The 144,179-nt window shown below is 43.5% G+C and overlaps 1 protein-coding gene across 1 annotated transcript; it reads left to right on the top strand.

Annotated features, from left to right (window-relative positions):
• Positions 1 to 34,759: 34,759 nt before the first annotated feature.
• FRK (fyn related Src family tyrosine kinase) lies at positions 34,760 to 125,140 on the top strand. The gene is made up of 8 exons (XM_090038305.1): positions 34,760 to 35,683; positions 77,511 to 77,632; positions 91,579 to 91,742; positions 92,341 to 92,509; positions 106,251 to 106,409; positions 111,912 to 112,093; positions 114,457 to 114,622; positions 117,850 to 125,140. The coding sequence occupies exons 1-8, from the start codon at positions 35,226 to 35,228 to the stop codon at positions 118,062 to 118,064; spliced, it is 1,635 nt and encodes a 544-aa protein (XP_089894431.1). The 5' UTR covers positions 34,760 to 35,225; the 3' UTR covers positions 118,065 to 125,140.
• The last annotated feature ends 19,039 nt before the right edge of the window (positions 125,141 to 144,179 follow it).

Genomic DNA, 144,179 nt, shown 5'->3' with positions numbered 1-144,179 from the left:
GTGTTCCCTGTTAAGAATGAGGAAGCTCTGTGGCATTCCCTCTAAGAGAAATGCTGGTGCAAGCCTGCCACTTTGCAGGAGTGCCTACAAGAAGATTGATTGTTCACTGTTGCAGCTGCTTGTGGGGCTGATACAAGGTAATGAAGAAGCATGACACTCCTATAACTTGTCATCCTGGAAATTATTTCTTATTCTCTCATATGTTTCCTACACTTAGAAAAGTCTGAATTTGGAGAACTGCAGGGAAGGCAGCTGAATCAATAGAAAATTAACAGAGGCCAATAGCATATAAGACTGCAGTCAGTAAGAATGGTTCGCTAGCATCTGATGAAGTAAGCCCACCGTTTACAAAAAACTTATGCTATGCATCTCTGATTTAGTGATTCTATGGCCACATCCACATGAGCACGAATGCTTGTTTCCCCAGGGACAAGAAGCAATACCTTGTGACACTGCTACTTGTACCTGGGGACCAGTTGTTACCCTGGGGTGGGGTAGGGGCAACTGTGCTGGCCCCAGCAGCCTTACCTGGGGGCCTCAGGGAGCTGGAGCTCTGGCGATCCTGCCCCTTAGAGTCTGGTTGGCAGCCAGAGTGTGGCTCGGGCCAGCCAGGCTCTGGTTTCGGGTAATGCATGCTGGCCCCGCATGTGCCATACCACTTTTTTTGTGCGGGTTTTTTGACCTTGGGATCTCTGAATGTACAGTGTATGTCACACATATACGCGTATACAATACAGTGTTAGAAATATTATTAAAAATGCATTATCAATAAGTCTTGTTAAAACAGCGCAGCTGTCAGCCCTCCCTGGTGAGAGAACTGGGAGAGCTACTGAGAGCTCTTTGTATTAAGGTATCACTCTCTCTTTGTTTTGCAAAGTTACTATCTCTTTGTTACAGTAAAGCATATACTCCTCAGCTTTTCTCATGCAGATAAGAGTAAATTGCAATTCTAGCCTTGAAGCAAGGAAAATTCAAACTCTTGTAACCCCAAATATTTTCTACCCATGCGCAATGAATTAATACATATAAGCCTATCCGCCCCGCATACTTAAGTAGTTAATTATAATACACATGCGACGCATGATTTGACGTATTCACATACATGTTTGTATGAATTGGAAATGAGTTGTAAAAGTTCCTCCTTCTGCACACGTGGTCAGGAGAGAGGGGATAAAGCCAGCTGGGCAGTTTCCCTCGGGGGCAGCAGAGTGTTTGATCTTTTGTCTCTCTCTCTGACCCTATTTGCAAATATATACCTTTTGTGTTGCTAATAGAGTGTGTCTGTGGCTGAAGGTTTTTTTCGCCTCCCGAGAAACGAACCGCGATTTTTACATCAATAATTGGCGCCCAACGTGGGGCTTCTCGAGGACTACCCCAGAATTCAGTGACGGAGCGCCTCCGGTACCAGGGGAAGTGCGCACCGAGCCGACTTTGGACTCGCCCCTGGAATTTGAGGTTTAAGTCCGAATATCCGGGAAGTTAAAGGAAGTATCCCATGTAAATTCTGAGTTTCTGGAGAGGCAGACACACTTTGGAATTTGGATCGAGATCTCTGGGGTATCTGAGTGAGTATACGAATTCCCTTTGCCCAATCTGGTGTACGGATCTAAAACAAAGGATGTGTAAGTTTGCTGAGAAATTCTAGGCTCAGCTCTCATTGTAAATCATCTGTTGTTGAGATCTTTTTGGTATTTGGTGTGCCTTGGGCGCATTTTTGTGGGCAAATGGGTACGAGTCGCTCTCATGTAGAAAACAATATTGATACCCCTCTAAAAGTCTTATTACGTCATTTTAATAAATTTGCAAAGCCGGCCGATTATGGAATAAAAATGAAAAAAGGTGATTTAACTAAGTTTTGTCAACTCGAGTGGCCAACATTTGGGGTCCACTGGACCCCGAAAGGATCCTTTGTGCTAAAAGAAGTGATAGCTATCCATGAAATTGTTATGCAGAATGGGTATTGGAATCAGTTTCCTTATATTGATTGTTGGTTGTGGGTAGTTCAAAATCAGCCACCTTGGATTAAGAATTACTTAGTAAAGTCTCATGTGATGCTTGCTAAGAAAAAGACTCGGGGGGGGGCGCCTGTACTTCCTGAGTCTAATGAGGGGGGGGATTCTGAATTGGCTGAGTACCGGACCCGCGCTCCGGTTGCCCTGTCGGGTAGCGAAGATGAGTCAGATGCCTCCTCGGGGTCCAGTCCTTCTGCACCACCGCCCCCTCCCTTAAAGAGACCACCACCGACGTACCAATGCATACCTAATGAGTTAGAGCGTGAGCCTCAGCCAAGTGCCTCATCTGAACCAGGAAATAAGGGTTATTATTTGCGCAAGCCTGTAGAGTCACAGCCGGTGTTGAACTGTCCGATGCGAGAGGTTATTGGGGAAGGAGGCACTGCAACTTTTGTCTACACCCCATTTAGCACTTCAGATTTATTTAACTGGAAGAATCAGAGCCCCTCTTTTCGTGAAGACCCTGAAAAGATGAGGGACCTGTTCCAATCTATTGGGCAGACTCATCGACCCACTTGGGCTGATGTCCAGATGATGCTCCAGACCCTCCTAACCCCGGAGGAGAGGAGATTAGTGTTGGGGACAGCGGAACATATTGCGGTGGCTAGAGTTGAGTCAGAAGGTGCTGCTAGTCGTACTCTGCGTGATACCTGCCCTGTAGAGGAGCCAAGATGGGATAATCATACTGCAGAGGGCAGAGAGCTGAGTGCACGGTATCTGGGAATTATAGTGGAAGCAATGGGAAAGGCAGTGCCTCGGATTACCAATCTGTCTAAATTGTATGAGGTGAGACAGGGAAGAGAGGAGGATCCCTCAGCTTTCCTTGGGAGGCTGTATGAGGCGTTTCGCAGATTTTCGGATCTGGATCCAGAAGCCCCGGATAACCAGCGCATGGTAAATCTTATGTTTATTGGTCAATCTGCTGCTGATATCCGTAAGAAGTTACAGAAAACTGAGGGAGGTGCTGGGAAACCGATTTCAGAGCTGGTGGAAATTGCATATAAGGTGTATGGGAATCGTGAGCAAGTGCAGGAGCGCAAGGAGGATAAAAAGGCTCAGCGACAGATGGCAGCACTAGCAGCTGCTATAACTGGAGGGAACCCTGGAAAGGCTGGGATACAGAAGAGGAAGGGAGAAAGAGTGGGAGCAGATGTTTGTGCTTATTGCAAAGAGAAAGGACACTGGAAGAGGGAATGCCCGAAGTTGAAGGAGAAGAGAGAGGGGGAACCGAGAGGTCACCTCATGCGGGCAGAAGACAAGGGTGAGGATTCAGAATGAAGGGGACAGGGATCTAAGACCACTACCCTTCGGGTTGGAGCCCGAGAAGATCCCATGGTAACCATTAGGGTTGGTGGCAAAAACTTTGAAGCCTTGGTGGATACTGGGGCTACATTTTCAATGATTCCAGAAAAACCCCCCTGTGCAGGAACTAGTGAACAGCATGTACTTGTAGAAGGGATTGAGGGAATGCAAACCCAATTCCCTGTTTGTAAACCACTCCTCACCAAGGTGGGGGACCATTTGCTCGAGCACTCCTTTGTGTATTCTCCAAGTTGCCCGGTTGCACTCCTTGGGCGGGACTTACTCACAAAATTGCAAGCTGAGATCCTTTTCAGAGACGATCAGATGGTGGTCCAGCTACCTGTCAAGCAGAGCTCGAACTATCAGATGGCTCTCCTGGAGGACCGATGCCCTGCAGTAAGTCCAGAAGATCACATGATTGGAGTAGACCCCTCGGTATGGGCTGATGGAACCCCTGCGCAAGCTAAGTTCGTCTCCCCGGTAAGGATTGTACTCAAGGATGGGGAGGTGCCCGTTCGGGTAAAGCAGTACCCACTCAGCCGAGCGGCCAGAGCTGGACTCAAGCCGTTAATAGAGAAATACAAGAGGTACGGATGGCTGGTGGAAGGGTCCTCACCCTATAACACCCCCATCCTTGGAGTGCCGAAGGCAGATGGGGTCTCATACAGACTGGTCCAAGACCTACGAGCTGTAAATAAGAAGGTCCTTTCAGATCATCCTGTAGTCCCGAACCCTCACACGATTTTTACACAAGTACCGGGGGAAGCTAAAATATTTTCAGTACTAGATTTGAAAGATGCTTTCTTCTCTATTCCCCTTCACCGAGAGAGTCAAAAATTGTTTGCTTTTGAATGGGAGGATCCAGATACTTTCCATAAAGCCCAACTCATGTGGACAGTTCTTCCACAAGGATTTATAGCAGCCCCCCATATTTTCGGACTTGCCCTTCAGAAGGACTTGGGGGAATGGAAGGGATCACACCCCGCAGTGACTCTCCTCCAGTATGTGGATGACCTGCTAGTTGCAAGCCCAAACTTGCAGCTCTGCGAGGAAGCCACCAGGTCACTCCTAAACACTCTGGGGAAAAAAGGATATAAAGTCTCTAGAGAGAAAGCCCAAATATGTCAGCCTGAAGTCACATTTTTGGGATATAAGCTCTCAAAAGGAGTCAGAGCCCTGAGTGCAGATCGCATACAGGCGATTCAAGGTCTAACCCCACCTACGTCACCCAAGGAGCTGCGGGCATTCCTAGGGCTAACTGGGTTCTGTCGACTATGGATACCAGATTACGGTGGGAAGGCTAGACCACTGTACGAATCCCTGACTAAGGAGAGTCTCACTAAATGGAAATGGACTAAAGAAATGCAGCATGCTTTTGATCTGCTGAAGGCAGCATTAACCCAGCCCCCTGCCTTAGCCATCCCAAACAGTAAAAAGCCATATCGACTGTATGTTCATGAGAATCGAGGGGTTGCATCAGGGGTGCTGACACAGCCATCGGGCCCGACCTGGAGACCCGTGGGATATTATTCAAAGGTTCTAGATCCAGTTGCACTCGGGTGGCCAGCCTGTCTTCGGGCTGTGGCAGCCACAGCAGTGGTTGTTGAAGAAGCCCAGAAGATAGTCATGGGTGCGGATATGGAAATACTCACTCCTCATGGAGTTCCCCAGATCCTAGGGACTGAGGGAGGGAAATTTCTTAACCCCTCCAGACAATCACGGTATGAGATATTTTTGCTCTCTAATCCAGGACTTACTTTCAAACATACTACAGCCTTGAACCCTGCAACCTTGCTGCCGGAGCCAGGGCAACTGACGCATGACTGCCTTGAGGTCCTGAATCAGACCACGCAGGTGCGACCTGATCTTGCTGAGGACCCAATTGAAGACCCAGATGTTGAATACTTTGTGGACGGCTCCAGCTCTGTCATCGATGGGGAAAGACGAACAGGATGTGCAGTGGTAACCTTGGATAAGGTAGTATGGAGGGAGTCATTGCCGAGCTCATGGTCGGCACAGGCCGCGGAACTCACTGCGCTCACCCGAGCATTACAGCTGGGGACAGACCAGCGGGTTAATATATACACTGACTCTCGCTATGCTTTTTCTACAGTCCATGCGCACAGACTATTGTGGAAAGAAAGGGGTTTCATTACTGCCTCTGGGAATAAGATTGCTAATGGCCCCCAGATTATCAAACTACTAGAGGCACTCCACCAGCCTAAAGAGGTAGCAGTCATTCATGTGCGGGCCCATGGGAAGGCTGTTGAGAAAAAGCATAAGCTTGGAAATGCAAAGGCTGATGCAGCAGCAAAGGAAGCTGCATTTATTGGGGGAGAAGCGGAAGAGGTATCCAAGCAGGCCATGTCCCATGCCATATGGCCATACGTTCAGGATTTAGTCCCACAGTATTCCCCTGAAGAAGATAAATTTGCACAGAAAGCTTGTGCAGAAAAGAACTCCCAGGGGTGGTGGATAGTACCAGGAGGAAAAGTCATGATACCCAGGCCATTGCTTCAGGAGGTGCTGCAACAGCTCCATGCAAGAACCCATATGGGAGGTTTGGCCATGGGTGATCTAGTGATCCGCCAAGCAGTAGCCCCAGGGCTATATGTAGAAGCTCAGCGCATTGCTACCAAGTGCATCACATGCCAGAAAGTAAACCCTCGAAGGAAACCCCCTGTGCCAATGGGAGGTAGACCCTGGGCAGCGTACCCTGGACAGGCATGGCAGATTGATTTTGCCGAGCTCCCACGGTCCGGACATCACAGGTTTTTACTTGTCATGGTAGACCAGCTCTCTGGTTGGGTCGAGGCTTGGCCCACCAGGACTGCCACTGCAGCTACAGTAGTGAAGTATTTGTTACAGGAGATCATTCCCCGGTATTCCCTGCCTGAGTCCATCGAGTCGGATCAAGGACAACACTTTGTGGGAAAAGTGGTTCAAGAAGTCGCACAAGCTCTCAAGGTTACTTGGAAACTACACACACCATGGAGACCACAGAGTTCAGGACAAGTGGAACGCATGAATAGGACTTTAAAGACTTTGCTCACCAAAATCTGTATTGAAACACGCCTTAAGTGGCCTCAAGCATTGCCGCTAGCTCTTACTTGCATTCGAAACACTCCCCGACGGGGCCTCAAATTGACCCCATATGAAATTATGTTTGGCAAGCCGCCTCGAGTCTTACCTCCTGGGATGCGAGAGAATGTAACTTTTGAATTAGGTAATAGTGAGCTTCATATGTATGTTATTGCCTTGCAGTCTGTCCTGTTTTCTCTTCACAGGTATGCAGCCTCCTTTCAGCGTCTGCCTTTAGATGTACCGGTACATGACTTCTCCCCGGGAGACTGGGTCTTGGTGCAGCGGTGGAAAAAGGAGCCTTTGACTGAGAGGTGGAGTGGCCCTTTCCAGGTACTTCTAACAACCCACACCGCTGTAAAGATTACTGGCCATGATCGTTGGATACACCATACCCGTGTGAAGCGACATCCACGAGCATTAGAGGACATCAACTCCCGAGACGAACTCACTCCGGAAGCTGAGTCGTCTTCGGAACAAGAAGCCAGCAAGTGGAGTTGTGAACCTACTGGTGATCTCCAAGTGCGCCTGAGACGGCTTAATCAGAGCTCAGAAAATTAGACAAGAAAGTAAAAGGGAAAATATGGTGGGAATCTTAATGTGCCTTGTTGTTATCTGCATAATGAAAGGAGCAGAATTGAGCAGCCTTAACCGCTGGCTCACACCCTCGCTTTCCCAAATTGCTCCCCCAGGGACAAATTTGTATGTTGATATGATGGAAAGAATTGCAAGTACTTTTAATCTTACCAACTGCTGGGCCTGTGGGGGGCTCCAAGAGGCCAGAGAACAGTGGCTTTGGAGGGCTTTTCCTTTGGCCCCAAAATGGTTGGTCAGTGACAAGGCGGATGTTAAGAGTACTGGTCAAGAATGGGATGAAAACCGCAGCTGGGATCTTTCCCAAGTGGCATTAGGAGAGTACTGTATTAGCAGTAATGGTACAGGGAGAAGTTTGGGACATAGTCAGTGTACATGGACATTGAAATGGGCCCAAATATGCACCAAGTATGCTGATCAATGGAATTCTGCTGTTAGCATCCGAATCTCCCCGTAGATGCAACAGACCAAGAAGACAAGAATAGTACCTTTCGATCCTAACCCTACCAGATGTCAGGCATATGAAAAGGCCCGAGGTGAACGATTTACCTATGTCTATAGTTGGAAATGGGTACACCCGAATGGCACGGTGGCAAAGTTTAATACATATTGGAGTGCCTTAAATGACACAAATGAAATAACCAGGTGCGAGTATAGGGATAAAGATGGCGTATAGAAATGTCAGTTTAAACGGAGTAACTATTACACTGACCCTTTAGGGCAGACGGGCAACAAATACTATCCCCTTCTTTTCCACAGCCGTGACCCCCTAGCCTTGGGAGGGGAAAACAGGGCCCTGAAAGGACATTATTGGATTTGTGGAAGGAAAGCCTATACAGTACTACCACGAGGGTGGACAGGAACCTGCTACGTTGGAGTAATTGTACCATCTTTCTTTTTGTTACCATCTGAGGTCGGAAATAAGCTGGGAGTCTCTTTGTATGATGATTGGAAAAGGGCCAAGAGAAGTATTGATGTAAGTTTGACACAGGGTGGCTCCCAAAAGTGGAAGGAGGATGAGTGGCCTCCTCAGAGGATTATTGAGTATTATGGACCAGCTACATGGGCTAATGATGGAAGTTGGGGTTACCGGACACCAATTTATATGCTAAATAGAATCATCCGGTTGCAGGCCGTCTTGGAAGTAATTACTAACCAGACTGCCACTGCTCTCGAGTTGCTGGCTCGACAAAGTTCCCAGATGAGGGAAGCCATATACCAAAATCGAATGGCTCTAAACTATTTACTCGCAGAGGATGGCGGAGTCTGTGGAAAGTTCAACCTTTCTAATTGTTGCCTCCAAATAGACGACAACGGAAAAGCAGTCTTAGAGATTGCCAAAGAGATTAGGAAAATAGCCCATGTACCAATACAAACGTGGGAACCCACATGGAGTAAAGACTGGTGGTTTCAATTATTTGGAGGACCCTGGTGGAAAAAAGTAGGATTTGTGCTTTTGTGTGCTCTGACTGGTTTGATTTTTATCCCTTGCCTTATTCCTTGTCTCACTAGATTGATAACCACTACAGTAGAAGGAATGCAGATCGCAGCAGTTCCTTTGAAAGCACAGACTGTAGCAAAAGTCATGGTCCTCAGAAAAATTCCTCGTAATTATCTTGATATGCCCAAATGAAGTAAAGATCAGAAAGCATCTTGAGGGGGGATATTGTTAGAAATATTATTAAAAATGCATTATCAATAAGTCTTGTTAAAACAGCGCAGCTGTCAGCCCTCCCTGGTGAGAGAACTGGGAGAGCTACTGAGAGCTCTTTGTATTAAGGTATCACTCTCTCTTTGTTTTGCAAAGTTACTATCTCTTTGTTACAGTAAAGCATATACTCCTCAGCTTTTCTCATGCAGATAAGAGTAAATTGCAATTCTAGCCTTGAAGCAAGGAAAATTCAAACTCTTGTAACCTCAAATATTTTCTACCCATGTGCAATGAATTAATACATATAAGCCTATCCGCCCCGCATACTTAAGTAGTTAATTATAATACACATGCGACACATGATTTGACGTATTCACATACATGTTTGTATGAATCGGAAATGAGTTGTAAAAGTTCCTCCTTCTGCACACGTGGTCAGGAGAGAGGGGATAAAGCCAGCTGGGCAGTTTCCCTCGGGGGCAGCAGAGTGTTTGATCTTTTGTCTCTCTCTCTGACCCTATTTGCAAATATATACCTTTTGTGTTGCTAATAGAGTGTGTCTGTGGCTGAAGGTTTTTTTCGCCTCCCGAGAAACGAACCGCGATTTTTACATCAACAGCATGGCCATGCATGTCTGGACATGGCCCTTAAGGTGCAAATCTACCCTGCCTTCCACCAAAAATAATCATTCCCCATCCCACTTCTGCAGATCTGTGTCTCCTCAAAAGACAGACAGGTCTTCTAGCATGGGAAAACTTCTACTTAAATATTTTCTTGTTGCATTGCCTGTGAAAAAGAGAGGACTCCAGAAGAAAGACAGGAAATATCAGCAGCATTGGTGAGACTCCTCACAAAGTCCATCATGAAACATTCTTTTTGGTACAGAGAAGAAACTGAGGTCAGGGAAGAGCTTATAGCATTGTGAGGAGTATAATGACTCTATACAATTTCACCACAGAGTGCCCTGAATGTAAGTCAGACATCTGATAAAGAAAAACTTGATGATAAATGAGTTAGGGATTAGTTTCTGCTCCGCTTAATTTGGCTTTTCCTTTTAAATAAAATTAATTTTAAGATATTTTATTTTTATATCAAATGTAGAAGCTGTTTACATGCACAGTGTTGTGCATTAAATCTCAGGTCCTGAAGGTGGATAGCTCTGATCTTAAAACTGAGGTATGATTCTTTGCAGTGAGGTGTTGAGTATTTTAATCTCAAGGAAAGGATTCAAAGAAAATGAATTTTTAGTATCTTTCTATGGTTTTTCACACAATTTTAAATAGCTCATGCACAGCTGAAGCAGCTTTTATTCTTCCTGAATGCAGCATTTTTCCGTCCAGTTTGGATATCTGTTACCCTTTGTTGAGCATACCTTTTTTATCTAATTTGAAATGGAGATAAAGATACCTAGCTATGTTCCTAATTCATCTGCAGCGTAACCATGGAAATACCTGGAGTTATATCAGGATTAAATTTAGCCCATTCGAATTTCACAAAATTTGGAAACGTGGTCATATTATTAGAAGTGAGTGCAAGAATATTGCATGGACATGCAGAAAGAAAATCAGGAAGGCTAAGGCCCATGTTATGATGCAGTGAGCAAGTGTACTAAAAGCAAGAAAAAATATTCTATGTTAAAAAAATAAGAAGAAGACCAAGGAAACTGCAGGGTCCTTAGTGAACAGGGAAGGCAAAGTAGATGATGCAGAGAAGGCTTGAGTATTTAATATCTTTTTTACTTCAGTCACCATGAATAGAGGCAGGTATCAGAAACTGAGCACAGCTGGCAGCAAAAATCGGGGAGGAGATGATCAGCCTAGGATAGAGAAAGAATAGGTTCAAGGTTACTTAGAGAAGCTAGATGTTTTTAAGTCAGCAAGTCCAGATAAGATGCACCATAGTGCATTCAAGATCCCAGACCATAATATGGATATGAGTCAACAAGGTGCTCTTGTTTGAAAATTTCAGGGAGGATGTAGGCAAATCAGAAAGAAGCCAGCAGGGACCAACTAAAATGATTAGAGGTCTAGGAAACATGAGGTTGGAAGAACTGGGATTATTTAGCCCAGAGAAAAGCTTTGGTAACAGTCTTCAAATATATGAAGGGTGGTTGTAAATGATAATAGACTATTTTTTGAAGCCGCACGGGACAGGGCAAATAATAATAGTCTTATATTGCAACAAAGGAAAGTTAAGTTGCATGTTAGGAAGAATTTTTTCACTATGAGAATGATTAAGCATTGGAACAGATTGCCTATACCTTGGACATTTTAAGGAGCAGTTTAGACAAACATTTACCTGGAATGGTGTAGATAGAGATGATCCTGCCTTAAGCAGAGGTTTGGGCTACATGACCCTTTGAGGTTCCTTCCAGCCTTAAGTTTCTATGATTTCCTCAGTCCCACAAATATATGCAGTTTCTAATAAAAAATACCACTGTAGGATCAGGTGAAGAATGTATTGGTTTAAAAAAGTGACCAAGTAGTGTTCACTCAGAATAGTTTAATTTAAAATATTTTATCTTTGAAAATGCTAATACTGTTGCTTTATTTACAACAGCTGTTTTGTAGAGAACAGATTTTAACTCACCATTCCTGTTATTAGGAAGGCAGTTTAATATTGTGTACTCTATAGAATTTAGAATAATATTCAGTGAAATGAAAAGTAATGTCTCACTCTTAATCCTATTAAAGATAATGGCAAAACTCACATTAAATTTAATCAGGACCGGAACAACAGAGAAAGCATTTCATATATTTGTTCATTCTCTTACAGAGTCTAATTTGTGTGTCTAATCTGTGTTAATTTGTTATCAGACATAGATGGATCCAGGACCCAGTTCAGCAAAGCATTTAAACCTATATTTAGGCCTATACCTAGCACAACAATGCACTTAGGCATGTATTTTAAATGATCTGAAAAAGTAGAAGTGGATTGTTCAATCAGACCTCATTATGAAAACAAATTAAAACACATCTTGTTAAAAGTGTACTTAACTGTTTTAAGACAAGAGAATAATGTTAATGGTATTATGATCTCATGCTATGAACAAAACCAAATTTACCATTATGACGACTTACCAATGAAGCCACAACTTTGTCTGGGATAAAATTGCACATGTAATTTACTGTTATTAAAAAGGATGGCAATTTGTAAATGGCAGGAATAAAAGCGCAAATTCTGCTTAAAAGCATTATTAAAAGTGGGAAATTGAAAGTATTAAGAATACATTTAATTTTGAATATCAAGGAAGAGCACTGTAATGAAAAACTGAGATTGCCCTTATTTTCTATTTATCACATACAACAAGCAAAAACCAAAAAACAGTACAAAACAAAACAAAACTTTGTACAACTTTAGAATATTTAAAAGGTCAAGGTATATAGTTCAGACAGAGGGTTGAGAGTGAGATGCATTTTCTTTTCCCTACATACATATCATTTAAACTTTTCTCCTTCCTTACAAATTTAAAACCTGTCTTTTGACTTATTCCACTGGTACTCATCCTTCTGTCCCCAAAGGCTAGATGAGTAACATCAGCTAGTCTGCGGGCTGGATCCTCTGGGCCTGGGTGGTCCATGGGCCAGATACAGTGTGGGGGTCGGTGTTCAGGGTTAGTCTGTTAGTATGATCTAGCACAATGGCCAGCCCTACATGCCAGATCCATTCATGGGCTGACCCCATGTGCTGGCCTAGCTTTGCACCCTGGATCTTGTCACAGAGTGCCCTTGTATGCCAGCATGATCTGATGCATGAGGCCATAACTAGAAAATGGGCAATGGGGAGCAATGGCAGTATTAACTGCTGTGGCCTCCAGCACCACTTCCAGAGTCACAGCAATTAACACTGTCACCACTTCCCTGCTACCAAATTTCCAGACCTGTGGGGTGCCCCCCTGGCCAGATGATATGATATATGATACTATCAGAATGCAACACAAAATGTTTATGAAACAAGTATATTATATCAGAATACTTAAATTATCTAGAAGCAAGGATTTGTTGTGGTATTTATATTGGACCAGCTGTATAGTTGGAAGGCCTGTTCGTTCAAAAAACTCGCCTAACAGGTCTTCCAACTATACAGTTGGTCCAATAAAAGAGATCTCCTTGTACCTGTCCTGGATTATCACAGCAACAACACTCTAACCCTACACCACCATTAAATTAACTAGTACAAGGATGCTCAACCCCCTGGGAGTCATGTCATTTGGCCTATGGGTTTTCCCAGAATTTGATGGTAGGTGACTAGAGGGAGTCTCAATTGTCACTCCCCTACTGACAAATTTCCAGAATTGTGTGGAGTCCTGTGAAGAGGATAACATAGCCTTGTTCCCAGGTCATGCCAGCACCCAGGTGGATCTGAGTGCATGACATCAGGCTGGCACTGGATCAGGGTAGCATGTGGCCAGATCATTACAGTGCAGCGAATTCACCATCCAGCGCAGGGTGTCAAGGGCCTGCAGTAAGGCGGTAGCCCTAGACTTCAAGAGGGCCAACTTCAACGAGTTGAGGAGATTGGTGGGGGTGGCGCTGGGGTTCTTGAGAGCAGGGGAGCTCAGTGCCCAAGATGAGTGGTTGTTCCTTAAGGAGACGATACTCAGGACCCAAGGGGTGACCATGTCAACAAGAAGCAAGGGGGGCCCCCCTGGCTCACCAAGGGCATCTGGGAATGCCTGATTGCCAAAAAGGCGGCATACAATCGGTGGAAGTGGGGTGCTATCTCCAAAGAGGAGTATACCTCCTCTCCTTAGGCCTGTAGAGGGTCTGTCAGGAAAGCTAAGGTGGACATAGAGCTAGGACTAGCGTCCAAGATCAAAGATAATAAAAAGTTATTTTTCAAATATATAGGGAGGATGAAGAAGGCACCAGGAAATGTGGGGCGCCTGCAAGATTCTCTGGGCAATCTGGTGGTTGCATCAGAAGAGAAAGCAGACCTCTTTAACCAATTCTTCACCTCCATTTTCTTGGTCAGGGACTGGGACTTTCCCACCGTGATGCAAGACAGACTCGAGGGGAGCGCCTCCAGATCTCAGGTTGGGGAGGACCGGGTTAGAGAGCTTCTAGAGTGGCTGGATGTGTTCAAATCAGTGGGTCCAGATGCTCTCCACCGCAGGGTGTTGAGGGAGCTAGCAGGGGTTGTTGCAGGGCCCTTGGCATGGCTTTACGAGCACTCATGGTGCTCGGGTCAGATGCCGGATGATTGGAAGATAGCCAACGTGGTCCCCATCTTTAAAAAAGGGAGGAGGAAGGACCTGAGCAACTATAGGCCCATTAGTCTTGCCTCAATCCTAGGGAAACTCTTTAAGAAGATCATCATGTAGCACATCTGTGATGGGCTGGTCTCCGGCATGATGATCAAGGGCAACCAGCACGGTTTCATTAGGGGTAGGTCATGTCAGACCAACCTGATTGTCTTTTATGATCAGGTCATAAAAGCATTGGATACAGGTGTTGCCGTGGATGTAGTCTTTCTGGACTTCAGCAAGGCCTTTGACACTGTCTTCCACCCCATCCTCATTAAAAAATTGGGTGACTGTGGCATTGATGTCTACACAGTCAGATGGATTGCAGATTGGCTGAAGGGTCACACTCAGAGGGTAGTGGTGGATGGGTCGTATTCGACCTGGGGAGAAGTGGGCAGCGGAGTCTCCCAGGGCTCCGTCCTTGGGCCCACGCTGTTCAATTTCTTTATCAGTGATTTGGATGACGAGGTGAAAAGCACCCTGTTTAAATTCGCTGATGATACCAAAATGTGGGGTAAGGCGAGCATGCTAGTAGGGAGGGAAAGACTGCAGCAAGACCTGGATAGGTTACAGGGGTGGGCTAGCAAAAACAGGATGTGCTTCAATACTGACAAGTACAGGGTGCTGCACTTGGGCAGCAGTAACCAGCAGCACACTTATAAGTTAGGAAACTCCCTTCTTGAGAGCAAGGAGGCAGAAAGAGATCTTGGAGTCATTATTGACTCCAAGATGAACATGGGCTGACAATGCCAGGTCACGGCTGGCAGGGCTAACTGGACCTTGTCGTGCATCCACAGGTGCATCTCAAGCAGGGACAAGGAGGTGATCTTCCCCCTCTATGCAACACTGGTCAGGCCACAGCTGGAGTACTGCATCCAGTTCTGTGCGCCCCACTTCAGGAGGGATGTGGACAACATTGAAAGGGTCCAGAGGAGGGCCACCCTCATGATCCGGGGGACTACAGGGCAGACCCTACAATGAGAGACTGTGGAACCTGAACCTGTTCAGCCTTCACAAGAGAAGGCTGATGGGCGGACCTGGTGACTGTCTATAAACTCACTAGGGGGGACCAGAAGCGTTTGGGAGAGACCTTATTTCCCCTTGCGCCCCCTGGCATAACAAGGAATAACGGCCACAAGTTGTTGGAGAGTAGGTTTAGATTAGACATCCGTAAGAACTACTTCACAGTCAGGGCAGCTAGGATCTGGAATCAACTTCCAAGGGATGTGGTGCTGGCTTCTACCCTGGGAGTCTTTAAGAGGAGGCTTGATGCCTACCTAGCTGGGATCATTTGAGCCCAGTTTTTTTTTTCTCCTGCCCTGGCAGGAGGTTGGACTTGAAGATCTACAAGGTCCCTTCCAACCCGACTTCTATGATTCTATGATTCTAGGACTGACCTCATGCACTGACCCCACACTGACCCTGGACTGAGCTCATGAACTCATCTGGCCCACAGAGCCGGAAGGCTGGTTGCTACTGATCTGATATATTAACTACAGCTCTACAATGACTAGCTTTGATTGCTTTAGGAAAGATTGTGCCATGTAAACAGATAAATGTGATATTATTGGTAATAGTTTCACACACTATTCCATGACAGTTCATAAGATATACTTTCTGTAGTGATTTAGTGTTTGTTTGGATTTTTTTAAATTCCCTGAAATTTTCCATCAAACATAGAACTTCTTTTTCCTTTTGTGAAATAGAAATCTGATCATTTAGCCTAGAGGAAAGTGTTGCCTTTGTGATCTCAGCTTATTAATAATATAAAAATTCCTTCTTATGCTCCAATTTTATTCCTAAATATTCAGAAATATTAGCTGGTAGTTTCTTTGAACATTCATTTTCTTCAGTAAAGAGTTATGATTCAAGCGTTTTTTCTCAGGAAGGCATGGAGAACTTGTATTTAAACAATACGTGCCACAGACTGCTGTTCAGTGTTCCTACTTTGCCCTTGAAGTGTTGAGTCACATCTTTATAAGATGGAGGATGAACTTTGGTCTCTGCACCACACTTCATATATTTACATAACAATTGTCTTTTGGCTTATACCGGGGTGCTCAACCTTTTGACCCTGTGGTCATGGGGATGGGTCTGTGGGCTTGATCCTGCGGGCAGGGGCAGTCTGCGGGCATATCAAGCATAGGGTGTGTGTATGGGGTCAGACAGTGGGTATGATCACACATAGATTGTATTACATTCACTAACCCAGTACAGGACAACTTCAGTGAATATATGTTCAAAGGATATAAGAAATCCAGAGGTGTGTAATTTAGTAGCATGGGCAAATCATAGAAGATAATGCTCTCCACCCCAGGCTGTTGAGGGAGCTAGCTGGAGTTATTGCAGGGCCCTTGGCATGGCTTTACGAGTGCTCATGGTGCTCCGGCCAGGTGCCGGATGACTGGAAGATAGCTAACGTGATCCCCATCTTCAAAAAAAGGGAAGAGAGAGGACCCAGGCAACTATAGGCCCGTCAGTCTTACCTCTATCCTTGGGAAACTCTTTGAGAAGATCCTCAAGGAGCACATCTGTGCTGGGCCGGCTTCAGGGATGATGCTCAAGGGCAACCAGCACGGTTTCATTAGGGGCAGGTCATGTCAGACCAACCTGATTGCCTTTTATGATCAGGTCACAAAGGCAATGGATGCAGGTGTCGCTGTGGACATAGTCTTTCTAGACTTCAGCAAGGCCTTTGACACTGTCTCCCACCCCATCCTCATTAAAGAACTAGGTGACTGTGGCATTGACGTCTACACAGTCAGATGGATTGCAGATTGGCTGAAGGGTTGTACTCAGAGGATGGTGGTGGATGGGTCATATTCAACCTGGGGGGAAGTGGGCAGCAGAGTCCCCCAGAGCTTGGTTCTGGGGCCTGCGCTGTTCAATTTCTTCATCAGCGATTTGGATGATGGGGTGAAAGGCACCCTGTTTAAATTCGCTGATGATACCAAAATTTGGGGTGAGGTGAGCACGCTAGTAGGGAGGGAAAGACTGCAACAAGACCTGGATAGGTTACAGGAGTGGGCTGACATACACAGGATGTGTTTCAATACTGACAAGTGCAGGGTGCTGCACTTAGGCAGTAGAAACCAGCAGCACACTTATAGAATGGGAAACTCCCTTCTCGAGAGCACGGAGGCAGAAAGGGATCTTGGAGTCATTACTGACTCCAAGATGAACATGGGCCGACAATGCGAGGTCACGGTTGGCAGGGCTAACCAGACCTTGTCGTGCATCCACAGGTGCATCTCAAGTAGAGCCAGGGAAGTGATCCTCCCCCTTTATGAGACGCTGGTCAGGCCACAGCTGGAGTACTGTGTCCAGTTCTGTGCACCCCATTTCAGGAGGGATGTTGACAACATTGAAAGGGTCCAGAGGAGGGCCACCCACACGATCCGGGGACTACAGTGCAGACCCTACATTGAAAGACTGCGGGACCTAAACCTGTTCAGCCTTCACAAGAGAAGGCTGAGGGGGGACCTGGTGACTGTCTATAAACTCACTGGGGGGGACCAGAAGGGTTTAGGGGAGACACTGTTTCCCCTAGCGCCCCCTGGCATGACAAGGAACAAGGGACACAAGTTATTAGAGAGTAGATTTAGATTCGACATCCGCAAGAACTACTTCACAGTTAGGGTGGCTAGGAGCTGGAACCAACTTCCTAGGGAAGTGGTGCTGGCTCCTACCCTGGGGATCTTTAAGAAGAGGCTTGATGACTACCTGGCTGGACTCATTGGAGTCCAGTCTTTTCTTCTGCCCAGGCAGGGGGTCGGACGTGAAGATCTACAAGGTCCCTTCCGACCCTACTTCTATGATTCTATGATATGATTTTGGACTGGACAGAAGGAAAAACTTCTTTACCATCTGAGTCTCCAGAGTCTGGAATAGACTCGCCCCAGAAGTGGTGCAAGCAGCTACCCTGGATACCTTTAAGAAATGCTTGGATGCTTATCTTGCTGGTGTGATCTGACCCTAGCTGACTTCATGCCCCTTGAGCAGGGGGCTGGACCCGATGATCTTGTGAGGTCCCTTCCAGCCCTAATGTCTATGAAATCTATGAAATCTATGAAAACCTACCATACATTTAAAATAATATAAGGTCCTATTTATACAAAAATTATTTTTTAAATTTTAATTTAATATGAAACAAATTCTGATCCCCGAACAATAAAGATAGCACCTCATTGTGCGTAGTACTATCACAATTAATATTATAGTTTAACATATACCAGCACTAAATGATTCAAACCTAATAAGGTTACCACACTATTTTTTTCCATCTATTTAGGCAAAAAAATTGAACATATCTGTCAGTCATATTTAGCTACGACTGTGTTGTAATATTAACAGGGTTTAAAATGTGCTTAAGTTTGTGAAAGCTTTAAATAATAGAATTATGGAAATGAAAAGTACCTATATAATAAAGAAAATATTTTCTACAACAGACTGCTTTATTTTTAAAGGATTTACTGCAGCAGAATAAAGATTGTATAACATCAGATACCATCAAGGTAAGTGGTTTTTATTTTGTTTTGGTTTGGGGTTTTTTTTTGTACAATTAGATCGAAACATCAGTTGGGAATAACGTGTTGAAGGCAAAAAAGACTCTTTGGCTGGATAAGGTCTTTCCCTTGCTGCAGAACAAGTTTATATAATCCTGGCAAACTGTAAATGGTTTAGAATGATTTTTAGCTTTGTTTGAGAAGGCAAGGATTTCCAGGTATTGGATATTTCAGGTAACTAGCTGTAATGCATTAAGAATCAGGCTGTTAAATGTCAGTATTCATGCTGAATATGTATCCACTCTAATCGTAAAAAATACATTTTCTTTCCTCTAGCCAATATTGATGACACAGTTGTGAATGAAAAGATAATTAGAAAGAAGAATTCCTTGTTACTTGTGCATGTATCCTTCCTGACAGAGGGCAAAGACTGCAAATAATAAAACAAAGCAACATTACCAATGCCTGTTATGTCATCTGTAGTCAGTTTACAGCTAATACCTGTATGTGGATGGTTTCAGTATTTGGTTCATATTTTTTAAATATCTAAGTTATTGCACACTTGAGCAAGGCACACTTGCGTGTGGAGGAAAACATTATTAGAGATGAGACAAAATAAGGAAAGTAAACAGGAAAACATATTGTACAGAGTTTATTCTCTTGAGGTGTTTATAATGGAGATCCACAGAGCTTTTGATAATGACTTTCACTGACAAGATACTACATACAGGTGCTTTCCCTAGTTTATTACAAAATATGAACATGCATAGAATATGAATATTAGATTTAATGTACTTTTTTTTTACTGGAAAAGCAAAAACATAGAGAAAGCATTTTTTCTTCATGAGCAGGATACTTATACATTTTTCATATGCATTATTAACTTGCAAAGGTCTTTAGGAGAGTACAAAGAATTACTTCTCTAGAGTTTTAGGAATGCTAATCAGCAATATTTGTTGTTAAAATCAGTAGGAAGTGTGGGAACAGTACCTAAGATACCTTATTTGGGCCCAGAACATTCATCTCCCATGGAAATTCCTCTGATTGGCAATTGGTAGAATAAGGAAAAATCTGAAGGGCCACCCTCACCCACGTTCGTCTCAAAATTATCCCAAGGGACATTACCATATGGTTCTTCCCTGGCCCCTAGTACCTCCCCATAATTGGTAGAGCCCAGAAACTTCCACCATGAACACAGGCTCTAAAGCCTCTCCATACATTTATTTGGAAACATGGCTCCAGTAGCTAACCCCTTTTTTCCTTTTTCTAGTTTCCTGTATTTGGTTGTGGGAGTTGATATAGGTCACCACAATGTGGAATCCATCTAGCAGTTACTAATACAGACAATAATGTCTTTAGATTTGCAGGTAGAGTGAAAACAATGACATTTTTAGGTTTGTGTAGGAACATAACTATACTGGATCAATCCTGTAGCCCAGGGGTGCTCAACCTCCAACCTATGGGCCAAATGTGGCCTGCAAAGTCATGGCATCTGGGTTGCAGGGCTCCCCATTAGACAGGAAATTTGGTGGTGTGGAAACAGTGGCGAGTAATATTGCCACTCCTTCAGTGGTGCCAAATTCTCAAGCCCCACAAGGGTGGATAACAGCCAGCCCTCTCCCTTCCCCTTGCCCTTCCCCTCCTCCACATAGAGCCAGGTTGAAGCTGAGCAATGCCGCTTCCCCCTGCAGGGTAAGATTTGTGCCAGGCCATTCCCCACTTCAGGGCCCCTCCTGAGCCCATCACACAGCTGTCTTTGCCCAGTTTCACCACACCGAGTGCCAGATCGGGTCCTTTGGTGGGATCTGGCATGCAGAGGGCGTGAGAACCATCTATCTGGCCCAAGGAGGCAAAAGGTTGGGCGTCATTGCTGTAGCCTATAGCAATGTTCAAAACCAGTTATAGAGGAAGCTGCAAGAAAGCACACAACGGGCTGATGTGGGAAAGTTAGCAACCTAATCACTAGAGGAGAGGTTTTTAAACAGTTTTAGATTCAAGGAAGCCCTTGGAAAATACCAGCTCTTAGTTTTCACTCATTTATTTTTACTACATAAAAATAACAGAGTAACTTTTCTGTTGCAAGTATCTCAGAAAGATCATAACAAGTTAGAATGTTTTTGATGCCACAGATTCCTATATGAATTTATCATGTGGTTCGAGTGTAGTGCTACTATTACCTAGTATCCTGTGGCACCCTTAAAAGGATCTCATAGCACCCTGGTGAAAACCACTGCATTAGAGATTGGCTCAGCCCTGAAGACTGAGTTTTAACTTCCCTGAGCTTTAATAACATCTGATAGCATGTAAGCTCAAGCACATCCATAACATAAGCATATGGGACGACTTGTGTTGCTAAAGTTTTGCATTTCTTGATTGCTGAATCTGCGCTTTTTGCTCTACAGTAGAACCCAGCAGGGAAGATTTACAACCTGCTTAATTCACAGCAGGTTTCTAAATAAGGATTTCTGTAACTTTTACTTCAAAGGCTGCTGTTTCTATTCACCTAGATAGACTGTAGCTAAAGTCCTGCACAGTTAATGGGAGAAGGAGGACACATCTTCATGAAAGGCTTTACTGCAGAGCTGAGTAATTAGCTCCATAGTAAAGTGTCCCCATCTACACTTGTGGAGCTATTAGGTCCGAGTAAACTAATTACCTCTGCTGCAGGATAGTGCAGCTCAACAAATACTCTATACAGGCAGTCCTTGGATTTACGACAGAAATGGTTCCTGAAAGCTGTGTCTTAAGTAAAAACATTGTAACTTGGAACCAATTTTCTCATAAGAAACAATGTTATAAATGGGGAATTAGTTCCTGAACCCAGGCCCAATGCCCTATTTTTACCAAAAATACCCCAGCATTTTGTACTCGATCAACTCTAGTTGACTAATATAGCTACATTAATATATTTATATTGTAAATAGCAATCATACTGATTTGGAAGGACTTCTTTGAGGTGACTTTGCTGGACTTTTTGAAGGGTTCTTGGCTGGAGTCTTCTCAGGAGTCTTGGTTGCATGTTTTTCTGGAGACTTGCCTGCTTTTTTAAAGAAAGTGTCCAAGGAAGTTTGGACAGATGTTCTCCAGGGAGATAAGAAACACAATGAACTTGTTTGCTGGCATGGCATTGCATCAGATCAAGCACTGTAAATCAAAACTGGCATTGTAAAGTTGAAACAGGATGTCAATCTATAAACATTGTAAGCGCAAAATGTAACTTGAAACATTGTAAGTCAAGGACTGCTTGTACTGTGGCAGAGTCATTTACTCTGCTGCAGTGCACATGCAGATGTTGATGGGGCTGGCTGGGGCACAAGAGTGCTATAGTGTGGGGGCTGTCTGTCAGCTAGCCCCACACTAGAGCACCCTCGTGCCCCAGCCAGCCCCTCCACGGCATGTTGAGCTGGAGTGGAGAATCTCTGGGCTGGCAGACTGACCCACTCAGCCCCCTGCCAGCTGGAGCTGTGCTGCCCTGGCTCAACATGCTGTGGTCCCAGCTGCATGTGTAAATGCTGTGCCTGGGAGAAATAAACTCTGGCATGACCTGCACCGGAGTTTATTGCATCACACTAATTTCACATGTAGACCTTCCTGAAGTGTCTTTTGAAATAAAAGTGGCAGCAAACGCTGTTTGCGGTGGTTCTATATCTCACAGCTAGTTCACAGAGGGCTAAGAAACCTAACCTGGTGAAGGATCTGGGATCCACTGTGTTTGCAATGGAAAAGGACATGCTCCGATTAAGAGCCAATACATTTGCCTGCTTCTTTAAAGAAAGATGCATAAATTACAATGTTGTGTATATTAATATTGTAATTTATGTCATACTACTTTCAAGTTCTGCCATATCTCCATGCCATACTGGACAAGAACAGTGATCCCATACTGAATGATTCAAAGGAAGATGTACAATGCATACTCCTTCCTAAATAATAAGTCTAATATGGTTTTAATTTGTCCACAGTCTGATATCTGAAACAGACATTACAGTGCGTGTGTCTACATGAGACACTATGGCGCAATAGCAAAGAGCCACTGTCCCATAGCTTGTTGCTACTGCGCAAGTAGTGTTGCCAGGCACTAACTGTGCAGCGATGATACTGTGCAGTACAAACAAGCTACTGCACAGTAGCATTGGGAAAAAACCATGCAGTGACAGTACTGCACAGTAACACCCATTACTGCGCAGTCTGCCCCATGTATAGATGTGGCCAGTGACTTCTACTATTGGATGTTTCACACCTAAAATGTAAGAGCTGACTGCCTCAGATTTTATCTGGCCTAAGAGTTCACTCAAATATAAGATGGGTCTTTTCTCATATACATTTTATCAAATATAAGATGAGGCCCCTCATCCCATATATGTCTCATCTTAGCTCCTGTCATGCCTTTTCTTAGCCAACCCCCAGCTTGCAATTACTGGTGCACTGCTTCTCGGGCCTTATCATCTTTTCATCCTTCTAGATCTCTTTTCCACGAATACATCACCTGCTTCTTACCTAGTTCTCCTCTATTCTGCCAACAATACCACCACAGTTTGCTTAAGCCCCAACACAAGGTTTCCTCTATAATTGCCCTTATTGCAATCCTAGTAAGTTTCTTGTCTTCGACAATGCCACACAAAAGCTTACTGGAGATTTCCATATTCATTCCACCCTTCCTCTGGACTCTGGCTCACACTCTGAACAGAAGCGCTTATAGCATGAATTGGCTTGCAGGACCCAGCTGCTTTAGGAGTTTTTCTGCTTTCCTCCAGACTGTTCTAGCAAATTGACACTCCCATGTCACATGCCATATTCTCTCTCATTGCAACATGTTTGTCTGAGGCATTTGGCTATTCTACGCAGTCCCCAATTGTAACGGAGTGCCCATATCAGTACAGTCTGATGTGCTAGCAGCCAACTGAAGTCCTGGTGCTACTTCTGTAAGTTTGTGGAGTTTTTTTTCAAACACCCCCTTCAAAATTGTCTGTGCTTCTTTGCTCTATGAGCGTCCCCACTAGGGAATCAGTCCCCTTTTCTCTGACCCAAGTGTTGATTTTTGTTATGGTCCACCAGCTCTGTTGCAGCTTTTCTCAGCATCCCATGCTGATTCACAAATTTTACACTCTTCATATTCATTGGTGGCAATATCTAGGCCCAGGACAGTGAAAATAACCTTTTACATATATTTATGCAATGCCAGTCCTCCATAGTACCAGACAAACCCAGTATATTTGGTGTCCCCTTTTATTCCTTCTATGCAGCATAGATTGGCATACTTCACATAAACAAACAGAAACACATCTGGGAAGGGCCATTCTCCATTCAGTTTCTCCATGTATAGTGTTGTTCTTCTAAGCCTTTCCCTTTTGCCTTTCCAAAAGAACACCATCAGCTCCTGTTAAATCCTATACATGGTGGTCCATGACAGAGGGCACACCACACCTACATGCAGTACCACTGGGGCCTTGAAGATTCAGGGGGCATGGACATTGTAAGAACTATGGGAAGCAATCTCATGCTGATGCCTCTCACTTTCCTCCAAGTTTGCCTTTAACACTGCCAAAAAAGAGTCAATGGCTTCTTGATGCAGCACTCTGCTGGAGTAAAAAAATTTTGGTAAAACTCCTTCACCATGCTCAGTATTTCTTGTTCTTGCTAGCCGCACTCCCCTCTAATCCCACACTGCCATAATCCTTCTTTGTCCTCTCCTCTGGGCAAGGTAAAAGGACAATTTTTTTACCCCTCCTCCCAGGCCTTCACAATAAAGATGTTTTTTCAGTCCTCTCTCTAAACCACTACTTCAGTAGATTCTTCACATTTTCTCCACTATCAGGAATCCCCTCTCTGCCAGTCATAGGAGATGCTGCAGTCTCCAATGCAGTCTTGTAAACCTCTTCTGCTTTTCCCAGGCCCTTCTTTTCCCTGCATTCTGAAAAAAGCTTGCATTCTTTTTTAACATCTTTTCACAATCTCATTCTGTGTTTACACATTCTTTTCATTGTTCCCCATTCTTCATAGTGGCTCTTATACCATCTGCACACTTGTTCATCTTCCCATAGCCTTGTGTTTAACTTTCGCTGCCCTCTACCTGGTGTTCCTTGCTCTCTCACTTTCAACACTGTCCTCAGTAGCAGGTGGTCTGAGAAGAAGACTGGTATCCTTTCTGCTGCTCAAGCTTTCTAGTCTACAGACCCAAAAATGAAGTCTACATGGGACCATGAGTGGCTTGCTGCATTCACTCTAATAAATCTACCCTCAACTCCAGACTCTGCCTTTTGGGTGTCCTATACTTTATGCTCTGCTACCATCCTTGCCAGTAACCATGAAGACCTATTTAATCCTGAGGGATTGCTCCCCATCCTATCTCCTTCTTTCAATATATGGTTAAAATCTCCAACCAGTATTAGAGGCAGTAATTCCAGTAGGGGGACTGTCAGTTCCTCTAAGAAGGCACAGCATGCTGGTGCAAAAACATTCATTATTTTAAACCTTTGCTCTCCCTTCTCTCTGATCACCTGTAACACTCTTCTCACAGTACTGCCTGATAGCTTATTAGTTGCAGTTGTAGATCTTTAATCAGTACTGCCACACCCACCACCATGTTCTCATTAGTGCTGGACCATACAGACCGACCATTTTTTCCTTCTTTTAAGATCATTCTGTCTTAGGATACTATATTCCTGCAGGCATATTACATCTACATCCACATCCATCTGATCTAAACACTGACCCATCCCCACCCATTTCACATGGCTGTGAATGCTCCTTACATTAACCAATATTAGCGTGATGATCATGTTTATCTCAAGATATTACCAGCTACCTTCCAAGTCCAATCTATGCACTGAATTCTAGGCATGACTTCACTTCCAGTTCCAAACTTAAGACCAATCTTCCGTCTCCTCTTTTGTTTTTCCTCCTCTGCTTTCTACTTTCACCATGTCTATTACATGCAGCAAAATTTGTACTTTGCCTTCCCCTAAGAACTCTACCCTGGTGGGACTATGATTCCCTTTGCAGGCCCCAATGCATCCGAAAGCTGTGGGACTAGGAGTGGGTTGGGAGGGGAGGGACTTGAAGGGAGACATCTGTTGTCCGTTCATCTCCTTTTCTTGCTTCATGCACTTCCATCTTCCCTCAAACACCTGACACTCTAGTTTCTGCTTCATGAATCCTCCAGACTACTCCAGATCATCATCCTGTTCCTCCTCTCCCTTTTTCCCCAATTCCCTACCCTGTTTCTTAACCCTCCTCACCCCCATTATTCCTTCCCCAATTCCGTCTATTGCTCCCTCCCAACTTACCTCTTGACCCTTTCCCTCCCTCCATCTTCTCTACTCCACTAATCCCCACCTTTTCTTCCTCTCCCCACTGTATCTCCCTTCCCCTCCTGTTCCTCCTGTCCTCCCTAGTCCCCATTCCCATTCCCTTTCCCTTTCTTCTCATCTCCTCCACCTCTGTGGGCACAGGTGACTGTGGGACTTATGTGCAGCCCCAAAGGTTGGAGTGCACTGGGCAACTAGACAGAGCCAAGATACATCAAGGCACCATGCCAGAGAGGGTAGAAAGGCAGCCTCCCTTTAACATATTACCATCAAAGATGTGGCGGGTAAGATAAAGAGGGTGTATTTGGACCCAATTTGGCATGGTAGGGGATGCTAGGGGAGTTCACAGCACCCCTAGGTTGCCCTGCCACACAAGCACACAAAATGTCAACATCTGCAGTATCACCCTGCCAAAATCCAGTTGAGTCATTTCTAGCTTTGAAATACCCAAGCAAAAGCCTTGCCTTGTCAAGATCCTCATGCAAAACTGCTTCCTTCTCCTGGCTCTCATCCATTCTCCTCCACCAGCTGCAGTCCATCTCATCTCTTTCCTTGCCACCATTACAAATGTTGCTGCTGCCAACGCTGCCACTTCTGCTCCAACTGCTGCCACCAATCCTACCTAAGCCTTCCAGCCAGACTATTCAACTGATGAGAACCTACCACAAAGATAGAGTGCAGGCCATCTGAATAACATACATGGTAGTGCCCACTGCATTCAGTACTAACTCTTTTTCAAGTCATGGTGAGCCACTATGTTGAATATCTTTCATCTTCCTTTTCACTTCCACAGCTAAGCAGTGCCTTTCTTCCCAATGATTCTTGTTTCTTTACCAGCCTTAAATGTTGCACAAACATCACCAAACAGGGCCTCAGACAGTTCACTTAGAATCTGTCTGTCGCCTCCTCTCTCAGCCTGCTACATATCATTAGTGTGGTCCTGCACTCCATGAGCGGGACCAGGCCACATTGTCCTGTACCTCATCTGTGTATACATTTTTGGAGTATCCCAGGACTCATGACAAGAACACCTGGTTCCAGTCATGAGTAGGGGGATAATTCGCATGTAGAACTTTTCTGGATGGTATCAGGGACACACACATATATTGAGCAGTGCTGTGGGGTCACCATTAGGGTAGCCATTATAGAGGACATTCCAGTTTTCTGTTACTCTGTCCTCTATTATACAAAACCCAATGCCATTATGTCCTCTATTTTTCTCTTCAAGAGACATAAAGGTGTCTGGCTTCATATCAATAGAGGATAGAGGACAACCAGACTGTCCTCTAAGATGGTCACCCTAAGTCACCATGGCTGGACTCTGCTGGGCTCCAGCCTGGTGAACTATATGGTAAATATAGCCTGTTGGGTTTACACTAATATCATGCATAGTTTGTAATGTATAAGAAGGTACAAAAGTACTGCTTAAAAGTATGTTTATGGAGTACCTGTGCTAAAACTTGCAGCAGAAAAGGTAAAAAGCATCAATTCTATATGAACTATGAGTATATGGATATCTGTAGTAATTTAACTATATTCAAATTACTGCAGGCATGTTTATTTTAAAGTCACTATTTTAAAATTTGCCCCTCACTTCCATGTGCTCAGGGAGAGTGGGGTCTGACAGTAAGGGGCAGTGGGGAAAGGGGGAAGAAGCTGGTGGGACAGAGGGCAAGGGAGCCAACTGATGTGCTCAAATTTATTTTCCATGTTGCAGCAGTAGTAAGGGGACAAATTCAAGACAAGCCTCTAATAATTAGATTCTATACGTGGAAAATTTATAAATTTTCCATATATAGAAACTAATTAATGGGTGGGTCATATTATATTCAGGATTATCTTATATTTGAATAAATATGGTACATGCTATTCTTTATCAGGCTAGTTAGATTAATGTAGCATATCCTTCATCAATATTTTGACATATTAGTATCTTAGCTGTAGTCAGTCAGACAAATTAGTCAGACAAATGACGGAACAAAATGAAAATGAATTAGGAGGCTGAAGAAAACTACATAAAAGGTGATGTAGCAGGAACTTTATATCATGCCAAATATCCTGTAATGTTTGGGAAATGCTCAACTTTGAAGTCACATTCACATTTCTGACCTCCTGCCAATAATTTTGAAATGGGGCCTGCAAACAATACATCCTGGAAATTTCGCAATAAATCTAGAGAACTTTGTAATAAAATGTCTCTCTGACATGTCTCTTGTGAAACTTAATGGTGATGAGTTTTTAAAAATGTTTATATGTCTACTCATATGGGCCAGGAGATTTTTAAACCAGCTATGAAATTTAATAAGTAGCTTTTAGGGCTTACTGGGCAATACAAGAAAAGTAATTAAATTAATAATAATAAAAACATGAAAATAAGGCCCACTTTCACTTTACAATCAATTGTATTGTTTGCTTATATTTTGCCTTTGGATTAGTAATTTAGGAACTACAGTTTATACAGAGAAAATTGTTGTTATCATTTGACTCTAAACAAACCTTGGGCAATCTTTGATACTGGGGATTAGACATGTATCTATCAATTATCCTACAACTCTATGAATGGCAGCCTTCAACTACCTGAGTGATTACAAAAAGGATGGAGCTAGATTTGTGTCACTGTTGGCAGAGAAAAGAACTGGGAGCAATGGTCTCAAGTTGCAGCAAGGGAAGTTTAGGTTAGATAAAAGAAACTTTCTCATGAGGAGGATAGTAAGGCACTGGAAGAGGCTACCAAGAGGGGTTGTGGGAGTCTCCATCATTAGAGATTTTTAAGACCTGGGTAGACAAAGCCTTGACTGAGATGAACTAATTGGGGATGGTTCTGCTTTGAGCAGGGTTTGGACTGGATTACCTTCTGATGTCCCTTCCAACCCAAATTTTCATAATTCAATTTTAACGCTCTACCAGGGAACAAGAAGGCTCCTGTTACTTGAGAGGAAACTGCAGCAGGGTGAGGTGGCTCAATGAAAGCTAGCCGCTAAGGAACTAACTATCTGCTAGCTGGATTGTAGCCCAAACCCAGCAATAATAGGCACAAGGAACAGACAGGCTAGTTGCAGACAGTCAAAAAGCCTAAGGCTGAATCAATTCAGTCATTTAAGATTAATCTAAAATGGACAGATTAAACTGAAACAGAACTGAACATACATTTCCATTTGATTCAAAAGGCAACCACGTGCCTGCAGTAGCTTAGGCCAGAAGCTGGGGGATACTACAGCAGGGCTCTCTGGCTGGGTGTTCACTTCCTCTTCCTGCTGCCCCCAAGGTGTCTGGGATTTGCAGTCCAGAATTACAACAACAGGGTTCTGCAGGACTGCTCATCACTTCTTCCTGCTTCCAGGTGCCTCTGGGATCTTAGTCCACAGTTCAGCCAGCTGTAAATTTGAGTGGGAGGAACCCTTCCTGGCTCCAACCCTCAGCCAGGGTTTGCCTGATTGGGGGGTCAGTTCCCTCCTCCCCGCCACAGACGGGACTGCATCTCCAGCTGGCTTTGCCCCTCCACCCCTCCACCCCCCACCCTTCAGCCAGCCCTAATTGCTCTGGCTAAGGAGCAGAGGGGTAGGGCCAACCCTGCTCTCTGGACAGCTCACCCCAGTGCTGTCAATCATGTAGGGATGTTAGGAGACTGTGATTTAACTGGTAGCCAGGAAACAGTCTGGGATAGAAGTTTCATAAACTGGTTTGACCCAAATCAGTTAAGTCTGATACCTCATTCAACCAGGTTCATCTTAAACCAGTTTCAGCCATTTTGGGACTGGTTTACTGTGCACTGAAATTCTGTTACAGGTTTAAACCAGTTTCTGATGACTTAAACTGGTTCATGTGTCACTTCTGTCCCTAGCCACAGTGAGGCTACTTAGGGGCTAAAAGCTGTAAACAGCAGCTGAGCAACCACAAAAGCAAACAAGCAGGCAGGCAGGGTCTTAGGGTCAGAATGAATACATCGGTGATAGCTGCTGAGTCACCTGACTAATGTATGAGCATGTGTATGAGCTCAGGGCCTAAGCCTACACAGTTGGTCTGGCCTGGGAGGTTGCAGAAGCAAGAGCAAGAGGATTGCTGGCAAACTTCTAGCTGGCATTGGAGCTATCTTAAGGAAGGCAAATATTACATCCCAGGGAATTGTGTGCAGAAAAATTCAAAATGATGTGCAGCAAATTCAAATTATGCAAAATTAATTCCTTTTTTTTTTTTTTACAAATTAAATATAACACTATTTGAACCTTCTTCAGAAATATATGCAGGTACTGTGTGTGGGGTGGGGTGTGGTTGGGGGTGGGTGTCAGATGTGTGTATGTGAGGGTTTGTGAAGGTATGGGTGGGCGTGGGGGCAGGGAGGTTGTGAAGGGCAATGGGGATGTGAGGGTATGCATGGGGTTTGTGAGTGTGTGGGGTTTGTGGGGGCATGTGGGTTTCCCCCATGTACAGCCCCTGCTTCCACATGACCCCTGGGCACAGCGTCCACCACCACATGTCCCCCTAACACAGCCCCTGCCACTGGCAGGCTTTACCTGTGCTCCTGGCAGCAGCAGACAGAGTCCCCAGTGGTGCATGGCTCTGTTGAATCCTGAGGCCTGTATATGGTGGCACGGAGTCAGGCAAGTTTGGAATGCTGGTGGGCCTTCAGGTGAGATTGAGCTGGCTCCATGCCAGTATATGGGTCTTGCGGCACTGCCGGTGGGAACCATGGGCAGTCCCAGGTACTCAACTTTGCTTGCCCTGGCCAGGAATGCCCCAAAGGCCCACCACCAGCTGTTGCAGCCAGCGGCAGGGACTGTGCACCATGGGGTGAGGAGCATATGTTGCAGGGGCTCATGCTCACCCACAAACCCCACACATCCCCACAGCCACCCCCATCTCCTGCAGGCAGGAGTTCCCCTTCCTGCTTACCAGCTACACCCCCAGGAATTATGTGATATTATGCAATTATGCACAGTCATATGTTCTGCATGCAAAATAATGCAGGTGCATAATTGCATAATTCCCTGGGATGTAAAACATAGTGCCTGCTATAAGGGAACATTACCTGGGGTAAGGGGAAGCCTTGTTATGGAGGCAGGGAGCCAGTGTTTATGTTTGGACTCAGAGGGGATTTAGTTTGTTAGCCACAAGGCTTACTCCTTGGTTACAGTTTAAATCAACCACTTTGGGTATAGCTGAAAGGGGAGTGTGAGGAGGCTACAGCAGAGTGCTAGAGGGATGCATTGTGGGCTAACCCACAGTGGGGTGACAAGGGTACACCAATGTTTTGAACCTTGCTGAAGCCTTTGGTTCAGGACACTGTTAGCTTAGGCCTCAGGGACGGTCTAAAACCTAGAGGCAGTCTGAGATGGGAGCTGAAGCCTGGTACAAGTAGAAACCAGATTGGGCTGGGGGGGTGGCATGTGGGTATGGCACCCAAAAGGGGTGAAGCCAGGCCAAGGGGGGTATGCACACTCAAAGGACAGACATGGCCAAGGGGTCCAAAACCAAGAAGCATGTGCAAGATCAGGGGGCCTGTGCACAGAAGGGTAGACAAGGGCTAGGGGCCCGGCAGTTTGGAGAAAGGCAGAAACAGGACCAGGGGCACAGCAGCTCAGAAGCCACATCCAACAGAGTGGATCTGAGCTAAGAGGCCCAGTGCATGAGAAGGGACAGAAGTCAAATGGGTTGTGGTCCCACCGAGGGAAACTGATTGGACAGGCAACATCCACGAGGCTTGAGCATGGCTAAAAGGAAGATGAGGTCATGAGCAATTAGGCCATAGCCCAAGAGTGGATGAGATCTTGCTTAGGGGTCCCTGGGACAGCCTTCCTTTTACAAGTACATATACCTTATACCAAGCTGGCAGGTAAGTAGAAGGGGAGGATGCTTAAAGGAAAGAGCAAGATGGGACCACCAGGTGGCATCACTATCACCTATCCCTGAGGCCCCTTTGTTACAAATGGATATTGAGAAAATACATTCTTAGGAACTGGCTACAAAGTGTTGTACATGTGGTGGACTTACCGATAACAGCCCGGTGTGCTGGGCTTGGGAAAATCTTCATTGTGATAAGTGAAAATGTTCCACCAACCAGATGATGGCCAGGGAGGGGCTTGCCCTGCCCCTACACAGGGTGAGACAGAGAACATCACCTTGATTGAGGACTACACTTTGCAGGTCCAACAGCACTCTGGGGGCAGAGCCCCCAGAGAGTATAAAAGAGCTGGGAAAGAGCTGCTGAGTGGGTGGATGCTGCTGCCTTCAAGAGCCCCTGTGGATGCCTTGTGCGGACGGTTTCAACCCCAGTCAGTGTGCAGTGCAGGGCACAGAGCGAGACCCTGGGAGACCGTGTGTGGGACAGCTTGGGTCTTCAGCCACTTGGTGCACACAGCACAGTGCACGGAACCAGACCCTGGGAGCAAGAGGCTTGGATCTGCAACCCCTGGCATGCGGCCAGGGCTCCCAGTGCACAGCACAGAGCCAGATCCCAGGAGCAAGAGGCCCAGGTCTGCAACCCCTGGCATGCTGTCATGGCTCTGGGTGCATGGAGCCAGCAAGACTCTGGGAGCCATCCGCAGTGGCTCAAGTTTCCATCTCCTGGCATGTGGCAAGGAATCCAGTGTAGGAGATGCTGCACGGAGGGTCTAGGACCTGACCAAGGCCCGGAGTCACGTAAGGGTTTCCAACCCTGAGCAAAAGCCAAAGTCCCCATGAGCACACGATGGTGCTCAAGGCTCTGAACAGGGAGTGGCCCAGGAGGAGCCAGAGGCTCCAGAGGCTTTTCCAAATGAGAGCCATTCACTTGAGGGGATGAGGAACCCCACCTGGGCATCAGATTCATGAGTTGCTGGGGAATAGGGTTCCCACAGGGGAGGGGAAGTCTTTTTAGAAAGGGGTTCCTGGAGAGGAGGTCCAGAAAAGGTCCCTTTTGAGTTTGTGGGATGCCTAGGGGGCTTGGTGTGAGGCCCAAGGGGCAACAACTTCACAGGTCGCTCGAACATAATCCAGGCCCCAGGAATGTGGCAGGGCCTTAGGGACCCTTTTAATAGTTTAAAGTTACTTCTATTGTGCCTTTATAGTTTATGATATTGTGCCTTATATTTTATAATATTGTATGTTATGTTTTATGATATGTGAATTGTGTGCTCCTGTATCAGTAAGAAAACTAACATTAGAGTGTAATATCTATATTGAGATTCTGCTGGGACCCTTCCCCATTACTTACCTGGGTTTACTTATAATTTTTCTGAACCCCAGTTATGGTCATCTATTGTAGAGAAACAAGGTTATTAGTCCTATATTACCTATACATATCTGTATCAGTTATACATTAACAGTTATCTTTTACAGTTCCCTGTAAATTGTAATACATTTGTAGATAATTAAGTTATCCCTTGTCCTGGCCTGACTCTACAGAGATTAGAGGCAAGTGGATGGTATTTTGCAGATGCCTCCCACAGCACTTCTGCTTAGCTATCTACCCCTTTTATTTAGAGAGGAGAGCACATACTTTGGTGCAACCAGGTTACATATAATGCTAACAAATGGAAAAAAGGGAAAACTGTTTTGTTCTGCAATCTTTTCCAGCTATAGTAATTTAAATGTTACTTATAGCATCAGCACTAATATCCTTTTGGACCGAGTCTGATTTTTTACCCTGCAGTTTTCCTTCATCCACAGGCCTTTAAAATCTGAAGGCAGTTGATAAAGTGTTACAAAAAACCCAAAAATGATGTTTCTGGCTATTTGTATATCTTGTTATTCAAGAGGGGGCAGGTTGCATCTGATAGGGGTTCATTAGGAGAGTTTTACCTAATGGCAGCTGATGGAACAGGCACTGTGGCTGCTGTAATAATAAGTAAAATCTGGAGCAGGGCTAAATTAAGTATTAGACTTGATAGGAACTGCAGTGATCAAAGATCACGGGGTTAGTAATGACTTCTAAGAGTCTCCTTTACTCTGTGTCCAGTCCCACTTCACCCCAAGGACATTGAAAATGAGGCATAGTAAGAAAGACCAAGACCTAATCATCTATCCAAAGGAGTGCTAGTACCGGGGGAAAGACATTTCTGGTCTCAGTCTTTCAGGTAGTCTCCAGTCTACATTGCTTCTCCAGGGTTCCCCATCCCACCCCTGCCAATACAATCCCAAATATGCCTGGGATAATAAACATAGGCATTTTCATTTTCTTTCCCACACAACTGAATTTGCACATATTTCCCAGCATTTTTATTGGAAATGTATATGTGAAGAATGTGAGAAATTTTTGAGCCCCTTCATCAGCTGATGGGAACTGTTCACATCTCTACTGCTATGTGGACTGGGCACAGTATAAACTACAGCTGCCCTAAATTGTCTTTAAGAGCCATTAAGAGAGACAACTCTCATGCCAGCTCTGGAGCAGTGTGCACCCCCTGCAGAACCAAGAAGGAGGTTCCCTGCATTAAGGGAGGTTTCTGCCTGTCCGAAAGCTTTGCTAGCACCAACTGTGCTGTAGAGAATCCGTCCTGTAGTGGCTCTTTGTCACATCAGTGCCCTAATGCCATTATAGTATCCAGTGACTGTGGTGAGAGGTACTTTAAAAATGTAAGTAGACTGGGAGAACAGCTTTTCTGTTTTTGTTGCCATTGCAACCAGACTGATATAACAAGAGATATTTGTACTACAAGGCTGGTGTAATTTACCAGCACTGTAGAATGAGTCTTGGCCAGGTGCCTGTCTCTTTGGTCCAGGCATGAGGAAAGAATTAAAATTCATTCTTTAAGTCCCAGATTTTTGTCTCTATAAATCATGACACTGAGCTTGAGAACCTCAGGGACAGCAAGGGGGATTTTCTAAATCCCTGATGCATAGCAAATCTAACCCTGTGTGTTGAAAGCAGCAGCAGACGTGGCAGGTGTGCTCCCAGGTGAGGGCGCCTGGGGGCCTGAAGCATGTGAGCAGGGTTCCCATTGAGAAAAGAAACCAAAGCAAAGCAGGAAGCAAATACAAAAAATATTCCGGCAGTTCATGTCATCACAGACTGTTTAAAGCAACAGGCTGACCAGGCTGGTTAATCATTACTAAGAGCTAGAACACGCAGAGAGATTCACTACTAACTACGCAACAGGAACTCATTTGAGAGAAGAAAAGAATCATCAGAAACAGCAAAACTACAAAAGAATCAAGCTTAGATTTTCTCATTATTTTTAGTTTTTTTGTGTGGGGGACTCAAGGATCAATGATTTTTTGTTCCTCCAAGATTTCAGACTATACACTGTTCATACGTGTTTTCTTGATTGGACGGGGAAGTGAAAAATTCCCCCATATGAGCTATTGCACTTTAATGCTCAGGTTTCACTCCTGACTCGGGAGTTGCCTTGTAATGAGCTCTCAGTAGAGCTTTGGAAAGAGAAGTTTCCAGCTGCAGTAAGATTTATTTCATTTTGTGCCAAGAGGGAAAAGAAATTCTACAAAGAACTAAAATGTTGATGATGCAGACATTTGCTTAAGAGTGTTGCATCTGGGAGACGAAAAAAAAGAATAAGGAGGAGAGAGAAGGTGGCTCAAAGAAAGAGTATCAGGATGGGGAACTTTTGCCAGAAACACTGCCTGTGTTTTGTGTCTTGTGCTCCTTGGCTATTCCAAGAGAGAGACTGTGAACAGAGTGAGAAACACAAGACTGGCCAAGTCATCCACAATCCAGCCTTGGTAGGGAATGACTTGCAGCCACGCAACCTCTCCCAGGGAACACGGACTATGCCTGAGCCAGACAACAAATATAAAACAAAGCCTCTTCCTCCTCTGCCTTGTCCAAAGCAGAAGAACTGCAGGTTTGTGGCGTTGTTTGACTACCAGGCCCGCACTGAGGAGGATCTGAGCTTCTGTGCCGGGGATAAGCTCGAGGTACTGGATTCAACCCAAGAGGGTTGGTGGTATGCTAGACTCCTCTTGGCGAGTGAGTCAACACGAACTGGTCGCAAGCTCCAAGGCTACATCCCTGCCAATTATGTAGCTGCTGATGAAAGCATTGAGGCTGAGCCGTAAGTAGCACACACATTTTATGTGCATGACTATGATCTTTTTGACTTAAAAGAGTGACTTGTGATTGAGAAGTTCCTTGCCTAACAAGCTGTCTCCCTGACTTCCACGGTGCTTTAAGTAGTAGAACTAGTCAACATGAGTAAGGAAATTATAACCTGGTCCTAAACAAATAATCAGTTAAGACAAAATATCTGCAGGGTTTGTTATAATCTATGTTACTCTCATCTCCGAAATGCTTTAGTCATCTGCTTTAAAATATGTGGGAGTAATGGGTAGATCATGCCTGGTAGAGATAGTTGCTAAGATTATTTTTGTGTGTACACACACACACTGCACACACTGGGCACTTTTTGAAGAGTCAGACTAGGAACCTGTTCCAAAGAGCTTGCAGTCTAAATAACTGTAACCGTATTAAATTAGTTAAAGGCTTAGCAAGCTATAAAACTGCCACAAAATACAATGATGAGTGTGTCTCTAAAGCAAGGATTCTCAACCAGTGTGCTGCAGCACCTTGGGACCCTCAGGTTTCTTTCAAGGGTGCTGTGGGGTGCCGTGCAATGTGAGCATTGTTAGATGTACAAACATAATTCACAAGATAAACCCTCAGCTTTCAAGCAGGAATCTATAATGTTAAAACAGTCTGACCTGTTGTGGACTTTTCAGAGTTCTTTGCAACACAAGCTTTATTATTTTTCTGTAGTCAAAAACCAACTGAAAACTAAGAACTGGCATTTTCTGAGATGTGCCTTGCATCTAATGAAAGGTGCTAAAGTTGAACGAGGTAGGGAACCATGCTCTAAAAGGGCTGAGATCTGTTTTTATTTATGGTTTGTGAGTATTGCATCCTTTTCTTTGGAATATTTGAAGTTAACTTGCAGCATTATAAAAGGAAGATGATGGATGAAGCAAAGTAACATACACTGGATTTGTTAATGTCTGATATAACTTGGCAAAGAATCCAAATATTTGGCCGCTTCTGCAAGACTTCTCTGCACTAACTTCATCCTTCTTTTTGTTCCCGCCCATCTATGGCAATGTGATGAAATTAAGCTTTCAGCCATGGTATCTTGGACTCTATCTTTGGTGCCTGGGATTCTAAAGCAACCTGTTGTCCAAATACTAACCAAACTCAGGACTGTTTAGCATCTAAGTCATCTTAGATCAATTTGGGTGCATTCATCTGGGAGTAAGCATGTAAACTTGATCATTTAGAAATCCAGCGAGAATAGACTATTTCACTAGTGGCATGAGCCTTGGTAGGACATATTATTATGTGTATATTGAGGTTAGCTACATTTGATCTTTAGCCAAAAGATCCATTTATTAACCAAGAATAGATGCATGTTTCTGCTAAAATGATTACCACAGGAATAGACAGCAACACAATATCATTAAGCTTCAGAGATAACATTGATTAGGGACAAGTGATATGCCTTATTTTACTATCTGCAGAAGTATATTTCAGTCTTTAGAGGAACGATGTTAGACTTATTGAGATAAATCCTTTGTCTCTGAAATATGTCCCTGACATTCCTGATGCTTTGGCTGATACTTAAGACTCAGTAATTCTACCTTACACTAGCTGAGGAGTCTTCATGCTGGGAACCAATTTTGGGTAGCTTGAAGTTCTGTTTGTACTCTGGAGACCTTAATTTGCAGGCTCTGTCTAGTCCATTGCATTTGTACACCGAGTCAGGCAGCACTTCTTTCATTCATATTCAAAAGACTATTTTTCTTGAACCACAAAAAATTAATTTGCCAAACAGCATTTCTCTGAAGCCACCAGAGAAATGCTGATGTGCTCCAATTCTGACCCCTGCTCTCTTTCAAGAACTGGTTTCCTTGCAAGTTTTCCAGGGTTTCTGTTTCTCGTCACAGTTAGAAATACTGTCAAAGCAACTTCTCTAGGACTTAGCAGAATCTTATTTACCCTGCTCTCTCTTATCTTTCTAAATGTTCAACATTTGATATGAGGTTATCTCCCACAGCGTGCATAATTTGCACTGAACAGTCCTTCTTTTCTCCTTGTTGGAGTATCACATTTTTTTCTCTTTCTTTTTTTTTAACCTCTCTCTTTTTTTTCAACAGAGGGAATATTAAATTTTGCCATCTCTGTTTTTGCTTCAGAATCTTGAAGGGGAGCTTCTTCAGCTCGAAACTGAAGGGTCCTTTTTTCAAGATGTTTCCTTCAAGGAGTTTGACATAGGAAGAAATCTAAGTTATTGAGAATAGAAAAAATGTTTAGTTACCCTGTTTTTATTACTTTTTGATTTACCTGTCATAAGCCCTCTAGTTCTACCTCCAGTGTTATAGGAATGGACATTTCCATGCCCATGTGCTGTATGGTGTATGGATCCATGGTGATCTTCTAAAATTTATCATCAGACTTCATTTTTGTTGATTAAAATATATAGTTGTTTTACCTGGTTTTTTCCCCCCAAAATGTTGAAATTATCTATCTGTACTATATACAGTGAACAGTATCTATCTGTCTGATAAAGTCAATCTACATGTTTCTGTTTTTTTCTTTCCGGCAGAAGACAGCACTGGGTATCATCTGTCATGACAGCTTTGTTGTTGAAATATCATGAGATTCTATACTTTTTTCCTTCCACTTTGTAACTGGAGGCATTAAAAATAGACTTTCTGACACAGGGGGCATCAGTTAGACCGATGATTCTCAGTTGATTGCTGTGGCACCCTGGGGTGCCATTAGATCCTTTTAAGGATGTCACGATGCCTGGACCCTGTGGGAGGCAATGCAATTTCTGCTAAAATGCCCACTGCCCAGCATCCCACAGACAAGTGGTGCCCGCAGCTGTTCCCCAGCAGGCCCCGTGGTGGCCACCCCATGCTGTGACTGGTGTACTCTGCTGCAGGCTGGTGGGTGGAGCCAGGCCTTACAGCCTAGCTCAGACCCCTACTCCCACTCCTCTTATGCTTCTAGGGTTGGAAGGAGGGACAGATGGCTGCAGTCACTGGCCTGGGAGATCCCAGAGGTTTATTCTCTGGGGTAGACAGCTGCCCTGGTTCCCCTGTAGCTGAGGCAGGGGAACCAGGGCAGCACCCCTGGGCACTAACTTGTGTAAAGGAAAAATAGCAGCTGCTGCTGGGGTCACATAGCTGCATTGGCAGTATGATATCAGTTGGAAGTCGCTGCTGCCTCCGCGTTGCAGCTGCCCTAGGTGACTAGCTGCCTTGTTACACCTCTGGGGTTGGCTTTTGGGTCTTCCAACTTGTTTGGGTCCAGACAAAACAGTTCATTTGTTCTAGCCAAAGTAAAACTACAAAGGGAATTACCTCTCTTTGGCCTTTATGACACATTATATAGATTGCTCAATTAACTAGTTAATCACACAATAAATTTAAACCAGCCACATGTACAAAATAAGCATCACATGATAAAAATGTCTATTCATCTATAAAAAGAACTAACCAGCTGTCAAGTTAGTGCTTGAAAATATGTAACAGCTCCATAGTTATCTATCCAGCTTTAATCTGAATATGTAGCAGGGCCCTTTAATTCAGTCTAGGTAAGTCTGTGGTAATGTTGAGCAGGTAGGGAAAACAATGGGAGAAAATGGCAGAGCTTAAATGGTTCTCCCTAAGCATGAATTTTTCTCACCTTTCTTTATGCCTTCATAACAAAAATGGATCTGTTTGGATTCTTGTGTTTGGAAAGTCCAAACAGAGGCACCACTAAGGATAACTTTGCTCATCTGTGCTTCTCTCTTAGCAGAAGGCTCCTTCTTGGGATAAAGGTAACTATGTATGGAGGGCAGAGTCTAGATTATCACACAAACATGTCAAAGGATGTATTTTACTAGGTGGCCAACATCTATTTTTGAGCAGATGGAATTCTGCCACCCTTATTCATGTTGAGTGGCATCTTCCTCTGTAATTAGTCCCTAAGGCATTCAAAAAAGCCTGAGGCTGAATCGGTTCAGTCTTTGCAGGTTAGTCTAAACTGCACAGATTAAATTGAAACAGAAGTGAACAGACATTTACCTTTGATTCAGTAAATGCAGTCACATGTCTGCAGTGACTCAGGTCAGAAGCTGGGGGGTGGGGGGTGAAGGGGGGATGCTAGAGTACAGCTCTCTGGCTGTGTGTTCACTTCCTCTTCCTGCTTCCAGGTGCCTCTGCATTTTGTAGTCCAGTTACAGCCAGTAGTAAGTTTGAGTAGGGGAAAGGGTATTTAGTCCCCCTCCCTGGCCCTAGACCCTAGCCAGGGTTTGCCGGGGGGGGGAAGGGAGGGTAGTTCCTGTAGACTTGGCTGCATCCCACAATTGTCAGCCAACCCTCACTGCTCCAGCTAGAGAGCAGAGGGGAGAGGCCAGCTCTGCTTGCTGGAGCAGACAGCCCAGCCCAGCCCAGCCCAGTCCAGGGCTGGAAAGCATGCTGGGGGACTGTGATTTAACTTGAACCAGGAAGGGGGCTGAGACAGAAGTTTCATAAACCGGTTTCACCCAAATCAGTTAAATCTGATGCTATATTCAACCAAGTTTGTCTTAAACTAGTTTCAGCCATTTTGAAACTGGATTATGTGCACTGAGCTTCTGTTCTGTTACAGGTTTAAACCACTTTCTGATCACTTAAACTGGTTTATGTGCGACTTCTGTCCCTATCCTGAGAAATCAGTGCTGCTCAACATAAAGAAAGTGCCAGAGAGAAAAGACAGTTATTACTCTTTAGCCAGCTGTGTTGTGATGGGGGAGGGCAGGGCAGGGCTATATTCCCTGCCCTGCCACAAACATTAAATATTGTATGGATCACTCAAAGACTAAAATAATGGGGTGCTATATGAGTACTCAAGATAGAGAGAATAAGGTCTTTAATTTTTATGTTGATTAGTAAATAACCTCTTCCTTGCTGACTTTTACTGCACCTGCTGTTCTCATACTAACAATATTGTTGTCAATGAAATGTTAGGGTGTACTTGGTATTTTCAGAGGCAGGTGTGTTCTGTCTGGGTGTACCTGGAATGCTTGATACTAATCAAGCGATTAAAGATAGGCATTTGTTTAATTTAACACACTCACCCATGATCTGTATATGGCATTTCACTTCCTGAGGACTTAAATGTGTAATAGTACAAAAAATATTCTACCAAATATTTTGGTATATAAAGAAACAGCCTGAATAGCAGGAGAAAACATTTATGTCTATGAAGCCTCTGTACACTTCCCTCCAGCTGGGAAGAATCCAAGCAGTAGAGGATGCTCTATTTCCAATTCTAAGGGGCTGGGCTCTGCACAGCTCAAATATATACCTCCTCACTCCTTTCAGAATTTTTTTTTTCCATCTCCTAATTCAGCAAAAATGCTCCAGATCCGTTATTGTTGTAGTTTTGTAGCTGCAGAGTCAGGGTTGGACTTACCACATTATGGTTGATCACAAATTTTAGTGTGGGTTAGATATACAATTGCTAATGATATTTCCACCAGCTCCAGTAACTTTAGCACAACAATGTGTGCACCCACTGCTAATTTTTTTGGGTGGAGCTTCTGTTATTAAAAGACATTTTTTTTTCCCCTGGAGCCTGACTGCATGAGCTGTGTGGGGATCCAGTCCTTCCCTCCATGGCTGTTGTCCCTGGGACCACCTGAGCCAGGTACCTGTGGGCAGGTACCACCGGGGGGAGCGGGGTGCTGCTGCTGCAGAGGGAAGCCCAAGCCCCCTTGCCTGCAGCCCTAGGACTGCTCTGCCCACTGGCAGCTTGCCTTCCCCTCCCTGTTACTGGAGAGGCATGTACAACATGGGTGTACATGACACAGGGGTTTACTTTGCCTTAAATCGAAGCGATGTTTTAAAAAACCCACTGTTTCAATTTAGGGCCTCCGTTTTGCCTACACACACCCTTAAGCAGCTGGCCCAATTAATAGGAAATTATCAAAGACTTTTGCTTATTTAGAGAACCACGCTACATCTTAACAGAGTTGCCCGGTTAACACTCAGGTGGTTCTTCTGAGCCCCGTGACCTGACAGTGTTAGGGTATGTATTTCCTTCCTTCTTTTCATACTTTTTCCCAGTTGGAGCCTCTTAATTTAAAATTATTTGGGCAGCTGCTTGTTATTTTAATAGTAACATTTTATGAGTGTAGGGAGTGTTCTTTTGAGGCCTTGATTTCACTCATTTTGAGAGTACAATTTTATAAAGGGCTAGAATGTTCTATGAAGGTAGGTTCCTTCTAGTTTTTTTTTTCCTTTGTGCATTAGTTTGTGCCCAGAATGATGATGTGGGCAAGGCTTCATATTGTCAGTGGGAATGTGCTAGAGAAAAAGGTGGCATCTACTTGATCTGATAAGATCTACATTTGGAATTCTAATTTTAAGGGTTTAGAAATAAGCAGCCATAATATAAACTAACCCAATGAAAGATCTGTTCATCATTCTTCAAGTTTAACCTTCTTTAAAAATAAAGAAAATGGGATGAAAGAAGATGGAACAATTTGAATATGTTTCTAGATGGGGAAGTAGAAATCTGAACTAAAATATAGGAACTTTCCTGACAAATAGTAGGTTCTCTCTCTCTCTCCATGCCTTTTCTGTGTTGACTGCTTTCCTGCACTGTAAACAGGAACCATAGTAACACAGATTCACCTGTCCTCCTTTTCTTCCTGCCAATTGTTTTAACTAAACAAGAAAGCAACATGGTGCAAATTATTACGGACAACAAATACTGCCCAGCTGTACGGTTAGTTTCAGTGAACCAAAAACTAACCAGTGGGAGTGACAGTGCTACAGAGAAACCTGTCTTTGTTTCTTAGAAAAAGGGTGGAATCTCATTATGGTGGGCCTCTTTCTTATAAAGAGCCCATTCACTATTTATCTACAGTTAATTGTATTATATTTATTCCTCCCAACAGTACAGACACAAAGGAGTGCCATGCAGTAAATCCAAGCAGAAGTAGTGGAGCACATCTTACAAGTTTATTCTGATATTAAAGCTATCAGTTGTTCTCAGGATGCTGTCTATATTGGTATTTCACAACGTTTTGATAATAGAACCCTCCCTTCTAAGTTGATGTAGCTAATTGTGAATACTGCCATTCATATTGTTAAAGATTTTCCCCTTAACAAAAGCCTTCATGCAAGATTTAAAAAATCTTCATATTGTAATATTTTCTCCCGTTTTAAATATTTAGTGAATAGTGAAGCAGTTAGTAATGCTGCTATTTAAAGAATCACCTCTAGAATTTGAGTTGGCGTGAGTAAAGTAGTTTATAGCTCAAGGCTATTATTTCAGACTCTTTGCAACCTCTACTAATGGTTGCGTTAGTTAGACAGGACGTTGTTCCAAAGTTTTCTTCACAAACATAGCAGAGAGACATGCTCCTTTAAATGAAAACTGTGACTGCAGAATATCTGGAAAGTCTGTCTATATCCCTTTTCTCCCCCTACGCTCACTTCACAAAATGCTGTCTTATTTTTAACATTAGAACTAATAGTAATTCTAGAAGCGTGCTATATGTTCTAAAGCACCTTGTTTCTTGAGTTTCTGAGGCTCTGTCCATCTCTAATATTAAGTGTTCCAGCTCTTCTCTTATATAAAAGCAATCTTTAATCACAGAAATAAGTAGTTATTGTGTACCTGTAATGGCTGCATAAAAATTCTAAAATAAAAGTATTTTCCTTAAAAGATGATACAATTACATTTAAAGTATATGCAAGTTTTAAAGGCAGAAGTATGATGATTGTTAAATTCCCCCAAAATAACTATCAGACCAGTAAGGCAAAAGAGGGCATATATTGTAAAGCTGTGAGGAGATGCTTTGGTTGTGTTCTGCTTTGTGCTTTAAACTCAAATACATGATGCATGTGATCACACACCATTCCAAACAGAAACTTTCTGGTCTAAGCCAGGGAAAAAAGATTCTTAAAATCAAGACTCTTTGAATGATTTTAAAGCCTATAATCTAACATTGAAATTAAATGGTATTAACTGTACTTCTTATAAAACAAAAGTTCAGAATACTGTATGCACGTTAAGGCTGAGATTCATAAAGGGACTTAGGAGTGATGATGCTGTGTTCCCAATTCAGGAAGTTATAAGCCTAGGTCAAGGAATGAAATTCACAAATCTGGGTTGGATATCTAAGTTCTTTAAACTTTAAATGGTGAGACTTTGGTTCCTAGGAATAGGATTCATAGGCTAGGGACAGACATTTACACACAAACTGGTTTAAGCGATCAGAAACTGGTTTAAATCTGTAACAGAACAGACATTCAGTGCACATAAACCAATTTTAAAATAGCTGAAAGCAGTTTGAGATAAACCTGATTGAATGTAGTATCAGACTTAACTGATTTGGGTCGAACAGGTTTATGCAATGTCTGTCCAAGACCCTTTCCTGGTTTAACTTAAACCAGAGTCTCCCAGCATCCCAAGTGCTTTGCAGCCCTGGGTAGAGCTCTCTGCTCCCAGGAGCAGGGTTGGCCCTGCCCTTCTACTCCCTGGCTGGAGCTCTGGCAGAGGTGGCAGACTCACCAGCATCTGCCTGGCTTCCCCATGCCACTGCCCCCACCCCTCACTGCTCAAGCAGGGATTCTCCCTTCTCCTCCCCCACAGCATGAACCATAGCCAGAATGTGGTACACTAGCAAATGCTGAAAGGTATTTGTATAAGGCAGACAGGACGGTGTCCACTGAGGGCTTTTTGGAGCTAATCTACAGGTAGCTGGTAGTGTCCCTCCATTCTTTCCTTGGAAAAAGCTCTTTAAGAAGAGTTTGAACTAATGAGAGAGCCTTTGTTTTGTTTTGATGGGGTGCTAAATGCTCTGTTATCACCTCCCTGCTGGGCTGGTCAGGAGCAGTGAGGGAGGGAGGGGGACCCCTCCCTAATTGAAGCATCCCCTCCCTAATTGGCGCATCCTGCCTGCCTCCCCCCTCCCGCCTCAGCTCAGCCCTGTGGAAGAGAGGGGAGGGCTGCTCTAGCATTCCTAGTGTCCCCTGACTTCTAGCCTGAGCCACTGCAGGCATGTGCCTGTATTTCTTCAGTCCAGAAAGCAGATCTGTGCAGTTACAAACAGGTTCAGCCTAGCGAGTTTTTACAAACCTGCAAGGATTGAATCAATTCAGGCTCAGGCTTTTTGAATGTCTGTCCCTAGCCATAATGGCCAGCCTGCTCAGTGGGGGGTGCAAACCAAGCAGTAAACATAAAGGAGAAATGGATGTCTGAAATTTTGTCTCTGAGGCAATATCTGTGAATTTTCATTGCAGCCCTGAGTATACATATGTATGTGAGACTGAAATTCATAGCCTTAATCTCCTTTCCTCACACTTGGGTGCCTAAGTCATTCCCTTATATTCAAGAGATTGGCTTGCAGATGGCACTACCTGCTTTTGCACAAACCAGTGGTTTGAGTAGTCCCCTAAGAAGTGGGAGACCAGGGTTCAAAGCCTTCTTCAACCAGAGAGGTTCAGATTCACATCTCTGAATTTACAGGAGAGTACCCTAATCATAGATTTCATAAACATTAGGGCTGGAAAGGACCTCGGAAAATCACTGAGTCCAGCCCCCTGCCCCAGGGGCAGAAAGTCAGCAGGGATCATAGGATCCCAGCAAAACAGACATCCAAATGTCTCTTGAAGGTGTTCAAAGTAGGTGCTTCAACCACCTCCAGCAGCAGTCTGTCCCAAACCTTGGGGGCTTGGACAGTAAAGAAGTTCTTTCTTATGTCCAGCCTGATATGGCCACGGAGGAGTTTGTGACCATTTGACCTTGTCATTCCTTGGGGCATTCTGGTGAACAGATGTTCCCCCAGATCCTGGTGAGCACCCCTGATAAACTTAATGGTGGCCACCAGCTCACCCCTTAGCCTGTACTTTTCAGGCTGAAGAGTCCCATGGCTCTCAGCGTCTCATCATAAGGTCTGTTTTCCCGAGCTTGGATCATGCACATAGCTCTCCTCTGCACCCTCTCAAGCTTCTCCACATCTTTTTTGAATTGTGGAACCCAAAACTGGTCCCAGTACTCCAGCTGCGGCCTCACCAAGGCCGAGTACAATGGGAGAATGATGTCCTGGGATTTGAAACTGCAAAATGTTAGATTTTATCAAATGTATATGCATGGACAGATCTAGGATTTTGAAGAAGGGGTTGTGACCTTAAGGAACAGCATGCTGAAAGGCAGTCTGATCTCCTTGCCCCAGGCCCAGACAAAGCTCCAGGCTTGGCCAGCCTGGGGTGCTTCACAGGAGTGGGGGCAATGGGAGAAGGAGTGGGAGCAGTCTTTTTTTTGCCTTGTGGTGGGAGGTTGGAGAGACCACATCTCTCTGATGGCCTGATGAAGAGCCAGGTCCCTTCACCCTATACCTGCCATAGAAATCAAAGCAGGCTGTAGCTATACAACTGTTATCTGCCCACCACCCAAGATTTACCACTCTGTGTGCACGCACAAACAACAAGTAACTACTCCCATCAATGAAAGTGAGTGTCATACCTGTGAAGGTATTGTAATGTAGCAGGTAAACGGGTCATTGCAAACTTTATGAGCACCAAGGTTGGCATTTTCAAATTCTAATATTACCAAGAATTATGTCATAATTTACTCAGCTTTGAAATTACAGAATTTTCTTTGTTTCATCTATCATTGAAATTAGTGTATACAATACACTTTGTATTTAGTTTATACTTGTTTCCAATATCATACCATGGTGGAGAGATTGATGATGAAGTGTGTCAGTGCAACAGACTACAACCTTAATTGATCATTTACAGACATATGATTTTGGGTACAATGAGATTCAGGTGGCCTTTAATTAATCCATACCACCTACTTACTTACAGACTAGGGGGAGGGAAGACCCAAGGCATGCTGAAAACATTGTACAATTATTTACTTTTGCTTCTAGATCAGGCTAAGTTTTATAAAAATTCAGTATTTAAACTCCTCAATCTATATTTTAGCCATGTCAGTACTGTAGGGTAGGGCACTCAGCACATTAGGAGTAGGTGGGGGTTCCAGTCCCCTTGTCCATGCCTGTATCTACATTTTAAATTAAACAGCTATTGCAGAAAATCTGAAATAGTCCCCAGGGCAGGAACCAGATCTGGGATTTGCCTACTTTAGCTGTAGTCCAAGTACTTGGCAACAAATCAATCCCCAGTTTTCACTTTCTCTCTGACCCCATGAATTATTTCCTATATAGCAGGGGTGGCCAACCTGTGGCTCTGAAGCCACATGCGGCTCTTCAAAAGTTAATATGCATCTCCTTGAATCTTTGCACAAGCACACAGTGACCAGCTTCCAAATGGAAAAGACCATTTGGAATGTCCAAATGGAAGCTGGTCACCATGTGCTTGTGCAAAGCAAACCAAACCCTGGCATGCATCCATTGATGCATCTCAAGCAAAACCAGGGATGTCATCCTTGCACTTTACTCAGCCTTAGTGAGGCTGCAGCTGGAGTACTGCATCCAGTTTTGGGCCCCTCACTTCAGGAGGGAAGTAGATAAGCTCGAGAGAGTCCAAAGGAGAGCCACCCGCATGATCAAAGGCCAAGAGAGCAAGCCTTACAAGGAGAGGCTGAGGGACATGGGATCCTTCGTCCTGGCAAAGAGAAGGCTCAGGGGAGACTTGGTGGCTGCTTATAAGTATATAAGGGGTGTATACCAGGATCTGGGAGAACAGTTGTTCACCAGGGCTCTCCAGGGGATAGCAAGGTTTAACATCCACTAACTTCTGGAAGGCATAAGGAAAAACTTCTTTGCAGTCCGAGTGTCCAGGGTCTGGAACAGACTCCCCCCAAGAGGAGGTAACACCTACTCTGGACTCATTCAAAAGGCGATTGGATGCTTATCTTGCTGGGATCATTTGACCCCAGCAGACTTCCTTCCTATGGCAGGGGGCTGGGCTTAATGATCTAATGAGGTCCCTTCTAGCCCCTAATGTCTATCATGTTTATGTAATCAATATCCTTCAAAAAAGCAATTACAATCTATTAGTGATCACAGTGCTCTGCATTTCCTTATACTTGCACTGTAAATGGCATTGTTGCCCAACTTTTTCAAACTAGCCACCAAACTAGTTGCCAAAAATAAATTCTTAAACCCATGTTCATTCATAAAATAATTAAAGCAGTATGATTTACAAGAACTGCTGAATGCTCACAAATCTCAGCAAGAGTTGTGCATTATAAGCCTCACTCTCTGCTCCCAGTTTTGCAAATATTGACTTGTATGACTAGTTAAGTCTCTTATTTACTTCTTCTAAATAAGGGATCCTCAAGGTTTCCTTTTGTTGTACCTTTTCCCAAACTCCTACAGGTTTATGAATGTTTATAACTTTGTGTATTATTTTCAGCTGTTCACATGGATGAATTGGTACCTTATTTATCCATAGAAGCTTGCCCATTGTTTTTCCACCCTTCAGAATGACAATTTGATGAGTAGGAAATTTGCTGAATATTCAAAGAGAATAATAATTAGATCTTCCTCATTATTAAGAGGTTAAATTACTTGACAAATCATGCACAAATATTTTAATAACAAGGTACCACTGGCAGTCTTTCCTGACTTAGTGTTACAATGTATTTGAGCAGGAGTTTTAACTATTTGGTGGAAAAGCAAGAGGTCAGTCTTCCCAGTCACCCTGGCAGTTAGGAATGGTGTCTGAAGAAGTACTGAAGAGTTATTTTTTCCCCCAATACAGATACATTCAGTCAAGAGTCTGTTACTGAGCTGCAGATGTGTCCTGCAACTCTCTGGAAAGGGGAAAGAGCCAGAATCGGTTTCAGGTTTCAGACTACGTATTTTCTCTCTGATATCAGTCAAAGGAAGAAGCATGTTTTGGCTACTACAGTCCCTCCATATCATACACTAAAATATTATCTGAAAGAGGTTTAGAATCTGTTTGTGTTGCTGGACACCATATGAAAAAGTTTTTGTGCAGAGCTAGTATACCTAATATTGATGGAAAGATCTGACTCAATAAATTCTTTAGTACTTTTCTTGTGTGTATAACCTCTTTCTGCAGCTATATCAGCTGATTTCCACCCCAAATTCTAGTTTTTGGATACAGATACAGACCTCTCTCTTGTGAATTTAGGGCTTATAGGTCTTTGAAAGCAACAATAGGGGATTTTATGGCTACTAGTGGAGCATTAAGGAAAATAAACTGTTTCTGATTAATTTATGAAACCGAAGCTTGATAACTTAAACATGAAGTTTGAGGACTTGAATGTAAACATATGTACATTTTCTTTTGCTTTCCATTGTCTGGACTATTTTACCATATGGTGGTATTGTAGCTATGATGATTCAGAAAATATGTTAGAGGCAATGATTTGGGGGGGATAATATCTTTTATAGTTGGGAGAGATTTTAGATAAGCTTACCTTTTGCCCAAAAACGTATTTAAAATTTATTCCCGACCATGTAGCTGGTCCAATAAAAGACAGCCCACCAAAAATCCTCTCCTTTACTGTTAAGACTTAAAGAAGCTTCTGCTTTGTACTTCACGTGGAAAAAACATTAGCACTTCTTTGCATATAGGTTTTAGACAAGGATTAACACATGCCTAAGAGTTTTCACAGGTACCTTGCACGTTTATATGCAGAAGGGAAAAAGGCTTGAGAAGTGCTTGTTTTCACTCTTGCTTCAGTCCTCCTAAAGAAGAAACAGGCACTTAGGTCTATGATTGTGCTTCACATATTAAGGCCTGAAACAATGTCCATTGACATCACTGACAGTTTTAATTTCCTTCAATGAACTATGGACTTGAGCAGGTCCAGTGGAACTCCTACTGAAATTGGCTTCAAAATTTGTCTTGGGAACAGGCTCAGACCTTCTCTTCTAAAAATCTGATAATGAATCATAGAAATCAAGATTGGGACTCTGGAAGGGACTTCGAAAGATTATCGAGTCCAATCCCCCTGCTCTGGGCAGGAAAACTGCTGAGATCAAATGATCCTATCAAGATGTCTGTCTTGTTTCCTCTTGAACACTTCCAAGGCTGAGGACTGCACCACCTCCTTGGGAAGTCTATTTCAGATTCTGGTCAACCTTACTGTAAAGAACTTCCTTACATCCACCGTGAAACCATCCTCTAATAGTTTATGGCCATTGCTCCTTGTCCTCCCCTGGGGCACCCTAACAAACAGTTTTTCTTCCAGCTCCTGATATTCACCCCTTACATACGTAATGATAATAGAAAAATTCTATGATTGGGTGCATGTATAATTAACTTAAATTGGTAGATACCAGTGACTTATCCAACTGCACTTTGTGCGCCTTGTAAAAGGGTGTGGTGTTATCATGTACACAGTTTATTTCCTCTTCAGCAGTGAGGATTTTAAAGCAAATGAAATCATACAATTTACCAACGATAAATTAGCCGACAGATAAAAGGAAATGTTAACATTAATTAGGCACATGATTGCAAACTGGCCTTAAAGAACAAGATTGATTTATGGAGGAGGACATTGGAATTCAAATGAATTCCATGAGGCCCTTTTGTTTGGCTACTGCTGTTTATTTGCCTTTTGTCTATATTCTGCAATGAAAACAGGGTAATACAACTATGCTGATCTACACCAACCGAGGCTGATTACTGAGGACAAGTCATTTCCATTTGGTAGAACAAAAGTAGCTTTGTTAAAATTCTTGAATGAAACAATTCACTTTGCCGGACTCTGCCCTGCTTTAGTCCTCCCTGCAATCCATAAGAAGGAATGTAAACAGTAGCATAAGAATGGGTGGCCAAATAGGTAACAAGCCTTGCGCTCTGGCTAAGGGTTGAGGGGTGACCATATGGAGTGAGGAAGGACTCCTCATCCTCCCTCTCCTCTCTCACTGCACTCTGCAACATATTCAGCTCTGGCAGCAGGGAGGACAGAGCAGCAGTGGCTGCTGGAGGTTTTTTCAGTGGGTGGGAAGGTGTCACCTCCTTTTTTTGCCACCAAAAATTAGTATTCGAATGGCTGCTTGACATACACGGCAGCAGCAGTGAAAAAAAAAAAAAGAAGTGATGTCTTCCTTTGCAGCACCTACACCATGTGCAGCCACCATGCGGGGTAAAAAGTTGGCCAGTAATGCTACTGAATGAGCAACAGAATTTAGTTCTAGGTGCCTAGTTACAGAATTAAAAGTAAATTATGTTAGCTAATGCCAATTAAGGCCAAACAGTGTTTCCACCAAGCATAATGGCTTAAACATCACTTTGATTTATGGACAAGTTTGTGTAGAAGCTCCTCAGAATATTATAAATGGAAATAGACCAAATAGTTCAAAACTATCCACAAGAAAATCTGTTCTACAATAAAAATAGAATGGCCGAATTTCTTGACAGGGCTTTAAACAGAGGCCGCTGGGGGATGGGCGGTCTACTAACAGTTCTAGCCCAGGTCATGTCATCTGCACTACCGATAACTTAGACAGCCCAAGGAAAGGTCCTGATTCACCTGTTAGGGAAGCATTGGGCTTCTCATGGCAGACTTAAATTGCTTGTACACAAACATCAGAAGCTTGGGAAATAAGCATGAGGAACTGGCCCTTCTCCTATGTGAAAATAATTATGACCTGGTAAAAATTACAGAGACCTGGTGGGACTCCACCTATAATTGGAGTGGCAATAGAGGGCTATAACCTGTATAGAAGAGACTGGGTTGGGAAGGTGGGGGGGTGGCGGTGTAGCTCTCTACATCAAGGATCAGCTCACCTCCCTGCAGATCAAGTTTCCAAACCAGGAAGGGCATCTTGAGACCCCCTGGGTCAAGATACATGGAGAACTTGGGGAGGGTGATTTACGTGTAGGAGTCTACTATAGACCTCCCTACCAAGAGGAAAACCTAGTTCAAAAATTCAATAGGGAACTGATTGAGGCCACACACTCCCAATCCATGATTGCCATGGGGAACTTCAACTTCCCTGACATCTCTTGGGATGATCGCATGGCCAAATCTGACAGGTCGCATAGCTTCCTCACATGCATCAATGGCCTTTACCTAACCCAGGAGGTCTATGCATCAACTTGGGGAGAGGCATTGCTGGATCTGGTTCTGGCCAATGGGGCAGACCTAGTGAGTGATCTGTGGATCAAGGGGAACTTAGTGACAGCAACCATGAATTGGTCACCTTCTTAGTTCACCAAAGAGCAGGCAAATTCAGCAGTAAAGCAGGAGTCCTCAACTTTGGGAAGGCTGACTTTTACAAACTGAGAGAATTGGTCAGTCAGGCAATTAGAGGCCATACCCCCCACACCCCAGAAAAGGGAGTACATGAGGACTGGTCATTTATTAAAAACATAATCTTTGAAGCACAGGGTAAAGCCATACGATCTCACAAGAAAAGCAGTCAACAGGCAAGAAAGGTCCCATGGCTGAATAAGGAACCCTTGGACCATATTAAGCACAAAAAAGCAGCTTACACCAGCTCAAAAACAGGAAACATTACCAAAGAGGATTAGTTCGCACTTGCCTGCACCTGCACAGAGTGATAGAGGAAAGCCAAGGCAAAAACTGAACTTAGGCTAGCTATGGGACTCAAGGACAATAAAAAAGTCTTTCTTCAGATATGTGGGGAGGAGCTGGAAAAAAAACAAGGACAGCATTGGGCCCCTGAGAGATCCAATCAGGCAACTGACTACTGATGCCCAAGAAAGGGCCAATCTCCTAAATGACTTTTTTTGCATTGGTTTTTCACTCCCCCCCCCCCTCCCCTCCCGGAGGAACTCACAGTCAGAAATGGGATAAACCCTCCAGGAGTGGGCAACGAGCCTAAAAATCAGTGTGGGTCAGGTGAGGGAACACCTTAAGGAGCTGGACATTCATAAGTCTGTGGGCCCAAATGGAATGCACCCGGGAGTCTTGAAGGAGCTGGCAGACACCATTGCATCTCCCTTGGCAGAGAAATTCAAAAAATTGTGGCACTCAGGTGAAGTCCTGGATGACTGGAAAAGAGCCAATTTGGTCACTATCTACAAGAAAGAGAGGAGAGTTGGCCCAGGGAACTATAGACCAATCAGTTTTACATCTGTCCCTGGAAAAATCCTCAAGAAAATTGTCAAGGGATCCATCAACACCAGACTGATGGAAGGCAAGTTTCTGAATGCCAGCCAATATGGCCTTGTGATTTGCAGGTCATGCCTGACCAACCTCATCGCCTTCTATGACCAGGTAACATGTGCCCTGGATAGGGGAGATGATATGAACATCATATACCTGAACTAAAAGAAGGCCTTTGACCTAGCTCCCCATGATGTTCTCATAGTTAAGCTGGGAAACTGTGACCCTGATTATCATACGATCTGATGGCTAGGCAACTGGCTATGGGGTCAGACTTAAAAGAGTACTAGTTGAAGAAAGCAAATCAACCTGGTGCAGGGTGACCAGTGGAGTCCCTCAGGGCTTGGTACTCTTTAACATCTTCATTAATGATATGGATTTGGGAGCTGGATGTGAATTCACCAAGTTCATGGAGAATACCAAATTATGCGGGGGGAGGGTGGTCACATCGCATGACAGGCTGGGGATTCAGGCCAACTTGGACACTCTCTCAAGGTGGGCTGATCAAAACCTGATGGCTTTCAATGCAGAGTAGTGTAAGGTGCTCCACCTCAGTAGGAAGAAACCCCAGCACACTTACAAACTTGGCAGCACTATGCTCACTAGCACCACAGCCAAAAGGGACTTGGGGGTCTTGACTGACCACAAGATGAATGAGCCACCAATATGATGCTGTGGCTGGCAAAGCTAACCAAACTCTGGTGTGCATCCACTGATGCATATCAAGCAAAACCAGGGAAGTCATCCTCCCACTTTACTAAGCCCTGGTAATACCACAGCTGGAATACTGCTTCCAATATTGGGGCCACCACTTCAGGAAGGATGTGGAGAAGCTTGAGAGAGTCCAGCCACTCATATGATCCAAGGGCTGGAGGGAAGGCCATACAAGGGAGGCTGAAGGACTTGGGACTTTTCAGTCCACAGAAGAGAAAGCTCAGGGGGGACTTGGTGGCAGCCTATATTTACATAAAAAGGGTACATCAGAACCTGGGAGAACAACTGTTCACCAGAGTTCCCCAAGGTATAACAAGATCTAACAGCCATAAACTCCAGGAAGGCTGATTTAGACTTGATATAAGAAAAAAGTTCTTTATGGTGCATGTGTCTAGGGTCTGGAACAAACTCCCCCCCCAGAGGTGGTGCAAACACCTACTCTGAACTCATTCAAAAGACAATTAGATGCTTATCTTGCTGGGATCATTTGACCCCAGCTGACTTTCTGCATGGGGGGGGAGGGGGGCTGGGTTCAATGATCTAACAAGGTCCTTTCCAGCCCCTAATATCTATGAAATCTATGAAAAATGTACTCCTTGGCAGGACTGATCCTAGGGGGGGTGCAGAGTCAGGAGCAAATCAGCCGGTGCAGGACCTCTTTAACACTGCACGGGGCCTGTGGGACACCCGCAAAAGTAGGGCATGGGCTGGGGTCTCCAGCACGCCAAGGTGGGGGGAAATCTCCACACTTCTTCTGTGGCATGGGGCAGAGTCACCAGCTCCAGGCAGGCCCTATGGGAGGAACGATGACCAATCCACCCAGGATAAATCAGCCTGTGCAGTGCCCCCTTAACACCATGAGGGGCCCATGGGACCCTCCCAATCAAAGGTGCTGGGTGGAGCCACCAGCACCAGATGGGACCTGCCAGAGGGCATTCTGTCAAGCTCTGAGGGGTCTCCCAAAGTGCAGGGTCTGAGGTGGTCACTCCAATCCACCATACCTTAGGGAGAGTCCTGCTCCTTGGTGTTGTAAAACTAACAATCCCAGTTTTATACAATCTTAGTATACCACAGGAAGAAAGTATGAGACCAAGGACTCTATTAACAGCAAAGAATGTATTAGGTAAACCAGTGGTGTTTAGCTTAGGGGCCAGATTCAGCCCACATGCCATAAAGTGACTAGGTCCATTCTGCAGCATGGGGGATCAGTGTCAACCACCTCAGCCCAGCATATTTTCTTCCCTGCCCTGCACTGTGCTGCAGATCTCCTCCACAGCCCTTTGTTCTCTCCCACTTCTCTCCCCTATGGCAGGCAGCCACCTCTCTCCCACTTTCACTTCCTCCCTACTAACTGGTAATTCTAATAGGTTGAGCTCTGCTGATGTAAACTATTCCCTGCTTATCCTAGGAAATGGTCTATAGGTCTTCTCCCATCCTCTGTCCCCAACACACTTTCCTATCTGATCTAGAGGAAAATTACTTCCTGAGCCCAAATCTGTCAGTCTTCAATCTGATCTGTTGATCAAACTGCAATCAGGCACTTGAGAGGCTTCTTAGCACCAAGAGAACCACCGGTGCACTCCACCAAATCTCTGATGCTTCAGAGGAAAATGAAAAAAAAAAAAATATAAAAAGCAAAGTTATGCACGGTTACTTGTGGTCCATATTAAAAAGTCCCACATCTCCTGACACTTCCCTAACATCCAATCAGCCCAGCTGCTGGTCACCTAATATATCTTAGAATCCCAGTAGTCTTTTTTTCTCCCACATTGCCAGCTCATGGTTAGAGCAATTATCCAGGATGTACAAGACCTGAGGTTTATGCACCTTTCTACCTGAGGGAAGTCAAACCTACATCTTTCTCTTCCCAGGACAGTGCCTAGCTGCTATGTTTGAGGGATATGGGGAAAGGCACCCTCCACCTCTCCTGCTGAAACTTGGACAGAGTGCAGTAACATTCATAGGGCTAGAAGGAGGTCAAGCAAGAGAAAGCATGACTGCATCCTAGTACTGATGGTCCTTCAGTTCTAGTCCCTGCTCCCAAGGTTACAGCTGTTTTTTCCTCCAATGATTGAAATCTAAAATTCATAAATGGTTTTGGGATAACACTGGTTGTGAGGTGCCATTCTTCCTACCTTGGGTAAGAGGTAATTATAATAGTGAGTTTTAGGAAGTTGTAGAGGAGTAAGAGGTAGCCAAAGTGCTAAGAACAGGGTAAGAGAATGCCTTGATCTGTATTTGGTACAGTGCTAGGCATGTAATGGATATTTTTTATTTCATGGTCAAACTGAAAGACTAGGGAAGAAAAAAAAAAATGGTTTTAGTTAAAGGAAAAAAAGAAATTGTCATTGTTATCTAGGTAAAGAACAGTTATTTCCTCCCAAACCCAAAATGTTTTGTAGGGCTGCATGAAGCTTTGGGTGGCGATTCAATTCGGAGGACATTCAACCCGATTCAGTGGCTGAATCTGTGAATCGAATCAGATTCCAATTAAATCAGATTTTCTTAAAGGGCCAGAGTTGCGGCAGGTGGGGCAGCCATGGGACGGGGGCAGGAGGTTTGTGCAGAACCACCCATACAGCAACGTGGGACAGTCGGGAGCATCAGGGATCGTCCCTCCCTCCTCCCACCCAGCAGAATCTGCCAAGTCAGGGCTTTTTTTGTTTGTTTGTTTTGTTTTTTTAAAGTGCAGAGCTGGGGTGAGCGGGGCAGCCATTGCCAAGCTGGTGGGGTGGGGATGGGCCTGGATGATTCAGATCTTACTGGGATCATTTGATCCCTGCACACTTCCTGCCTATGGCAAGGGGGCTTGTCCCAGTGATCTCATAAGATCCCTTTCAGCCCCTAATGTCTGTTAAATCTACTTCCTGGTTTGGCTCAGCAGTGGTTTCAGGGGCACCAGACCTCAAGGTGTGGGCAGACTGCTCTGCCCCTACCCCACAGTGCCCCCTGGTGGGCTGCATGGGTGGGCTGTGCCCAGAGGGCTGTTATGGCAGGTTAGGGACACATCCTGCCACTGCCTGAGCCTTGTATAGAGCTGGGGCTGCCTAGGCAGAGAATGGTGTGGTGAGCATTGGAGTGGAGTACTTACTTGCTCCATGTTCCATAGGGTGCAGGGTGGGCTGGACTGGGCTGGGATGGGTGTGTGAAGTGGAGCAGAGCCAGAAATTGGGACGGGAAAGTTTGTGCAAGGGAGGAATGGAAAGTTGGGAGTCACTTAGGAGGCAGAAGGGCTGGCCCGGCCCTCACCTTGTCTCCCTTCACATGTCATGCCACGCTGGGATCTTGGGGCAATGGGGAGGGCAGGGATGCTGCCCCGGATGACTGAACCAGGGGTACATGAGGGGACCCCATGGAACTGAGGGTGACAGTTGGGCTCAGCTGGTCCCTGCTGAGCTGGGCTGGGCATCATTCATCTTGCCTGGGGTGGAGATTGGCGGGGGCAGTTTGGTGTTTGGTACCCCCTCCCCCCCCCAACCATGGCACCCTGGGTGATCATCCTCATCGCCCACCCCTAAGGCCAGTGCCGAGTGCAGCCCTATTGGTTTTAATGGTGCTACACCAATTTGTATCAATGGGAGGAAAATAACTTGCCTTTTTCTTAGTTTCTTTTTCTGGTTTCAGTGTTTCCCCAACTTGTGACTAAAATAAGATTACTTTAGGGAAGGGATTGACCTTTTCTAAAAGAGAAGTGACTAAGCATCTCTAGGTGCTATATGTAAAACATGTGGACCTTGCTTATTTGTTTTCACAACAATTAAGTTATTCAGAAGTGTAAAACTAAACAACAGGCATTACTTAAATATTTACATACCAAGTGTATGTATTGTGTTTGAGTAAGGTTAAGTGATTCTGACCTGAAGAACTCTCCCTGAAAACTTGAGTTTCTGGTTCTATTCAGACTAAAAGAGTTTTTTGAATTAAGAGATCAGAACTAATCTGCATGGCTTTTTTGTGTAATTTAAATGAATCCTTATCTCTAGTCATGCCTATATTAGATATTTTTTCAATGTTCTCAGCACATTTTACTTACAATTTTCTAAGTGGCATAGAAAGCTGTTATTGCTTATTATTTTGCCTAAAGCATACTAAACACTAGCTTAGCTCTACCTGCTACTGCTAACTTAATGATTTTCCTCATGAAGGCAGAGTGTTATGATGTAGGTTACTTAATCCTACAAATATATGAGGGGGTATAAGGAAAGAATAATGAACCGTTCTCTAGGGAACTACAAGTAGGCACAGCCTTGAAACTGAGATGAACTTTGGGAAATGAATAGTAAGACTGATAGTAAGAAATCATACTGGGCAGTAGTGAAATCCCCGATACAAGGATTACCCCCTGGGGCACGGCAGCTCTGTGAGAATGATCCTCTGAGCAAATGCAGCAGCAGTAACCAGCAACATATTCAATGACCCTTTTGACACAGGCAGTGTCATCAGACCATCTCTTTTCCATTTTTACTTCAGAAAGTGTTTCCTTTTCTCTAAGTGGATGGCAGCTTTGACCTTCTGCTGCCTCCCTCCTATGCAGACCCCTCCCTCCCACTTTTCTTCCTGTAGTCTCCTTGCTATTCTCTTCCTTTCTTTTACTTATCCAGTTCTGTCCTTCTTCAATATCAAGAACTCAATTCTCTTGCTTTTCCTCCTTGCTCTGCTCCCGTATCCCAACAATTAAGTTTAATAACTGGCATAAGGTTTATAAATTAAAAAAAACAAAAAAAAAAACACTTCCCACTGCCTGGTACCTCATAGCTAGATCACTTACCTTTATGACAGGAGCACAACGTGTGAATCCAGCTGCCTTGTACTGCACAGTGGACACATGCAGGGTCTGTAAAAGGACACCTTTGTTATGGCATATCTTGCTTGCATAAAGGAGTACATGTCATTGCTCCTAAGAATTCTCTTTTCAAATTCACTCAAGTGATATAGATGTAATAATGTGTAATATGAACCATTTGGCAGTCTGTAGATTGGGAAAAATATGGAACAGTCTCAAGTCAGATTCACCAAGGAAAGCTGCAACAGCCTACACATCTCTTAAGCTGCCTCCTCAGAAGCAGATAGCTATTTCTAAATGTTTTGCCTATTTTTTTTCTTAACTTTCCACCTCATAAGTACTTTAATCCTTGCAAGGTTACTTCTTAATTCTCAAAGAACAGTACATGGTTTCTGAAAGACAATATTATATCATAACAATTCAAGACGAACCTCATAGTTAAGGGTGCTGTGACAGTTGGGGAGTTCTAGGGTTGCCGTGCTCTCCCCTAGGGTCCCTTGCCGAGTCCAATTTGCCCACAAAGCACCCTTAATTTTTTCCCCGCCACATCTTTCATGTCTAATGTATACAATAGGGAGGCTGCCTCTTTGTCTCCCTGGACACTGTTTTCCTCCTGTACATTAGCCCTCTTTTGCTAATGGGTGTTCCTGCACACCCCAGCCTTATGGGCTATGTGTGGCTCCAACCACCCTTTTACAACACTCCAAGCCTTGCTGATGTACCAGACATTGGTTGGTATTAGTTGCAGCCCTCATCACCGCCCCCCTTGTCTGGGGCTCAGGGTCAGCATACCACAATGTTATGTCCTCCCTGGCACTCAGGTCAGTACATTCCAATGAAGCACCTCCTGTGGTGCTTGAGTCAGCTCACCCCTCCAGTGCTGCACCCTCACTGATGCTCAGGTTGGCACACCCCCTTTGCAGTGGTTTCCCACATGCTTGGGGTCAGCACACCCCAATACTGCACCCTCTCTGGCACCTGGGTCCCTACACTGTTGTGGACCCATTGAGGCCTCCTCCAACCCCTAATAGCCTCACCCAAACCACCGGTTGTAAACAGTAACACAAAACTCAAGCCCCTAGGATATAACATAAATTTCTGCCAGTCAGCTACAACATCCCTCAAGCCACCCCCAAGGGTGTTCCATCCATACCACTACTCATGCATTTTGGCCCCTTCTCCTTCCTTGCTCTGGCAGAGCTCCTTCCCCTTTGACCACCAGCAGAGATCTGCCTGCCTGGTCTCAGCCTGAGAGTTAAATAGGAATCAGGCCCTGCCCCTTCCAGTCAGCTGACCAGTAACAGGGGTGGGTTCCTGGCTCCCTCTGGTTGCCCTAGCAACCTGCACCTGGGCTCCTTCATTACTGCTCTACAAGTAGCAGGCACCTCAGTGCCCTGCTACAGTTGCTCTGCACTATCCGTTAAAGGACCCTATTTTCAGTTGCATATAACTTTACCATTTATATTAATTTTTTTCAGGTTTTGTGCTGGTCCACAGGCTTGTTTGTTTTTTTAACCTTTCAGCAAAAGTGGTTCAGAAAAAATATTATGGGGAAATTATTTTGAATGTGCCAAGATATACTTTCAACTCTTTTGTTGAAAAACTCTGTGGCCCCTGGCTTTGAAGCAGGGATTTGACATTTGTATTAGAATTGTGCCTTTTGCCAACTCCACAAAATCTGCCTCATGTTAGAAGACTGGAAAATCAGTTTTTACCTGCTCAGTAAAGAAATTTTAGAATTTAACAGCTAAATTCTTGAAATATGACACCAGCCCGGACATAGTGGGGATTACGGAAACGTGGTGGGACACAACGCATGATTGGGCGGTGAATGTCAAAGGCTATAGGCTGTACAGGAGGGACAGGATAGGAAAGAGAGGTGGGGGTGTGGAACTCTATATTAAGGAGGAATACACATCCTCGTCAATTAGCAAGGAGTCAGGGGAGGGGCACTCTGAAGTGCTTTGGGTTAGAGTACAAGGCAGTCGAGGAAAAGAGACTTAATGGTGGGAGTCTACTACAGACCTCCCAACCAGGGAGAAGAGCTTGACCAGGAATTCTTGGGTCAGCTCACAGAGGTAGTGAAGGCTAAGGATGTGGTAGTCATGGGGGACCTGAACTACCCAGACATCTGCTGGGAAGAACAGTCAGCCAGGTCTGAACGCTCATGTAGGTTCTTGGCCAGAGTGCAGGACCTCCATCTAACCCAGGAGGTGCACAGCCCCACCAGGGGAGCCACCTTGTCGGACCTACTGCTGGCCATGGGTGATGACCTGGTGAGGGGGCTGCGGGTGCTCAACCACCTGGGCGACAGTGATCATTGCCTGCTGGAATTCACCATCCAGCACAAGGTGGCAAAGGCATGCAGTAAGGCAGCAGCCCTAGATTTTAGGAGGGCAAAATTCAACGAGCTAAGGAGGATAGTTGGAGAAGCCCTGAGGTCCCGGAGGGGAGGGGAGCCAGGTGTCCAAGGAGAGTGGTCGCTCCTTAAGGAGATGATCCTCCAAGCCCAAAGGAAGGTAATCCCAATGAGGATCAAAGGGAGCAGGAGAGCACACAAGCCTCCCTGGCTCACCAAAAGCATCTGGGAATGTCTCCTTGCTAAAAAGGAGGCTTACACCCAGTGGAAAGAAGGGGTCATCACCAGGGAGGACTATTCTGCAGTTGCTCGGGGATGTAGGGGAGTAGTTAGGAAGGCCAAGGCAGAGATGGAACTGGGACTAGCTTCCCAGATTAAGGACAATAAGAAGTCCTTTTTAAAATATATAGGGGGTAAAAAGAAGGTCCCAGGTAATGTGGGGCCCTTGCAGGACGCGTTGGGAAATTTGGTCGTCACACCAGACGGCAAAGCTAACATGTTTAACGATTTCTTTGCCTCCGTCTTCCTAAGTAGGGACCAGAACAGCCACCTCCCTGCTGGGCCCCCCTCGGGCCCCAGGGGAGGCACACCTAGGCCACAGGTTAGCGAGGATTTAGTTAGGGAGCTTCAGGAGGGGTTGGATGTATTCAAGTCAGCCGGTCTGGATGATCTCCACCCTAGAGTTCTAAAGGAACTGGCCGAGGTCATTGCAAGTCCCCTGGCACAGCTTTACCAGCACTCGTGGTGCTCTGGTGAGGTACCGGAGGACTGGAAGAGGGCCAACGTGGTTCCTATCTTCAAAAAAAGGCAGGAAGGAGGACCCGGGAAACTATAGGCCGGTTAGTCTTACCTCAATCCTAGGCAAGCTGTTTGAGAAAATTATGCTGGCACACATCCATGAGGGGCCAGCAGGGGACTGCATGCTTAGGGGCAACCAACACGGGTTCATCAGTGGAAGGTCCTGTCAGACCAACCTGGTGGCCTTTTATGATCAGATCACCAGATAATTAGATGCAGGGGTAGCAGTGGACATAGTCTTCCTGGACTTCTGGAAGGCTTTTGACACTGTCTCTCATCTCGTTCTCATTAAGAAACTGGGGGGCTGTGGTGTAGTCACCCACACAGTCAAATGGGTCGCCAACTGGCTGGAGGGCCGCACCCAGAGGGTGGTAGTGGATGGGTCCTTCTCAACCTGGAAGGATGTGGGCAGTGGGATTCCGCAGGGCTCGGTCCTCGGGCCCGCACTGTTCAACATCTTCATCAGTGATTTGGACGAGGGGGTAAATAGCACCCTGTTCAAATCTGCTGATGACACTAAGATGTGGGGGGATGTGGGCACACTGGAAGGATGCAACAGGCTACAATCAGACCTAGACAGGTTATAAGGGTGGGCGGATGAGAATAGGATGGGTTTCAACACAGACAAGTGCAAGGTCATCACCCTGCCACTGATGAACACCTCGGGAGGAACAACCGGCACCATACCTACAGGTTAGGGAACTCCCCTCTTGTCAGCACAGAGGCAGAAAAGGATCTTGGGGTCATCGACTCCAAGATGAACATTGGCCGGCAGTGTGGGGAGGCAGTTAGGAAGGCCAACCGTACCTTGTCATGTGTCCACAGATGCATCTTGAGCAGGTCCAAAGAGGTGATCCTCCCCCTCTATGTGGCACTGGTCAGGCCGCAGTTGGAGTACTGCATCCAGTTCTGGGTGCCACACTTCAAGAGGGATGTCGACAGCATGGAGAGGGTCCAGAGGAGGGCCACTCATATGATCAGGGGACAACAGGGCAGGCCCTATGAGGAGAGGCTACGGGACCTGAACCTGTTCAGCCTCCACAAGAGAAGGCTGAGGGAGGATCTTGTGGCCTGTTATAAAGTAGTCAGGGGGGATCAGCAGGCACTGGGGGAGTCAGTGTTCCCCCAAGCACCACCAGGAGTGACCAGGAATAATGGTCACAAGCTGGCAGAGGGTAGGTTTAGGCTAGATATCAGGAGGCACTACTTCACGGTCAGGGCAGCTAGGGTCTGGTACCAACTTCCAAGAGAAGTGGTGCAGGCTTCTACCCTGGGGGTGTTTAAGAGGAGGTTAGATGAACATCTTGCTGGGGTCGTTTGACCCCCGTATTCTTTCCTGCCATGGCAGGGGGTTGGACTAGATGATCTGCTCAGGTCCCTTCCGACCCTAGAAACTATGAAACTTAGTTCCAACTTAGGGTTACAAATAAGGTGGCCATCATAGAGGACATTGCAGTTTTCTGCTACTCTGTCCCCTCTGTCCTCTATTGATACGAAACCAGGCAGCTGTATGTCCTCTATTTTTCTCTTCAAAAGAAAAACCAGACTGTCCTCTATGATGGCCACCCTAGTTACAAAGCCTGAGCAGGATTTCCACCCCTCCCCCCAACATTTATTGTTCCCAGCTACTGGAGTCTGGAGAAGTGCTTGGTAATAAAGTCAAGAGTATGGAAACTATTTCTCCTTGTGTTCTAAATATGTCCCGCACTGGGGTTTAGTGATCTGATATAACCTGTTTGAATAATAGATGCTGAGTGTGGCTATACAAGATGTGTACTGTGCAGTTGACTAATTAGCTCTGCAGTAAAATGTCACCATGTACACATGCAGTGGTATTAGAACAGAGTAAATTAATTAACTCCACCATAGGATAGTACTACCAGACACAAGTAGTATCTTATGGCACAGTTATTTACTTTGCCACAATAGGACCGACATTACACATTAACTGATTTAAGTGATCAGAAACTGGTTTAAACTTGTAATGGAACAGATGTTCACTGTACCTAAACCAGTTCAAAAATAGCTGAAACTGGTTTGAGTTAAACCTGGTTGAATGTAGTATCAGACTCAACTGATATGGCTTAAACCAGTTTATGCAATGTCTGTCCCAAACCCCTTGCTGGTTAACCAGACACCCCCAGCATCCTGACATGCTTGCTGGGCTTGGCGGGGCTCTCTGCTCCATAGCAGAGCTGGCCCCTTCCCTCTGCTCGCTGGCTGGGGCTGTGGTACAGACTGCAGACACAGCAAGTCTGCCTGGCTTCCCCCTGCCCTCCTTTCCCCCCCACTCCCTACTGCACACTGCTTAAGCAGGAATTTCCCACGTCCCATCTCCCACAACATGGACCCCATCCCCATGGCACATGGTATGCTTGCTAATGCTGAGAGGTGTCGCTGTGTGTATATATCTCCAACTTCACTGGGACAGTCAGACAGCACAGTGACTGCTTAGGACTATCTGGAGCTAATCAACAGGTCAGCCAGTAAGCTGTTTAAGAAGAGTTTGAAGTAACAGAGAGAGCCTATTGTTTTGCTGATGAAGTGATAATCACTGGTATCAGTGCTGCTAGCTTGTTTGCCTGTCAGTTTGCTGCAGACAGCATAAAGAATCAGGGAGAGGGAAATTGAAAAGCTGTGTATCATCAACAGATGCATGCACTGCACTCCCCACCCCTTGCCTCAGAGTGCTAGCAGGGAGCTAGCAACACTCCTACTGGGGAAAAGTCTGGGATCATGCAGGCAGACCTCCCTAATCAGAGAGTCCTGTGGTGGTCTGGCCATAGCCTCCTCAGCTCATTGCTGTGGAAAGAAGGGAGGGGTGCTTTAGCCCCCTGGCTTCTAGCCTGAGCCACTGCAGGCATGCACCTGAATTTACTCAGTCCAGAGAGAATGTTTGTTCAGGTACAAACCAGTCCAGCCTAGCCAGGTTAGACTAACCTGCAAAGATTGAATCAATTCAGGCTCAGGCTTTTTGAATCCCTGTCCCTAACCAATACATGTGCGGATGCTGACAGGGTTGGCTGAGGCATGAGGGTGTTTCAATGTGGGAACTATCTGCAAACTAACCCTGCCCTGAAGCACCATTATGCTCCAGCTGGGCCTTCTGCAGCATGTTGAGCTGGGTCAGAGCAGGCCCAGCCTGGTAGGCTGACCCCCCGGGACCTCCTGCCAGTCAGAGCTGCACCACCTTGGCTCAATGTATTGTGGATGGACTAGCTGGGGCATGAGGGTGCTATAGTATGGGGTTAGCAAGTTGGCAGCCTCTCCCCCGAAGTACCCTCATGTCCCAGCCAGCCCCATCAGCGTCTACATGTGTGTTGCAGGAAACAACAGGAAAAGCAACTGCTGCAGGCTGGGGAGGGGAGAGAGGAAGGAGATGCGGGATTTTCACCTGCTTTAGGGACTGAAAAAAAACACCTTGGAACCTCCCAAGAGCAGTCTACCTGCATCAGTAGGGGTGAGGAGGCTGAGAGCTAGGGGTGCTGCTCTTGCACCCTGCTTTGGGAAATCCTGGATCCCTCCCTGCCAGTACATTATCTGATATGACTTTTTTTTGCTTTTAGGAACTTTTCTAACACCAACAACCTACTAGTGCTATCAATTACTTTAATAGGTCAAGTGCCAAAGGTCTGTGTTGTGAATCTAGTGTTCTCACTCTGATGAAATCATGTGGGAATCACTATGGGTGTTTATGATGCAATTTCCAGGAATTTTTTTTAACTCCTAACTTCAGTTAGCAGTTTGGTAATTATATTTAAAAAGCTTCTGAGAACATAATGTTAAGATTATGTAGTCAAGCTCTCACATGGTAGAAAATGTCGCAGTTAAGGTTGCCTGCACAAAAATGAATTTGGTACCCTTATGCAGACATATGATACATTCTTTAAGTACATGATCAAATGCTATTCTTCCCTCCTACACTCCTGATGAGTAAATCAGATGGATGTTTGTCAGAGAATGGATCAAGGTCATGTATGTGATTTGTAGGACTCCTGTTTTGTTGCAGAGGTTGGAAGGTGTATACTAAATGACTCTGAGGGCTTCAGGGAGCCATGCAGGGACAGACATTAAAAAAGCCTGAGCCTGAATTGATTCAATCTTTGCAAGTTAGTCTAACCTGAGTAGATTGAACCAATTTGCAAGTGAATATACATTCACTTTTGATTCTGGAAATGCAGACACACACCTGCAGTGGCTCAGGCTAGAAGCTGGGAAGCACTACAGTGAGCACTCTCTTCCCTTCTGCAGCAGCTGCAAGGCTGGAGGGACTCTGACCTGAGGGGCATGGCCAGCCTCCCCAGAAGGATGCTAAGTATGCTTGGGAAGAGTTTTAAATCCCCACCCTGGCCTGCAGGGACCTCAGATGGGTTGTGTTCGGGGGGAAACAGCCCTTCCCAGGCTTGTTCCTGAGTGGGGAGGCATGGCCAGATACTTGCCTGAGCAGTGCCTCAAGTGAAGGAGGGCAGGGAGGGGAAATAAACTCTGTTGTCTCTCCTTAGGCATGGGCACGGGGACCCCAGCTGAGGTCTGACTGGCTTTACCCTACTCGCTGCTTGCATGGCGAGGAGTGGGGGTGGGGGGCTGGAGTGAATGGGAGCTGTGCTCTGAACAAACAAAGTACTATCTGCTGTTAAACTCTCAAAACATTAGGTTTTAGACATCTTCAGTTGGACACCCCAAATCACACCCAATCATTTCCAGTTGGACATCCAAAGTAATTAATTAATATTGATGTCTCAATGCTTTAGTCCCTGCCTGTGTATACCCCTTTCTGTAAAACTGATTTACAGGATTATTGTAAAAATTATGTTTGTGCATTGAAATCTAGTAGTGATGAGCCCTGTGATAGAGCTTATGAGGAAATTAATAATTCAGATAATTCAACAAATTTATATTCAGAACATGCTTTGAATAGTGTGCAGTAATAATGTGCAGGGCTATACAATAAAAGTAAAGCAAAATACTGAATAGCTGCTCATTCAGTAAGCAGCAACCATTTGGTGAACTGAATGAGGAAGGAGTATAGGGTAATTAAAGATGGTATCGTAGTAAATACATACCAAGGTGCCACATTAATATTGCATAGGTAAACTTAAGACTGGCTTTTGCTAACTTTGCAGGTCTTAAATTTGCAACCATAATTTTTTAAACATTATATTTAAATACATATATATATTATATACGTGTCTGTGTTGTGATATATATAATGGGTGAGATTGGGATGTAATAGTGTGCAATTTATATTTATGTTATATATACCTTAAAATCTTTCTTTACTCAAACTAATTTTTGCACGAGCTTTCAGTATCCTAGATATATTTGCATATTGTGACAGTATAATATACATTTATGTTGTGCTCCAAAAATTATGCCTATCTACCTACCTTCAAGTAAAGTCCTTGTGGGGATTCTCATCTGCACCCACCTGGCTTTGAACCCTTGCTTGCATGCCGCTTTGGCCCGAACTGAAAGGGGCGTACACTCTTCAGCTTCATGGACTCTGCAAGGTGGGCTTTGGTTGTCCCTCTGGACTTCTCTGAACTCAGCTGCCATGTCTTTGAATGTTACGTCAGTGTGGGGCTTGGCTTCGAAGGTGCCCTCAGGGATGACTACTCTGCTTGCAGGATGTTTGTGGGGCTCCACCTTCCCTACACCCCAGCCTTACCCCAACCTCTGGCAGGATGCCAGATCTTGACACAGCTGCCTCTGTAGCGTGGATGTTCCTCATGCCATATTGTACCCCACTTTTTTCCTTGGGGGAAGGATAATTAGCTGGCTCGGGCTCTAAGCCTGAGACCCCCTTGAGCTGGCCAGCTTTATTCCTGGGGTTGGCATGGGTGTCCTCTGCCTCCTTACTGGCTCTCTCTGCCTTACTGCTGGTGGCCGCTTTTATCTCTGCTGGTTGGTGTGTCTTCGTGACGTCACCCACCGGTTTTAATTGCATAAAGGCATGGCTTGTAAACTGTGCGGGCTCTTTCTTCGATCCTCCGGTGTCACTTCTCCTGCAGGTAAGTAGCCGTTTTGTATTTCTTTCTTTCTTTTCATGTTTCTTCCTGTGCTGTGCCCCATGGGCGGGGCTTCCCGGTCCCTCTTCTCACTATCCCCAGGACACCATCCTTTCATAATCTTTAGAAAATCTCCATGTTTAATCCTCCTCAGAGCTTGTCATCATTGAAACGGTTAACTAAAGTTAATACACCCAAGTGATTTAAGGTTAGCTAGCTTGATCTGAAAGTCTCATTTCATTCAATCCAAGCTACGGAGAAATACAAGTTAAACCTGGAGCTGGTAATACAGCAAAACCAAACTGTTAGAGGAAGTAAAACTGTGATTCAGCTGCCTGTTGAAGTGAAATGAAACTGTCAGGTGCCAATAAAGCAATTTGAATTGACTAGAAGGTTAATGGACAGGGGTTACCTTGTTCTTTTATTAAAGAGAGCTGTTTTCAAAACTTTCATGTAACCTTTGAGCTCAAAAAGTATTAGGGATTAATTGAGGATATGAATACAAATTTGATTTCATCTTCCTTTCCTTCAGAGCCTCCTCTCATACAAAGCAATTACTTTGACATGCTAATACCATCTCTAGGGTGTACATTCCTCTAAGATGCACAATTGTAGCTGATGCAAAATACTAAAAGCCTTTCACACATAATTTAAATCACTAAAATTTTAAATGGGCCCCTGGAGATTTATCCTAGGAATTTATATATATCCGTTTATAATGAAAATAGTACTTTAAATTGAGTACAGTTTTGTAAGAACTTAAAGTGGATCTCAGTTAAACTTGTCCCTTTGGGGGTGAGGATAATATATGATTATTTTATTCATTGCTGACACCATACCTGGTATTGCATGGTAACAAAGTATACCCAATGACTCTGTTTGGATCCCCTTTCTAGCCATATTATTCAACTTGGCATTAAGGAAGGTGAGTGGAGGGTTTCCATTGGCACACAACTCTTCCTGAATCACGTTAATCAAATCATACAGTTTTCATGGTGAAAGAATACACCTGATGCATTTCTCTTTGTAAAAGATGTTTGCTTTGTAGCCCATGTCTCTAGCCTATTTCTTTTACTCTTTTAAAGGATCAACTGCTTTTAAGCTGCATTGAAGCAGAGCCCACAATATTCCATATTTACCTGAGAGTCTTTGCTACAAGAGAGATACAAGGGACTTTCTGAACCATCATGACCAGTCCTCTGCAATAGCATTCAGTCGTACAATAGATAAGGGTGTCACATCGCTTTACATGAAGTGTCCCAACAGCAATGTAAAAAAAGTGATCCAAAGTGTTAAATTATTATGCCTGGTTTTAAGCCCCTGATTACTTATAGACATAAAAGCCCCATTAAAATTTTCATAAACTGCAAAAGTATATTTCCCCAAGCAGAAGTGGTGCATCTACAAGTGTGCTTTAAAGCACATTAGCCTATTTTTATTGCACATTAAAGCATCACTAGAGGCTCCTTCCTATACAGGTGCACGGATTCTGCTTCAACATGCTGGAAATCCAGCATGTTGGAGCAGACTCGATTAATCGGAGTGTGCAAATTGATGTGCTCTGGCAGCCTTTCGTGTCACCTGTACCAATGTCCCAGCAAGTTTCCATGCTGAAAAAAATGGCAGCAGGGCACTTTGAAATAAAACACGATTGATGAGCTTTAATTCAAAGTGCCTTGCCGCCATTTTTTCAGTGTGGGCGTGCATGGGGGGGACACTGATACATGTGACAGATAGGCACTTTTAATGAGGGTGGCTTGCTAATTAATTAAAGTTCCCAGTGCCATGTCACACAGCACATATAAAAATGCTCTAAAAAAACATTCTGTTTAGTTAATGCACATTAAAATCGGCTAATGTGCATTAAGCTTCACTTTAAAAACTGTGCTCTTCAGTTAATGCACATTAAGACAGGCTAATGCACTTTTTTCCTAATGCCTCACAATGGAGGTACTAGATTGAACGTGCATTAATGCACTTGTAGATGTGCTCAAGAAGATCTATAGTTTGAAAAAATACTAGCCCCATTCAGGAATTGGAGCCCTATTGAAAAGAGCACTTACATGTTTGCTGATTTTTAAGTACATGTTTTAAAACCTACTGAATTAAAAGAGACACAAGACTGGACCCATTTAAGGACACAGGCACTAAATGAAATATAGGTCCAGAATCATAATCTCACTTCTCCCCACCAACATCTCCCATTCAGCAGCTGCCTAACTCTGCAGGTACATATAGTCATTTATTGCCCTTCTTTTTGACCTGAAAGACACCTGCAAATTCCCCGGGAGCCTGTAGCTCTCTGTATGCATACCCAGAACAACCTTGGCCTGAGTACTTAGGTTCCTGCCTAAGTTCCCTTGAGATACAGGAGCCAGGCGGGGGGGCACCCTGACAGGTTTGATTTGATAGGAGTACTTTGAGCATGCCTAACACACATTGGCAGGCTGGGCTTTTCACAAAATTTCAGTGTGATGGTTTTATTTTTAAAACACAGCCGGACAGGAAGAGTTGCTCTACCTTCTATTTAATAGCCTGTGGCTTAGAGCCTACACTCAGAAAATAAGAGACCTGGTTTAATTTCCTCCCTAGCCTGAGAAGAATCAGATTTATCATCAACCTTCCACAAACTGGAATAGTCAAGTTCCAGTTTGACATGGTCTGGGTGGCTTCTGGCAAGGGCTTTCCCTGTGCCTGTGCCAGGGCTAGGTAGCTGGGAGCTGCACTCATGCCACTGCCACTTCTCCCAGCTCCTTGGCTCCTCACTGGAACGTGGGTACAGCTTCCAGTTAGTGGGATGCACTGCTGGAGCCAGGCAGCTGGAAGCTGTCTGCTTTGCCGCAGCTTCAGCCTTGCATTTGAGTGGCAGTGGGGAGGGAGAAGTGGTAGCAGTGTGGATACAGCTTCCGGCTGCCCAGCCCCAGTGCAGCTCCTCACCAGCTGGAAGCTGCACCCACCCTGCAGCCAGGGGGAGGTAAGGGGGCTGCAGGAGCAAGTGCTCAGCTGAATGTTGCTGGACTCTGACACAGCTCCTCACTGCTTAACCCCATGCAGATGCAGACATAGGCAAAACCCTCAGGCTCTAAGCGCCAAATCCAGTGGCTCCATGGGCTGTATCTGGCCCCTGGGCCACTTGTTGCCAACTCCTGTCCTGTGAGAATCCTTCACTCTTCTAGTTCAAACTGGAAAACTGGGTAAGATGAATGGAGCCAATGGAGATCATAGAGAAGGTAGTATGGTCATGTAATATAGTGGTTAGGGCACCAGCTCAGAAGCTGAAATCCTGTGGTTCTGGTCCTTTTATCCACTCTTTATATATCTTACATTAAATGGCCATTAGATAAAAAGAAACAAAGACCAATAAGAAACAAACAAAAAAACACCAAGGCGTGCCCCCTGCCCTCCCAGTGATCATAGAAAGAAACTTGAAAGCAGGGATCAGCACTAAGGACTTCTTTTAAGGTTCCTGACTTCACCACTAGACATAGTATTTGTTTCCTCTGGTTTGCTTTCCTTCCAGCTTTATGAATCTTTACTGCATTTCAGCTTCATCATGAAAATTTGAGAATGCTCTGGCACAGACTCAATCTAGTGGCTAGGCCATTTTGGATGGTAGGTGATGTGGATTTGAAACCCTGAAGGCTGGGAAAGAACAAATTCCAGGTCTTCCACTTCTTGGACAAATGGTTTAAGTACTGCACAATCATTGCTTTTGGTTGACTCTTAAGAGTGCACTGATTAATTCATTCATATATTTGTAGATGATTGTTTTGAGAGGAGGATTCCAGTTCTGGATCCCAAATAGATGAAAAAAGTGACTTCCTTGCAGTTCTGAGCACAAGCAAGTGGCAGGAATTTGGACATACTCCCATTTTCAAAATTTCTTGTTGGTAGCTTTAGATGGTTTCCTGTTTAGATTGTAAATTTTTGGGATTGCCCTACTAAGATGCCTAACTTCTCCCTGTACTACACACAGAGTCAAGCAGCTTATTTTGGGGTTTGGCTCTAAGGATCAGATGTCTAAATGTTAGGTATTGTGACACTTAACTTGTAGGCAATCAAGTACTTTATTTTGGATTTTAATTGATTTTCCAAATCAGTGTCTCTGCTAATGTAATGTTATGGCTGTGATTTTACATACAAAGGCTTAATGGAATTTTAAGCTGTATTTCCCAAATGAGCCATAAATTGGTCTCCTCTTACATATGCAGTACTTTGTATTATTAAGTATGTTTTTTGACTTTAATGCTTTAATATAGTGTGTGCATTTATATATAGATAGTATGAAATGGGCGAAGAATACAAATGAGCTTCCTGACCAACTTGCTTTCTTTTTTTTTCTCTTCTTCACAAGCTATGCTTCATTTGTCTTTATTATATGACATTAGATTTATAATAGTAGTTATTTAGACTGCCAGCCAAAATATGCTCTTCTAAGAGCTTGAAGGGAAGTTTCACTTTTCTCTGAAAAAAATATATGACATTTCACTCCTCTTTTAACGTCTTATTCCTAAAACATATAATTTTATTTTGTTTACTGTTACTGGAATGAACTCATACTGTCCACAGATTTGACAGAGAAATATCAGTTCACTTATCTGAAAAAAATGTAGTTTAAAATGGTTTGGCTGTGTTCTATTTGGAACAAGTTTTATATTGTTCAGTGAGGTCCTCATTTATTTACTGGGACAGCTTACATTTTATATGATATTTGAGTAGTGGATTGAATTAGTACCTTGTCCTCCCCTTATGCATTTGATCAGTGTTTCTGTCAGTGGATTTGCATATTTATTGATTCATTTATTTTCCAGAGCACATGTAACTAAAGAATCACTCTATCTCTAGCACTTAAAATAGCTGACAGCTTACAGGAAGTTATTCAAAATCTCCTTTGCCAAGTAAGTATCAAGGCCTTCTTGGAGTGGTTTACAAGGAGCTTTTTTCTTTATGGAGCCATTTTTGATTTTTTAGCTCAGTGGTGCTCAACCTTTCAGCTCTGCCACATAGATGAGGGGTGTGGAGCAGCCTGCAGGCTGTATTCCTTGTGGGATTGGCATGCCTGGATTGGGCCCTGAACAGCTGTACACTAGCATGCCCAGATAAGGCCTAATGCTGCCTCAGCCTGGCCCCACATGCCCAGTTTAGGACCCACACTGCCTTGGCACAGCCACATGCACTGGATTTCAGTCCCACAATACCCCAACACTACAAACCCAATCTAGCAATTTGTCTGGCCTGCCAGGTTCCCCACAGATCTGGACATCTGGCAGGAGGCAAATGGCAATTAATGCTGCCACCACTTCCCTACTGTCAAATTTGCAGACCCTTGGGAGGCCCAGCAGGCTGGCTGACATGGTCCCATAAGCCAGATATGGTTTACAGGCTCAGGATTGAACATTACTGTTTTATCTGGCTTTTTTACAGTACTTTAGCTATAGGAGTCTGCATATGTAACTTTTCTATTACTATAAGGGAAAAAGCAGTGTTTTTGCCTTACTTGCAGTTTCATCGAAAGTATTGAAAAATCAGAGGACTGATATATAATTGAGCTTGTCTGAGGTGAGAAGTTTATGGCATGTAAAACTACTTAATGTATTGTTATAACTAAGCAAAGCAAATATGCAGTTTCATTGTGGCCAAATATGTCTACGTATGTCATCTTCTAGTTCTTCATTCTTGAAATATTGCTCATACTCTCAATCAAACAAGCAAAATATTTTCATTTGAATGTTTCATCTTGTGTTCTAATTTATTTCCTTAATTCCTGTTTATAATTCTAAACATTCCAGGTAGTAAAGTAATTTGTTGATGACTATTTCTGACTTTTTCACTGGTATCAGTAGGTAACTGTTGATCCTCTGGACCATGGTGTATGCATAAGTGGTCTAGTCAGGTGCCTGATGAATCCACCTATGGCTGGCAAGGCCAATTCCAGAGCAACACAGCTTGTTACAAGTTTCATAGATCCATGTGCTGTCTGAGCTGGAGTCCAAGTTTACAGCACACTGCTTTCTTTTTCACTTTGCTTTCATCCTCTGGATCAAAGCAGCTTCATGTTGTTCTGCACCCAGTACCAGATGTTCTTTCCAGATCAGAAGGGATTCCGCGTGTTCCTCCCATCTTTCTACATTGATGTGGAATGACTTCATACCATTTTTGCACACATCATTGTACTGCCATAGAGGGTGATCTTACTTTCTAGAGGTGTACAAAATATTCTTGGAGATATGGTCTCCCCGCATTCTCCAGACATGGCCAATCCATGACAACCTCTTCTTGATAGTGGTTTCTAAGTGTGTCAGTCCTGCACACTCTAGCATCTCTTTCTTTGTTTGTCTTCCCACTTCATTTGCAAGGTCTTACACAGACATCTTAGGTGGAAGCTGTTCAAAATCTTGATGTGCCTACCATATATAGTCCATGTTTCTGAACCATAAAGCAGGGATGACAGTGTGGCAGAAGGCTTGGTGTTACTGCCACTTTAAGAAGCAGGCAGGTTAGCACTGAGGTGGCCTGCAGGCACAGCCAGGATTGATTATGGAGTCAGCTGACCTTGGAGGCAGGCTAGGCTTAGGTGGGATATAAGCCCAGACATGAAAGGAGCCAGCAATAACATCTTGGAGTCTGCTGATAGAAAACGACCTTAGCAGGATGACTGAAGCTCTAGAACATCAGCTTGGAGAGCACAGCAAGAAGGAACATGGAGGTTTGGGGAGGGACTAAAGGGGAGGAGGAGGTCCCTAGGTACCCAGGGAGGGGTGTGGAGCCCAAATTGAGAGGCTGAGAGTGTGGGACCAAAGGGGGCCCACGAACCACAGACAAGGAAGGAAACATCAATGAGGCATGGGGGATGGTGTACGGATGGAACAGAGCCATGCAATTAGCCCATATGGCAGGGACTACATGCACTTGGTAATCTGGGAAGCCCTGGGGCAGCCTCCCTTCTATACAAATAACATCAAGGCATGGTGGGAGACTAAAGGGGTCATTGCCCCCAGAAAGTGAGAGCAGAGAATCCAGGGGATTCATAACCAATCCTGAAGAGGCACACTGCCACAGACAGCACTCAAGTCTCATAGATTTGCATCTTTACCTTAAGTACTTAGTTCATAGTTTGGTGTTATTCCATGCATGTTTTTATAATGGGTGGAAATTCATAGCTGCTTTTCTGATTCTATTAGTCCATTCAGTCTTAACTCAAGTAACAAAAGCCATCAATGGTGCCAGGAGATTTACCCCCGGGAGTGATGTCAGATACTGCCACCCCCCTTGGTACATGATCGCAGTGTCCTTGAGACTAATTGTCAACTCAAAGCTCTTGCGTGACTCAGAAAATCAGCCCAAGAAATTTTGCAGGGAAGATTTACTGTGGGCAATCAAGGCTACATCCTCCATAAACAGGGAATCTCTTAGAACCAGCTCTTTGACTTTGGTTTTTGCTCTAACCTTGCAATGTTAAACAAATGTCCATCTAGTGTGTTTCAAAGATAAATGCCATCATGCTGTCTTTGAATGCATGAAGAAGTAGGAATGAAAAGGTAGATATTAAAGGGAACTGGGACTAAGACACTCCCTTTGTTTCACCCCATTATCAGTGTCAAAGGCATTTTGATTCTTTGTTTTCATATACTACAGTTGCCTTTATACCTTGATGTAATGAACAAATGATGTTCAACAGTTTGGGGGGACAACCCAGTTTCTTCACAATAGTGAAAAGGCCCTGTCTGTTGAAGGGGTATAGGCTGTATCAGATTTATCCAAAGAACCATGTCTGTCTGTTGAAGGCCTTCATCAGATTGATGATGGCTATGTACAGTGGTATTCATTTTTCTCGACATTTCTTTTGCAGTTGCTTGACCATGTCAGTGGTGTAGCATCCTGAGCAAAACCTGCATTAGCTTTCAGGATAAATTCTTTCACCTAGAGAAGGGGTTCCCAACATTTGAAATTAAAAGAAAAAGAAGCGGGCATCAATATGAATATTAATATTTAGAATTTAGAATCCTGGATATGCTCATGTGCATAGTTTTGTTTGGGGAGGGAGTTGTAAGCACCAATCCATCACTGCATCAATCAGACTGACTCAGTCCCATTTTGGCGGCCATTGTGTACAGCCTATGAAACTTTTTTTGAAGTGTTGCTGTTCTGAGGTCAATCAGCAGTGACAGCATTTTTTAATGGAATAATGATTTTTACTGATTGTGAAAATGCATGCTGGCACTGGAATAAACCTCGGGGGGCGCCATGGCGCCCGCAGGCACTGTGTTGGGAACCACTGACCTAGAGATCCCAGCCTATGGAACACAATGCAATTGGCAACTTCTCTGATGTTCAACAGGGAAATACTTCTATAACCATCAACAATCACTTCTATTCCCCTTGTTTTGTATAATTATACAAAACAAGCACCTTTGAAATTTTGTGGTACCACTTCCTCTTTCCAACAGAGCAGTATAACTTCATGGAGTACTCTTCAAGTACTCTGCTGTTGGCACATTTGTAGATTTCAGCAAGCAAACAGTCACTGCTGGATGCCTTGTTCCCCAGGGTCAATTTAATGGCTTTCTGCAAATCTTCTAATGTAGGCTCGTTGTCCAAAACCATCATAACTTTGAATTGTGGTAATCCTTTGAGTTTTTTGTTTGATTTCAGTCTCAGAATTCCACAGTATTCAGTCCAGTCCTGATGTTGTTTTTGTTTATCAGTGATGCCATTTCCATTTAAGTCTTTCAGTGGAACTGTTTTCTAAATAACTGGACCAATCTCATTTGAAACCTCGGTAAATTCTGTGGCTATCAGCTGCTTTCCAAAATTCATTGCAGAGTTTCAGCCAAAAATTTTCAGCATGCTTTCCAACCTCCTTTTGCATTTCACTTTGAGCCTTTCTCAGATTTTCCAGGGTGATGGTATTGGGCGATTTACTGTAGATGATTAGTGCTTTTTGTTGTCAACTAGTGGCAGAAGGGTTGGAGAGTTCTCTTCAAATCAGTCTGTATTTTTCTTGCATTTTTTGCCAAATGCTGTTACAGCAGTATTGTATATGTTAATTGTTAAGCTTTTCCCCAAAAAGGAATTTGTTGATAACTATTTCTGACTTTATCATTGGTAGTAGACGAAACAATTCAGTAGCAGAGTAAGCAACTTACATGTCACATAATACATTGATTTTTTTCTGGTCATTTGCATATCAGGCTTATCAGTAATGAATTAAAAAGGACTTCCTGGTAACGCAAATGGATAAACATACCACAATTCTTATAACTGTCCATCACTCTTAGTTTGAAGGAGGGACGGGGCTGACCTCAGAGTTTGATTAGTCTGTTAGCGAGGAACTAAACAGCTCCACCTGAGAATACTGAATAATCAACTTATTTCTTTGTCAGGTTAATTCTTGTATCAAAGAAAACCGTAAAATCAGCTAACCTTCACTTTCAGAGTTCCAGCTGAAACAATGCTTCTGACACAGTGTTTGTAAATCAGAGGTGTTAACATGTGTGAAATGGTATACATCTACTGTAAAATGAGCTGATTTTTATAGGCCATAAACAGATGTTCAAGATTTTTCAGTGATGTGGGAAAGACACTGCTTTTACACATATATCTAACAGCAGTAGGATTGAAATTACTCCCAGTCAGTCATTTTGTAAATTAAGTAGGAGCTGGAGGAGTAAAGAATCTCTTCAATATAACTTAGTTCATTTAAAAATAGTTTGTTTAATTCAGTACAAATATAATTAATCAAATATAAAAGAAGGTTATTGATAAATATATATATATATATCCTTGTATAAATTAAATAGGATTTGACACCAAATATTTTTAAAAACTATATAAAGATATTTAGCTGAGTCTTGTCTTCAGATAAGAGCTCTTTCTCACAGGTGGAAATTAGGGCCCATGGAAATTAATAGGACTTTTGACATCGACCTACATTAGGGTTGAGTTGTTTTTATTCTCCAGAGTTGCAGGTCATAGTTCCTAAGAACATGAGGGTGTTTTCTTTTCAGTGACCAAATAAAAATGCTATCAAAATACCACTTCATTTGTTTGGAAAAAAATAACATATGCCAGGTTGTATGCTTAGTAGAGTGTAACTGTCTCTTAAGGTAATTATTACTGACTGGTAAATTAATTTTATTATTTTTCTTCCCTTGTTTAGATGGTTTTTTGGCTCGATCAAACGAGCAGATGCAGAGAAACAACTGCTTTACCCTGGAAACCAGAAAGGAGCCTTCCTAATTCGAGAAAGTGAAAGTTTAAAAGGAGAATTCTCACTTTCAGGTATTAGTTTTCATCTGAAGAAATGTCTTAAGAGCTCCTCATTTAGCCTATTTTTTCCCTGTCTTCTCAAGTGATAAACTGTGTGAGTGAGAGTGGAATTAAAATCTGTAATAATCTCTTCTTCCCAGGAGATATATAAAAGAAAAGTTGGCAAGAACCAGTAGGCTCTACTAACTTTTTTATTTTATAACTCTTTATTTATTAATATGCACAAAATAGAAATTAACTTTTTTGTACTTATTGTTTTTCATTTTTTCCAGCTGCCTTGAAATTGAACTGTTTTCATAATTAAAAACCACAAGTATATTACATTTGTAGACTAATCACTGATGGGTACACACAGTGAAAATTAAACACATGTTGGCAGATCTAAGTGGGTTATGAAAACAGAAGAACTTCTGTTACAATATGTCCTTGGAATTTATATTGATCTTTTATGACAGAGGATTGCATAGCTACAATTAGAAACATGTGATCAGATTTCAGCAAAAAAGTTAGTTTAATCTCTGTTAGTGGGTTTGTTTCTTTGTTCACTCAAAGTCCATTATTCTGGCTTCAAAACATAGAACTGGCTTCATGATAAAACTCTTACATAAAAGACTGGACTACCAGAAAGGTAGTTTTACATGCACACAGGCACACACATGTGCACACACATTTTGTTCTGAAAGATACTAGTCCTAATGGGTATCATTATTCCATGATGGATTTTGCCTGCCACAAGTCAGACATTGCTCACAAACAGTCTAGTGATTCTTTGGGGGTTTTTTTGCTTTGGGATTGTTGCCAATACTTCATTACTTCAGTAAAGCATTTTGTTGTTACTGGAGTGGATTACAGCATAAGTTGAGGAACAAGACGGTAGGCTAATTTCACTGTGACACCATGGAAACTTCATCCACGAGTGTTAGCCTGCTGACAGGATACACGATGATCAAGGTGGGGGTGATCACCTTCCCATAGTTGGAGAAGATCTTGTGGGGGGAAAACCTAGAGAGGCTGAATATCTACAAGTCAGCAGGACTGGATGAACTACACCAGAGACTGCTAAAATTGGCCATCGATATCAGCCTCAAAAATCTCTATAGGTGCACCCCTAGTGACCACTTTTCCCCATAACATAATATCTTCTGCAAGCTTGGCCAGCACGCTTTCCACATCCTCATCTAAATCATAGATAAAGATGTTGAACAGCATGGGGTCAAGAACTGAATCCTGTGGGACACCACTGGCTACCTCCTGCCAAGACGATACAGACCCATCCAATAACATGCTTTGGGTTCGATCCCTTAGCCATTTCCCAATCCACCTGACCATGCACTCTGCCAGCCAACAATCCCCACCCCCCACCTTTTATTTTATAACAGCAACATTGGGGACCATATAAAAGGTCTTTTTAAAATCCAAGTATATGACATCAACTGCATCTCCCACATCTAAGTGGTTCATTATTTGATCATAGAAGAAGACAAGATTGGTCAGACATGACCTGCCCACAACAAAACCACATTTGCTATCCTTCAGCATCCTGCCTTCTGCTAGTTTCTCATAAATGGACTTCTTGATAATTTTTCAAAAATTTTACCCAGCATGGAGGTCAAACGGATAGGCCTATAGTTTCCCAATCCTCCTTCTTTCCCTTCTTAAAAATTGGCACCGTGTTGACTCTTTTCCAGTTTTCTGGGACCTCTCCTAAGCACCATGAGCCTTCAAATACCTTTGCCAATGGTCCTGCAATGACTCTATTCAATTCCCTCAGCACTCTCAGATGTAGTCCATCCAGTTCAGTTAACTTTTCTTCCTTTCCCCCAATAAAAAATACTTTTATTATTAATATGATCTAAGAGACTGTCAAAAAGTGTTTTTATCCTCTATAAAAAAACTCTCTAGCTGAATGAAAAAAGGAATAAGGAATATAGTTAAACAGGGGCCTTATTTAATGCTTTGTATCTAAACTATTATCAGGTTTTTGTCTTCCTCTGTATCTTTATAAAAGCATTAAAAAATGTAATGGTGGCTGTTTGCCATGAGAGCAAGCAGGTTGTGGTATCTGTGTGTGTGACACTTAAAATTGTGTTTAATTGTATAAAGTTGTATAATGACAGGGTTATGTTAATCTCTTTAGCTCCCTGGCCCAAGCATTGCATATGAAGTAACTAATAATCAAAAACCTGTGAAAAAGGTTTCTTTCCAAGCCCCCACGATTAAAAAAATAAGAGTTCCCTGCTAATTCCTCACCAATGCATGTAAAATATAAGGGACTCAAAAATAGATGAATATTCTAATGGTCTTTATTGGAAATGGAAATGAAAGGTTCATTTTAAAAGATGAGCGTTTTTAAAGATGTCACTGTGGAAAGAAATCATATTTCATAAATGGCAAATAAGAATTAGAATTAAAAGCAGTTAAACTAGGAACACATCAAACTGTAGATAGGCCAGTGGGCTGCATTGTTATCAATTAAACTGGTTGACATTTTTAAAACATATATTTCCATTAAAAAAATGTACATATTGTAGGAGAAACTTTTATGTTGATATCTCCATCATCTGGTGTAAAACGTATTAAATTTTAAACATGTTGGTGCCATTTTAGGCATCGTCTCTTTTTAATTAAAAGCTATAATTTAGATGTGTTCAATTTAATTGAATGTCATTGCCAATAATAGCAGGATTCTCTTCCTTTTTTTTCTTCCCTGGGATAATGGCATCTAAAAGATAGATTGTATTTAATGGCAATGTAATCTTGTTCTTTGAAAAAAAAAGAAACCAACCAGATATATTATTACCGTGTATTATTTTATACATAAAATTAAAACACAGATTTATTTGTTATCAAACCTTCAATGAAAGAAGCCCTACCTTTCTTCAGTAAATTGCATGGATATAGGGTATTCAGGATGCTTAATGCTTATCTGCCTTCAGGTTTCTGTGTAAAGATCACCCTGTCCCTTTCCATAGGGATAAGCATGTGCTAGTGAAGGGGTAGGCAAAATATGGCCTGTGGGATGATATGGCTCATGGAAGCTCTTTATCTGGCCTGTGGAGGGTCCCTCAGTCTCACCTGGCCTAGGTAGTGTTTGGCTGTGGCATGTTCTGCCACACTCTGGCACGCAGCAGGGCTGGGGCAGCTCCGCAGCTGAACTGCCTTTCTAGGCAGCCCAGGCAGCAGTGGCTCCTTCCAGATGCTACTGCCACTGGCCCAGGTCCCACGGTACTGGTGGTAACCCGTGTGCACAGTCCTGACCTGGCCCGCCTCGTGCCTACTCCAGACTCACCTGTGCTGGGCAGCAGTGGTGGCCAGGCAGAAACTGATGCTCAGCACCGGGGAAAAGTGGTCCCTCCCCCTCGCCAATGCTGGACCCTTCCAGCTGCAGCCACCCAGAGCCTGCACCGGGCTGTCCTGTATCTCTGCCACTGTCACTACCCGCTCCAGGCTGCCCAGTGGGGCAGTGGTGAGAGCGCAGAGCCAGACACAGGGCAGCCTGGGTGCAGGTTCTTGGTGGCTGCGTTAGGAAGAGCCTGGCAGCATTGTGGGGGAGGGGATTCTTTTCCTCCATGCTGAGCAACCGTTTCTTCCCTGCCCCTGCCACTGCCACTGCCACTGCCACTGCCATTGTCTAGTGCAGGTGGGTCTGGAGTAGTTGTAGGGTGGGCTGGGTTAGGGCTATGTGCGCAGGTCCCCACTGGTACCGTGGAGTTGGGGCCAGTAGCAGCAGCATCTGAAAGGAGCCACCACTGCCTGGGCTACTTAGAAAGGTAGACACCCCAGCCCCTCTGTGTGCCCACAGGTGGCAGGAAGTGCCATAGGCAGGTGATGCAGTACAAGTGTGGGGCGGGCTGTGTGCATGGATTCTGGCTGGTCTCCAATTGGGGTGAGTCCAGAGTGGATGTGGGGTGGGGCTGGGGCTGCGTGCTCATGGTGGTGGTGGGGGGGTGCCGCAGGGCATGTAGGCTCCAGGCTTTTACTGGATGGGTGCTGACTAGCTCAGGGGGGCATATGCAGAGGGCTCCCATGCATACCCCACCAAACCCATAAACCCTCCCCTGAAAACCCCACAACCACGTCCTTCCCCACACACAATCACACACCCCACAAACACTGCACTCAACCACACCCTCCTCCCCCCCAAACTCCACCCCCTTCCCTACATGCACCCCCCACACCCACACACCCACCCACACCCACACACCTCTGAGGGAAGTCCTGCTCACTGCTATGTGCACACACCCCACCACACACATGTACTCTCCCCGCACCCCACCGCGTAAGCCCCACTCTTCTGTTTAGGAAGGTTTGCAAAGAAATGTAAAAGATAGCTGCAGACAGTGGACACTAATGGGGAGGGAGTTATATGAAAGGGAAGCTAGGAAAAAATTGCCCAACAATTTTCAAATCTGTCCCCTTGTCAAGCTGTACATCTATCTGACAGGCTTAAGGACTTTCATGGCAAGGGCTTAAGGATTGCACCTTTGGTTCAAAGGCGGTCTTGTGTTCTGTGTATGCCCAGTTCTTAGCACAATACCTCCAACCTATTTGGGGGCTTTAAAATAACAACTGCTTGTCATACATCAGGCTAATCTCCCCCACACTGTTGATTGCCTCTGGACCCAGTGAAACTTAAGTAATGCATAGAACAGCTGTTTGCAGATTTTGTAGACACAGAGCATCCATGCAGTAATGCACATGTAGACAGCTGACTGGAGGCAAATCTGCTCCCAGTCAGCCGGCCACCATAGAGCGGGAGATTGCTCTCTGCCCCTGGGAGCTGTCTGATGCCAGGGCAGGCTCTACCACTGCACCCTGGGCAGGAACAATGTGCCAGCAGCAGGGAACTCCCAGCCATCAGTGACTGGTGCCTCCTGAATTGGGAAGGCACTTACCCCCCCAGTGGCCAGTCAGCAACTGGGGGGTGCCCCTCCACTGCCGATCGCACTGACTGGGGTGGGGAGGGGTCACCTGCAGCCAATCATGCTGATGAGGAAGTGCCAGCGGTGTGCCGCTGGCACTTCTGGGCTCATGCAATCGGCTGTGGGGGAACTCATCTCTTCCTAGTCAGCATGATTGGCCATGAGGGAACTATGAAGATCACTTCTCCTGGCACCCTTTCTCCCTGGCCAGCACTCTCAGGGGGAGCACCAGCACTCTTGCCCACCCCCCTGCCCATCGCCTAAGCAGGGAATGCTGCTGTCAGGGGGTGCACCAGTGCTCTCAGGGGGTGCATGTACACCCCTGTGCATCTCCTACACATCACCACCGCTCCCAGCCCCTGCTGAGAAATTGCAGGGCCCTGGGCTGGGAGATAAGGATCTCCCAGCCCAAGTCCCATGGTTGGGTGATCAGGGCTGGGAGATCCTTCAACAGATCTGCAGTCACAGGACCGGGGCTGGGAGATTTTTCTCTCCCAGTGGAGCTGGCACTGGGAGAGAAGAATCTCTCAGGCTGGGTTCCACAACCATGGGGACTTGGGCTGCGAGATAAAGAATTCCCAGCCCAGGCCCTGAAATCATGGTGTGGAGGATGGGAGCTCCCTGCTGCCAGGCCAGTGGGACATTGTCCTCATCTGGGCTCCAGTGGTGGAGCCTGCCATGGCAGCAGGCAGCTCCTAAGGGTAGGGAACAATGTACCTGAAGATATCTTTCTCCTGGCCCCTGAGCTAGCACCCAGGGGGAGCCTGGAGCTCCTTCTGGTTGCTGCAGGGGCCTGTTGCAGAGCTGCAGGAGTGGGAGTAGTCTGTAGCTAGGGCCAGCAAATCTGCTCCCAGGTCCCTGCATATGTAGACTTGTACACAGGAGAGTTTACTTGAGAGTAAACTGCTCACGGATTAAGATTGCATGTAGATGCGTCTACTTGGTGCGTCTACATGAGACACTTTGCTGTGAAGTAGCATAGTTTACTCTGCTATAAGTATGTTCATCTACACAGGTACATGCTTACTGTGCAGTAAACATTGCTAATTATGAGTAAATTTTCTACCTGCAAATGTAAGTAGCAAATTTACTCATGAGTAGTTACTGTGCAGTAATGCATGTGTAGATACCTGACCAGGAGCAAATCTGCTCCCAGTCAGCCAACAACCAGAGGGCAGGAGATTGCTCCCTGACTCCAGGAGCTGCCTGCTGCTGAGGTGGGCTCCACCACTGGAGCCTGGGTGGGGACTATGTCCCTTTTTCTAGCAGCAGGGAGCTCCAAGCCCCCCACTCCAACATTGTGATCAGGGAGCAGGGGCTGGGAGATTCTTATATCCCAGTGCCATCTTCATGACAGTGGGGCCAGCACTAAGAGATCCGTAACAAGCTCCCCAGCCTGTTCCCCACCCAGCTCTGCACTTATGGAGCTGAGCAGGGAACAGGCTCTCTAGCCCTTGCCCTGAGATCATGGAGCAGGGGCTGGAAACTGTCCCAGTTAGGGGAATGCCCCAGCCCTGTGCCTCAATCAGGTGATTAAGGCACGGGGTTTGGGAAGAGCTGCAGGGGTGGGGAATGTCTGAGCCCATTGCCCCATCCTCTGGTGGAGCAGCTAGTAGCAAGCCTCCGGCTGGGTGGGCAATCCCTGCCCAGCTGGGGGCTCACTGCTAGCTGCCCCACCAGTGGATTGGGACAGGGGCTGGGACCTGCCCCTCTGTAGCTCTTTCCAAGTCTCCTGCCCAGATCAGGGAGCTGGGACTAGGAGCTACCTGCTTCTGGGGCAGGGGGACATTGTCTTTGCCCCAGCAGGAGGCATCCCCTTGGGGCAGGGAGCAATGTCCCAGCCCTGGCCAGAAGATGGTAAGGGGTGTTTGATGTGGACAATATTCAATTCAGATTCATCCCGATTCAGGGAACAGTGGTTCAATTTGCTGATTTGGATCACTGTCCTGATACAATTCAGCTGAATCTGAATCAGAAGATTCAATTCTGATTTGGAGAATCAGCGATTCAGCCATAGACACAGCTTTATATATATTTTTTAACATACCTTGAGGTACCAGGTGCAGCTCATGAACACTGAGATGATGGGGCAGATAGAGCATTCCACAGGAGTGTGGGGCCCCCCCTGCATGCTCAGCGATGGACCCCCCCCACACATCTCTCCAGCTCAGCAATCAGCCACGTGAGGGCCCTGAGTACCACCCCCAGACCCAAGAGGCAGCAGTTTCTGAGCCAGGGGGGGAAGGCAGGGTGAGGGGGAGTCCCCTGGGCCCTCCACGGTGGACCTGGAAGTGGATTGGAAGTACGCTCCATCTGCCCCACCATCTCAGCAGTTATGAGCTGTGCCTGGTACCTTGAGGTATGTAGAAAAAACATATAAAGCTGTGTCTATTGCTGAATCATTGAATCTTTCCAAATTGAATCAGAGGCTTCTGGTTTGATTTGGAGAGATTAATGGGTCTCCTGATTTGATTTGGTTTTGGAGATCTGGTCGCTGAACAGGGCCGAATCTCCTCCGAATTGAATAGAGACCAAAGCTTCACACAGCCCTTGGAGATAGTTGCCTCTTGGCCCAGTGCTGCCTGCCAGCCCTTGGGCTAGCACTTAGGGGGAGCCTAGACCTCTCCTTGGTGGTGATAGGGGCCCATTGCAGGACCACACAAAGTGGAAGCAGTTTGCTGCGAGGAGCAGCATATCTACTCCCACATCCCTGCACATGTAGACGCATGCCTGGCAGTGTTTACTTGTAAGTACTTTACTCACAGGTCAACTGATCCCAAATCGAATGTAAGTGTAGACAACATCCATTGTTTCCTCTTTTAGATATGGGAAAGTACATCTCGGATCACTCTCATAACTTCAAAGATCCTTCTACCTCGTACTGTGCACGCTTGATCTTCATGTATTATCTTCTGGAGGTTTTTCCTCATTTTCAAAGCCATTGTCTAGGCTTTTAAGTTATATTAAATGGGATATAATTGGTTTCTAGTTTTTCAGGGTTTTTTTCTCCTCTTTTGTAAAAGGTAAGATCACAATGCCTCTTGTAACATATTTCCCCTCCCCTCCTGTTTCTGCTATTTCTTTAAAAACTTTCACTATCTAGGGTCACCATATTTCCAGTTCCAAAAAAGAGGATGCCAGTCACACGTGTGTGTGTGTGTGGAGGGGGTGGAGGGTTATATGATTATGAGGGGCAGTGCTACTGCAAGAGGAATAGATAGAAAAAGGCAGGTGCTAGGACCATAGGGGTGCCTTCTGTGCTGTGGCAGAGAAACTAAACTGAAATTGGTAGGTGCTAGGACCCTTAGGACATCACCACCACCACCAGGCAGCCATAGGTTTTTAAGCATTCCTCCACTTCCTTTAAGCTTATCTTTTCTTCCATCTTCTTTGCTTCCTCTTCTACTTTCTCTTCAGTCTTTTCAGCAAAACATTCATCTTCTTTCTGTTTATTTTCTTCTTCTGATATAACTTCATAAGATCTTCTCTTTGCCTCCAATACCTCCTACTTTTCCACCAGGGTACCACCTTCTTCCTGCACTGATTTTAGCTCTCCTTTCACTGTCTTCACTCTAGTCAAAAAATATCAGGACCACTCTGTTTTCTCCCCCCGGGTGCTTGTGCAAAGAACATTTTATGCCTCATCTTTCTTTTCATTTTTTATCTCTTGTCTGGTTTTTTCTAGTTCTTGTCATACCTGTCTTCCTTCTGTAGCTTCCTTTAGAAGCTCCTGCATCTTTATTTGTAGCTCTTTCAGCTCTTTTGTTCTTTTCCCCACAGTTCTTCGATCTTCCTTCCTGAAGAATTCTCCTGTCCTCTTTTTCACCATCATCCGGCATCCTCTGGTACTCTTAATATATTTCTTCAGTGTTCTCCACCCCTCATACTATCTTGTGTATGCTTGACATATCTCTTCATCTTGCAGCAATCATACATTAAATGCCCACACTTCCATTCATCTTATGGGGCTCTTACCAAGACTCAGTTCTGCCTTCAGTATCCGCTGATCACTAAATGCCACAATTATATTTCCTTTCTTCCTTATCTCTATTTCTTTTGATACAAACACAAAATCAATTTTTGATTGTTTCCTCCTACTGTTGTCAGTTCTAGTGAAAACTTTCTTCCCTGCCCACACATCTCTTAGTGACTCTTACTGTTTGGATGAACTCTCTAAAGTTCTACCTCTTCCTTCTCCTGTTCTGACACCCGCTTCTATTATGTGATTGAAGTTCCCCACCATTATCTGCAGTTTCCGTCTGACTACATAAACTACACCTGAAATCTATGTGCTGTAGGAGCAGGATACCTCAGTGGTATCCTTAGATTATACATTATCTATAGAACTCTATGTCTATGGTATAACTAACTTGTGGACATTTTGGGACACACACACACACACTGAAAGTATATTTACTTTTTGACCCTTATGTTTTTATCTTTATTCACAATGACATAGACAGATATAGATAACATAGGTAACAGAGCTCTTTAAAAAATATATATTCCAGGGCAGATACAAAAAACCCTTATGTTTTCAATAGCATCTATACGCCCTCTGATGGTATTCAGTGGAAAACACATGCTACAGTAGAAAGAAAAAATCTATTTAATAGAATGTGACACTGCTTAAGGAAGTGCATGGGAGATATTTTATTTCAATTAAAACTGAATGAATGATGAAGAAAACTATATTACATGATATCCTTGGTAATTATATGTAACCAATATTTTCTATAAATTAAGTTACATGCCATATGCAGCTGAAGAATTCCTGCAATTGATAGTACTATAAATGCAAAGATTATTATTTTGGCACATTAAGTTAATGAACAATGTCAACTGACAATGTTTTTAATTGTTCTAATACTTCAAGAATGTATATATCTAAAGATATATCTATATCTATAGCTATATCTATCTCATGTGTGCCTATATATATATCCCTCCCCCCCATTTCTGCTCTACCAATCCTTATTACATTCTCAGAATGAAAAGTGGGGACACTACTCATCTCAGGAGACAGGCAGTAGAGGGAGATTTTGGTAAGGGATAACAGAAGGTGACCAGGAAGTGAGAAGACAAAAGGAACATTTTCTTTTCTTTCCTGTTCCCTCCCCCTTTAGGAATGGAAAAAATAGGAGACATTTTCAAGAAATCCATTATTTTTTTTGTCCATCACCTCGTGATTGTTACGTCTGTCCTAATCCTACCCTTTCCTTTTCAAATCTGGTTCTAGTCCCCTTTCCCATTATGGTCTTCCTGGATGCCCAGCAGTGGTTGATCCATACTCCCCTTTCACAGTTGGCTCTCTAGTTCTTCCCTTGCACTCAACCTACCCTGACAACCTGCACAGACTGCTTCATCTCCCTCTGATCCATCCCCTAGCATCTCAGGAATACTGACACATGCAACTACTTTTAAATTTCCCTTCTTTTTACTTTATAGCTCCACTATGTGGGACCACTCTATCAGGTCTGAAGACTGTTCCTGCTGAAAACTTCAGTCCCAAGCTCTCCAGGCTCAGAAAAACTATCCTTAGGCTCAGACTCTTCCTTCTCATAGGAGAACTCCATGTTTCTCCTGATCTAAAAATTCTCTCTGTCTGAACCTCATACTTGTTGCTGTAATTGTAAAGTCTAGACAGCAAATAAAAATAGAGGGCACAGGAGCACCTTCTTACATATCTCTACACTCTGATTTAGTCCCACAGGCCTTTGTCTCTTGATCTGTAACTCTTCCTTCTAGCTCACAACAAATGTGTTAAAAGTTGTAGGTCTTTGTGAATACTCGAAAGAATCTTGTTTTCCTTGCTAGATGTGTCCTCCCTCTGACACCTAAAACCTATCTGTTGTAGGACCAGGATACCTCAGTGGCAGCCACATTATCTACAGAACCCTGTCTATGGTATAACTAACTTGTGGAAGTCCATTAGCTCCTACACACATGCAGGGATCCTGCTCCAATAAGTTGGAAATCCAGTGCATTGGAGTAGATGCGATTAATCAAATCTGCTGGAGCATGGAAATTGATGCGTTTTGGCAGCCTCACCTGTTACGTGTATCAGCATCACTGTGCGTCTTTGTGCTGACAAAATGGTGATGGTGCACTTTGAAATAAAACATGTCCAATGAGCTTTAGCTCAAAGTACACCACCACCATTTGGTAGCCTGGAGACGTGCCGTGATGCTGATACAGTGATGCACAGGCGCTTTTAATTAGCACAGCTCACTAATTAAAGTGCACATGTAAAAATACTCTAATGTATAATGGGACATTCCCCTCATGCTCTCTGAGGAGTTATTCTTTGATTTAGCCTTTGAAAAATTATGTTTTGTCTCACTCATTGTAAGTCCCATTAAATGTGCAGATCAATATTGTTAACCTATCCATACCAATTCTGAATCCTTGCAGCTCCCCCAGGTCTGTGTATAAAGAGAGTGCCTAACCTGTGCAACAGGGGAAACAAGTAGCAACATAGCTGTAACTTTCCCTGAACTGGAGACTGGGGGGACAGTGTATGTTCCTTTCCCCCGACCTTGTTCCTACAAGTATAAGACTACATATGTGCCGCATTTTGTCTCATCTGCTCCTTGAGCCATTACCTTGAGAGGATTCTTTGCATGGTTGTAGAAATGCAGCCATGGTTCAAGAGGTAATTGATATTACCACCTCCATAATTATCTTCCATCCTTGGACCTCATGATCATAACCTGACCCTGAGAAATTTACTGAAATAGAGTGGAATGTGTGAAGCTCCCATGCAAAGGATTTTTGCAAGGCAAATTATTTAATAAATTTCATAGATTTTCATAGATATTTGGGCTGGAAGGGACCCTGGAGGATCATTGAGTCCAGCCCCCTGCCCCAGGGGCAGGAAGTCAGCAGGGTTCATAGGATCCCAGCAAGATAAGCATCAAAATGTGCCTTGAAGGCGTTCAAAGTGGGTGTTTGAACTGCCTCTGGTGGGAGTCTATTCCAGACCTTGGGGGCTCGGACAGTAAAGAAGTTCTTTCTTATGTCCATCCTGAATCAGTCGCAGCTGAGTTTGTGACTGTTTGATCTTGTCATCCCTTGGGGTGCTCTGGTGAACAGGCATTCCCCCAGATCCTGATGAGCACCCCTGATAAACTTAGAGGTGGCTACCAGATCACTCCTGAGCCTGCAGTTTTCTAGGCTGAAGAGTCCCATGGTTCTCAGCGTCTCATCATAAGGTCTATTTTCCTGAGCTTGGATCATGGATGTAGTTCTCTTCTGGACTCTCTTAAGCTTCTCCACATCCTTTTTGAATTGTGGAGGCCAAAACTGGATGCAGTACTCCAGCTGTGGCCTCACCAAGGCCACATAAAATGGGACAATGACGTCCCAGGATTTGCTTGAGAAGCATCTATGGATGCAAGCCAGCATTTTGCTCACTTTACTAGCCACAGCATCACATTGAAGGATCATGTTCATCTTGTGGTCAGTCATGACCCCCAAGTCCCTTTCATCTGTAGTGCTAGCCAGCGTAGCACTGCCGAGCCTATAAGGATGCTGCAGGTTTTTCCTCCCAAGGTGGAGTACCTTGCATTTTTTGGTGTTAGACACCATCAGGTTCTCATCCGCCCATTTCCTGAGCCTGTGATCACTCTCCTGTCCTTAGGTGTGGATGCTTTACCCCAGAGTTTGGTGTTGTTGGCAAACTTGGCCAGTCCGCTTCTGACACCAATGCCCACAACATTGATGAAGATGTTAAACAGTATAGGCCCTAGAACAGAGCCTTGAGGGACCCCACTGGTCACAGCGCACCAAGACGATTGGCTTCCATCAACCACCACTCTCTGGGTCCTACCATGGAGCCAATTCCCCAGACAGTGGATCGTGGTGAGGTTGAGGTTGCAGTTAGCCAGTTTTGCCAAGAGGTGAACATGGGATATCAGTTCGAAGGCTTTTTAAAAGTCAAGATATACGACATCGATCTCTTCCCCCTTGTCTAGGTGATAGGTCACCTGGTCATAAAAGGAAATGAGATTGCTCAAGTAAGACTTACCTGCAGCAAACCCATGATGTGTATCCCTCAGGATATTGCCATCATCTAGTCTGTTAATGATGGCCTCCAAGACTGAAAATGTGTGCTTCTCTGCATACAGAGTATAACCGATAATGTGTTTACAGATAGAATTGTAAACATTTATCTTTCAAAAGGAAAATACTATGCTATTATCAGCAGGATTTTTCACACATATTCAGCACTTGCAGGTCTTGATGATATCTGTGGGAGTTGCAGGTGCTCAGAACCTCACAGAATAAGTACATCTGGTATGTTTTAGTTCTCTTTTAAATCTCTGCCAGCCCAGAACTTGCTATTTGGAATGTCAGTACCAATGTATGGAATGTTAGTAAGATATTGTGCTGTTGAATGAGATAATCTTTATTGTCTTTTGTGACACAAGGGGCACATCTACACACTCATTAATGCACTTTTGCTGCTGCATATTAAATTTAGTACCTCTAATGTGAGGTACTAAATAAATGCACATTAAGCTGCCCTAATGCGCAGTAGCAAAAGTGCATGCTATTTTAGTGACAGTGTGCAGTAGCCTATTTTTAGTGTGCATTAACGTATTAGCACAATTTTGGACATGACACAGTAATTCACAGTAAATTAGGCTACTTTGCATTAAAGTCCATGTGTGGACATGCCCAAGAAGTAGGAATTGCCCACAGAGAACCCCTTTCTGTATCTCTGGGCCAAATTCTGTAGGCCCGAATTTTCAAATTTGACTGGTTTCTAAATTCATATTTGGTTTCTAAATACTAAGAGCCGGATTTTGGGAGGGTGGTGTATGAGTGCTTGGCATCTGAAAAAATGAGGGCATTTTTATTTAGGTACTTCAATATCCATATAAGAGTTTAACTATAATTTCTTGGTTTGAAAACATGGCTAAAATCTATACCGCATGACTGTGTTATTGTGCAGTACTACTATACAGTACTACTGTACATATTTAGCACCTGGGAACTTAATATATCTTTATTTATTTATTTTATTTTTAGTTTTTGATGGAACAACTGTGAAACACTACAGGATCAGAACGATGGATGAGGGGATCTTTTTTTTAAGCAGAAGGAAGACTTTTAAAAACTTGAAAGATTTTGTTGATTACTATCGTAGGAATGGTGATGGACTCTGTGTAACACTTGGGAACCCATGTATAAAGGTAAAGCTTGTTCTGAATTGTGAAAGAAATTTTTTGAACTAACCTTTTAGTTATCAGTCATAAGATATTAGGTTGCAAAATGGTGATGATCTGATTATTTTAGGAGGTCGTGGGTAGCAGCACTATTTCATTCTTGAAGCTGACACATTAATAACAAAAGAGTATTGCATTTTGGACAAATAATTGTGTAGCTAGAGGAGAAAATGTGCCAGCTTGTGATTTATGAATAGCAGTGTGTAAACGTATATTGAGATGAAATCATCAAGTTCATGACTTTTGCTATCTATAAGTAATTATGGAGACAAAATCATCAAGTTCAAGCAGGCAATATTTCATTGTTCAAAAAACTTGCTGGGGGATTATTTCTTTTTTATGTAGGGGTATCTTTTTTGGAGCTAAAATAACCTTTTTTGTAATAAGATTTGAATTTTATAGTAAAACTATACATTCTGATACGTATTCTTCATCAAGCATGCATCGTGTAAATATTCACTCTTTATAACTGAAACTTCATTTGGAATGTGTATAACAAAGATTGACACATAATCCTGAAACAAAATATTTAGTATTTGTGTTGTTTCTTTTTTTCCTACCCCAGAAAGAAATTCCTACTCCTTTTGATTTGTCATACAAAACGGTGGATCAGTGGGAGATTGACCGAAAATCTCTGAAACTATTGAAAAAATTAGGCTCTGGCCAGTTTGGTGAGGTGTGGGAAGGACTATGGAATCACAGTACCCCAGTGGCTATCAAAACATTGAAACCAGGTATGTCAAGCATCACTCAGATTTGCTGACAACAGCACTTGTTATAGTTTGCAAGTACTCTCTTAGAGAAAAACATTAATGCTTTAAGACTTGTGGAACTCATCTTTTTAAAGGTATGTAAAATGTGGCCCTTGTATCTTGAGATCCTTTGATGATCCCATGGCACTTTTCACTGAAGTTAGATAGGCTGTCTCCCCATGACTGATGCTTTTGGGTTTTTTGTTGTTTGTCTTCTCACACCACATGGAAAACCAAATAGCTGGTCTGTTTTATCATATTTTATCAGTAGCTGAAGAAATCAGTTTAGCTTTAATCTATAATCTGTAAAACTCTGTCTGCTAGTCCTCTATATTACTTTAATATTTTATTGGTATAGAATCTGTAGTACATAAATCTTCCTGTTGCTGTTTAGAGTTATATAAAATAAAATGCCTGAGTCTAAATAATAATTGGAAATGCGATAACAGTAGAAGTACTGGCATACTCTACTAATTGCTGATGTGTGTTCCTTGTACATCCTTTGTGAATAATGTAGCTTCTATTTGATTTTTTCTTTACATATTTAATTATTTTTAAATTTCTTTTACCTCATAAAGCAATAACATGTACCAGCAGATAGCATAAATCCCATAGGCACCCGAGTGATAACACCATCATATGATTCATTTAAAATTATTCAAAATGTTTTTGTTGTAACAGATTGGATTCAGGAAAATTCTTATTTTAAAAAACCTGTAATGCTTTCCTGAATAGAGGTAGACTTAACCATGTGCTTAAATGGTTTATTGATATTGAAACAATATTTGCAATATGCACAAAGTAACTGAAACAAACAAAAAAAGATGACTTCTTCCACTAGATTCTAAGTGAAGGAAAAGCTCATATATGGGGCTTCTTACAACATGGAAGCCCCATATATGAGGCTATGTGAGACATACTTACTTCATAGATACTGTTTGTTTCTGGCATTAATGATTTACTAGAATTAGGTCACCTGAGCTAAATCCTCTTAAGCATCTGACACAGCAGTTATACAGATTATTGAGAGGGAAAGAAGAGTATGCCCTGAACAGTGAAGCATAATTTTTAAACAACTGCATAAAATAAGAGAGCATTAAATAGAGGGTGTGAGGAAGGGAAGCAAATAAAATAGGTAGCCTCAAATTAATTATTGGCTTTTTACTATCTTTATTAAAACAACTTTTGATTATTAGGATCCTGGGAAAAGGATTAGCTTGTCTTCTCTTCCTCTTCCCCTTCCTTGCCCTATCAATTTCTGGATGAAATACAACAATTGCACGTCAAACTTTTTTTGTGGGTGGACAACCACACAGAGCATATAGCAGAGTTGTGTCCCAAAGTGGAAGGCTCTTTTTTTATCTTTATTTCCTTTCAATTTTCTTTTTGAAACATGTTTTATATATAAATTTGCTTCAGTTTAAGGAAACACCTTGAAACAAACATGAAAATGAAGGAAACCTTTTTGCTGGATGTCAAGCACGTGGTTTCATTCAGTTTACAATGTAGCTTGTTTTGACTCTGCTTAACTAGAAAAAGCTATTTTTTTAAGTTTCAGGTTCTTGTAAAATGATTTTATTTGATTTTTTTGGATTGGCCAATGAACCAAAAGTGTTTAATTATGTGGATCTTCCTAATGAAAACTTCAGTTCATCCCATTTTGTTTAATTATGTTTTTGCCTTCTCTCCTGAACTCCAGAATCTTTGGAAGACAATTTATAAAACAAAGCAGAGAAAGCTTAGTTCCCTAAATGAGTGAGAGCATGGAGTCTGAAGGGAGGATAATGCCAGATTATCCCCCCTTTTTCCCCCTTTCTCTAACAAATGTTTGACAAGTTTAACAGATATTTCACTTCTCCCAGCACTCTACATTTAAAAGTGTGATTCCACTTTTGATTTTTCATCACTTCCGTAAGTCAAGAAATTCCTGCTGCATCCCTCGATCTTGCAAAAGGAAACATTGGGTAGAAAGATATTAAGGTTTAAAAGAAAGACTAATGATCTTGGATGTCCTGATCTTTAGGGTACTCAGCTTGATGCATAGTTGTACTGATTCTCAGAGGGTATCAGAGCCCTCAGTCCATCTTTTGAAATGTCAGAGCTCAGCATCTTTAACATCAGGGTCGAGGTGTATTAGGTTGAACAGTGTAAATCAGTGGCAGTGTTGGGTTCCCAACAGAGAATCATGGAATCATATCATAGAATCATAGAAGTAGGGTTGGAAGGGACCTTGTAAATCTTCAAGTCCAACCCCCTGCCTGGGCAGGAGAAAAACTAAGCTCAAATGACTCCAGCCAGGTAGGCATCAAGCCTCTTCTTAAAGACCCCCAGGGTAGGAGCCAGCACCACTTCTCTTGAAAGTTGGTTCCAGGTCCTAGCCGCCCTAACTATGAAGTAGTTCTTATGGATGTCTAATCTAAACATACTCTCCAACAACTTGTGGCCATTAATCCTTTTTATGCCAGGGGGTGCTAAGGGAAACAAAATCTCTCCCAAACCCTTCTGGTCTCCCCGGTGAGTTTATAGACAGTCACCAGGTCCCCCCTCAGCCTTCTCTTGTGAAGGCTGAACAGGTTCAAGTCCCACAGCCCCTAATGTTAACTGCCCAGTCATGGGATGAATCCCACCACGTTTCTGTAAGCCCTGTTATGTCTGGGTTTGAACTGGCTATTCTGAGGGAGAATTCCTCCTGTTTGTTCCCCATACTATGAGCATTGGTATATAGGCATTTAAGGCCTTGCATAGCTGCGTGTGCCACCCCACAATTTGGGAGACTGTCTGGACCCGTTTTTTACCTGGGCACTCCTTGCATTTGTCATCTGTCTTGCTCGGGTGGTGTCTCCACGTCTTCCTGAGGCCCCCTGTTTTTTGTTTTTTTTAATTATTTTGATCTTAATCTCTCTCTGATTCTTTCTAAAATGGGGCTAATATTTTTCCAAACTCTTGTAAAGTGTTTGGAGATCTTCCTGTTGATAACTCTATGAAATAATGTCTCTGATGGTATAGGCAGACAAGGTTATTTGGGTAAATGCAATATCTTTTATTGGACCAACTAAATAGTTGGAAAAATTGTCCTCTTCAAGCTTTTGGGTACAAACACCCTTCTTTAAGCATATAGAGGGTCTGCTGGAGAACTGTATACTTTCCTGGATAGACTAGAAGCCAAACTAAAGATTATGATATTAAGACCCAAATCAGACGTTGTGTCTACCAAGCTGTTGTCATCTTTAACCTATTGTGTGGATGTGAAGCTTGGATTGCATATTGGAAACACCTGAACACTTTGTACACCATAACCTTCAGTTATGTCCTCCATATTCAAGTGGAAGTACAGAAGAACTCCAATCCTCCATATAACTTGGAACTAATGCCAGCATTCTGGGACAGGCAAACAACAATGTTTCTGTGGCACAAGCTTCATTGGACAGGATATGTCATAAGGATTTCTGACTAGCCGAAGTACCTGGCTTCGCATGGGTTGCAGTAATCAAATTTGAATCCTATCTTATTTCCCTGTACTAATAAGCTGTGTGTATGTGTTTAGTTTTGTACCCTATTTTACTTGTGTGATACGGCTTGACACTGTGAGCTTTTGGTCATACCAAAAACCTATAAAAGTTGAATATTTACATGTATTGAACAACTGAATTGTGAGGTAGAATTATTTATTTACTTTGTAGGACTTTAGCATAGCACTGTGGATTTCACATCACATTTTTCTATCTCAGGATAGAAAAATGTTTGACGCTTTTTTATTCATGTAGAGCTTCAGGGTAGACAGTGTTGCATGTTTTGCCATCTGGTGTCAAGATTAAAAGGTTTTTGCCACTGCCAGACTCTGGAACAACCAACATAAAGTTGGCCATGAGAAAAGTATGGGCGTCGCAGGTTGAAGCCAACAACTTTGAGTGATTGTCCCTGTGCCTTGTTGATACTCATGGCAAAACTGAGGCAGATCAGGAACTGGAGCTGTTTAAATTGAAATGGCAGGTCAGAAGGAATGATTGGAATGCGTGGAATGAAGACATCCTGTCCCACTGCATGGCCAGTCATGATGGTGGCTTCAATGACATCTGGCATGAGCTTCTTGACAATCAATCATGTTCCATTGCAGAGTGCTGGTGGGTCCAGATTCCTGAGAAGAATGGTGGGTGTACCAGTCTTGAGCTCCAGATTGTGTGAAGGCACACCTGGCTGCTTGAGAGAACTAAGAAATTCTGTTGGGTAGTTGACTGCCTCATTGGCATCTGGGACAGTGTCATAGTTTTGCACATATGTCATGGCATCCTGAGTGTGCTCATACATGTAGCAAGGCACACCTGTGGAACTGGAAAGCAAGATGACCAACATTGGCAGCATCTCCATCATTGTTCATGGCATCCCTGAGGTGAACACAGTTTTCAACTCTGAGTTTCTTTTGGTTCGTTTGAATGAATCTCAACCTTTCTGCTTCAATTTTGCCATACTCATCCACAGCAAATTGGTGGAAGAGATCTTTGCATTGCAAGATGTGATTGAAACTTCTAGCTCACAGCATCATCCTGTAGGCATAAAAGTCCATGGCAGAAATCTTCTTTTGAGTTGGCAGCCCCAGTGCTGGGTTTGTTTGTTGCACTTCAAAATGGTAGCCATCATCACCCTGCCAGAAAATTAGTGGATACTGAAGTGCATCATCTGATCAGTGTGTCTCAGCAATTCTCTGGAGGGAGTTGTCCTCAAGTTGCAACACAATGTCTCAATTCCCATGTTGATCACCAGCCAGAATGACAGCCACTTCTGATGTTGTGGGTGCACTGAAGCACCACTCATACTCACCAGATGGAGTTTTGTTTGCATGAATGACAACATTACACTCTGGAGTTAACTTCTCCACGGCACACTTGAGACTGTGAATACAATTGTTCTCCTTGTGAAGCATGTCTTGCAACTGCAACACCACCTGCAGGTTGGTTTGAATGACATTGTTGCAATGCTATTCAGCCTGCTTTGTATTGTCACCTGTGAAGTAGATCTGCAGGAATTTGGGCTCTTCATTTGGAAATGGCATTAGTCTGCCAATCCTGCACTTTAAATGTGGGCATGTAGCCAGATTCTCCGATGTCTTTTGTGGTGCCAAAAGATGTCATTTGGAAGCATGAGCTGTATCTTCTAATGTTGCATCTAAAGTTGCTTCTAATGTTGCTTTGGATGTGCATCTGGAGTGCTGCCTGTCAAAAATGTATGAAGGGGCTGAGGAGGATCATTCATTTGGGGCAGTTGAACCTTGCCACTGTTGCAGCATATCCCTGGAGTTTCTCCTTTCCATCTCATTGCAAGGCAGTGGCTGCAAGAAGTCACCATTGAGCCAATTGCAAGTAATGGATTAGAACCGTAATCCAAGGCTGGATTGTAGAAGAAGGCAGAGTTTCCTTTTTCCTCCAGGGCCAGAGGAAATGGCATGGCTGTATCTACTGTACTGTAGGTGTTGCCCTGTTTTGCTAAGGAAACGGACTGAGCAGTTCTATTTGTCTTCCATTCTTATTTTCTATGATCGTATTGAAGGCAATGGAAAGATTCCCACTGACTTCACAATTGCACAATTCTAGTATTGATATCTTATAAGATATTTAATGTAGGAATACACTGTAGTAAACAACTTCTGCATTCAAAGATTGTAATGTGCTTTTCATAAGAGTTTGATTTTTTTAAAAGTAATATTTTATGGTAAAATGTGCTGCTTGCACTCTGGAACCTCTGCATCCCAACGTTTAAGCATGAAAATATTTAATTTTTCAGATATTTTATAATTAAAATAAGCACCATTAAATATTAATTTAAATATTTTTAAAATAAGAGGTTTTAATGATTCACATGGGGAATCCAGAGATTTGTTAATTTGTCTCCTAGAAATTAAAAACAATGCCAGTTCTACTTTGTACTATGCATTATGCTTTGTTTTTATTAAATATTTAATGGGTATCCAGTTTAGGCATTCATTCAATTCTAGACCCATTTGCAGTCAACTATAGCTTTATCCCACATGATAGTTTTTTTTTTCTAATCGAGGTCAGAACAAGCCAGTTTTATAGATTCATAGCATTTGCACTCCTGAAGGGACATTAGAGATATTAAATCACCCAGTCTGACTACCTGACTACCAAAGGCCATTAAATCTCATCTGGTAGCCCTTGCATTCAGCCATGCCTTTGGTACAACATTTGAAAAAGCTATCCCATCTTGATTTGAAGACATCAATTGATAGAAGGCTTTGCTTTTCTCCATATTGTAGTCCAATGGTTAAAAATTTATCTCTCTTCTTTTTGATAAGCCAGATTGAAGTTTTTAGGTCTCTTATTATAAGGTATATTCTCCCTTTCTGGAATTATTTTTACATATATTAACAACATTTACTTACCTGGGACATTATTTCATAGTTTCTAGGGTCAGAAGGGACCTGAGCAGATCATCAAGCCTGACCACCTGCCATGGCAGGAAAGTGTACTGGGGTCAAATGACCCCAGCAAGGTGTACATTTGGCTCCAAGAAAAATATAAGTCCTAGAGAGATGCAGGCAGTGGTATTCATATACCATTTTCAAATCAATTGGAGCTGAACAAAACGTAAGGTTTCCAGTATGTTGTTAATGTTAATATTTCAGAAATTTTTTTCATACTATTTAGGAATATAGCCAAGCTTTTCAAATTTCCTGTAAACTGGAAAATGCCCCAGAAGTTATTTCAGAAATGTGGTGTTTCTAAAAGAAAACATTCTTGTTGGAGGTGTTCAAGAAAAGTTTGGATGGGCACTAGTTGGGGACAATCTAGCCATAGTAATGCCTATGTTCTGCTATGGGTATTTCCCATGCTTCTGGCTGCTGGTTGTCCCTTCTCCCTTTCTCTGCTATATACATCAGGGTGTTTTTAAGCCTTGCCATAGAGACTCGCTGTTGGCTGGAGACTCCCCACAGCCCCAGCCCAAGCTGGGACACTGGGTATTGGCTGGAGACCCAGCCTTGTTGGCTTCAACTGGGGTATGTCAGTGCTCCTGCTGGGACCAAAGCTTCCATTCAAGGTCAGGCTGATTGCCATCTTTGAAGTCAGGAAAGAATTTTATCCCATGATCAGATTGGTATGGACCATGGGGTTTTTTTTGCCTTCTTTTGTAGCTGGAGTCATGTACCCTGGACCTCTTGAGTGTACATTGACAACATTTTATAGAAGCAGGACATTAACTGCTGTGGGTCCTCTACTTTACCTGTGGCAGGTTACGGTGTTAAGCCTGTGCTGTGTCAGGGTTGATGGCAGTCTAATGTAGAGTTTAGAATATGGTTGTATGGAAGGGTTTGGCTAGGGCTGATCCTGCCTCAGGCAGGGGGTTGGACCTTGGATGTCCCTTCCAGCTCTACTTTTCTATGACTCCGTCAGGTTCATAGTAGCAGTGAAAGTGACAAGAATGTCAGTATCAGTCAGCAGGTGCCAAGAGTCCCAATTCCTGTGGAACCAGGTAGACTACCCCAGGATGAGGACATCAGTGTTCAGCGCCATTGGGTCAGCTGGATTCCAATGTGTCCTCCTCAAGAACTGGGGAGCATGGGGAGACATTTTGCCCAACAGTCATGAAGCTTTGCACTTCCCACTCTTGGGACAGTCTGCATGGCCTGCTGTCCTAGAACCAGAAGCCCTAAAAGCTCTGGATTTATTAGTTCCTGTACATTGTGCATAATAAACAATTTTGGAGCTGTGAACCTTGGAAGATGAGAGCCCAGAGAAATTACACAGGTTTCTGTGGGAAAGGGATGAGTTGATACTTTTCAGAGAAACATAGTGGTATCAGAAAATTTCTGGCCAGTTCTAAGGAACTAAATAGAATAGTGGATCAGAAGATGAAATCCATATTGATTATGAACCATTTTTTTCCCCTGACTGCTTGGAGACCAATTTCTGATCCTGCCAATGTTGGATTATGGAGCCCTTCAAAATGTCAGAATGATTGGTCTTTGGTCTTTACATTTAGACAGGGTTTCCATTAACCTCACAGAAAGAGTCACAAGACTCCTAATTAAACTGAAGTCTTTTGATTAAAATAATACCAAGTCCTGTGAAACACCCTTAATATCTTTTATTAATACATCAATATTTGAAAATGTTTTGTTATCTTAGGCCAGTTTCATCTGTGAGTCTCAGACAAGCTGTCATATTATGTTAATATTTACAGCTGATTATATCCCTTTTGATATCAACGCTGCTTTATTCCCTAATAATATTCAGACTCCTTTTAATTTTTATGTAGAGTCCAAAATTAGTCTCTTACATAGAAAACTGTACTTTTCAAGAGTGAGACACCAAGAGAACATTTAGTATTTCTGTATTAATTCTCTTCACAATACAATAACCTTGCTGTAATATATAATGGATAGCCCAAAACACTAAGAAGCTTTATTCAGACATGATTCAGAACAGTCACTTAAGGCCTCCAATGAAAGTCTTAGTAATGCAGTCTTATAATTATTTACATTTCCCAGAGAAGAATAATTTGTCCATTGGGAGCTTGCACACAGGCACAGACATACATGTGTGAACCACCTTAGGCTGAAAAGTTATACAAGGGACTAAAAGAGGTAGGTCAGTGGTGATACTAATCACCGTCTGGCAGCAAATTGCTCTAGCATTGTGTCATTTCACGAATGACTCTGGGAAATAAAGAGTTCCCTTGTTACAATATCACCTCCAGGGCACAATGACTAAGCTGACTTGCTTGGAGACCAGCAGGCCAGAAGCTACCAGCAATAATTGCACTGACTTTTAAAGAAACATAATAGCATCATTTTCTCTCTCTATATAATTTTTGCTATTTGATCCCTCATTTTCATCTAGATCTTACATTCTGCCTAAGTGATATGTGCTGTTTTAGGCATTGATGTGGAAAATAAAAATAGGTCAGATGTTCAGGGGATTTCTGTATGACTGGTACAGCAGAATACAATAATTTCTTGAATGGGAAATCAGTATCACTATGTTACAGGGTCATAAATAAATCTGAATGCATTGTAGAACATCATCTTTATTTCATTATGGTTGTAATGCCCATTGTTTTCTAAGAAGTAAAATGATCCAGAGGATCAGGGTCCAATTGAGAAGTCAAGAGACCTTATTTCTATTTCTTTATGACTTTGCCACTGGCCTGCTCTATGATTGTGGTCAAGTCACATCTTCTCTCTGTGCTTTGTTTGTTTTGTTGTTTTTTCTGTTTAGATGGTAAGATTTGGAGCATTACTGTCTCATGCCAGGTATTGTACTGAGCAATGTTTCTTCTGTAACAGTAATAACTATCAGCCTCCATGTGACCATTCTTACAACATTGCTACCTCATTGGGCTCCTATAGAGAGGCAGGGAGCCAGCTCTGAGGTGCTGGAAATCCAGCGTGTCAGAGCAGAGTTGATTAAGTTGAGCATGGAAATAAATGCACTCCAGCAGACTAGTGTCACATGTATCAGTGTCCCTGTGCTGAAAAATGATGGAGGGGCACTTTGAACTAAAGCTTGTTCAATGAGCTTTAGTTCAAAGCACCCCACTGCTATTTTTTGGCACAGGGACACCGATACATGTGAGGCTCAGGCACTTACAGTTAACGCAGCTCACTAATTAAAGCCCCGCCCCCCATACCTCTCAGAGCATGTGTAAAAATGCCCATTGACTGTTGTCTGTCTCCTCAGTGTGCTCTTTTCTTTCAGTGTCTTCAGATCTCAAGAACTTGCTGGTCAAATCTGATTTTGTTTTGTTTTATTTTAAAACACAATTTAATTTTGTTTATTCACAAAATACAGTTTTGATCATTCCAAAATTACAAGTGAAATCAACCTGATTTTACTAAATAGCTTTGAATGACTTTTAAGAATCTTACTTGACAAACTTGATGCTGATATTGATTTCTAGATTTTTTATCAAAGAAATCCACTGGCATTTATTTACCAATTCCATAGCAGACATGTTTTAACCAACCCCTAATGCAACAAGCACTTTTTACTTATTTCCAGGAAGCAACTTTCCCAGACTCCTACTCTAGAGAATCTCCCTGACCCCACTACAGTAAATATCTTAGAAAACTGTATTAATGAGGCCAGATTGTTTTCTTTAGCTACATTTCTACTTGCTTATTATTTTTAACTGTAAAGCAAAGGTTAGAAGCTTACTGGGGCTATGTGACTATGCAGTTTCTACCATTTAAAAGTACAAACTAAGGCTTAAATGAAAACAAAAAATCTATTTCAGCAAACCAATAGTAGAAGTTGAATCCAATTATTTTAGAACAAAATCAAGTTATATATAAATATTAAAGGAATAAAAAACCAGAAAAATATTTAATATAAAATAAGTAAAGATGCAGTAATTCTTATCACTGCTTATTTTTGTGAAAACTTTTCCTTTATTATATCAATACATTTCCAAAGAAAAAAAATCCTCCTAATTTTACTCTCAGATTTGAAGTTGCACATCATCCAGCCAGTACTGGGCACATCTACACATGTGTAGTTACTGCACAGTAAATAAAATTATTTGGTAGTGTTGGTGCATGTCAACACATGCACGCCCATAGTGTACAGTAAATATGGTGACTTACACTGACTTGAATGTAAATTTGATACCTGCCTCATGCAGATGAGGCCCGATTAGTTGCTGCACAGTAACACCTGTGTAAATGCATTAATGCATAATAACACTGTTTATGTGGACTAACTTGGGACTAACTTTAGTCCCTAGTCAGTCCACACTCAGTGTTAATGAGCTTTAATGCCTGCATGTGTAGATGGTTACCGCACAGTAATTTACTGCACAGTAAATTTAAGCCAGTGTAAATGCATGTGTAGACACACCCACTATCACTTAGAGATACATAGTTTTCTTTAATAGGAAGAACTCATATCATATCACTATTCTAGCTGGTTTTGTAAACTGATTAGATTTCAGCAGTTGGCTTCAAAGAGTTGGGAGAATTTACAATGTGGTTAAATTGTAAAAAAGTCTGTATTATAAGAAGGCTCAGGTTCAGATATCTTAGCACTGAAGTGACCCATTGAAATGTACAGTTAATCAGGTGGAGGATTTAATGGCCTCTGAGTTAGCTGATTCTTAAGCCATTTTAGGATTTTAAAGGAAGATCAGGACCTTGAATATGGAATTGTTGTGTCAGCTAATCATGGAATTATGAAAGTGTAGGGTTAGAAGGAACCTCAAGGATCAACTGGTGCCTTGTGCAAACACAGGATGCACTATTCCTGTCTCAGAGAAATGCCTGTCCAGCTTTGATGTCTTCCTTCTTTATGGCAGCCTCTCAAATATTTTCCAAATAATGAGTTGTACATTCTTAATTTACTTTTAAAGGTGGAAAACCACAATGCTACACAAATTCGGCTTCTGGTTGGCCTGCAGGGTCAACCCTAGGGCAGTATGTCACAGAAGTATAGCCAAAAGTTGATAAACAAATGGAGTACTGTGAGATTAAGCATGGAGTACTATAAATGCTACTATGGTAGTATTTCTAGCCATTGATATTATTTGGGAATCCAGTAAAACTGCATAGCTGTGCTTTGGTACACTCTCTGGTGTGAATTCAGTAACAAATGGATGTTTTTTCATAATCTTTGCCTCATTTGGACTGACCTTGAGCCCATTGAGGTCCTTGCTTCCTGCTGACGGGTGGATGAAAATTTGTATAGTCTTTGTCGAAGAAGGACATATATAATTGACTGCCATCCACTTATCAATAGCATTGAAATCTCCTATATCTCACAAGCCCTCTAATGACCTCCAATAAAATTTTGTGTGAATTGTAACATAGGAGGAGCAAGTGTCCATCACAAATTTCAGAGTCAAATTAAGGTAACTGTCTGTTTCTACCAGGCCTTTCTTATTATCAAATCAGTGGGGCATGTAAGAATCTACATAGCTACTGTGTACACCCAGGAACTTATAGGCTGGCCAGGCAGGTGCATAGTTATGTACACATGCCTAGTGCACCCCATAAGTCACACGGTTGGACAAAATCCCATGATTACTGGCTGTGTTAGATGCCAGACAAAGAGATCCTTTCTATGTCTCTGCCCTAGAACTTTGTCTTCCTGCTTTTTGGTTAAGTCCTTAATCTCTCAGTAATTAAGGCTCAAAATGGGAGGATGTGCCATGATACCCTCCTGTATTGTCCTGGTACATGTGTATGTAGACACATAACTGCCTGGTCAGTGAATAGTCTACTCAGTAGCTGTGGGACGCTTACATGTCCACACTGCATAAGTAATAGAATTGCTAACTATGCTTAATTATTAATGTATGCTGCTTGGTTCAGTGTCATTTAGGGACATAGAGGCCATAGACCTGAAGACATTATCTCAAAAGCTATACTTCTTCATTTGGAAATAGGCTTGGATCTCCTTTCAGTAGGTATTACCAATGTCTGGTATGTGGTGGAGGCATCCAAGTTTATTTGTCTGCTCCCTATTTAAAACAGATTTGCTTGCTGATTCTTTGTAGTACAGCCTTTTAGTATCCTTCCAATGTTCCACTTAGTTCAGACACCCCTGCTTGGATCAGGGTCAAACACGCAAATAAACCTTATCACTTACTGAAGGTTAAAAAAGTAAAGCTTCTAAATTTTACCTTCCTGGATTCCAGAGTGACTCAGCCTTGTTGAGACTAGGAAAACAGACTGTGTTTGAAAAGTACTACCGCAAGGCATAGGTCAGTCTAGACCTGACTGTAATTTCTATAGTTTTGAGGTGTCAATGATTTTTTTTTGTTATTGTTGAAACTATGCTTTTTTGAAAAGGGAGAATAAGTACCTGAACAATTTTAACTGTTTTTAAACTCAACCAATACTAATATATATATAATTTCCCTTCTTCCTCAAATCCATAGAAAACTTCTAAATATACAGTACAGAAAGCAACTTTCGTTTTTCAACTTTTACCTTTGTTTTCTCCACAGTGAAATATTTTTCTTCCTCCTTTATTTTTGCCTAAATAACTTGTTTAGATGCCATGTAACCTTGGCAGTTTGCTTTATCTCTGAATGGCTTAGTTTACCAAGATGATTAAATTATACAATAGTGGTTATGGATACAGCAAAACTTATTTAACAAGATCATTAACTCTAAAATGCTCATGAGTATGAAATATAATAATATATATTGAGGTTCCTTATAAGGCTGTTCCGCATGAGATATTTATTTTATAGTAAAGTATTTCTATGATAGAGAGATCTTACTGATTTTCTTTGGTTGTTCAAGTGGCAAAGGTGTAAAACTGACATTATGCATTATACTCCTGGGTTAGTTTTTGGTATTCGTATTTATTTTTTGTTGTCTAACAAACTCTATTTAAATATTCATTTTTTCCCTGCCTTTTTGGACCTTAATATGGGAACCCTGTTGAGCAGGGAGGTACCAGGTGCCTTGTTATATTAATTAAAATGTAAGTCTTTCAACCATTTTGTCCCAAAGGTAGCAATATTAACCTTTATTTGTCTAAGGGTTATAAAATGCATGCTCTATGCCCTCATGCATCTGACACATTTAACTTAGTTGTTAGATTCAGCTGCGTAAGTTTGATTCTTTAATAAGTTTAAAAATTTGTGGTGCTAATCCACTTTACAAAGAGACAGAAAACAATCTTTGTAATTCTCACAAGGTTGCTGGGCAGGTAGGCTAGCCTTTTATAACTTTAGCTGATTTATTTTTCTGTTATTGTTTCAGGTTCAATGGATCCACAAGACTTCCTGAGGGAGGCACAAATAATGAAGAACCTGAGACATCCGAAGCTTATACAGCTCTATGCGGTTTGCACTTTAGAGGATCCAATTTATATTATTACTGAGCTGATGAGACATGGAAGTCTGTTAGAATACCTCCAAAGTAAGCAAAAGATTAAAAACTAATTTCAGATAGTGCTAGAGCATGTAGTTCAGTGAATGCTCTCAGGAAGAGGGGAAAGCAAGGTGCTCTGATTTAATCTAAAGACTGCAATATTCATTGGGGTCTGGAGCAAACAGGGTTTAGAAATTCCAGATTGCAAATCATCTGAGAAGGTGGAGAATTCATAGTTTTATGCTCACTTTACAGTAGCACACATGCTTCCACATCTTCTGGGAATAAAGTGGAACCTGCACCCCTAGATCAGGGTTTGTAGGAATGAAGAAGGGCTGTTTGTCACACTTTACTGTGTACCACCATTCCCCAAACCACTAGAAACCTCTCTAGATATTTTACAGAGTGCCTCAGAGTGAGTTTGTGGCAGAAGATGCCTCTTGCTATATGTTTGCGTATCACCTCATACAATGGGGCTTAAACTGAGTGGAACTCTGAGGGCTACTACTAATAATTAAGAAGTTGTAATAATAATTAAAAATAAAGCAGAGCACCAATGAAGGGACCGGTACCATGACTGTACTCCAAGTTCTACCCAGTTGTTTTGGTTCTAGAGCTATTCCTAATTTTAAGTACAGACAATACCTATGAAACCTTTATCATCTCTAAAGCCAGAGTGATTTTTTTTTTAAAGCCTGCTCTCCATAAGTCTCTTCTGAATTCTTGTTTTCCTATATCCTGTAAGCAAAAGTCATATGGATAACTGTAGATAGGTTCTGCATTAAAATACTGCTTTCTCACTGCTTTCTGTTGAACTGCTACTTAAGTGGGGCTGCATCCAGGAATAGCTTCATTTGGAAGCTCTGTGCATCATGACAAACTATGTGCCTCAAACTTGCAAATAAATTAGGTCCAGGCTCCTCACGAATTTTTTTGGGGGGTCTAATTCTCACTGGTTCTAGTGAGACTTAAGCTTCTAAAAGGGTTCTGGGCTTAGGGGGTGTGTGGGTGTGTGTATGCACACCCTATGGCTCTTCTGTGTCTCCCAGAGTTGAGCAAGTATAGTAAGTAAAAGCCCAGCCTCCTTCACAGGATATGGCAGATGGAAACTTGCTTTCCCTAATGGGAGAGAAATGGGGAAACTGAGCTGAAACTCTTTGAATTTATGGCCGATGAGTTCTACACCACTATTCCTCAAAAATAATGTTTATGAGATAATTCTTGATTCTGATTACAATGGGAAATAATCCTCAATAGTCAAAGAAGTAGTAATGTCCAATATGTTGTCATTTCTGGCTACTTTCTGTGATAAAATGGCAAGACAAATCACAGATCAAGATAGGTAGTCATCAGAGCTAAATTTCCCTTCCTAGAAATGGTTCATTTTCTTTGCTTTAAAGAAATACTCCAAAACCTTCAGGACTGAGTTTCCTGCACAGAAACTAAATGCTACACATAGACAACTGCCTAACAGAGACAGGCAAGTGCTCCTCTTTGATGGTGTCCTTCCTGATGAACACTGCTATGTATGGTTGAAGTCATATTATTATTACTGAGCTGACAATGGCCAAAGTAAGAGAACACAACTGCAAAACATTTCTGCAAAACATTGTGGATGTAAATTAAATTGTAATTAATGGATGAATATATTGTTCAGTACACACAGTACATTCTTGATATTTGGTAACTACTAAGTTCCATATATGAAAATGAGAGAAATATATACCTGTTTGTAAGTGCCATCTCTCCTATCTTTTGTTCTACTCAGTCAGATACTGTGACTGATTGGTAAGATCCTAGGACAATCACCGAGCTTCCCTTAATATTTCCTCTAACAAATTCTTCTTTTAAGAAAGATGGTTTTGTCTAAAAATGTTATTAAGTAGGTGCAAAGGGAGCTGTCACATTTTCTTTGCCGGACAGAGAACAAGTCAGGGATAGATTTTTGTAAATTTATTTACCAGTGCCTGAATAGTGAGTGTATTTTTTCACATTAACATCACTGGTCATTGACAGACATGGAAAAAAAGAATAAAAAAACATGCTTTTCCAGAAGACACAGCATTTACATAGATTTAGTACTTCAGCAGGACTTTTTGGTGCTTTTATCTAAAACTGCTTCAATCAAATATTGGATAAAAGTACCAAAAAAGCCCCACTGAAGGGCCCAATCTATATAGATGTTGGGAGAGCCATGTCCAACTAACGTGATGCTTCTTCTGGGCACATACTGTGCTCAGCACAGGGGCATGCCAAGTTTAAAGTAAAGCACTGGTTTTCAGGGTTTTTATGTTTGTAAACAAACTCTATTTTTTTCAAGAACTCTTTATAATAACCTAATATTATCAAACATGAAGCTAGAATTTACAGTTTTTTTCTGAATGAGGGTGTGTAACTAGGAACAGCAAAGATAGGGCCGTATAACTCTCAGGATATCACTGTGTAGTTCTAACGTACTTGCATCCTCCTGCTTCCTGTACATCTGTAGGTATCATCTGCTTGACTGTAATTTAGGGTGATGCAACCATAAAGGCTCTTAAAACAGGAGCATTCACTCCTTAAAGGGTGTTAATCCATCCTAAGTACCCTCTAATTTTTTTAGAGTTGTTATTTCAGGTGAGGTTTACCTTTGATCTGTTTTGCCAAAGCTGTTCCAGGGTATTTAGTCAGCAGCCCAGAGATAAAACTATCAATTTGCAGTCCTCTAAAAGCCCAAGATGAACAGCTCCCAGTCACTCTACTCCTCTCCACCCTCCAAACCTACAGTGGTGTCTCCCCCGTCCCACACCAAGCCTCCACATTGGGTGCAGACAGAAGTTGCCTTTGTTGTGTGATCCGTCCCCTGGACATGGCCTTCAGCCACGCCATGACACATGTGCACAGCTGCCAGAGTGCTTTAAAAGTGGCTGATTGTGCAACAAATTAACACTCATTTAATGAGGGATCAGTTGAAAGTGCTCCACTTTGGAGTGTCTTGAGGAACTTTTGATCTTGATTCCCACCCCCATCCCAAACCTACAGGCTGTTGGGTCAGGGGGGCCACTTTTGGGTCAGGTGGGGTTCTCTAACTCATGACACTTTTTATATAGGTCAGCACCCACTGAGAGCAGCCACTCTCAATCACTTAACTAAAGTGAGACCTTAAGCATCTTAACTGCAATGAGACCCTGGAATTGGGGAAAACATGCTTCCCTTAGGTCCAGGGTCTTGATGCCTGGCTGCCTAGCTTAGCACATGGATGCCACAATTTAAGTGTAGCAAGCTGGGGAAAGCCACTGAAACCAGCATGAAAACTCAGAGATACCAGAGAGACCATGGCCAATAGGCAGCTTGACAGGCAGCGGGACTTAACACTGGTCAGTAGGGCCAACGAGGGAGGCTGGGATGGCTGGGCCAGGGGGGACCACATGGGCTGGCATGAACCTCCTGAACCAGCACCCAGCTCAGGAATACCAAGGAGCCTGCAGCCAGCAGGCAGGTGGTGGGACCTCATTATTTAATTAATAACCCTTAACCCCTTCTGCCAGCTGTGAGAAAACCTTAACTATGGGCATCCAAGGGTTTTGGGGAACCTGAAGGCTCCGTTTTGGGGGGGAGGGGGCTCAATGTGAGGGCTGAAGTTGAGGGGGAGAACCCACTTTCTTCTCCCCTCTGCCAAGAAAGCACAGCTGGCTTTTGGCTGAGCGTGCCTGCCCAGTTGTGCAGCCCCCATGCTGGCCAGAGGGGCCTGCCAGCCACTGGGGCTGGGGGCAGGGGGGGTCTGCTGGGGGGTCTGCTGTGGCTGGGGCTGAGCAAGTCTGGCATCAACCTCCCTCAAGCCCCTGGCCCAATCCTAATTGAGGGAAACACATGCAGCATTTCACAGTGTTATATTATTATACAGCCTGATGACAGATTTTCACTGTGTATCATTAAGCTGTAAATTGTCACGTAGCACAATTTCTTTTCTTTCTTGTAAAAGTTATGGGTGCGATTAGAAATATGTGGGGGAGGAGAAACGTCAATAATAGAAGTAAATAATCTCAGTGTTGAATTGTCATGACAATGAGTTTAACCTCAAAGAAGTAATAGTAAATGTGCACAGGCAGGGCAAATGTAATCGTTAAAATTCAGCCTTTTACCTATTCAGTTAAGAACACAGGGATGCAAGCAGAAAATTTCAGGCTTGGAGATTTCAGGGAAGATTGATAAATAGTCATTCTTAGCACTCTTCATCGTGGGCAACAGCAAGGTTCTGTACATTAGGTCATATGAAATGGTAAGTGATTCAAGTCAGTGCTGCTTATTGCTACTACAGACTGGAAATTTGAAGCACCAAAAGGCTATTCTTCACAGATAATGTTTTTGCTGAAATACAGATGCAGTTAGGAAGGATAGTTGCTATCTCCACTCGGAAGACAGCCAAAAGTATAAGGGGCAATAGAATCTTATTGGATGACAGCTTTGGAAAGTTATTAGAAAATCAAAATATTATACAGTTTTTTATTATTTTTATTACAGTTGCCATCTTTTAGTAGTGACATGTCACTGCCTGAATGCTATCTTGCTCCTGTATTGTTATGTTAAGTATTATCTGGATATGTGACAGAGGAAAATATTCCCAAGGGAGATGTTGCTGGTAAACAGTGAGAGATTATGTTTTTGCAAATGGGCATTGACTGTATCACCCTAGCACCTAGAGTGTTGAAGTGATAGTCTTATGCTTTTGGCACTTTCAGTCCTGGGGTCAAATCTCACTGACTACATGCGATGACTATACGTAACACTTTTTAAACTTCTTCAGGGTTAATCTACATGAACATGTAAAAGTAAATACTTTTTTGTCTACCAGCATGAGTGCATCCATCACAACAGGCCACAAGTTGCCTTAATTTGAGTCGCAGGTGCCCTTTCTTTGTATATGCCTTAGTATCTATGATATCAGTTATTCAAGGCATTAGGTCTTTGTCTTTCATATCATATATTGAAACAACCTGCTTTGTTCAAAGGATTTTTTTATTACTTATTTGAACTGCACGCCTCTGAGTGTCAGATTAGTATTCCAGGATATTGTTAACCTTCAAATGCTGTAAATAGTTCAAGAGCATGTGGATGGGAACAGTTTCCAATCGTGTCCCTTCACCTTACCCTCATTAATGTTCGCTTATAAAAATACAAAAAGTGCGCTAATATTATCCCGGTCAGGTACTTGCGGAAAGACAAATAGTTGCTCTACCACAGGAAGCTGGGTAATAATTTAAGGGGTGTCTCAATCACCATAGAAGTACTTTGAAATAAAGTGTTGCATTAGCTATTGTTTGCTCTTCTATCGGAGTTTCTTTCCAAAGGATAAATGGAGGCTGCTTTTCAAGTACTGTGGCATTCACTTAGTGACACCTGCTGAACATGTGGTATTCTGCTGGAATGGTACTTTGTCATGCCTGGGTTTGCTGTTCAAGTGAACAGTTTGAGCCAATGTTACCGTTCAGCCATGGTTTTTACATAACTTGAGAATTCATAGGGTACCTATACATATTTTCTGTAATCCTACATTCTTTTCCATTTCTACAGAAGATGCAGGCTCACAGATCCATCTGCCTCAACAAACAGATATGGCAGCTCAAGTTGCCTCAGGAATGGCTTACCTTGAATCCCAGAACTATATCCACCGGGATCTGGCAGCCAGGAATGTCCTTGTCGGGGAACACAGCGTTTACAAAGTGGCAGATTTTGGCCTTGCCAGAGTTTTTAAGGTGAGCCTGGATGGGTTGGTTTGTTTGCCCTGTTATGAAGTACCGAGGAGCAGCTTGCTGCTACTCCTGCAGTAGCCTGGCTGCAGTAGCTAAGCATGGCAGGTAGAGACAGGAATGGAACCAGGATGTTGCCCCTTCATTTCCTATTCGTCCTGCAGGCAGGGAAAGCAGGAGCCAAGAATAGTTGTTCCTCCTTCTCCATGCTCTTCCCAAAATCCAGGCAGCATCTGGCTTAAAGGGACCACTTTACATTCCTCAACCTCTTCTATGGTAGATGGTGTCATAATTGAACCCTCCTCAATTATAAAGGGGACTGTGTGAGCCCTTAGATCATCTTTGACACTTGACCTGTGCTTTTTTTTCAGTGTTTAAGAATATGGCAGATAGTAACAGGGTACTGCACTTGGTGTCACTGTGGACAAAAGCATTGGAAGGATGGCTTTCTAGTTTAAAAGGAGTTTTCTTGCTTGTGTGACAAATTGGATTTTAACTGAAAGAATTGGTTTATTATATCTTATGGGTTTCATGAAGTAATTTCCAGGTTTTCAGTTTTTTATTTTCATTGTTTTAAAGATTTGAATGGGGGAAAACCTAACTTTTCTTGACAGCTGTTTTTCATACAGGGCACCAGGCCTGTAGAAGCTGAAACTGAGATTGGCGGTATAACACATTGAGTTGACTTTAATGTCAAGCTGATATTAAAAATATTGTTGCTCAATTTTGACTCTACTGTGAATCTTTTAACCTGACATACATTTATTATTAAAATGAACTCTATTTACAGTGGTCCGCAGGTCAACCCCATGTATTCCTATGGTGTTTTTTGGTCCCCAGGTCTCTTTTGGCTGTTAGAATAATTGTTCAAGTATCCTGTTAAAGTTGAACCTTTAAACAATGTCAGAGAACACACTGTCTCCATAGAATATTTTGTGTTGATTCGGGTCCCAGATTAATATTTAGGCCCATGCAAATTCCTCCAGGCAGCAACTATCTGTGTCCTAGTAAAACATAAAAAAATAGATTAACTGGCATAATAAAAACATACTTTGTTTGTGTATGAAAACTAAAATAGCAATCCTAAATACAGGGCACAATAGTATAGTGTAGAACATTACTGCAAGACAAAAATATATTCAACAGTGGTGGATATCCTTCATCTTATTCATTTAAATTTTGCTTAATTTGTACATATATTTGCATGTTAAACTTTGACTGAGATTAAACCACGGGTGAGATGCCCTTGAAACCACTAGTGAATGAAGAAATAAAGACTGTTCTTTGAAAATACTGGTAAAGTATCATTTTTTCCCAGAGGCAGCTGCAGTAGCTGCAGAGAAAGTGCTGTGGCTGCTCTGTTAACCCCCTTGCAGCAGGGTGACACAGGTACTGCCAGATGAGCCAAACTGCTCATTCCTTTTTTCTCAAGCTGAGCTGGGTGGGCAGCCATCAGCACCTGCGGAGTCAGCTGGGGGCCTCTGCCCCCAGGGCTCAACTCTGCTATAGAGGCACCTGCTGAGTCAGTAGCAGCTTCTGTATCCAGAGGCTCTGCTGATGTAAAGACAAAATATCTATAGTGAGCAGTTAGGGAGCCTCTGTGCTCACCCCTCTATGCTGCATATACAACATCACTTTCTCTTTACCCTAGCAGAAGTTCAGGCTGCAGAATCTGCTTTTACCATATTTCCTTACTTAAAACATATACCTCAATTTCCAATAACTTTGGCAGTGCCAAGCACGGAGCTCCCGAGGAGGTCCTGTAGGTGCATAAAGTGTATTTAAAATGCGTGTTTGGCATTTTTGAATATTTGAAACCGCAAGTGCCGAACCTGCAAATAGCAAGGGTTTCCTGTATATTAAATTACGCAGAATCTGTTTTCTGGTACTGGAGTCTGGTGAAGTGATAATTACCAGCATCAGTGGCCCTTCAATGCTAGGAATAAGTCACAGAAAGAAAGGTTTCTAAATGCATTGGCTCTTGTAGTTGCTGCCTCTATTTACTGAAGAGCAGATATGAAACCAGTGGTACCATGTGGTTTCTAGTGCTAGCAGGATGTTTCTGCTGCCACTTCTGATAGACTTTTGAAATGATTTGTGCCAGATTCAGAATTCACAGAAGACATAATTAAGCACAAACCATTTTAATACTGTGTTAGCACTGGAAATTAGAAATGGCTTTGAAAGGCTTCTGATGAACAAAGATCTATTTTCAGCTATAAGGCGGGATTCAGCAAAAGACTATAATCCTATTGAAGTCAAGTGGTTGTTAAAAGAGGGGCGGGTTTAATCACATGCGTGATTTCAGCATGTGCTTAAGTGTTTTGCTGAACCAGATTCTAACTTGGGGTTTGCTTTGTACATAACAGGTAGGAAATGAAAATATATATGAGGCTAAACATGAAACAAAACTCCCAGTGAAATGGACTGCTCCTGAAGCGATCCGCTCCAATAAGTTCAGCATCAAGTCTGATGTGTGGTCATTTGGAATACTTCTATTTGAAATAATGACGTATGGAAAAATGCCATATCCTGGTAAGTGTTTTGTTTTAAAGAAAATTTTTAGTGATTTCTTGATTTTGATTTGTTATTATTTTACCTGAAGTGCCTTGGTGACCCATATATAATGGGTCAGACCTACATTAAGAGCGTTGGCCTTCTCAGGTCTGGTAGAAGCCTTCCAGAATCATTTTCAGCCATCCATAAATTGCCTTCCTGGGATCCATCTGCAGTTTGTGGCCTCCTGAGCCAGTTGGACCATCAGTGTAATGAAGCCAGAGCAGCATGTAAACTCATGCTTCCCCATCTATGTGGGAAAAGAGGAGAGTCCAGTGTTGAGTACTGCACAGATTTGGCAGGAAGAAGATACTGAAGAAAAGAAAAGTGGTTTTTTGCAATAGCTCTGACTGAGCAGGCAAACAGAGGAGGGCGCCAGCAAAACAGAAGGACAAATAGCACATAGGGTAAAATAGTATTAATTACAAAGAGAGGACAGTTCAATATTGGAATAGTCTACATCTTGAGTTCTGTAGGTGGTATCCAGAGAAAAGCAGTTATGACTGGCATAAAGTACTAATACAATGCTTAGTTGTCACCCTCATTTTGTTCTTGGTGAGGACAGTATAATGAAGAGCAGAAGCGGAGACAAAGAATATGTCTGCATGCCTTGTCTCTGTGGAACTCCTGGGTAGGGTTGCTGCCAACCCAAGTTTTGGGGGTTTTTAGGTGACAATATGCAAACTTTCCCCTGGCATATGTTTTTGCTAGCATAATTTTACATATTGTAACTGTAACCCTTCTGCTAGGACCTAGATGGCAGTTACAACTGGGTTCAAATTCAGGGGTTTAGCATTAACTTCATAAATTTAGTTCAAGCCCCCAAGTAATCTTACTTGACTACAGCAATGATTTTATACAGTGCTGCCTCCACCGAATGGTCCCCTACTCACCCTGTACACTGGTGTACCAACTACATCCTGCACCTACTCCTGCCAGCCCTGCTCCTCTCTGCATCCTGGCACAAAACTCCAGCCATTGTCTGTACTCCCCTCATGGTCCTACAGCTCCCTCCAGGTCAGAATGTTCAACCTGGTGCCTCAGACTGTCTGGGGTCAGATAGTCCTGCTTACTTTCAAGGTGAGCAGTCATTACAGGCAGGCAATGGCTGGAACACAGTGGCAGCACATGGCTGGGGCTGCCGGAGGACACTACAGAGGCTCGCATGGGCCACAGATCTCCAACAGAGAGCTCCTTTCATGGCACTGATCTGCACTCCTGCTTAGACACAAGGTGGCACTGCTCTGTCTATCAACTCTTGCATCTACCTCAATCAAGCTCGTGGTTTCTTTTTTTTCTAATGGATTTCATGGACAAGTGTTTTAGCTTTGTTTTTTATGAACTGTCTGTAAATTTAGAGAGCTAGCAACCCTGTCCCAGGAAGTGTTGCATGATCTACCTGCTCCTGTTCTGCATGCATCAAACCCAGAAATTAGGAGATGCAGCCACCTAGCAGATGTCTCTGCTGCTGCTTCTATGTTCTGTCACTGGTGTGTTCAATAGTAGTAGCAGGCAGTGCCATTAACTCTCATTTTTATGGTAGAAGGAGTGTGCTTGAAAGTGATACTCCATAGAGCACTGCGGAAGCAGTATAGACATGTTAAAAGAAAAATGGGATTTCAACAAAATTATTTTCACCATCCACTCTATACCTATCCAGGCCTGGAACTTGTTCTACTCACCAGGACCTTTATCTGAGATGATTCCAGAATGCTAGTCTCTGCCTGTAAAGTGTTTGCTAGGTTTATTTTAGTTGCCAATGGCTTTCTTTCTATGGAATAAGTAATAAAGAAAACACCAGACTTGATGAAAATATGAAAATGCATTAATATTGCAGGTTGTTCTCTGCTTTCCTGAAAGCATACTCAAGTTTATGCTTAGTGAGGCCATAGTATGTGCAAACTTTCACAACTGAAGATGGAAGAACCTGTGCCAAGTTCTTTATTCTAGCTGATAAATCTAATTAAAGTGTCCCCTTCCCACCCACCCCCACTCCGCCCCAAAGAACATGTATACATGCCCCTTGGTTCTAGGCCCTCCTCGGACTGCACATCTCTTACTTTTCAAGAGAGTGCCCTAACCAGAGGGCTATAAAGTAGAGAGTAGGGGTATGCAAAGCAGGCTGTATTCGATTTGGATTCAGTTTCAGCCTGATTCAGGGCACAGTGATTTGATTAGCTGATTTGGACCACTGTCCCGATTTGATTCGGCTGAATCTGAAGATTTGATTCTGATTTGGAGAATCAGCTATTCAGCCATAGACACAGCTTTAAATGTTTTTTCTACATACCTCAAGGTACCAGGCACAGCTTGTGAATGTTGAGATGGTGGGGTGGATGGAGTGTTCCACAGGACTGTGGGGGGGGGCGGGGGGCACACCTTGTGTGCTTGGCGGCAGTCCTGGAAGTGGACTGAAAGTATTTCCAGTCTACTTCTGGGTCTGCCACTGAGCATGCAGGTGACCACCCCTGCACCCCCTGGCTCAGCGATTGGCCACAGAGGGACCCCGGGTGCCCCCCAGACCCAGGAGGCAACAGTTGCTGAGGCATGGGGTGGGGAGGAGGGGCTCCCCCGGACTCTCTGTGGCGGACCCAGAAGTGGACTGGAAGTGCTTCTGGTCCACCTCTGGGGCTGCTGCTGAGCATGCTGAGGACTCTCCCATGCTCCTGTGGGATGCTCCATCCACCCCACCATCTCAGCATTCATGAGCTTCCTGGTATCTTGAGGTATGTAGAAGAAAACATATAAAGCTGTGTCTATGTCCAAATCATCAAATCTCTCCAAATCAAATCGGAGGCTTCTGATTTGAGTCAGAGAGTTTAATGGGTCTCCTGATTCGATTCAGAGATTCAACCACTGAATTGGGTCATTCTTTGTCTTCCTGGTGAAGCTGGGCTACTGAGTAGCCAAGAATGCAAAAGTCCTGGAACTAGAAGTAGCAAGAAGCAAAATGGAGCCTGAGTCTATGGTGTGGTGGTGAGGTCACTTCGCTGAAAAAAGAGAGTCCAGACTGTCTGGCCTGTTCATCCATTTTACATGAGACTAGGGGATGGCAACAAAGAGCCCATGGGCAAAGGGAAGTCTTTGCTTGTGTTCCACTGCTGCTGGGGGCTTTCCACAGGAGATTTGTGGAATGTAAGTTAAGCATTCATAAAGAGAGCTAAGTTCTAATAAATGTTATCTACCTTTTAAAAATATTATTGCAGGTCTGATGGGATATCAGGTAGTCCAGAAACTGGATCAAGGATATAGACTCCCTAAGCCACAAGACTGCCCACAGCAATTTTACAACATTATGCAGAAGTGCTGGAATGCAGACCCTAAAGAACGGCCCACATTTGAAACATTGCACTGGCAACTAGAGGATTATTTTGAAGTAGAATCTGAATCCTATACTGATGCGAGTGTTTTTGTAACATGAACTCTTTAGCCAAGACTGAGTAAAATGCTGTGATTACTTCAATGAACATGACAAAGTATAAGTGAAATCAATTTATCCTTCAAATATGAGGGAGGAGTGGTTAAATTATTAGATGAAACAGGAATGTTATATATTTTCAAGTCTGGGCTAATGCTCTGGAACACTTCATATTTGAATACCAGGAATTATCTTGCAATATTAAGCAGAATTAAACTAAGAGCCTTTTCGGGCTTTGTAAAGTAAATTATCTTTCTTTATTTTTACGTAACAAATCAAAAGAATGAACAAGTGACATAATGTTGTTGCTTAATAAGCATTAGAGTTTGTTACTGTTTACTTATTACAGTAGGCATTTGTTATTCCCTTGATTGTTGAATCCCATTGGTTTGCTCTTATGAAGAAATTTGGTTACTCTGTTGCACAGCAGGACCTGTGCTTTCAGCTGTCTTTTCTTTTTAAATGATCTGTGACTATTATAATGGCAAATCCATAGTACATACCTTGATTGGACTTGGAAAGCACATGCCTTTCCTGTAAAGGCAAATGAAACTGATATTACGAAAAAGAAATAAAGTATCTCTTATTTTGCAGAAGCAAATGGGATTTTCATGCACCTATCATGCCTTTCTTATAAAAATAATTGCAATTATCATTAGATTCTTAAGGTTGTGTCATACAGTGTTATAGAGTCAACACACTTTTATTATTCCTTGAAGAGCATACAGACATTTTCCAAGTCATAAATTCATTGATGTCTACACAGTCAGATGGGCAGCAGACTGGCTTGGTGGTCATACCCAGAGAGTGGGGGTGGATGGGTCATTTTCAACTTGGAGGGATGTGGGCAATAGAGTTCTCCAGGGCTCAGTCATTGGGCCTGTGCTATTCAACATCTTTGTCAGTGACCTGGAGGTGGGTGTGGAAAGCATGCTGTCCGAATTTGCTGATGACACAAAGATGTGGGGAGAAGTGGGCACACTGGAGGGGAGGGACAGAATCCAACTCGAACTAGACAGGTTACAGAGGTGAGTGGATGAGAATAGAATGGAATTCAATGCAGACAAGTGCAAGGTGCTGCATCAAAGGGAGAAAGAACCTGCAACATACCTATAAGCTGGGGAGCACCCTTCTCAACAACATGGTGTCAGAAAGGGATCTTGGAGTCGTTGTTGACTCCAGGATGGACATGAGCCACCAATGCAAGGAAGCAGTCAGTAGGGCTAACCACACCTTGTCGTACGTCTACAGGTGCATCACTAGCAGGTCTAGGGAGGTGATAATTCCCCTCTGTGTGGCACTGGTCAGGCTGCAGTTGGAGTACTGCATCCAGTTCTGGGCGCTGCACTTCAAGAATGATGTGGCTAACCTTGAGAGGGTCCAGAGGAGGGCCACTATCATGGTCAGGGGGCAGTAGGCTAGGAAGGGGGCAGTAGGCTAGGACCTACGAAGATAGACTAAAGGGCCTGAATCTATTCAGCCTCCACAAGAGAAGACTGAGAGGGTATCTGGTGGCTGTCTATAAATTCACCAAGAGGGACCAACAGAAAATAGGTGAGGCTCTGTTCCCCCAGGCACCATCTGGGATAACAAGGAATAACGGCCACAAATTGATTGAGAGCAGGTTCAGGCTTGATATCTGGAGGCATTACTTTATGGCTATGGCTGACAGGCTCTGAAATGGGCTCCCAAGGGAGGTGGCACTCTCCCCTACCTTGGGGGTCTTCAAGAGGAGGTTGGCCAGATAGCTGGCTGACGTATTATGATCCCAGCACTCGCTCCTGCCCAGGGTAGCGGGTCGGACTTGATGATCTATTTAGGTCCCTTCTGACTCTAGAAACTATGAAACTATGACATTTTAAAGAAACACAAAGTTGTGAAGACTGTTTTAAATTAAATGAGTATGGCCTTAACATTTTGGGAGGCAGCAACAAAGCTTACTCATCTGATAGCCATAGGCCAAGCATGAGCCTAAGAATTTTACAGCAGTCTGCAAAATGGTTATATTGCATGCTTATCTTATATTCAAGTATATCTTCCTGCTTTCATAAAGCATGGAATGAGGTTATGGGCAGTTTTATTTGCTACAGGAGAAATGAAGCCCAATTTTAAGTTATTGACATTTAAAGCATTGTTTTTCAGTTCTCCTAATCAGCCAGTGCTCTGAGTTCTGCCAGACCTTGAAGGTTGTATGTACATGATAATGAAGTGCTTGCTTTTCCTCCTTTCAGAATGCATTACTGGTGAATTATTACTTAACAAACTATACTGTAGTCTCAACTGTTAGTGTGACTGTAACAGGGGCACCATCTTCTGGGTGGCTGCAAGTCCCTAGAGGCCTCCAAAATTCCCCTTTTTCCCTGTTCACTGTGGGAACGGTCTCTCCTTCATTTTCCTGCAAGTCTTGATGTCCCTTATGGTAATAAAGGGGAGGCATCCCCAGAGCTTTCCAGGCCTGTTCTTGCTTCAAGAAACACCTGGAGGTGTGGGTCCCTTGCTTTAATGGCTAATGGCATGGCTTCATACTTCCCCATACACCATGCCCCATGCCTCGCAGACTTTGACTCTCCAATCAGACTTTGAATTTCATTTGTACGAGCATTTCCAAGCTACTTCAGGCCTCTTGTTTCCCTTTTTGTTGGGGTTTTAGTCTTCCTGGCTTCTGCCCCTTTACTCTGGTTGATCCCACAGCCCAGGCCCACTGCTCTAGGCTTGGCTTCTGGGCCCCAGCCCTTGCTCTGCCTTGAGCCTGTACCAGCAGGGCTCAAGAGAAGCACATACCCTTGGGATGTTACTGGGTCATCCAAAAACCACCCCTTATAGTCCCAGCCCAAACCACCGGTTTAAACTGCAACATGAACACTAATCCCCTCAGCTACAGCATAAGAAGAAAATGAAGGCTGTATACAAGCATCTCTTTCTCTCTCTAGGTCACTCTTTCTTGTTCCCCAGCCTGCAGAGCTACTTTTTTCCTGCTCTACAACTCTTAGGGCTGTTCCCCCACTGGCTCAACCCCAGGGCTTATATAGCTCTGGCCTAAGTCCTCTGTAGTCAGGTGACCTGACTACAGGGCTGTTTTTAACCCTTGCTCTTCCATCTGGGTGTGCTCTAAAAACTCTGCCCTGAAAGGGGCTGTACCACTTTCTAGTAACAGGGCCAGGGGTCCCTGTTACAGTGACACAGTGTCTAAGCTCAAAAAGGTGTCCTACTATTTTCTCTTTGACTCTACTAGGAAAGTCTAAAACTGACATAAATAAACTGAAGGATTTATTAATCTGCATCTCTTCTTGCTTCTTGTCTTCTATTTCCTTTTCTTTTACTCCCACATCAAGCACATTCATGCCTTTACATGACCCACTTTTTATCTCTTATTTCTTATTCCTTTTTATTAACAGGTTTTCTTCTTTCATACACACTCCATTCTTTGTCATCTACTAAGAACCATCCCTCACCTCACCCCTTATTATAAAGTTTCTTCTCTCATATTGTTCTCTTCCTTCTGTCCAGTATCTTTCTGTATTCTTATTTCTCTGTTCTCCTTGGCTAGCACATACACTGCATTTTCTTCCACTGTCCTCCACAGTTCAATTACTTTACTGCCACAACATCTTTGTGATGTTGAAAAGTATTACAGTCCCATGAAAGAAAGAAAAGGTTAAATGATTTAGTCAAAGATGCAGTTAAACTCAGTGTTGGTATAGAACTCAATTCAAGAGTCCCAGGCATGGTTTCATGCTGTTATGCTTTCCCTCTTTACAACAAAAGCTTACACTGACTTCTCAGTAGAGTAACAAACTCAGTTCCTGGTTAATGGCCAACAGCCTGATGGAATTTATGATGACCATAAAACTATCAGCCTGTGTGTCATTCCTCTAGTCATAAACTGGGTCTGGTGCCCTTACAACATGAGTTGAAGAGGTCTGCCAAACTAGCCATGCACAACAAGACTAAGAATAACCTATTATTTTTCTATGAAAAAAATATCATTGCCACAAGTTGTCAGTCTTGATGATCAGGTTATAGTTTGAAAAAGATTTCACACTTCAAAAAATTGGAAACATTTTAAACAAAAGTTCAGTTTTCTTTGACACTTTATCAGAAGGGGAGGTAGCCAAGAACTTCACAGGGTTGGTGTGATTAAAACCAAGAAGTACATTTAAGAACCTTAGAATTTTAGATAGCATATAAAGTAGGTAAATATTACTGACTATGACAGAAAGGTCATGAGTATCCTGTAGCAAAGGAAGTACTGAATCAGAAGAAAATCTAAAGCAAGAAATTAGCAAAAAATTCAAAATCAGACCAGAATGGTCAGTACATTTTATGCTGAAGTGGGTGCAGTTCTTTCCTATGCATGACAACTTCTCTTAAAGGCAGTTTCAATGAATAGCTTTATATTTTTTTGGGAATCAGGAGAATTTATCTGTAGGAAATATATATTCCTGTATCAACACATTGTAAAGTATGAATTTATAAATCAGTTATTTCCTCCTCCCTTCAAAGTGGATGCTATAAAATCTCTCTTTGGCACCATACTTTATTTTTTTCCTAAAATAAGAATGTAACTGCTATATATTTCTGGGCCAAATCAATTCTTTTATTTTCATAATATCTATTTGAAATATTTATTTTGTATGCTCTTATTTAAATGTAGTTTAAATATTTTGTAAGCCTGTGATTTGCTTAGGCATCTAAAGATTGTAGTACATCAGCTGCATTAACTGGCACAGAAGATTTTGAAGGTATATGGACACAGAAATTAGTGCAGGTTTTCAAGATTGTATATACTTAAAAAGCTGATGTCCAGGAACTGAGACATCATGCATAGTGCAATAACCTTGAAAGAACAGAACTATGAATTCTACAATACATAGCGACCTATCTGAACTTGATGGGGTGAGGGTTGTACTGCAAAGATTATACATTCACCACATGATGAGCAGCAATGATTTTGTGTTGCCTTGATTTCCATCAGCTAGAACACTGAGTTCAGACTGTTTTTAGGCCTGAGGATGCATGTCTTACATGAAGTCGTATGGGCGAGGCATCTTGCATCCTTTAACTGCTTCTTATAGAGGTACTCTTAAACCACATAGTAGAATCTGGATTCAGGTCAAGCTTCAGCAAAATTTGGGGATGTTCACACTTTTATTTTTTTTCCAGATCTATTCATTTAGAAAGTTTTAGAAAGTGCTGTATCTTTAACATCAGACTCAGTCACTCTCCTTCAAGTTGAATAGTTCCTTACTGTATAAAAATGTCCTGTCAAAATCAAAGGAAGATGGTAGGATTCAACATAAGAACGGCAAAAAACTGGCAATAAGATGAAAGTGACTGAATGTGAATGGGTTTTTTCTTGGCAGCCTTGTACCTTATGTAATTTTTTTTTTGACTTGGGTATCATGGTCATAGAATACCAACATTTTAATTTTTCTCTGTTTCTAATTTTGGTTCTACTGAAAAATCAAACAAAAGCCCCAAACAAAGCAGAGAAAATATAGAGCAATGTAGAATATTGAAGATTTGATTTAATTCTTTCTTAATATAAGCATGTAGCTGATCAACCTGTGTGGCTATTAGACTTTGGTAGAGTTCAAACTTGCTGGGCTGTAGTGCCATATCAGTCAGTGCTGAAATGCTTCTATCAGATGGCTTCCTTAATTCAATCCATTTCACAATAATTTTATTGATATGACAGAGAACAATTATAGTCAAAGCTCTTTTGTGCTTGGTTTAAATTAAACACCAAGGTTATGGTTTCCAGTTATAGGGCACACTAAAATGAGTTTAAGTTATTGCACTTGATTCTTGAGGCCTAATCTGTTCAAGGTTCTGCCAAAACAATCTGTTGTGCTTGTTTTACTTGATGGATCATGGAAGGAAAATAATGAATTCAGTTATGAGAAGCAGTAATAGATTTTTTTGAACTGACATAAATGTCTATGTTTAGATAGAAGCAAGGGATCAGGAAGAGATAAGTTGAATTTTTCTACAATAGATGAGCTCTTGTAAAATTCACATCACATAAATTGTACTGAGACCTCTCTTTATGTAATGTTTTATTTATGTAATTCAGTTATTTTTTAAAGCTAAATCATTTTAGGTGCTCCTTCAGAAGATCATTTTGACATAAGCTTAAAAGTTTCAAGTCAGATAAGAAGAATCTTCAATTCTGTTCCTAAACTCCCTATTCTTTAAAAAGCTATGAAGCAACACCATTAATTACCTTAATAATTATGGAGGCTTCAGACAATTTCTGATTCTTGCCAAAAAGTCTTTGCATAGTTCACCTGTATTCTAGAACATGTATAGGACATTTCTAAAAGTCTGATACTACCTTATGCAAGTGAAGGCTGAACTCATATTGAACTCTGTGGTTCACAGTTGTATCAAAAGCATATTGTGTACACAGCAGAAACATGCCATAGAACAATACAGAATTATTTTACCACCTTTTACTTTCTTATTGCTCTATCCATTATACTGAATCTGTTTTACTATGTAATGTATCAAATTTATGAACATGCAGAAAAATTTTCATGTCTCATATTGATTCGAAGAACCAAGAAACAAGGAGAGAACCGATGAGAAAATATCAAAAACTCACATGTACCTGTAGGAAGCAAACATATATAGCCTTCTGGAGCTGAACAACAATGTTGAATGTACCTGCAAGAATACCTTACCCAGTTCAGTCTCTGAAAGATATTCAATTACAGCAGGGCAGGCAGTTATTTTGGGTACAGGGCCACTTAACAAGTTTTGGTGAGCTGACAAGGGCTGCATGGGTAGCACTGCCCCTTGACAGTTGCCCCACTCCCGGTCACTATCTTGGGACTAGAAGTCCCACCCCTAGCCCCTGACCTTTGCCACTGGAAGTCCTTCCTCTTGACCCCCCCAGAAATACTCCTTTTGGAAGGAGGGGGGCTTGCCATCTTAGAACCAAAATAAACCAAATCATACAGTGAAGGCCAAGCACCTACTATAACATATTTTAATTTTATTACAAAAAATATTTTTTCGTGATTTGTGTATGTGTACTGTATATAGAGGGGATTGCATAATAACTCAAAAATAAATTCTTGGTTTTGCATATTGTGGGGGGGTGTGGCTGTGTGTGTGTGTATGGTGGGGTGTATATGTGCGTGTGGGGAAGGGTGTAGGGGTGGGGGTTTGTGAGGAGGTGTGGCTGTGCGTGGGAGGGGCATAGGGTATGTTGGGAGTTGTGTATATGTGGGGAGTTGTGGGGGAAGGCTATGGGTGTGTGGCAGTTGTGGGGTGTGAGGGAGGGTGGGGCATGTGGGCCCTGCCCACACTCCCTCCCATGGCACAGCAGCAGCAGGCTTGGGCACTCAGGGTGCTCATCCTGGCACAGGCTCTGGGGCCCAGTGGGATGTAGTTCCAGCCAGTGCTGCACATCATGAGAGGCACAGCCTGCACTGGGCAGTCTCTGTCATTGGTGCTTGCTCCCCACTATGCATGCACAGCACGCACACTCACACAGCATGGGAGGGAGACCCCATGCACTGGAGCTGGCTGCCTTCCCTGCCAGGGCTGCGCAGCATGGGAAGGAAGCCCCAGGAGCCTTCCTCTGGGGTGAGGGAGGCATCCAGATCCAGCATCTGAGGCTTCCCTTCTGGTATGTGTAGAGCTGGCAGTGATGAGTTATATGAAAGTGGATTGGTTTGGTAACCCCTACCTGGTGAGGTGGTATGATGGTGGGGAGCGCCATGAGGTCTGCTAAGGGGGGAGGAGTGGGCATGATGAGCTCCAGGAGCCTGGGGAACACTGGGGGACAGGACCTGTTGGATGTAGCCAATAGCAGTATTTCACAGGGTGCCCTTGACTTCCTGTACTAAGCAGCAGAGCACACACAGTGTGGGCAACTCCACGTGCAGAGCCAGTGCGGAGGAATCCACCCATCCCTGCCTGGCATAGCAAGGAGATCCCTGATATGGATGATGCTGGTCAGGCCAATCCTCTTGTGTACTCATGGTATCTGTGTCATTGGCAACACCAACAGGGTTTTTCAACAGGGGCTTGGCTAGGATATCTGCATGCTGAACAACCATGTGGAGGGATTTGCAGGCAGAGACCAGCCTCCAGGCCCTGAGGAGGTTCTGATAGAACTCCAGCTGCCTGCTAAGGCCTCGTATGGTGATGCCTTCCAGGTAGAAGAGCTGCTGGTTGTACTGGAGCCCTTGAAGGTGGTGGAGGAATGTATGTTCTGTTGGGCACCTTGTCACTTAGCTACTGGCACCATAAAGGAGCCTCTGAAGGACCTGAAGGCAGAAGGTGTGGACTTGACTGTGGAGGTAGACTAGGCCAGGGTCCCTTCACACAAGAAAAGGGTCAGGACACCTGCAGAGACCCAGTACCCATTTCTGGAAGTGAACCAGAAGCTCAGTGGTCATGGGAAGCCCAGATGGCTGGAGACTGCAGGGAGCAGACATGGGAAATAGGAATCTGCACAGTGCTGATGCTATCTCTGCCCCAGCTATGATCCCTGCCCAGCTACTGCTCCCAGCTGTGATACCCAATTGGAAGACAAGCCTTTGTTTTTTCCATGATGAATGGGAGAAAAATTCATCTTGAAAACAAGTAAAGATGGTCAATTATTTAATAGTCCTTTGCCAAGATTATCACCTTATGATTAAGCTTCCACTTAAGTGAGCAGAACCTTTAGTTTTGTAGTGAGGTGCAGAGAGTTTATTAAACAGCAACAACAATAAAAAGCAGGACACTTGATGACTGTAAAGCTTATTTTGCAGAAATTAAAAGAAAAGGGAGAAATAAAAAGAGTATTGAATCATAATGCTAAGAGTGTCTATGTCTGTTTGGGGGTAGGAGGGAAAAAGAAATTAGGCCTGACAGAAAAATATTACTCATGCCGAAGGAGGCATTGGAGAAGCCTGTGGCATTATCTTCTCAGGAAAAAACAAGAAAATATTGCACTATATATTTATTTTTTGTCATTACTTTGAAAACAGCATCTGAACATGATTATATGTCTATGCACTATATAATTAGGCTTGGCAGAATTTGATTTTTATTTTTTTAAATAATTTCAATGGATAATACCAAAGTTTATTTTTAAGCATTTATTTACATTTTTATCAATTTATGTTTTCAGGATTGCATGAAATTAGGGATGTGGTGGGCAGACAATTTATTAATGACAAATGTAACTACTATAGGACTGCAGCCAGCTGAGTGGCAGAACTGCCTTTAGCCCCAGCTCTGCTCACCCACAACTTCCTGGTCCACTTTCTCACTTCCTCTTCCTTTGTTTCTAGTCCCCTGGGAGTTGCAGTCCAAACTACAGTCAGACTGCTGTAAGACTGCTCCCCTTGTTATCATAGACTCCATCAGCAATTGTTTTTCTTATTTCCCCTTTCTATAAAATTTGGAGTATTAATAATTGAAATGTTTTTGTTGGTCTGCAAACCTGAGGTGAAATCAATATTTATGGTTGTTTACCAATAAAGAAATAATCCTGCTAAGCCTATATATAATTACTCTAAATGTTTTGTAAATATCAATGTGTAATAATATCAATGCCATTTTGATTTTTTGTCTCTCTTGTTCTCTTTGTCATGTCTTAAGTGTGATCATTTTTATTGCTGGCAATTTGTATTACTATTATTCATAATTTTTCTCTTCTGGTTTTCAGAACAAAGGTTATTCCTTTATAAATTTTTTTTTAAACATTATGTTCTTTCCATGTAGAATAAATAAAACCCACCTCTATGTAAGTTCTGTGCATCCTGCCAAATATTTTAAGTTACAAAAGCAATGCAAGTAACATACAATGCTACCAAACAGTGACATGTAATCTTATATCGGCCCCAACAATTCACTATTACTCTCTTTCAAGGGCAGTTTACACAAATATGCCTTGATTTCTGCTTTGAATTCTGAACAGGGGTGACCAAGATATATCTCATGATATTGATCCAGGTCTGTGGGGCTCTCCAGTAGTCTGAAAATTTGGAGGGGTTCCTGCTGCCCCATGGGTGAAGGGAGCACCAGAGCTGCTCCAACTGAGCTCTGTAGGAGCTGGGCTCAGCATAGTGGCAGCAGTGGCGGTAGCAGGTGGGTGGGTTTCCCTTCCCTATGCTTGCTCCTGGGCTGGCAGGGTGCCCCTGGGAGAACCAAGCAGGGAATGGGGACCTGTACCCTCACTGCTGGTGTCTTGGCCTGAGCCTACATCCTGTGTAGTCTGGCTGGAGCAGACCAGGAGCTTCCCTCACACCCAGCATATCAGGAGCAGTGGCAGGTAGGGGATGGGATAGTGGAAGAGAAGGATGTATGCCACGGACTGCAGAGGGGAAGGAAGAGAAGAAAGAATTCTTTCATGCTTCAGGGACTTAAGAAGTTCCTGACTGTGCTCCTGTCACATGGTCAGAAAGGGGGTGGGGCTGCACCAGTACACCCACTTTGGATTCCCCCCAGGCATTATATGATTTCTTTCTTATATAGGATGCCTAGCTAACCAAATGACTGTCTTCCATGTGCACAGGTCCTGAAACTGATGGAAGACTTAACCCAAGCCATTGCAACCATATAACCTTGAAGTGACTAAGTCAGGGATGATTGTAGCCACATGTAGCCACAAAAGACCAATCCCCTGTGGTGGAAGAGAGGCAATAAAATTTGTTTTTCATCTTTCCTGTCACCTGTTCTTCTAAATGTACCTATCGGTCTAGTGGGATTTTAAAGGCATGCACAGAAATTTGAATGCCCACAGACTTAGCATGGTTATAGTCTCTAATGTTTTTCTAGTTCTTCTAGCATTGATATTGCCTAGTCTTGCGTGAGCCTCAGCCAGCTGATTCTTATTATCCTTATTCTTGTTAAATACTGGATCAGTTGAGAAGACATACAAAGTTGTCAGCATGTTGAACACCTGTCAGTTCAAGACTAACTTTTTAATAGTTCCACATACAAACTGGAATACATGGAACCCTGTATGGGATGTCCTTGGAGCTGAGTAACGGCCCATTACAACTTTTACAGAATTTTTAGTAAGAAACGAACAATGCTTCTTCACAGCAGCTCAGTGGACTGTTGCAACGTTGCATAGTCATCCATATTATAGACAGCTAATTATAATTATATAAACATGACATTTCCATTGTCCATCACTAGCTGGAGATAATCAGCCAAAGCAATAATGGTAGCACCTCTACCAGACTTAGGTTAGTGAGAGTCAAGAAACTCAGAAGAAACAAGCTGTGAAAACTGGTTGTACCATAGCCATCTGTAACAGTATGGGCATTCTAGGGGTCGCTGTGCTCTCCCCTAGCACTCCCTTACCGTGCCACGTTGCCTAAAGGGCATCCTCCATTCTTGCCCGCCACATCTTTGATGTTATATATGTATTATAGGGAGGCTGCCTTTCCATTTTTTTGGTCATGGTTTCCTGTTGTGCTCTGGCTCACTCTACATTGGGTGACTCCATGTACTCTCAGCCTTATGGGCTATGTGTGGCTCCAACCACCCCTTTACCATGCCCCAAGCCTCACAGATGTACCAGACATTGTTCAGTTGTAAGTTCTCCCTGACATTCGCGCTGCCCATTCTCTGGGGCTTTGTGCTGCCCACTCTCTGGGGCTCAGGGTCGGTGTACATCAATGCTGCGTCCTCCCTGGCGCTTGGCTCAGCACACCCCCAATGCAACACCTTCTCTCTGATGCTCAGGTTGGCACGCCCAATGCAATGACTTCTTGGACGTTTGAGGTTGACACCCCACCAGTACTGCGCCCTCTCTGGCGCCTGGTTCCCTACACTGCCATGGACCCCGCCATGAGGCCTCCTCCATCCCCTTATAGCCTCTCTCAAGCTACCAGTTTCACAGAAAACAAAATAAGCTCCTGGGCTATAACATAAGCTCAAGCCACCCTACTATAATGACATTCGAGCCACCCCAAGGGTTCTCCATCTCTCACCAGTATCTCACGGCTCAGACATATAGGCTTCTACCCTTTTCTCATTCAGGCAGAGCTTCTTCCCCCTTGGCTGCCAGCAGGGACCTACCCACTGGCCTCCAGCCTGTGATTTATATAGGAGCTAGGCCCTGCCCCTTCTGGTTAGCTGACCAGGCAGGTGTGGGTCATTAACTCCCTCTAATTACCCTAGCACCAAACACCTGGGTGTTTGTTGTCTTACTCCACAAGTAGCAGGCACCTTAGTGCCCTGCTACACCATCTCATAATCCCAAAATGGGTGGGGCATTTGCTTGATACTAGAGGTTGTTACTGTTGCCCATTTTTCTAATACCCATGCACTTGTCCAAAATCAGTACTGGCTATGTGCCAGGCAGAAGCAGATACTGGATGCCTTAAGGATATACTTCTAAGTGGAGGAGAAATCAGTAAGAGAGCATATGCACGTTAATTTTATAAATACACTACAGATTTGGAACAGAGGAGGTTAGAGTGTGAAGACAATCTGTGTTCATAAGTTTTAAGGTTACCCTAGTGCTTGCTTCCAAATCTGTCTCAATAATTGATTCAAATCCAGAGGCCAATGTAAAGAACAAATCTTCTTGCTGCACATAAAGTGTCCTTTCAAAAGACCATGGCCTCTAAACAAACCAATCATAAGAAAGACTAACTATAACAGGTCCAGCCCCAGATAGTGGCTGTGGTGCCCCCTGGAGGCCCGATTTACCTTGCACTACTTTCTCTGGTCTCTGAAGGCTACCACCTTCTATTTGTCTTTCATGCCTCTGCTGTTATTATACACTCCAAGAAGCTGCCTGCTTAGACCTGCAATGTGATCTTCAGTGCTCAGCTATGCTCAGACCAATCCATTTGGGCTCTTTTGCCTTGAACACAGTCGCTTGCTATGGGCCCTGTCAGCCCAGATTGTGACCTCCTAGCTCTGCCTGCCTTAAGGGTGTTAACTATGGTCTCCAGCCTCCCCCTTAGCCATACCCAGGTCTTGCAGGTGTCACCCAATCTCTGTTATTAAGGCAATCCAGCTCCCCAGCCTTAGTTCCTTTTGTTCCAGCTTTCACCTTTATGGATTAGGCCCCTTTTTTCTAGCTGTGGCTTTTGGTCCTGGTCCACTCATTCTGCCCTGGCTTTTCTCCCTCAGTCCCTCAGTCTTGGCTTTGGCCTTCTTGGCTTCAGCCCTTCAGTCTCAGTCTTGACCTTTTAGGTCTCAGCCCTCAGTGGCTTTTTTTTTCTGGGTTCCTGAACTGATCCTAGCCTCACGCCCTCTTGGGCTTTTGTCCTCCTGTCCTGGCTCATGCTATCCCAACATTGTCCATTCTGTATTCAGGCATCAGCATTTCCCAGTGTTGATCCAGTCGTATGGCTGCTCAGTGCAAGATGTCCAACACAGAGTGCTCCAGATACCCTACTCCTACAGCCAAAGCCTGAACTTCTAGTCTACTCAGAACCAAAACCATAAGCAAACTGGTTCATTTTAAATGAAATGCCACCCTGAGTCACTGTCCAACAGCACCCCCTGAGCTGCTCCCCCCTCAGTCCTTAAGGTAAATTGTGCCTATGGACCCAGTGGCAATGCATAAGTGGTACACGGGAGTGCACATGCACCCAGGGCATCCAGCCACTTGTTAACCCCCCTTCCACCACTTCTTTTGGTCTGGGGCGTGGGATTGGGGTGGGGCCCTGCATGAGCTGGTTTGCCTTGGGTCCTGCACCCTGCTTGGGTTGCCTCTGTGTGCACCACCCAAGAGCACTGGTACACCCCCTGACAGGCTGCACTCCCTGCTTAGGCGATAGGCAGGTGGGGCAGGCAGGAGCGCCAGTGCCCCCCTGAGACAGCCGGCTGGGGAGTGGGAGCACTGGATGAAGAGCTGTAGCCACTTCCGGCAGCACCATGGTCAGCAAGATTGGCCGTGGGGGAGCCCCCCCAGTCTCTGATTGGTTGCTGGGGGGGCATGTGCCCCCCCGACAAAGGTGGCACCAGTCACGCATGTATGGATCTATTTCCAGCTGTGTATGGATGCCCAGCTCAATGCTCCAAACAAGTGCTTTATTTCAAGCTTAGTTGTGGCCTGAGCACTAGTGGCAGCCAGAGGAGATGCTACAAGGACACACTGAAGGCAAGCCTCAAGAACACAAATGCTGATGTCAAGAGCTGGGAGGAGCTGAATTCTAACCTACTCAAATGGTGCAATAACCTTAAGCAAGTAGCTGCTGATTTGAGGTATAGCATCTTGCCCTCAAAGTAGAGATGAGAGAGTGGAGGAAAGAAAAAGATACAAATCCAAGCCTACTATGGCCTGCTCTTTACTGTGGAAAGAACTGAACCTTCTACAGGTGAATCTGTGGCTCAAGGATTGGACGCTTAAGTCACCTTAGTCATCAGTGAATCAGGTTAGACATCATCCTCAAATCAAGGAATTGCTGTCACCACCACCAATCTTTAACAGAAGCTCTTCAGGAGATCAGAAACTCATCAGGAGCTCTTCACCCTCCAACAGCCAGAGCCAGACTGGCAGCCCTGGCCCAGAAGTGCCCCCCTTCTGGTCACATGACCTCCAGGCCATCATAGGATTTCAGCCTGCTCTTCTTGCATTATAATTACTACATGATTACTGTGATGCAATTTGCTCCCTGGTAGTCACTGTAGGCACCCTGCTTACTGTTGCTTATTGTTTGGCAACTAGCTCAGCTCCTGCTGCCCCCCAATTACACCTTTGTTCTGCTGCCCTTACCATCTCTTAGCAGCAGGGCTTAGGAGACCGTGATACTGTGGAGCAATGATGTGCCATTGGTTTGGACAATGAAGTTATCTTTATATTGTATTCATTTCTATAACTGCAATACAGTATAGAGACACTCAGGCTTGCTTGAAATAATCTTAAGTACTTCTGTCTAGCTCTAGAAAGAGCACAGGCTAATTTAGCACAGGCTAATTTACCTCTTTCCCTGAAATCAGTATAGATATAGACATACCTTAAAAAAGAACTAGGAAGAATATGTGCGACACCTGGTGACACATGCCATAAAATTATGCACTACAGCTAACCATCAAGCGAGTGGTCTATAAAAGGAACTAAATTCTCCCTCAGAGACTTCTGAAAACCTTCTGTCTCCATTAAACTTTAACACAGACCCTGAGCAATAAAGGTCAGTGTTTGAAGGTGGCAGTTTGTGTGAGCTCTGGTATTTTTCATCACAGCAGGCACTGAGCTTCAGCATTTCTCTTGAGTTGAAAAACAAATAAAAGTTGTTTTCATGATGTGCTTGAACAAGTTTAAAAGACTTAAAAAAAAGGAAACAAATTTGACAACAAGGGAAAAGGGAAGCACTAATAAAAGGATGTTGACCACCGGGTTACAAGATAATGTGGGGAAAAAGACATGCTATTTAAACAAAAAATCTACAAAGGCCTTTATGTGTATTTAATTTTATTGGCTTTGATTAGTCCCATTCAAGTGAAGTAATACAAGTCTGCAAGATCAGAGCTTGAGTCTGAACTAAGAACTAAGAGGCAGAGTTTTGCCCTTTGCCAGAAATATTTGCAGAAACTAAAGGAGCTTTCATAATCACAAATTTCTTTTATCACCTGCAAGTCCCTGTTCAGTGGAAGATCTATGGGAAAGATGAACAGAAAAGATTTAAACTTCAGAGGAGGATGGGGCCAGATTTTGCTAGTGGAGAGCTTCTAAGCATCATGTGCTTCAGCCTAGAAGTGGTTTTAAGCAACATTTTTTGACAATACTTTAGATTCTGAGGGAAAAAGTGAATGGATGAAACAAAATACTTTGATATTTTTCTTTTCTGTTAATTGAAGTTGCAGTGCATCCATTGTGTGAGTTCGTTGAAGTGTGTATTTGGGAAAGAGAGAGAGAAAGAGAGAAAAATGAAGCCACGTTGTGGGTTGTAATCTGGTTCCCTGCAGAGGCTGTCTGACTTTTATTATTGTCTTTTTACTATTTCTTCCTAGTCCTTCTAGTGAGGACTATGGTCACTCCACCCTCTCCATTTTATTTCTATAGGCCTTTTGACAAAATGAACAAGTAACAAAATATATAAGCTGTACCATGTTTTAAATATAGTAGAATAATGGTAGAGGAGTGTCTATTGCAGGGATGAGCAAAGTTTGGCCTCCAGGCTGGAGCTCACCCCACCAGGGGATAAAAAAGGTGCCCTAAATCTAGCCTGCCTTACCTGCCCTTGGCTGGATAACCATGTCCAGTGGGATCAATCATCTGCCCCCAGGCAAGCTCGGGGAGTGGTGCAAAATGTGCATGTGCAAGCCCACTGTGCCCCCACACCCCTGAAGCCCCTCAGCAACCCCCAACTGCCATGGAGCACCCCCGCCAATCCCCAGCAGCAGCCAGATGTAAGCGGGGCCCCGGTGGGAGGGACTAGCCCCAGCCTAGCCACAGGGAGGTGGCTAAGCTGGAGTCGAGGGGAGTCTCACCCCCCCAGCCCCTACTTGGCCCAGCCCCCAGGGAGAGAGTAAGGAGAAGGGGAGGGTTCCTACCAGTCCCTGCCCAGTGAGGCAGGGTCCTCCAAACCCTGGGTAGGGTCCCGTAGCTTAGGAACAGCTAATTTCTGACAGTGGGCCCACTGTACATGCGCACAGTTAAAAAGGGCCTGCAAAAGGAAAAAACAAACAAACCCAGGCAGGCTCTGGTGTGAGATGTGTAGCCCGCTGTGCCCCCGCTCCCCTGAAGCCCCTCAGCAACCCCCAACTGCTGTCTCTATGTAGCAGGTTGGAGATGGATCCATTTGTCATTGCCTCAACTCTGTTCTCTATTTTTTGACAGTTATCCTAGCTCTCCTTAAGTATTACCTTCCTTCCAAAATTGACATTGAATACTGAATGGATAAAAGACTCTTCAACCTGGGTTGTTTTTGCTCAAAGACCAAAGTACCCAAGACAACCATCCTTGACCTTCAGTATGCTGATTACTGTGCCATCCTTATGCACATTGGGGAATATCTCCAGACTGTGCTGGATCTCTTCGGAGAAGCCTGCCACACTTTAGCCCTCTCTCTCAAAAGTGAGAAGAATGAAGTGCTCTACCAGTGTGCCCTGGGCCATGAATATAACCCCTCTCCCCAAATTATCATCAAGGGAAAGACCTTGGAGGTAATTCAGCACTTCCCCTACCTGGGTAGGCAACTCTCTCAGAGAGTAAACATTAAGGAGGAGATCCAGCACAAGATCCAGTGTAGAAGTACCTTCTTTGGGAAATTTCTTCAGCATGTCTTTATTCATCATAATCTTCTGAAAGACACCAAGGTCCAGGCTGTAATGCAGCCATCATCTGTACTCTCCTCTACAGATACGAAACGTAGTTGTTCTACTGTCCTCATCTCAAGAGCCTGGACAGGTATCACCAACAATGCCTGCAGAAAATTCACCACATCAAATGAGAAGATCACTGCAGAATCACCAGCATTATTGCTGAAGCCAGTGTTACTAGCACTGAGTTGATGATCCTCAAGCACCATCTTTCCTGCACCAGACAAAGTGTACAGCAGCCTGACTTTCAGTTCCCAAAACAAATGCTCTACTCCCAACTTAGTAATGGTCTGAGATCTCATGGTGGCCAGATAAAATGCAACAAGGACACATTGAAGTTATACCTTAAGAAAATGGATGCTGATATCTAGAGTGCTGGCTGCTGCAACTTCAAACAAATGCCAGCCTTTTTCAAGGTAAAGTATCTTGCTCTCAAAGCAAAGAAGAAAGAGGAAGGAAGGAAAAGGAGGAAGGAAAAGGAGAAAAATCCCAGCCTACTACAGCCTGCTCTCCACTGTGGAAAGAAGTGCAACTTCTGTGGATTGATCTGTGACTCAAGGATTGGACTCTCAAGACACACGAATGAGCCATGGTAGAGATCATCTTTGAATTGAGGGATTGCTGGCATTCCTTTCCCAGGACTGTTGATTAGACATCTGTGGAGAAAACTTACCTGAGTTGGCGGAGAGACGGCGGGACACAGCACCAGCAGTGGAGCATGGTAAGAGTGAAACCATGGTGGTTGGAGCCACTGTGGGAGAAGATCAAAGCAAAAACCCGCAGTGGAGCTGGGAGGAGTCAGGAACGGCTCCCATGTCTGTCTGGGTGTGCTTTAGAAAAGCGTTCCTGATTGACTGGGTGGATGTCCAGCACCAGGATAAAAGGCCCGGAAGGAAGGAAGCCGGAGGGACCAGAAGCAGTGTCCCCAACCAGGTCAGAAGAATCAGGATGCTCAGATGCTCCCAACGAGGGAATGCGGTGGCTCCCATGGAAGGGGAGCATGGTGGGAACACTGGGTCAACTAGGGCCCAAGGAGGTGCTCATGGGCCTGGCATGTATGGACAGCGGCAGTGGCTAGGACACCAGCAGGAGCAATGGGGATGGAAATCTGATGTGAATGGCAGATAGCAGGTGCTGGACCCGGGAGGGAAATGACGCGGCAAAGGGGGTTGAAGCCCCAGCAGAGTCAGACAACACATAAGCCAGGAGCAGAGAGGGGCCGCAGGAGATGCTCAGTACAAATATCACCAGTCACCAACAACTGCAGCCCCTAAGGGACCAAACGCTAGGGAGGGCCAGAACATTGGCCCTGAAAGACAACACCGTGGTTGGCATTAGGTGGGGTGTAGGGGCGGTGAAGCCCCAAGAAGACATACCATAAGGACAACCAAGGGGAAGTAGCAGGGGAGGTGGGACCAGACATCGTCCCCCTGATAGAAAACTATTTACCATCAAAGATGTGCCAGGTGAGACCCCTGGGGGAATTGACCCAAGGTCATTCCCAATAGCCTGGCTGTGCAGCCCCAGAAGCCATGGTGAAGTTTGAGAGGAACCTAATGCGCAACACTCGGGGGATAGGCACGGAAGGTTACAACATCCCTTAGGGTCTGTGGGATAGCACATCACTTCGGCATATCCAACTATATTCTTACTTTTTATTAGCTTTACTTTAATTAATGCATAAGCATGACCTGTGTATACTGAAATGGTTTTCAACATTTTTAGACTCAGGGCACCCTTGCCCCCCACATAAATTTTGTGAATTGAGAGGCACCCCATTTCAAAAACTAACTAATTTTTTACAGTGCTTACCTCCTTGCAGTGGGATGAGACAGGGGCCTGAGTCTACACATATCAGCTTGTCTGCTTACTGCTCACTTATCTCACTTTTAATATGGTACTGTAATGCTCACTACAATGTAAATAAAACCTATTCTAAGTGACCTATGACAAGGCCCTAAAGTTTGTCCCTGCGGGCTTTTTTGCAGTTATTGTACATAGTCCCACTTGGTATTCAAAGATTTCCTCAAGCATATGAGCAGGGGTGACAGAACCCTATTAACTTCTATTAGATATTCCATCTAGCCTTATAGCTACAGAACTTTTTAAGGACTGAGGCCTAAGTTAAGACACAATGCCATAAGACATGTTGACCAATAAAAGTGGAGGTAGAAAGAACGGGAGATACAGCAATCAGTTGTTTTGATTACTAACATGTTTCTTGTGCCCTGTATTTAGTTTTTATTTATTTTTATTTGGGAAGGATGTATATTTTTGGCCTCACAAGAAATGGGGGTGTCAACCAAAGGGTGAATGACAAGAATGTTATTGTCACTATTGCTATTGATTTCTAGATTGCAGACGCATACTAGCTAACTGTGAGTGAAAACCCTCTACATCATTTGAAATGTAGAGGGTTTGCCAATAGTAGCTGCATTCATTAATTCATTAATAGCCTAGGCTGGTTGGCAAGCAGTTCACAAACTTCCCAGTAGGTGGGGGCACAGATTGCTCCCTAAACCAACACTTGAATGAAACAGCTGAAGTGTAGAAAATGTTCACTAAAATGTAACAGTACTTAATTCCTTTCCAGTCAGCTGGCTGATTGCCTCAGATATGACTATTGAAAACAACTTACCCGCTATACTTTAGAGATATTCAACATACAGTTCAATTTATCCCCCAGTCGATAAGAACAATAGCAAAGAGAAAGTGTATTTACAAAATCTTACCCTGTACAGCTATAAGGCATTTTACCAAGTTTGCAGGTTCTGGTGGTACTATGAATACATATCACATATAATGTAAAACATTGTAGGATACATCCAATTATAGGTCCCAAAGTACTAAAATCATTTTATTTAGTTTTTCTTATTTGCCCTTCCTCCCTTGAGACAAAGTGATGTCCTTTAACAATCATTTGTGATATCAGTTGTTTCTAAGGGCAAAGATCCAGAGAAAGCTGGAGAATAGTCATAATTTAGTTCTTTATTCCCTCATACAGTTAAATTATGAGTTATAAAGAGATATTGTACAAAATTTATTTATAATAGGATTTGGAACTTCACTGCAGGAAACATTTTTAAAGTTATAAATTGTTTATTAAATTGCCCCTTCCCTGGTTTGGATTGTGGAACAACTCTTTTCATCATTACATTTTTAACATATTTTGTAGCAATATATTTTAAATATAGTACAGATGCAAAATATTGATTTTGAATTAACTTAATGACTGACATAGAAGCCATAATGATACTTTTTTATCAAGGCTAGACAGTTGACCCCTCTACTTCATTATCTTTTATATGTTATGAGTAAAATTAAACTGCTGTCCTTCTAGAATTAAAATTTATGATTACACACTATCACCATAAATACATTTCAAGAGCTATGAAAAAAACTTAGGAAACTTTCTACAAGGTGTTCATGGGACTTGTTAGTAAGGAAATTTCAATTTTCTCTTTGTCTCTGTTGCTGTCAAAGGTGTGATTGATGCTTGTGCGGGCATATCACAGCTGGCATTAAGCTAAATAGCTTGAGTACAGCTAGGTGTTAGCCATCGCAGAACATATCTCAATGTGGGGTGCAAAATCTACTTGAAATGTTGAGTAAGTACTGGGATTGCTATTACTTATGGAACTGTTTTTGTGGCTAAACAGTTACTGGTACATGAATCTGATCGTGTACAGCCATATGGCTACATGACCTTCCCTAATGACTTTGAATCATAATGTTGACACATGCTTGTGACTAGATCTTATTCCACTAATTAAACTTTACTTGGGCACTTAAATATCTAAGTGCAATCCTACTCCACCCTTCTTGAGCCTCTGAAAAAGAACATGGACATGTCTACATGAGATGCTAACTGCATTATAATACCTGAATAATACTGTGCAGTAGTACATCACAGCACCAAGAGTGCTAATACACTACTACAGAGTATTATTAGTAGAGGTGCACCTATACATTGGTCTGATATCAGATTGGTACTGATATAAAGAAAATTGGCTCTATCAGAAATGGACCCGATAGGGCTGATAATTTGGCCAATAAATGCCAGTGCGTGCAGTTGCAGCACAGCATTCAGGCAGCAAAAAGCAGAGCCCAGCAGCATGGAGAGCTGCCTCCAGCTGGTAAGCCCACTGTGGTGGAAGGGGAGGGGGAACAGAAGGGGAATGGCGGTGGTGAGGGAGGGAGCAGGCAGGGGCAGGGGCTGCTCAGCTGGGGCAGGGCGGGGCACAAGACGGAGGCATGGCTCACCAGGGGGGTGGCTCTTGTTGCTGCTTGCACCCCAGGAGGGCACGGGCGGGGGCATGTGCCCCCGGATCTGTACAGGGAAAGTGGGCAGGCTGAAGCCAGGATCTTTTTGCCAGGGGCTGGGCTCAGTGTAGGAACTACAAAGAGGGCTGCAGTTGCCCCAAATTTTGCTGTAGGTCCCTCCCAGTGTCACTGCCATTGCAGGCCTGGTGTAGCCCTGGCTCAACCCCTGCTTTCCCCCCCTCACACTGGGAAGAGTAAGGCTGTGCTGGGCATGCAGTGGCACTGGGAGGGAGCCACCTCCCTGAGGAGCCATGCCTCTGTTCTGCACCCCACCTGTGGGGGAAGTGGGGGTTGAACCAGGGCTGCACTGGGTGTGGCAGGTGGTGGTGGCAGGAGCTGCCCCCCCCATGAGCTGCACCTCTGTTCCACACCCCACCCTGCTCTGGCTGGGCAGCGCCTGCCCCTGCCCACTCCCTCACCATGGCAGGGGGTTGATTTTCCCCTGTTTTATAGACTGAACATGAACAGAATTGGCTATGTATGGCAAGCCAATCATATAGTATGTACCTGAGAGCAAATCTCAGAGAAAGTACAGAGGGAAGAAGGACTCCATGTTTTAGCCTCAAGAGCTGAGGGGTTAGGACACTTACCCAGGAAACTGGCAACCTATTGTCTAGGCTCCTGCATTCCTCTGACTCCCAACACACTGGTCTAGCCACCATATCACATACTAAGCATTAGCCAGACCCCTCTAGCCCTCCATTTTGAAGTTGAGTCACTGACCCTTGCATCTAATAGTCATTGGATAAATGATGATACTCTAGTGTGCACTCACATAGAAGCAGTCCTTTAGGCAATTGTTGATGTCTTTACTGAGGTCTACAAGAACATGGGACTCATGCTTAACATTCAGAAGACTAAGGTCCTCCGCCAACAAGGTCCTAATAAACAGTCCCCAGATCTGCTAATCCAGATCCATGGTGAGACTCTGGAGAATGTTATTTCCCATACTTTGGAAAACATGTCTTGCAGAAGGCTGCCATCAATAAAGAAATCCAACATTGCCTCAAATGTGCAGTGTAGCTTTTGGACTCCTGAAGAAATGGGTGTTCAAAGATCGGGACATGGTTTATCAAGCATGTCATGATTCCCACAGAGCTGAGCCATGGACAATGTACAGGAGACATCTAAAGTTGCTGGAGAAGTAACATCAGTGCTGCTTGTGGAAGATCCTCTGAATTCAGTGGGAAGAGAGATGCACCAATGTTAGCACCATTCTGCAAGCAGACACCATGAGTATTGAGGTGATGATCATCTGACATCAACTTTGTTGGGCTGGCCATGTTATCCGGATGTCTGACACCAGACTCCTGAAGCAAGTTTATTCTCCTAGTTTAGCCAAGCCATATGTTCAAGAGGAGGGCAGGGAAAGCACTTCAGGGATGTCTTCAAGGCCAACTTAAAAAAAAATGTAACATTGATGTCGACTCATGGGAGACTATCACCCAGGACCAACCCAAATAGACGAAGTGTCTGCTACAGGATTCATAGTACTTTGAAACCTCACAAAAACAACAGGAGATGGAAAAATGAGATGGAAAAGTATAAGGAGCAGAAACAGCATGTTGTGGACCATATCAAGAATTTAGCACTACCCACCCGACATGGAAACATGTGTCTGAGCTGCAGTAGAGTCTGTTGTTCCTGCATAGTCCTCATCAGCCACCTTTAGACACAAAAATAAGATAATCATGGAAGAGAATCATCCTCAACTGCAAAGGATTGCTGAAGAAGGGGGATTAGATAAAATGGGTATAGAACAGTGTAATGGGGCTTGGGCTTGCTCCTATCTAGGCCAGCATCCGTTTTACTGTGTCACATACTCTCTAGCTTGCTTTTTTCCTTCTAGCCCCATTTAGCTCCCGCCTTTGGCTGTCCAGGGATGCTATCCTTCAAAGAACTGCTGGGTAACCCGTACTTGTAGTATGCTGCATTGTGTTGGAAAGTTGGACAGATGCAGGCTCAAACCCTTTCTGGGTGAGAGACCTAAAACCCAGGTCTTCAGCTCCTTGGGTAAATATCCCAGCCAATATCTATGTTGCAAAAAGGTGGAAGGATCTTCCTCCTCTGGAGTCTAATATTGGCTAGTCATGGGCTTGTGTTCATGTACATATTTTGGACTTACACATATCCAGAATTGGCAAGTGTATCTGTCTGGGCAGCTATGCAGCACTTGCATTGCAGAGGTAAGAGAATTGTGACTTGCACAGCTATGACTTGACATTTGAGGCATTTGAGGTGAGTTGGGAGGTCTCTCCCAGCTGTACTTCTCTATGCTTCTAAGGCTGTGGCTTGCTCCTTACCTTCCTTGGTAGGCAGAACTCCAGCTCTGTAGCTCCAGCAGTGCCCTGCTCCATGCACCCAATCCACATGCAGTGCAGCTGCTGCACTGTTGGGGGCTAGGGAAGCCACTGCTCTGGGGCACTTGCAGATGGATACAAGCTGCAGGCATGGGGCAGGACCAGGAGTTGTAGAGGTAAATGTGAGAGTCTGAAGGATGCTCACCTGGAGTACAACCCTGGCTAGGAGCATGGACCTCACCATACCAAGACATCCACGCTGCGACGGGAGCTTCCCATCTGCACCTGCCTGGCTTTACCTCCTCACCAGGTGAAGCAGACTGGGGCTAATCCACAATATGCAGGCAATATCTGGGGGCAGAAAATGGAGCTGTAGAGAGGAGAAGGATGGCAGAAAAGGAGAAGGGAGAAGTACAGGAGCCAGAGATGCAAAAGGAAGGCAGCAACAGCTGGGTAAGCCCCTGCTAAGACCCCGAGAAGGTGGTAATACCCTTGCCATGGAGGTGAAGAGGTGTCAGAAGGCAAAGTGGGGAGAGACCTTGGAAATGGCGGAGGTGGCAAATCTGCCCAAACCGACTGCTGTGGGTTGTTTTTTTCCTTTTTTCCTTTCCATTGAAAGCCCTGCCTGCCTGCTCAAGAGCCCAGATTGGGACCCGGTATTTCTCCACATGGGTGTGCAAGGGGGGATCGTGTGCCCCAAAAAGTGTCCCATGACTGAATCGGCAGTGGGCAGAAAGATGAGCTGAGATGACCACACCCCCAGTACTGGCTGATTGGGAAAGAGGGAGTTCCCCTCCTCGTTAAGCAGCAGATGCCACCAATTAAGCCCAGCACAGTCATAAATAACAAAGTATCCAGGAGGAATCCCTGGCAGAGAGCAGTCAAGGGCTAACGAAGCGCCAGCCATTTGGGACCAGAGTTTGACAGTGTCCCAAAGGCAGACAAAGTCTCTCTCAGTCTCTGTGTCTCTGTCTCTCAGAGAAGAGGAGGGGGAGTTGTTCTCTTCCTCTTAGCAAATTGCACTTAGGCAGGGGTTGGGGGTGAGTGGGGTGCATAGAGCTTTCCTGATCCTGGCTTGCTTCATAAGAAATCTGCAGTGCTACCTGCTTTGGCCAGGTGTCTCAGCCTCCTGGCCAGGTTTGACATTTCAGATGCTTACCAAGGCTGCCATCTGAGAGTGGAAACTTGAGCCTTCTACCCTGTCCCTGATGAGAGAAGGTATGTAGCAAAACCCCCAGTTTTTCTTTTTTTTATTATTATTTAATAATACACACCCTCCCCTTCCCCTAACCATTTCTGACTTTCTCTCTGCCCTCTCTATCCCTTATAAGTAATTACAAATAATACTAGGTAAGCTAAGTTCTTATACTCCCACATAGTAATAAGCCCCTTTTTATATTGTAAATAATGTTCTATTATGTTTGTATTGATTTTTACTGTTTTATATTGTATTATATTATGTTCCATTTATTTTTGTATTAATTTTTACTGTTTATATTGAATTTATATGATTTAGGCCTATGTCTGTAAAGTAATAAGTAATGCCAAGTTTCCATTTTGTATGTCAAGCTTCCATCTTGTGTCCCCTGCCCTATACAATATGTTACAACTGTGACTCAACCCTACCCCTCCTGTGTAAATTGGTTTCTGAATGAATGGGGATGAAAGAGGGTGCTTGAGAGACAGTTGCAGGAGGGCTAAAATAGGTCCCTCTGAATGACTGAACCATCAACTCCATGACGCAACCATCACCCTGCACTGACCCTCCCTGGCTCAAAATTTGGCAGACAAAGACTGCTGCAGAAACCAGCCAACCCACCATTATAGACACCTGAAACTGTATATCCTAGCCTGGAATGCACACGCTCAGTACACCAGGGTCTGACTCTTGCCTGGGCATGTCCCTGCCACTAGGGTCATATAATGTCTGCCTCTATAAAAGGCGGAAGTGAAAACAGACCCAGTGGGATGCCCTCTCCATTTGGACCAGCTCCACACCACACCACCTATCCACCCAGAGGCCCTGCCAGCGACCCCCTCTGGACAACATCTTGCTGGAGAAAATCCCAATTGGCCATTGAGGATCAACTCACAGCCCAGGATAGGTAGCTAACTCACCTTCCTTCCCCAAGCAAAGGACCTAGACTTGGTCCCTACACACCTTGACCTCAATCCCTCCACCCTGCTACCATTGTGTGTGGGTGTGTATGTGAGTGCTTATGTGTGTGTGTGAATCAATAACTTTGTGGGGCTG

This window comes from Crocodylus siamensis, chromosome 1 (genome assembly GCF_052110815.1).
Source record: "Crocodylus siamensis isolate JL-2025a chromosome 1, ASM5211081v1, whole genome shotgun sequence".
NCBI classification, from domain to species: domain Eukaryota; kingdom Metazoa; phylum Chordata; order Crocodylia; family Crocodylidae; genus Crocodylus; species Crocodylus siamensis.
Note: the sequence above shows the minus strand (reverse complement) of the source record. Positions and strands in the feature narration are given on the sequence as shown.

Coding starts and splice junctions, on each gene's coding strand:
- FRK (XM_090038305.1), top strand. CDS start 35,226: ATGGGGAACTTTTGCCAGAAACACTGCCTGTGTTTTGTGTCTTGTGCT. Junction 92,510..106,250: donor TATCAAAACATTGAAACCAG/GTATGTCAAGCA, acceptor TTATTGTTTCAG/GTTCAATGGATCCACAAGAC. Junction 106,410..111,911: donor TCTGTTAGAATACCTCCAAA/GTAAGCAAAAGA, acceptor CCATTTCTACAG/AAGATGCAGGCTCACAGATC.